Source organism: Leopardus geoffroyi, chromosome A1, assembly GCF_018350155.1.
Source record: "Leopardus geoffroyi isolate Oge1 chromosome A1, O.geoffroyi_Oge1_pat1.0, whole genome shotgun sequence".
NCBI lineage: Eukaryota > Metazoa > Chordata > Mammalia > Carnivora > Felidae > Leopardus > Leopardus geoffroyi.
In genome coordinates, this window is record NC_059326.1 from 189,934,451 (window position 1) to 190,057,200 (window position 122,750).

Here is a 122,750-nt window from a genome sequence, read left to right on the forward strand (position 1 = left end):
TAGGGTCATATCAACTTATTTTATAATAAAAAATAATTGTAACGTGTGCTGAAGGGCTAAGTCATTTAAGTATGGTTCTATTAGTATAAGGATTATCCACTTCTAGAAAAACCAGAGATGTGCAGATTCTGTTGGTGGCAGGTCAGATGCTAAGCCATCTCAAATGAAGCAAAGAATTACAGTTGACCCTTGAACAACATGGGGGTTAGAGGTAACAACCCCCCATACAGTAAAAAATCCACATATAACTTTGGACTCCCCAGACACTTAACTGCTAATAGCCTACTGTTGACCTACAGCCTTACCAATAACATAAACAGTTGATTCACATATTTTATGTTATATGTCTTATACATATTATATACTGCACTCTTAAAGTAAGTTAGAGAAAAGAAAATGTTAAGAAAATAAGGAAGAGAAAATACATTTACAACACTGTACTATATTTATCCAAGAAAAAAATTGTATAAAAGTGAACCCACAGAGTTCAAATTCTATTCAAATCATGTTATTCCATAGGTCAACTGTAGAGCTATTCTGCACTGAGCAACCCAACTATCATTTTGGGGAAATCCACAGAATTCTAACTCCAAATATAGATACTCTCTCTGAATGTTTAACCAATATTCACATTGTCTGAGAACTCTGCTTGGAATTTTTCAGAGCCTATTCAACCAAGGAATACTAAAAATGAGGCACCCATACTATCATCACCACCATCCCCTTTTTGCACTCATGGTAGACCTTGCTAATTGATCACTCTTTCTTCCAGAGCTCAGATGTAGCCTAAAAAGCTTTCTCTATGGGTGCCTCGCTGGCTCCTAAAGCATGTGACTCTTGATCCTGGGGTTGCGAACTGGAGCCCCACATTGGGTGTAGAGATTACTTAAAAATAAAATCTTAAAAAATAAAAAGCTTTCTCTATGCAACATCCCAGGGAGCTGCTACCAATCAATCAGAATTGGTGTTTAAGATAAAACTTGTTTTGCCGCCCTGGTTCTAGTTCAAACTTCTGTTTTTTAGAGAAAGAAATGAAGACCCAGGGTGGGGTGTGACATACACAAAAACACGCAGCAAGTTACTTGCAAAGCCAGAACTCAAAACTAGCCTTCTGCTTCCCAGCTGAATGCTTCTTCCCTGGCACCATTGTGTCCTATCTCTTCTGCTCCACCAGGGAAAGCCTTTTCATGGAGCATTTGGTGAAGAAGACCCTTTTACAGAGTGACTAATACATGCAAATGGTTTGATCACACATTTGTGTCAATAATATCCTGATAGGCTTACAGCTGGATTAAGAAGGGGACTAGTAGGGCAATCAAGAATCTATTAAGGGGCACTGAAAAAGAGTGGCAAAAGTAAGAAAGTGGAGAACTCGTCTCAGCAAGACATCCTATGGAATTGAATGAAATATCAAATACATTGTGGTGGAAGAGGGGAGCTAGGGTCCCCTCAAAGAGCAGTCTCAGTAGCAACAGATGGTCTCTAACCAGTAGTCTGATTAACTTTTATTTTGCAGAGTCGAGCAATAACAAATCCTTGGGGGCAATAAAGAAAAGAATAAAGACAGACAAAAGCTAGCCTTCTTCTCTCTACTTCCTCCATGCATGCTCCTCTACACTAATATTGAACAAATATCTGACTATCAATTTAAAGGAACACTATATTTGTGGTGTGCTCTGAGCATCAAATCATTGATCCTCAAGGTGCAGTCATATGTCTCCAACCACCTTTGTTCCCTTACCCCCACCCCAACTCCACCCATCCTTCCATCTTACCTGCTCTGCAAAGGCTTCCCTAACTCACACACTGCCCGTGGTTATGGGTTTCTCCTTGGGAGTATCATCTGCATTTTAATTAGGCCTTGGGAGCACACCACCTGTTATCAGCAAGTACCTCTGTATGGAAGGACAACCTGCTTCTTCTCTACCAGGCACAAACTGTGCCTTTTCTTATTTGTATGCCATATAGCACCTGGTTGATTTTGCCACTGCTCAAAAAGTATTTGGTGACTAAATGCCAGAAGGAAAAACTCCCGTTAACTTCTGGGTTTCACTTTCAAAGGGTCCATGGAGATCTTGGCAGCACACAGAATTTCCTTTCCTCAAAGGCCTATCTGATTGGGTCCTGTGCCAGTCATGCAAGGATTCTGCTTGGAGAGGCATGATTTTGGCTTGCCAAAATTCTTTTGTCCTTTCCTTCTTTCTTTCTTTCTTTCTTTCTTTCTTTCTTTCTTTCTTTCTTTTGTTATTTTTTTTTGTGACTGTCTCTCATTTTATCATAGTATTATAAAAATTTGTTTCTACTTTCTCTCATGCCTAGGCTAACAACATTTTATGGTGAGGCCTACAATGTAATTTATTTTACCCTTTATCTTGAAGGCCAGATATAGAGAGAAAGAGGAAAAAGAAAGAAAAGGGGAGCAGGAATGAGAGAAGTATGAGAATAATGTGAGTTCAATGATAAATGCAAATCTTTATCTAGAATAGTGGTTCTTAAGTAGGGGGAGAGTCTGTCCCCCAGATAGGTGCCAGATTAAATATAGTACACCCAGTTAAACTTATACATTCTAAAATTTATTCATTGTTTCTCTGAAATTCAAATTTAACTAGGCATCCCGTATTTTTATTTGCTAAATTCAGCAATCCTATCCCAGGGGACACGTGGCAATGTCTAGAGGAATTTTTGATTGTCATGACTTGGGGGCTGTTAAAAGATAAACTGAGACATATTAAAATTTTTAAGAGTTTGTTCGAGCAAAAATTGATTCAAATCTGTAGCACCCAACTATAAGTGGCTAGAAGCATTCCTCCAACAAGCTCTGGTGGCAAGACTTTTATGGAGAATACATGCAAGAAATGCAAGGATTGATTGGCTGTAGCTTGAGCTGTTACCTTATTTGGGAAAACCTAGTTGGCTATTTATGGTTGGTTGTCCTCAGGTTTTGATTTCTTAACCTTGAGGCATTTATAGGCTTAGGTTTTGGTTTGCTTATGTAGGCTGCTAAGGTTTTAGAAACACCTCAGTCTAATGGCCTCCTTATTTAATCAATTTAACAGGGTGCTACTGGCAACTAGTAGGTAGAGGCCAGGGATATTGCTGAACACTCTATAATACCCAGGACAATCCCCCCACAACAAAGAATGATGTGGTCCAAAATGCCAATAGCACCACTGTTGAGAAGCCTTGGGTAACTTTAATGTCTGAAAAGCACGCAGTCTGGCTAAAATGGCGTCGTAGGAAAACAGTACTCATGCCGGTATGGATAAGCATATATTTTTCCTCCAGAAAACTATTTGCAAAGTTTCTTTCTTTTAAATCTACGTACTATGATAATCTAGAGTTTCATAAACGTAATTTCTCCAATTTCTCCCTGGGGAAATGTGACAAAATTCAGATCACATTTGGGGGGAAAAATACTCAGAAATATTAAGTGATTTTCCAGGATCCCACAGAGCCCAAGGAAAATAGAATTAAAACTCAAAACTGCTAAACACATCGCTCATGGCAATAAAGCCACCCTATCTCACTTCTCCTCCATTCTCACCAGACTCCGAATAAGGCAATTGCAACAGAGTTTTAGTTTTCAAGAGGAGATCAAAAGTTTTCACAACTGATTAGCATCCATCCAGAAAGCAATAGCTTCCCTTAACCTTGAGATGCAAATAGCCAAAGATTGTCAAGGGATCTGAAGGGCTGGAGGATTTGATGGAAGATCAAATTCCCGACATTTCCAGGGCAATTAGTTTCACATGCAAAGTCACAGGAAGGTCCTGCCTACTCTCCAGGAGCAGTAAAGCTGTAATAAGACCCTGCCTGAGCTTTACAAACTTGGACTAATTGGCCTGCATCTACCCAGCAGAATACATTATCGTTATCCCCATTTCATAGAACACAGAAGGTGGGTAGAAATCTTTTTACGCCACCACCACTAGGCACAGGCTTCTTTAATATTCCCCACTATGGATCACTATACATAAACTCTGGGTACTGGGACTGCTTAGCTAATTATTCATAGTAGTGGAAAGGAAAGACCTGAAATTAAGTCAAATCTCTTTGCAGGTGCCTCTTAAAATTCCACTTGAAGGTGAATCCTGGCCTCAAAAGGGTTTAAAACAGTTTAACATTTTTATCTGATAGTTAAGGAAACCATGGAGGAAGTTGTCAGTTACAGCCAGGACTTTGGAGCATGAGCTAAATTGATTTTGAAAGATCTGATTACTGAACCACTTCCCTCACACTGGCGGCCAGGGCTGGAGCCACGGCTGACTTCTCCGGACGTGCTGTGGCAGTCAAGATCCAGCCAGGTGGCCGCATCCATTTGGTGACTCAAATGCAGCCTGTTGTCACGATGGATTTTCTGCTCACAAATGTACAGCTATGTCTGCACGTCTTTTTGTTACCGCCATGGTTCTCTCAAGGACAGCATGTTAGCTTCCTCCAGGGCCATTTAATGACTGGGGAATCTTCCACTGGGTGACCCTGCCTGACTGACAAGGGATATGACAACCCCAAATTCTCTAGGGCTTTCACCTTGATGCTTCTCTTCCTCTAGCACTGATGAGGCTTCACCTTATGCAAGCTGGCAGCCTGCTTTCTCAAATCAGCCAAAGGACACTGGTTGCAAAGACTTGCCCAGAGAGAATGTGCCCAGCCAAAGATGCTGGTGGAATTCTTGCTGGCAAGACTGACTCCTGACTGAACATCTTAACATTGAACTACGTTTCATGAGACTGGTAGGGCTGGTAACAGGAGGTCTAGGTCCTACAAAAGTTTCTGGCTTCTTTACCTCTCAAGGATGCTGAGTCAGGTGTTATGGTTAAGAACAGGGTGCAGTCTCTGACATTTTACTAGCTTTGTAACCTTACACAAGTTATTTTTTAACTACAGTTTCCTCATCTATAAACGTTGGATAATTGGGACACCTGGGTGGCTCAGTTAAGTGTCCAACTCTTGATTTTGGCTCAGGTCATGATCTCAAGCTCATGAGTTTGAGCCCTGCGTTTGGCTCCACTCTGGACTGTGAGTCAGCTTAAGATTCTCTCTTTCCATCTCCCTCTGCCTCTTCCCTTCCTTAAAAAAATGTGGGATAATGATACTGAGACTGCAAAGAGTTGTAGGGAGCAATAAATGAACCACTGACACATGGTAAGGGCTCAATAAATATGACCTTATATTTGTTGGTGGTGGTGGTAGTGATGGTGTTAGTTTGGGCTTCCACTATAAATCAAAGGTACAGGCAAACTCAAGCCTTCAGGCCCACTCTATAGCACCCACAAAAATGAAAGAAAAGAAAAGAGGAAAGAAAGAATGAGTCATAAAGGGGATTAAAAAAAAAAAACAAAAACCTCCAAGTTGCTGCATTTCCTTATTGCCTGTTGCATTCTAAAACCTCTCTCTACCCCCACCCAATCCCAGTGCCCTCCTCCTGCCTTGTTTTTACCAGAAATCTATACCACCCATTGACCTTTACTTAGCCCTCTGACATGTGCCCCGGCACACATTAAACTCCTGCTGTCCATAACATCAAAGCTCCCACTAGCTCATTGCTCGGGTCTCTGCCATCACAGTATGCTCACTAGAACAGCATTGCATACTGGCAAATAACAATGCTACCTTCAAAGGGTGACCTGAGGAGTGCCAGGAGGCCATGCTTGCCCAAGAACCTCCCTGTACTGGTATGCAGTAGACCTTCCTTTTGTCCTTACTGGCCTGAAATGTCCAGTGTGAAATTTCCAGTTTAGGCAACATCATCCCGTGGACTACTACAGAGAGGAATCATTTATTACATTAGAGAAAAGCCACTTCCCTTTCTAAGTACTCAGTAACACACTGGTTCACAAGAATTGAGCTGATTAGAGAGTCGAGTGAGACCTGGGCCACAGGATGAGGAAGTTTTGATGGTATCTTAGAGAGAAAACATTTTACTGCAAGAAAAGCAGGCAGCTCTGGAGACCATAATTACTGGGGGAAGAATAAGGGCTTGATATCCAGGAACTTAGAAGGTAAGATGCCCAAGATTGTAGGGCAGATATATAGGAAAGGTCACCTTCTCCCACTTTTCGTAGATGCGTCTTGTCTCCCTGAACAAGAAGGTAATGCTGTTACCTTGTCTGGCTGCGTATGCATATTCATGGCCCCACATTGCTGCAGATAGAAAGGCATGAATATCTTAAATCTATGTTTTCTGTTTCTGTCATGAGTGTGGAAACTTTTGCAATCACATTGTGGAAGGCAGGAGGTTTGAGAGGAGAAATCAATTACCTTTTGAGCTTTAAGAGCAATAAACTTTTTCACCTGCAGGGTCTGTTGGGTAACTGATATCAAAAAAAAAGGGGGAGGAGGAGGAGAGGGGTGCTCCATGTGGGGCTTTTATCATGTCCCTGTAGTGGGTCACTTTATATGGGAAAAGGACCTAAGGTAGAAAGAGCAGTAATAAATGCAGACCAGAACAGTCCAGACTTCTAAAGTATCTCAATTTATAAAGTCATTACTTTGGGTTACCTGAAGCACCTGAATTATCAAATGTAATTTTTATTGACTTGCATAGATGCCATTAACGTTTGGCACCTAACTCTTCCATGCCTGCACGCTTAAAAAAAAACAATCAAAGAGGGGGAAAAAAGGCAGGCAGATGTATTAGGATAACACCTCTCCCCACCAAATCTCAGTGATTTGAGAGATAAAGGCTTATTTCTCATTCTCATCACAGTCCAATGTGAGATGCAGTCCCTCGGGTACCCAGATCCTTCCAGTGGATTCCCTCTTTGGAATGGGTCAAAAAGGAAGAAGGAGAGAGCAAAAAGAAGGCTTCTCTGTGCTTAACCAGCTCAGCCCAGAGGCAACTTACATCATTTCATCTTATATCACATTTGTGAGAACCAGTCAGATGCCCCAGATTTAATGCAAAGTGCTGGAGAAACAGAGTCTAGTATGTGCCCAGGCAAAAGAGAAAATGGATTGGTGACCACTTAGTCTCTACCATAGCAAGTGACATTAATTTTAGCACCAAGCCAGTTTAACATTTGGTTTTCCCTTCATTAACACAATATATAATGTAGATATGACTGGGCTGAGCAAGATTCAAATTCACAGTAGCTGAATCAGAGAAATAAATCATCTTTCCCTAGATTGGCATGTCTTTGGAAGACTTGCTGTCACGTCCTATTTCCTGACCATGGCAGACATAGCTAATTAATTATGAAGTTCTCCCCTATAACCCTGGTCACAGCCTCATAATCGCCTCAGTATAGAACGGCAGATGTTCACAACCAAGGGGTCAGAGTCAACATACAAAACAAAACCTATTTTTGTCCCTGATTCTTTCCACCCCTCATATTTTATAAAGGATGAAACTGAAACTTGGGAAAGTAGAATAACTTCATTTATTCATAGACAGAGTTCTATTTTGTCCCTACTATATACTAGACATTATGTTAATCTTAGACAATATTCCTTCAAACAAGATGCAGGCCTGCCTTCAGGAACTTAAAGGAAACTAGGAAGTCAGATGAGAAGACAGGTAATTACAATACAGTATGACTACTGCCATGAAGGGGGTAAGGGCAGAACACTATGGGAGAACACAGCAGCGACAGCTAACCTACTCTTGATGAGGTTAAGGGCAATCTTGCTAGCTGTCTAGCATTCATGAAAAATGAATAGACTTTAGCCAAGTAAAGGGTGATGCTGAAGGGCAAGAACCAGCCTGTGCAAAGACCAAAAGTAAAGATGAAGATGGCATATATAGAAAACTGGAAGAAATTTATCCTGACTGGAGCCATAGTGCAGAGAGACAGAATTAAGGGTGTATCAATTAGTCATCGCTGTGTAACAAACCATCCCAAAACTCAGTGGTTTAAAATAAAGAGCATTATTACTGCTCATGAGTCTGTTGGTCAGCTGAGTGGTTCTTCTAGCCTCAGCTGGGCTCATGCACATATGAGCAGTCAGCTGAGAATAAGGCAGATAGCTCTCTCTCGCATGTGTGGGCATTAGCTGGCTGTAGCCTGGTTTCTGATAGCCCTGGCTATCACAACTGGGCTCTCCTCCAAGTAGTCTCTCATTTCCCAGCAGGCTAGCTGGCTTTGTCCACACAACAGTGGCAGGATTCCATAAAAAAGAGCAGAAGCACTCTAAGCCTCTGCTGCCCAAGCTCAGAATTGACTCAGTGCCACTTCCAGTGCATTCAGTAAGCCAAAGCAATTCACAAGGACAGCCCAGAGTCAAGAGGTAAGGAACCAGACTCCACCTCTTGATAGGAGAAGCTGCAGTCTTTTTGCAAAGCATATGGATATAGGAAGGGAGAATTTAGGCCATTTCTTAAAATCAATCTACTACAGAAGGAAAACAGTGGCAAGAAGTAAACCTGCAAAGAACATAAAATGGGCTGTTTTCCAAACTCAGGTGCTTAGAGAGACAATAGAGAGCCATGGGAGAGTGAGATGTTCAGATACAAACTCTACAAAAGCATTGCTTTTTTATTTTTTATTTTTTATTTGAGAGAGAGAGAGCGTGCACACATACAAGTGGGGGGGGAGGGAGAGGGAGCGGGGGGGGGGGGGAGAGAAAGAGAGAGATTGTTCAGGCTCCACAATCAGCACAAGGTGAGGCTGGATCCCACAATCCTGGAATCATGACCTGAATCGAAATCACGAGTGGGATGCTCAACTGCCTGAGCCACCAAGGCACCTCAAATCCAAAAGACAGTTGATAAAGGACTAGATCATGGCAGGACAGATGCACTGCATAGTGGTTACATTCAAGAGAAATTATAGATACTACCTATTGTGGGGGTTAAAAGAAAGAGAAGCCTCTACAATTACATAGCTGGTGAAAGAGCTAAAATTAAAGCCAGATCTTCTACATCCCAAACTGATGTTATTGCCATTCTACCCTAGGTACAATATGTTAACTTCAGAAAAATTTCCACTACTCCCCTACCAGTTACAGTGTTTCCTTAACTTCTTTCTGAATTCATCACCAGAAAACAGGGACACCAAGGTCATTCTAAGAAGTAAAACTCATTGAGATATGAAGCTCTGCTTATCACACTAACGGTCAGTAACAGAAAGCTTTTAGAGATAGAGAAATAACAATAGACCCTAATAACTAGCATGTCTACTAGGTGTGGTTTAAAGAATCATTAACCATTGTTAGATAAATAAATGAAGGCGGTTACTTACCCAGAAGCATGCTTCTCAGAGTTGCTTATGTGAGAAGAATCTCAGTTGCAAATCAACACTTGCTATACATCCACCCTTTTGACCTTCAATTTAGGGTTTAGGGCTCCCATTGAAACCAGTTTACTTTCTCTGCCCACACCATCTCCATCCCTTGGCATGTCTCTCCCAGCCAGCAGCCTGCAGGCCTCAGTTTAGCGTCAACTGCACTAGAGAATGACTTCTCCCGAGCTCCTCACCGTGAATCACATGCATGCCAAATAAATATTGCCTATATTTTGTCTAATCATTGCACACCTACCCTCCAAATCTGATTAAGTCTATCTAATCGATTTTGTGGGTCATGGCGATAATAGAAACTACCTCTGTTTGTGTTTCATGGATACTTGCCCCTGTCCTCTCACTGTACACTGCACTTTTCTGCCAAGGGGATCAAAACATTTTGTGAATGTTGTTTCATTTGACATTAGATCTTTGGGGTTAGGTTCACATCACCTGTCATCACTCCTTTTCTTCCCCCAGGTCCAGTGTGACAGTTGATTGCAAAGATGGCCTCAGTAATTCTGCCCATCCCTTATACTGCACACCCATCAGCAGCAACTCCCACCAAAAGGTGGAGTCTCTGTCCCCACCTGTTGCATCTGGTTTGGCTTTATCATTTGCTTGAACCAATAGAAGTTGGCATATGTGACACTGGGCAACTCAACAGGCCCTGTAGCTTCTGGTGTGTCTCTCCTGGAGCTGAGGCCATGGTAATTAACGAGAGGCTGCCAGACAGCCTGCCAAGCTACCTTGCTAGAGGATTAAACAAGAGGATGTGTGCTGGGTCCCCAGCACATACTTGGTGTTACAGTCTGTGTGAGTTTCTTGCCTCATTTTCTATAGTAATCAGTTTCTATCCAGGTAAAGCTTGAATTAAATTAGTCATTTTTGCAACCTTTCTTTTTAAGAGTAGGAGAATAGTTTCCCCCTCTTCCTTGCTCGGAAATGTACTAAGGACCTGGTGTGATGATGGCCAGTTGGTATGTCAAATATGATTACAATCTGAAGGACAGAGGCAGAGCTCTTCAAAAACCTTCTGCCCCTTACTGAGAGAAAGGGTTCACTTTGTAATATGTTCTCAAGCAATGAGCACAAAGAGGACTTTGAGTTCTGAATACTAAGTATAGTTCAAACATCCAACTCATTGGAAGCAGAAAGGAAAATCACAGGCTTTACAACAAAGTCACTCTTCAGGTTCTCAGAATCACTTGAAAAGACCAATTTTACTGTTTGCCTGCCAAACCTGAGTTTTTTGTCCTATGGCTGCTAACCATGTAGGTCTCTGTGGGTCACCAAGGCCTCAGAAGCAGAAAGACTGGGCTGTGTGCGGTAGCAAGAAAAACCAGTCAAACTGGTGGAGGGCAGAGCAGCAGGAGGCAACTTGCTCCTTCCTTGGAGTTCTTTGAGGTTTACAGGAGAAAGGGGTGTGGTGGGCAGATGGGGGCAGTGGAGAGGGTGGTCTGGCAGTGTCTTGCCAAGACTGTATGTGTGAGGGCAGCAGCAGCAGAGCTGATAACGGTCTAAAGCTGTTCACAGAAAAAGATACAGTGCCTGCTAAAATATCCAGACCACCAACAGGAAATACAATGAACCAGGATCAGCCGTCTCCAGAAGCACCCACCCAATGCTCCCATACATGTTCCTCCCAGCACATAGGTATTGTGGGCACTAGGGACAGAAAGTGGAGAAGGATAGAAGAGAGAAAATCAATAGCCCCCACAATGAGATGTTTTTGTTGGGGTGGTAGGGTGGAGAAGGCTACTCTTATGCCAGTTTTCTTTGGCATCTGAGTTGATGCTTGCCAATACTTGCAATGAATTGAAGCCTGTATGAAAGTTATTTTAATGAGTAGAAATTGTGACTCAATACTCCATTTTTGAGCAATGTCATATGTTTTTATTTTTCTAAACTACACGGAATCCACCTTCCTGCACCATGCAATCAGGTCAGTGAAAAGACTGGTATCTGTCATTTTTGTGGCTTCCTCTCTCTGCCTTGGTTCGTGTCAGAATATGGGGAAAAATGGAGATAAGAGCTCTAGTTCAGTCCCCATCGGTCACTGTCATCACACTAAGCCCTCTAATATGCACACATGGCTGACATGTTCCGTCCATTTGTTGGCACTTGCTTCTCTGCCTCTTCCTTCATCCTTCCTCTCCCTAGGTCCTCAGGCCACAGAGGCTGAGACACTCTTCCCAAGAGCACAGCATCCACACAACCACCTGCTGGCCAAGGGCCTGCCATTTTTGAAGGGCTTTGAGCAAGAGGCAGCCTAGAATTCAGACACCCTACACAGAAGTTTATAATCCCTATCCCTGCCAATCCCCAGGACAGAACTTCATCACAGCCCTCCTGGCTGGAAAATGAAGAAAGTTGTCAATGCACCTTTGGATCAGGGAACCTAAAATTCAAGTCTGTCTGCCCTTCCTCAAATGTGAATGGAAAATTTACCTATTCATTCTTTGTCTCTGAGTTTACCACAATGAATAAAACAGAGCATAAGCTAAATAATAATTTTTAATGCTTATTTATTTTTGAGAGAGCACAAGCAGGGGAGGGGTAGAGAGAGGGAGACAGAGGATCTGACAGTCTGACAGCAGCAAGCCCAATGTGGGGCTTGAACTCACGAACCATGAGATCATGACCTGAGCTGAAGATGGATGCTCAACTGACTAAGCCACCCAGGTGCCCCAAGTTAAATAATTATTAATGACAGCCTGCTTGATGTCAAACCAGGGTAACTTCTCTGCCCTCCCACTTTGGGTAAATAATAGAAAACCTTCATTGATAAGCATAGAAATGCAAAGTTGCTTACACAACTTGTTCATGCTTTCTTTGTTCAAGTTAGTACTGTCTCTAAGACAGTAAATTCCCTGGGAGTCATCATCAGATCTTTACTTTTCAGTATAATGACAATATGATGCACAACTAGGCAGCTATTTATGATAAACCCTTCTAATGATAGTTGTCATCATCATTATTGTCATATAGTTCCACTTACTGGGAGCATATTTTGCAATAAACAGTACAACAAGAGTTATACATGCATTACCCCATATTTCATCCTCAGAAAAAACCATACAAGTAGGCATTATTATCCCCATTTCATAGCTGTGAAAATTAAAGCTCAGAAGAATTACATTGCCCATGATCATTAGCTAATACATATAAGAACTGGGATCAAGGACACAAGGTCTGACTTAAAAGCCCAAGCATTGAACCTCTGTGATATGTAGTCTTCCTACCACATACAGGACATGTCCAAGTGTGGCTCACAAAGTTCCTGCCCACGTTTCCAGATTTATGGACAGCCACACATCATATTTCAGGTCTATTAGAGAACACTCAAACTCTGAACACACTCTGCTGTTTGACACATTGGAGCCTGGTTCATATGGGTCCCTCTGGTAGGATCACTTGCTTCCCACTCCTTTTGATCATTCATCTCACAAAAATCAGCTGAGACATAGGGTCCCTAGAAAACCTTCCCCAATCCTTTCCCCAGGCTGAGTTTGTGTCCTCACTCTGTTGTCACCTAGTACCAAAGGCATTCCTCTGTCACTGTCCTTACCACACAGTATTGTAGTATTATATTTCCTGTTTATTTGTCCTACTAGACTTTAAGTTCCTTAAAAAATAGGAGATGTGTGTATATATTAGATACACACACATATATATACACACACATATACATATCCTTTTATACATAAATGCATTTCTTATTATATATAATATATATCCTATTACCTATAAAATATATTTAGGTATATTTCATATATTCATATTATACACATAGTTTTAATCTCTAACACTTAATATATTCTCTATTATGTATCAGATACTCAATAAATATTTTCTGACTTGCATTGTCAACAATGTTCTGTGATTTTCCAATGCTTATCTAAAAGTATTACCCACAGCTTTGGAACAATAGGTAAAAAGTGATCACCTTTTAATTCAACCAATATTTATCACAAAATCATTTATGAAAAGAGCATGAAGGGACTTTGGAGAAAATTTATTTCCAAATGGTATACAGATGAAAGACTCTGAAATGGGAAACAAGGAACTGAGTTCAAGTCCCTCTGAGCTACTTTCCAGCCCAGGCAAACTTGTGACTGCTCTACATTTTGGGTTGCTTATCTATGGAATAGTTAGATTAAGTTAGATTAAGTAACTTGCCTAAGATTCTCCCTAGACTGTAAACTCACTGACAGCAGAAGGTTTTTGTTTTGGTTTTTTGTTTTTGGTTTTTTTTTTATCCCCAGCTTCTATCACAGTGCCTGGCCCATGGTAGGTGCTCTGTGAATGTTTATGGAAGGAAGAAAGGAAAAGAGGAAAGGAGGAATGTCATACAACTAGTAGTAACTGAAAGCCCCAGAGTGCTGATTCTCAAGTCATAGGTTTTTCCACTTGATCATGGCAAGAGGTGCTGTAGGTCAATGGTTCTCAGTGTGGTCCTGAGAATCAACAGAATCAGCATTACTTGAGACCTGAGAAATGCAAATTCTCAGGCTCCATCTCAGATTTGCTGAATCAGAAACTCTGGGGGTGGAGTAGAGCAATCTGGGTTTGAATAAGACTTCCAGGTGGTTCTGATGCGTGCCAAAGTTTGACAACCATTGCTGGAGGAGAAACTCTTCATTATCTGCCTATATTTGAGAATAAATGGACAGAAAAAAGGTGAATTTATTTATAGCTTTTAAATAATTTATCCTAGAAATCTAATGCACCTTATTTTCATTGTCATTTCCTACTAACTTGACACACTTATGATACAAGGGGGAAACATTTCTGGAAAGATTACATCAATAATGCAATACATTTGTGGTTAAAAATAACATTTAGTAAATTGTTTTCTAAGCATAGAAGACTACATAATCATGGCTAATAATATGGATAAAAATGAAAATTATAATGACACTTATATAGAGCTTACTGTGTACCAGGCACTATTCTGAATCTTATTACTCAAAACAATTCCATGAGACAGGTACAGTCTTTATCATCCCCATTTTATAGGGAGGAAATTGAGACATAATGTAGAAGTTATGTAACTTGCCAAAGGTCACATGGCCTCATAGATCCAGGATTTTTATCCATGCAGACCAGCTCCAGGGTCTAATAGATTAACCACTATGCTATACAATAAATCATCCATAATTGAGAGATCATCACTGACTATTATCAGTTACGGAAAATTTGGTATTTTCCTTCAGCTTGGTAGATGTGTGTGTGTATGTGTAAGTGTGTGTGTGTGTGTGTGTGTGTGTACACATCTGTGCATATACACATGTATATATGCTATATTGGTAAATTATTTATAATTGCTATATTTACATGTAAGTAATTTTAACATAGTTTTTTACATGTTTAACATTTTAAAAATATTTTTAACATATTTATTACAATTTAAAAAATAAAATCAGGTCATCTGCTACTGTAAGCTAATTCCTTTATTTAATAATATATTGTAGAGGTGCCTGATGGCTCAGTGGGTTAAGCATCCAACTCTTGATTTTGGCTCAGCTCATGATCTCATGGTTCATGGGTTTGACCCCACGTGGAGCTTGGGCTCCATGCTATTAGCAAAGGGATTCTCTCTCTCTCCCTCTCTCTCTGCCCCTCCCCTGCTCTCAAGTGCATGCACACACTGAGTTGTTTTCCAAGTGCTCACACAAGCACAGGCACACTTGCTCAAAAATAAATAAACTTAAAAAATGATATAATGTAAATAAATACATTCCAATATTATAATTCTAAAACAATTGTAATGCTGTACTTAATTCTCTTCTATGATTTAATCAATTCTCTAGCAGTAGATAATAAGATCATATCCAATGTTTTGTATGATAAATAACATGTTAATGAACATCTCTGAACTCAAAGTGTGATGATTATGCACTTCATTTTTGAATCTCTGAATAAGACTTCAATGTGGGCTCACACAAATAATGAAAGATAACTCTCTCCAAATAGTGCATATGGTCCTTAAGCTTTCTTACTTAAAAACTTTATGATAGCAAAATTGAATTATACCCCAGATCCTAGCAGCTAGACTATCTGATAATTATATTGGTCATTTAAAAATACTCTGAATGACAATTTCATTAGCTTTATGTTAAAGAAACCACAGATACTGTATCATCAGAAATTCAGAGATGCAGTGACGGAAGAACTGAATAGCAGTCAAAGGTCAAAATATTTGTGAAGGAAAATAAGAGCTCTCCTTGTATGTAGATTCATCACATGGTGAGACAGTATCTAGAACATAGCAAATGTTTTATAGCTGAATGAATATTAAGGCCTAGTAAATAGATGAAAACGTGAGGGAAACTACAGACCAGGAGAAGAACATAGGCCCTCTCTCCTGACTTCTCTGAAAAAGCTATTCATTACACTGTGGCAAATAACTTCAATATTATTCACATACCAACACTATAGAGAAATATAAATAGCAAAGCATTTCGTTTACATACAACCACATTCCTGGTACAGACTTCTAAGGCCTCAGCAAGTTTGGGTTTGGCCTGAGGTCTCCCAAAACCAATTTCCCAAGGAGTTTGAAGAAAACCAAAATACTTAAGCCAAACTGGAGGGACCCAGAATGTATGCTACAGGCCCCAAAATTAGGATTTCTGTGTCCACACTTATTACAGTAGGAAGGAGAGGCATGATTCTGCTAGACTTAACATGATTCTCCAGACTTAACTAGTGGGTCAGTGCTGGGGAAATACATGGGGAGGAGAAAGGCTGATAATGCCAAAATTTTCAGGAAAGCCCCTCTTTCTTTGCTGTGGGAGTGGGGGGGTAGCAATCTGGATAATGAAACACCCCAAAATTCCCAAAGTCAAAATGATGCTGTCGTACAGGACTAGGGCCTTATACTCAGAGTAGATATTATACATGAAATGGGAGAAGAAAAAAGTCATTGTTAAAATAAAGATATATACCGCCAGAAGAAAGCAGGTCATTTTGGTGTCAGAACCTAAAGAGACCTTTTTCCCCTTCATTATCTCATTCACTTTTGCAATCCAGAGAGATGGGTTCTTCCAGTATAACTGATCTTCTTGGATCATGTAACTTTTAAAGGCGTGCTCTTGATGTAAATGTTTGAGAATCCTTAAATACTGAAATTGGAAGGACTTTCGTATTCAACAAATCTCATTCTAATATTTCTCAAATGAGAAAATTAAGGCCTAAAGGGATGAAGCAGCTTTTCCAGAATCGCAGAGCAAGTCCATAGCAGAGCCAGGATGAGGTTCACAATCCTGATTGCCACTCCTACACCACATGGCCACTGCCCCATGTCTGTGGTCTTAGCCTAATTATATTACCTCCCTCAGACCATCAGCCAACAGATATTATTTTAGCCAAATGCTGCTTAATTCCTTTGCATTCCTTATTCAACACCTATTTACTGAGTACTTTCTACATGTCAGTGTCCTAAAGGCAGGTGAGAAATTAGCAAGATAGGTCAAGCATTCACAGAGTAGGGAAATAAACAGGCAAGAAGCAGGTAAACATATAAAGAAGATAATTTCAGGTCATAATAAATGTTATGAAGACGACATAATAGATTAACATGGCAACGGGTGTCAGGGATTGGAAGAGGCTACGTGAGACAGCGTGGTCAGGACAGGCTTCTCTGAGCAGGTGACATTTGTGGTAAAACCTGAAATATGAGTAGGAGTTGGTCAATTAAAGATCTAGTTGAACAGCATTTCAAGCAGAGAAGAAAATAAGTGCAGAATCCCTGAGGCAGGGGTTCCAGTTCCAGGTGCGATGCAGTAAGCACATTCCACTCTATCTCTCCCTCCCACTACACATGGCTAGACACCAGGGTAGCTGTCTTAATTTAAACAGCAGAAGGCAAATTGAAGAAGACTAGAATTTAAAGCACCACCAAGCTAGCTGTTAATTTCCTTTTCTTCTTTTCTGGTGTCCCAACCTGATTTCAAGGTATTTTGATATCTGGAGCTGGGCACTGGGCACAGAAAAAGATCCAGAAGAAGCCCTCCAGCTCTGGCCTCAGGAGACAAAGGGGAACTCCTAAGGCTAAAGGAGACTGTTAAAATTGTTTGGAATTGTTCTGTTCTCTGTCCTCTCATGCACCAGCCCCCAGGTCATCCCATGGTGGCAACGAAAAAACAGTTTGACAGTAACAGCAGCCAGGGACTACAGATGCCTAACCTTGTGAGGAGAAGTGCCTTCCTCTCTGATCAGAGAGGCAGTGGTCCCAGGGAGGTGGAGAGAACACCTGTTGCTTCTTTTGTCTCTCACTGTCCTCCCACCATGTGGCCCCGACATAGGGGAAGCTGCAGGAGTCCAGCACTGAGTGTTGTACCTAAAGGCCTGATGACTGAACAGGCAAGCACCAGGAACCTGGAAAGTACTGGAGATTATAGAAAGGGAGGAGCCAGAAAGAATCCTCCCTTCATAAAAAAAAAAAAAAAAAAAAAAAAAAAAAGAAATGCAAATGATTCAAACATACAAAAAAGATGTTCCATCTTGCTTATAGTGAGAGAAATGTGAATTAAAACAATGCTGAGGGGCACCTGGGTGGCTCAGTTGGTTGAGCGTCTGACTTGGGCTCAGGTCATGATCTCGTAGTTTGTGAGTTCGAGCCCCACGTCAGGCTCTGTGCTGACAGCTCAGAGCCTGGAGCCTGCTTTAGATTCTGTGTCTCCCTCTCTCTCTGCCCCTTCCCTGCTCGTGCTCTGTCTCTCTCTGTCTCTCAAAAATAAATGAACATTAAAAAAAATTTTTTTTAACTGCTGAGATACATTTCTCACATATCTTTTGCCACCTATTTGGCAAAAAATCTAAAAGATTAATGACATATTCTGTAAAGATACTTGGGGGAAACAGATTCTTCCATTCCTTGATAATGGGAAGGCAAAATGATACAACCTCTATAGAGGCGAATTAGCAATATATTGAAAGTTTTCATTTTCTCTTTAACCCAGAAATCCTACTTCCAAGTATCTATCCCAAAATAACACTTATGAAGTATGAAAAATTGTATGCATATTTTGCCAAGTGTAAACTGGCATTATTTGGAATAGCAAAAAAAATGGAAACAACCCAAAAGTTCACTAGTAGGGAGCTGGCTGCATAAATAATAGTACGTGCCTGCAGTGGAGTTCCCTAAGCTGTGAAAATGCTGTGAAGTGATCTCCAAAGTATAACAATGAGTAAGAAAGCAAAGCAGAGAAAACTTCTTTTAGTAAACTCCTGTTCAAATACATACATACTTACACAGACACTATGTCTATGTATAATGCTTATATACATTTAAAACACATTGTTACCTATTTAGGAGGGACAAAACAGGGTAGAGGTGATAGATGACAAACTAGACTTCCAAATATAATTTGTTTTGTAGATTTGACTTTCAACCATATAAATATCAAATGATTAACTAACAAAAATAAAAATAAAAGCACTCCCAAAGAAACAGAAACAAATAAAACAAAAGCTAACCGTATATTGAAAAATTATTTCACGTGACTTAAAACATAGTAATTTGACCATATATCCCTGGTAGAGAAAAAGAACTGCAAATACTTCCTTAAACTATTTTTAAAAATCATATTGTTAGCAATAATATTGCTATGATTATCCTGAAACTATTATACTCATGGTAGAATAAAGCAAACACATAACTGTTGATAGGAACCAAGATTTTCAGAATAAGAGAAAAGAAAATCAAATATATAAACCAAAGAAGTTAAGTAATATGCTGTAATAATAAACTTTGAATTATTATGAACTCATAATTTTCTTTCTTCTTTAAACAAAAAGTATTTCCAAGCTCTTTCCATTGAGAAGTCCTAGAAACAATAAATCCAATAGTAATGAGTACTTCCAATCTTCATATTGTGGCCTCTAAATATCATCTCCTTAAAAAAATGGCCAAATCCAGGTTGGGATGGGAAATATAAAAGATACCCTGCATAACTTGTCATAATAAAAAACAAGGAAGCAACAACAAAAAAAGTCTAGCATGAAGTCAAAATGACTCAGAAACCATAGTGAAAAAACTCCCCCTGGCCAAAGTTGGGATAATTTGAACATCAAAATGAATGGTAACAATAGTAACTGATTAAAATAAGTCAAATGTATTAAACTCCAGGAGTTCATTTTTAAAAATTAAAAAAAGAAAAGGTGGGGGGCGCCTGGGTGGCTCAGTATGTTGAGCATCCAACCCTGGCTCAGGTCATGATCTTGTGGTTGGAGGGTTCAAGCCCTGCATCAGGCTCTGTGCTGACAGCTTGGAGCCCGCTTCAGATTATGGGTCTCCCTTCTATGCTTCTCCCCCACTTGCACTCTGTCTCCGTCTCTCTCAAAAATAAATAAATATTAGTAAAAACAATTTTTTTTAATTTTTTTTCAACGTTTATTTATTCTTTTTGGGACAGAGAGAGACAGAGCATGAACGGGGGAGGGGCAGAGAGAGAGGGAGACACAGAATCGGAAACAGGCTCCAGGCTCTGAGCCATCAGCACAGAGCCCGACGCGGGGCTCGAACTCACGGACCGCGAGATCGTGACCTGGCTGAAGTCGGACGCTTAACCGACTGTGCCACCCAGGCGCCCCAGTAAAAACAATTTTTTTAAAGCTTCTTATTTTTGAAAGATGCTAGGGAATGAACTTATTATTCTCATCACTGGTGAATAGAGAGAGTATCAAGCATTTATCCTTGTTCTCAGAGTTTCCAAATAATTGATGAGAGAAAAATTTCTCTTTAGAAAAGAATTCCAGTTAAATGGAGAAAGAATGATAGAATAAGACCATGACCATCTTTGCCAACCCTAAATGAAATAATGGATCTAGGCAGTAATCATCAATGACAGCTAGTATTACCATGGAAGAAGACAACCTCTCACTATATGCCTCTCAATGGAAATTCCCAACACCACCTATATTAGTTTTCTAGGGCTGTCACAATAAAGTACCACAAACTGGCTGGCTTAAAAACAGAAACGTATTTTCTAACAGATCTATAGGCTAGAAGGGTGAAATCACAGTGTCAGCAGGTTTGGTTTCTTCTAAAGCCCCTCTCTCATCTTGGCCTGTAGATAGCCATCTTCTTATATCTTCACATGGCCTTCCCTCTGTAACTGTGTCCAAATTTCCTCCTTTTACAAGGACAGCAGTCATAGGTTAGGGCCCACCCTAATAGCTTTATTTTATTTTATTTTTCCTTATTATTTTTTTAATGTGTACATTTTTAATGAAATTTATTGTCAAATTGGTTTCCATACAATACCCAATGCTCATCCCAACAGGTGCCCTCCTCAATACCCATCACCACCCCCTCCCCTCCCTCCCACCCCCCATCAACCCTCAGTTTGTTTTCAGTTTTTAAGAGTCTCTTATGTTTTGGCTCTCTCCCTCTCTAACTTTTTTTTTTTTTCCCTTCCCCTCCCCCATGGTCTTCTGTTCAGTTTCTCAGGATCCACATAGGAATGAAAACATATGGTATCTGTTTTTTCCCTGTATGACTTATTTCACTTAGCATAACACTCTCCAGTTCCATCCACGTTGCTACAAAAGGCCATATTTCATTCTTTCTCATTGCCACGTAGTAGTCCATTGTGTATATAAACCACAATTTCTTTATCCATTCATCAGTTGATGGACATTTAGGCTCTTTCCATAATTTGGCTATTGTTGAAAGTGCTGCTATAAACATTGGGTACAAGTGCCCCTAGGGATCAGCACTCCTGTATCCCTTGGGTAAATTCATAGCAGTGTTATTGCTGGGTCATAGAGTAGATCTATTTTTAATTTTTTGAGGAACCTCCACACTGTTTTCCAGAGTGGCTGCACCAGTTTGCATTCCCACCAATGCAAGAGGGTTCCTGTTTCTCCACATCCTCACCAGCATCTATATTCTCCTGATTTGTTCATTTTGGCCACTCTGACTGGCGTGAGGTGGTATCTGAGTGTGGTTTTGATTTGTATTTCCCTGATGAAAAGTGACGTTGAGCATCTTTTCATGTGCCTGTTGGCCCTAATAGCCTCATTTTAAATAAATTACCTCTTTAGAGACCCTGTATCCAAATACAGTCGCATTCTGAGGTACTGGGGATTATGACTTCCACACAGGGATTTGGGGGAGACAGGTTAGCCCATAATATCACTCATTAAATATTCTTGCCAAAAACTAGAATCCAAATCACATCAAGTCTCCAGAACTAAATATCAGTTTACAGAGAACACAGGGAGAAGAGAAACATGTCATACAACACAATAAAAAATGCAATCAGCAAAAACCAGAATTTGGAAAACTCCAAACTTTCCAGACAATTGACGGATGTGTTTCTGCAAAAAATACACTGCAAAAACAAAAGAAATTGGGGAGCACCTGGGTGGCTCAGTCAGTTAAGCCACCGACTCTTGATTTCAGCTCAAGTCATGATCTCATGGTTTGTGGGATTGAGCTGCAGGTGGGCTCCATGTTAACAGTGCAGAGCCAGCTTGGGATTCTCTCTCTCTCTCTCTCTCTCTCTCTCTCTCTACCCTTCTTCTGCTCTCTCTCTCAAAATAAAGAAATAAACTTAAAAAAAAAAAGAGGGGCTTAGTCCAACAAGCGTCCAACTTCGGCTCAGGTCATGATCTCACAATTTGTGAGTTTGAGCCCAGCTTCAGACTCTGGGCTGACAGCTCAGAGCTTAGAGCCTGCTTCAGATTCCGTGTCTTCTTCCCTCTCTGTCCCTCCCCTGCTTGCAGTCTGTCTCTGTCTCTCTCTCTCTTTCTCTCTTAAAAATAAACATTAAAAAAAAGAAAGAAAGAGGGAAGGGGGTTACCTACAGGTTACCAGAGACTTAAGAAATTATGAACCAAAACTGTCTATGCACCTCATATGGATCCTAACAACTTTTTAATGACAAATTTTTAAAGATGAATTTATGAGATAATTGGGAAATTTGAACATTGACTGATTCTGAATATTTTTACAATATTAAGGAATTATTATTATTTTTAGGTGTGATAATAGTATTGTGGGTATGGTTTTTTAAAACAATCTTTGTCTTTTAAAGATACATATTGAAATACTTACAAATGGGTGATATGAAATCAGGGATTTATTTCAAAATAATACAGTGGAGAAGGAGGCTAAGAGAGTATAAATGAAACAAGAGTGGCAATGAACTAATGATTATATCTGAGTGGTAGGTACACTGGGCTTTATTATATCATGCTCTTTATTTTGGGGTATGTTTGAAGTTTTCCATAATGAAAAGAAATAAATGAATGAATAGATAAGTGGTCATACCAGGCATCCTACTGGGCAAGAGCAAACCAACTGGGATGAAAATAGGTAACACTAATGTACTGAAGGAAGTAATTGGAAGTAAAATGTGATTAATGAACAATTGCGGCTACCCTTTGTAAAATATCAGCTAGACTCCACAAAAGTCATTATCTGTCTGTATGTAAAATCACAAATCTCGACTGTTTTTCCTCTTTATAACATATCTGGAGCAGGGGGAAAATTGGGTTATTTCACAAATAGAGAACTTAAGACTCAAAGATGCCTGAAACCACAAGCTGGTGAGGACCTGAGACAAACCAGCATCCATGACTTTGGGCTACAACTGGTTGCACTTTTCCTTTACCACTTACCCTACTCTGCCTCTCCGGTCCAAACAAAATGAGAGAGGGACAGCCACTTGAGTCCATAGAATTTTCTTTCTTTGTTCTTAAGGAAAGCTGTTTTAACAGTTTACCTTGCTTTGTCCTCTATTAGTGCTATTTATTTTTTTTTAAAGGTATTTAAAATAGTCCTTATCTAACAGAAATGTTTGTAGTCACATTTCTTCACTTCTACAGTAATGAATATAAAATCTCTCCTTTATGCCCATGGTGACATAGTTTGAACTATGACAACAACAGGGAGGATATGAAGGAAACAGAGATCATGTGGAAAATACTCCTGCACTACTGATCTTCTGCTGTGAGTTTCAGGTATTCCTCCATGGCAAAATGATACTCCTCAGACATGACTCACATGCACAGTATCTCAAACAAAATGGCACCCACCTTTCTCATTTGGAGAGCTTTTATTTCCATTTTTTTAATTTTTATTACACTCTTCTTAATAATGTGGGGAGGTAGACTCCATTTCAGAAAGATTTCCATCAAGACAGATAAAAATGAAAGGTTCACCAGAAACAGACTCTTAACCATAGAGAACAAACTGATGGCTATCAGAGGGGAGGGGATGGGGGATGGGTTAAATCGGTCATGGGAATTAAGGAAGGTGCTTGCTGTGATGAGCACTGGCTGTTGTACAGAAGTGTTAAATTGTTGTATTGTACACCTGAAACTAATATTACACTGTATGTTAACTAACTGGAATTAAAATAAAAACTGAAAAAAAAAAAAAAAAAAAAAAGGTTTAGCCCATGAAGCTGAAGCCTGTCTTCCCTGGCTTGCCTGGCTACAACAGGCATTACTCAAGCTATGAATGTCACCTTCTCTCTCTCCCCAGATTTTTAACTCCCTCTGGATATCAGGAAAAGAGCTGAGGTGGGCATTAGTGATTTGTCCTTTTTGGAATCACCCTCTTGACACTGCTCTTTCAAGCTACTTGTTCTCTGGTCACTTCTCTCTCCACAAAGGTGGGGGGGGGCGGTGTGGAGAGAGGGGCCCTTACTTCCCTTTATGAATCCACCTAAAGCCCAAAGGACTGGGAATAGAGGGGTGCGAAAGGGCCTTTTGATTTGGTCTCCCATTCATGAAAGGACTAAAATTTGTCTTTAAAGTTATTTCCAAATGAGGTCATCTATAAAGATAGAAAGATAGGCTGGCAGGACTGGAAGATACTGATGCTCGCCTTGCAGATTTAGGCTTGTGTCCTAACCTCTGAGCTAGTGTCCAGAATGTGCAATACATGTACTGTGTAATTACCCTGTGAAGAGAACAGTTTTATTGCTCACATTTGTGTGTGTGTTGCAAAGCATTAATTTGTTGTATGTAAATGTTTAAAGCATACCACAATATTTTGCAAACACATTTTGTAATTTCCTTATTTTTTAATACACCAGTGGCCTCAAAAAATGAAAGTGGCCCTGGCCTCCCTTGATGTTTGAAGGTCCTTGAGAAGGGAAAGAGGAAGACAAGGTGTGGTAATAATAGTCACAACAGTTAACATATACTGAGCACTTTTATGTGCTAGGCACTGCCAGGAGTCCTAATTTAATTTACATTAACTAGCACATTAATTGACATGTACTAATTCTTTTAATCCTTACCTATGAGGTAGGTATTATCTTCATTGAACAATAAGAAAATTAAGGCACAGTTGATAATTAGCTGTGTATCAAACTTCACTGAAGAGTTAAAAGAAGCAAAAGGGAATTAAAGAGTATGAGGAAAATAGTGTAAAACTATATACACTAAGTATGACTTTTTGTGGTTAAAGGGGAAAGCACCTAAGAGGTTAAATCCTTCAAAAGAGAGCTTTCTTTCTGGAAGCTCCCAGATCCTCACCTTGTTTCTGGATCCCCGTATTCTCAGATGAGAGCACCGTCTTCCTCTCTACTCTGGAAAATTTCACTCATCCTCACAAGGGCTGTTCTTGCCCCCAGGGTCATCCCTCTTCCTCAACCAGGTGATGTGTTCACCATAGGTGAAATATCTCAAAGTCTGAATTACTAAGTCTAGAATAACACTCAGAAATTTGTCCAGAGGTGGGTAGTAGAGGGGGGAGTTGTTGGTACTCCAAGTGTCCTGTCCTCTTTGGTGTCTCTCTGACACAATAGGTGACAGTTAAAGATCTTTATTCTATCTTGGCCTGTCAATAACTGTTGTATCTACCTGTATCTTCCAAATATTGGCATTAATTGTCAGAAGCAGTTAAGTATAAACCAACCCATAGGGATATACGGCATCATCTCTAAACACTTCATAATTTACAAATACATCTTTCTCAGCAAGGGAGTCAGTGCTTTAGATTACTATGTTTTGTTTGTTTGGTTCACTGACCCCTCCAATCAAATTGGGTTCCCCTGGGCATAAATGCCTGGGAGAGATGGGCAGTGAGTGGGTGAGGGTACACAGGCTTAGGTCTTCCAGCTCCACCACAATACCAATAAGGTTGTCTTTTTTAACACATTTCCTCTACATTCTAAGTGACCAATAAAAGACTGTGGTTGATAGTCTTTGGTCACATTTTACCCTAGCACCAAAAGCATTCACTAAGAGTTCCCTGAGGGCCTGGCTGTTATTAAACATTGTATAACTACTTTCTTTAAGCCAAGTACCAGGGCCTGGCCCTCACCCAGCTAAGGGGTGAGAAATCTCATGTTAATGTTTCATTATGGTAAACATTACTTGGAGCTGACCCAAGCAAAGGGAGAAATGGGTACTATAAACAATTCAAAGTCATTTTTAGAATGAAAGCAAGCAATTCTCTGTGAGTTGTTCCCAATGCCCAGAATAACAAGTTAAGTTCTCCAAAGCACTTTTATACCTACTACATTGTTTCAATCTCACAATTATGCAGAAAGGTTGTTAGATTTGGCTTGACTACCTACATTCAATAGACCAGGAAATTGAGACTTGTGAGTTTAAGTGATTGGGCAAAGTCACCCAGCTAATTAATCATAAAGCAAAGCTTGTTTCCTGACAACCTAGTCCAACTCTTGCCAAAGCACTGACATTTGCCCTCTTTGTATCTGTAAAGTATTTCACAGTTATTCCTCCTGTACATTTCCATAGACATCTTTTCTTTTTAATTTTTTAATGTTTATTTATTTTTCAGAGACAGAGAAAGACAAATCATGAGCAGGAGAGGGGCAGAGAGAGAGGGAGACAGAGAATCCGAATCAGGCCCCTGGCTCTGAGCTGTCAGCACAGAGTCTGACGCGGGGCTCAAACCCACAAACTGTGAGATCATGACCTGAGCCAAAGTCAGACACTTAACCGACTGAACCACCCCAGAGATCCTCTATAGGCATCTTTTTAAACTCATTTAATCCCTGTGATAATTAATTTTATGTGTCAACCTGACTGGGCTAAAGGAGGCCCACCACAGCTGGTAAAACACTATTTCTGAGTGTTTCTGTGAGGATGTTTCCAAAAGAGATTAGCATTTGAATTGGTGAATGGGTAAGCAGATGGCCCTCCCCAATGTGGGTGGGCATCATCCTATCCACTGAGGGCTCAAATAGAATAAAAAGGTGGAAAAAGAGCAGATTTACTCTTCCTCCCTGTGAGCCATGATATCTGTTTTACTGGGCCCTTGGACATCAGCACTCCTTCCTGGATGTTGGGCCTTCAGACTTGAACTCTTAAACTGGGAATTACACCCTCACCCTCCCTCTGCCACCTCCTTTGGTAGGTTCAGTGTTGTTTTAATCAAGAATACAAGTTTGAGACACTGGAATGATCTCTGAAACAAAAGTGCTCGAATGGAAGGAGACAAAAGTTCTTCATGTAAACCAGGAGCCAGCAATAATTCTAGTCATTGTTATTAACTTAGATATAACATGAAAATCACATGTAACCAAAGAAAAAAATGATAAATTGGATTTCATCAAAACAAAAAATTTTTGTGCGTCAAAGGGCACTATCAAAAAAAGGAAAAGACAAATCACAGAATAGGAGAAAATAATTGCAAATCATTTACCTGATAAGGGACATAAATGGAATATATAAAGAACTGTTACAATTCAACAATAAAAAGACAATTCAATTAAAGTATGACTTGAATAGACAATTCCCAAAGAAGATACATGAATGGCATACAAGCACACAAAAAGATGTTCAACATCATTAGCCATCAGGAAAACACAAATTAAAGCCATACCTATTGGTATACCTATAGGTATACTACATACCTATTGGAATGGCTGTAATCAAATGCTAACAAGGATATGAAGAAATTTGAGCCCCTCATACATTTCTGCTGGGAACGTAAAATGGTGCAACCACTTTGGAAGACATTCTGGCAGTTCCTCTAAAAGTTAAACATAGAATTACCATATGACCCCATAATTCCACTCCTAGCTATATACTCAAGAGAATTGAAAACATATCCACACAGAAGTTTGTACACAAATGTTCATAGCAACATGACTCAAAGTAGACAAAATGTGGAAAGAATGTACATCAACTGATGCATAAATAAAATATGGTATATCCATATAATGGAATAATAGCCTTAAAGGAGGAATGAAATACTAATATATACTACAAATGGACGAACCTTGAAAACATCATGTGTAGCTTAAGAAGCAGACACAGAAAGCCACATATTGTATGATTCTATGTATATTAAATGTCCACAATAGGCAAATTTATAGAGAGGAAAGTACATTAGTGGTTGTTAGGAGCTAGAAGGAGATGGTGACAGAAGGTAAGTGAGTGCTAATGACTGTGGATTTGGGGTGGGAGGAGGGACTGATGATAATGTTCTGAAATTAGATAGTGGCTTGTTTGCATACCTTGTGAATTTATGAAAAATCACTGATTTCACACCTTAAAAGAGTGGATACATACCATGTGAGTTATATGTCAATTTTTTTAAAAAGCGTAACTTCTGGCTTCTTGTGGTACAACATTAAAGGAAACAAATAAATCACTTAATTCAGGGCACCTAAGCCCATCATCAGGGAGCCAAGTGAGAAAAGAACAATGTTCATAAAGTCACCAAGGAGATCAGACTGGGTGTTATGACTCTAAACATATTCTAGTAGCAGTCCATGTCAGTCCCTAGGGAATTTGCATTCATGCTTCATACCATGACTAGCCCCAAAGTAAAATTGTGGCCTTAAGATCAAGGTGATCTCATTTGTCATTTAACCTCCATCTTGCCATCTTTCAGATGTTTCTTCTTCAATATCAGAAAGAATGAAGATCAAGTTTATGACTCTTCCTCAGATAACTGAACTCAAGTCAATTTAACACATTTTATTGAGTACCTGGGAAGTGCCAGACTCTTGCTAGCCCCAGGGAATCAGCCGTGATCAGGATGGATGTTCCCCTCCCCTGATAAACTTTAAATTCTGATGTAAGAAACAGATAATAAAAAATATTCTGGTTCTTCTTCAATGGTCCAATCCATTCCCAGTCCATTCAGTGGCCTTTTCCAGCCTTCTTTGCTTTCTGGAGAGGTGGGGTTGACCTCTGAATTACCTTAACCAGGCTGCCATGTGCTGGTAGGAAATTAGGAAAGACGAAGAAAGAGATCAGGGTATTTCTTCTGTACTTCTCCCCCTGCCTCAGCCCCATGGTTCTGGCTGTATATTTCAATGACTGTATCTCCTGTAGGACAGATCTTCCTCCACAGTGCCAGATCTCATTAGAAATTCTATTTTTTCCCTTCATCTTTTTGTACTGAAGCATATGTAGTAGATTATCTGTAAAGACAGCTACTAGTGATTCATCTCAACTCTACATGCACATGCTCTCCTCCCCTTAAAAGGTAGTATCTATTTCACCTTCCCTTTAAGCTGCATTTGCCTCACAACTTGCTTTGACCAGTAGAATGTAGCAAATGGGATGTTTGGTCAAGTTCTTAAAAGGCCTGGTAGCTTCCATTTTGACTTTCTTGGGATCTAGCCACCTATTAACAGCTCAGGCTAATTATGAAATGAGAGACCCCATGGAAAGAGAGCCAAGCCTAGCTCACCCCATACCATTCCAGTCACTCTAGCACAGGTACCAGCTATGTAAGTGAACCCATCCTGGATCCTCACCCAGCACCACTTGAGTTGCCCCAGAGAACTCCACCAAGTGCAGAGTGAATAAGCCATTTCCACCAAGCCCTGTGCAAATTGAAGAACTATGAGAAAACAAATGGTGATTGTTTTTTTAAGACACTAAATTGTGTGGCAATTTGCTACACAGCAATAAATAATTGAAACTGATGGTAATGGCTCCTCACCACTGCAAGTTCCAAGTGCTTTGACATCCTTATTAATACACTTAACCCTGATCTTGACTCCATAAATGGTCTGTTTGCTTCATTCTTTTCAATTAAACCTTTTCAAGTTAAGTTCTGTTTTCTATTCTAAGTTCTGCGGCCCTGCCTAATACAAGTAAGTAAATAGACAATCACAGATTCTTGTTGATACCAAGTCGAAAATAAGCAGGCTGCTGTGACAGGGGATGACAGAATAGAGAATTCTTCCTATTAGGCTGAGTGTTTTGAGTTGGAAAAGAAACAAACAATGGGAATAGCACTCTTGGCCATGCCTGCCTTCTATCTTCCAATATACTTGAAAGTGCAGTTTTGAGGGATGTGAGCCATACTGACCTAGAAAAACAGAACTGAAAAATGGGGGAAATGTTAAAAGAGACTTTTATAGAAGGTATGAAAGTATAGGTTTATCTCAGTTAGAACTACTTTGAAATTAAGGCAACATGTTTTTATCAGTCTAATGGGCAAACATTCAAAGGAGCAGCAGAATCTCGTGCTATGAGGATGTGACAAAATAGGCTTTTCAATATGTTGCTCAGTGAGAGTGAGAACTGCTATAATCTCTTTGGTATACAATCTGCCAATGTCCAATTAAATAAAAAAAAACCACTTATCTTTCCCTACTCCCACTTTTTTTTTAAAGTTTATTTATTTTATTTTGAGAGAGAGATTGCACAGAGGAGAGGGGCAGAGAAAGAGGGAGAGAGAGAGGGTCCACACTGTCAGCTCAGAATGTGATTCAGGGCTCGAATTCATGGAACCTTGAGATCACAACCTGAGCTGAAATCAAGAGTCAGAGGCTCAACTGACTGAGCCACCCAGGTGCCCCCCTGTTCCCACTTTTGAGACTCTCTTCTAAACGCCATATGTAAAGATAGAAGTACAAAGATATATTTTATTGTAACATCGTTTACAATGGCAAAAACAAAACATAGAAACAACCTACCTACCCATCACCAGGAAAATGGTTCAATAAATTTTGGTGCATTCACATTAAGGAATTATACCAATATTTAAAAGAACGAGTTAGATCTGTATTTATTGAGCTGGAAGGATATCAATAATGTATTATTAAGCAGATATTTTAAAAAGCAAGCACTGTGTATAGCATGATCCTAAGGCAAAACATGCATATATTCACATGTAATTGTTTATATCGTAAGCAAGGGAAGAGTGTGAAAAAGTACATATCAGGCTTTTAACAGGATTCCCATAGTGGGGTGAAAATAAATGGTAAAGGATTAACTTTTCCTTATGTATTTTTGGATTGCTTCACTTGTTGAAATGAGGGTTTATAACTTTTGTCTTTAATTCTCCTGTTCCCACCCCCCTCCTTCCATCTCAAGCAACAATAGCTCTCATTTATTTCACTTTCGATTAATTTTGCCTGTTCTAGAATGTTATATAAATGGAGCCATAACTTTTTGTGCCTGCCTGTGCCTTTTTGCTGTTATGTCTGTGAGGTTCATCCAGGCTGTTGTATATATTCATAGATCATTCCCTTCTATCACTAAATCATATTCCATTCAAATGACACATCACAACTTGCTTGTCCATATCCTATTGATGGACACTTGGATTTTTCTAGATTTTGGCTATTGTGAATAAAGCTGCTATGAACACTCTTGCACAAGAATTTTGACATAATTTCCATTTCCCTTGGATAATTACCTAGGAATTGAATAGCTGGGTCAAGGAATAGATACATGAGGATGTATGAACATATTTTACTTTTCTAATTTAAACAACCTAATAAAAACATTTCAAAAAAATTGAAGAAAGAGAATGAATCTGTATTTTAAAAAGGTAATAATACTTGCTATCTTTTTTCCACTCCTTTCCCTCCCAATTGGTGTTTGGGTCTGTCAGGTTTTAGGCTTCCCAGGCCAGGTCAGTGACCCACCACTCTTTGGGGTGAATCATCAAAGATGGGGAAATTCTAATGTTATACCTTCCCAACAAGAACTGTGTTTAGAGGGGTACCTGGGTGGCTCAGGTGGCTCAGCTTCCGACTTCAGCTCAGGTCAGGATCTCAGGGCTTGTGAGTTCAAGCCCCTCATTGGGCTCTAGCTGACACTTCAGAGCCTCGACCCTGCTTCAGATTCTGTGTCTCCCTCTGTCTCTGCCCCTTCCCTGTTTGCACTCTGTCTCTCTCTCTCAAAAAAAAAAAAAAAAAAAAAAAAAAAAAATTAAAAAAAAAAAGAACTGTTTAGATACCACCCACTAGAAACCATAAAACTCACGTGGTAATTCAAGAAAACTGCTAACACACACACAGGAAAGGCAGCTTCCGCACTTGGAAACCACTTGCAAACAAAACAAAAGAAAACTCATGGCACTCCTTTTCTATAACAAGGCGTCACCAGAATAGATATTTCACATTAAAAAGAAGAAAAAGAAAACAGTATGTTCTGAAACTAACCAAATAAACATATCGACAATGAGAGTAGAAGTAACCTCAGCACAAGGAAAGGGTTTATAAACAAATCGTGAACCAAACCTTAGTCACTTCCAGATCTAAACTGAAAGTCCAAGATGCTACAATAATCCACTCACTACCACGAAGACCTACCCTTAGGAAGCACTGGCTGGAATATACCTATATTTTTAAATGTTTAAAAGAGAAAGTACTGCAACACTGCCAATGACAGACTTTAGGGATACCTGCAGGGCCCATGGCCACCACCACCTCCCTTTTCCCTCAGAACTGGCCTTGTGTCATAGCCCACACGAGGGTGACCGTATCCATCTTCCTCCAGGATAACAACTGTTTGGACCAGGGATCGACCCCTGATAGGTTAAGTTTGGATTCTAACTGTCATGAAAAGCCATTGAAGTATTTTGTGCAAGTGGTAACATGGTCCAATTTATGATTTGAAAAGATGATGGGGGGACAAATTAGGAAACATTTAGTTCATAAGAGATGATTATGGCTGGCATTGGCAATAGAAAAGGAGAAAGGTAAGTTCTAGAGAGCCCCGCAACATCCACAAGCTGGGGAGAGGAACAAAATGTTTCTAATGAACCCAAAATGTAGGAAAGACAAGAAGTCTGTGGGGTCGTGAAAGCTAAGAGAGCAGGAAGTTTTGAGAAGGAAGAATCGGTCAACCGTGGCTTGAGAAGTAACAAAGAAGAGCCTGTTTGTGAAGACGACAGCCTTCCTGTTAAGAAGAGATGAGAAGCAGGTCATAGCTGTAAGAGGATGATGTGACAAGAGAGTAACTATACCATGTTTGTAGCTTCCTATTGCACTTCAAATAAAAATCTGAAAGACCAGGTCCTATCTGGACATACAAGTCACCCCATGACACCCGCAGTGCCCACAGAGGGACTGGGCTCCTGCCAGAATCGTATCGCTGAAGCAGAAAGGAAAGGAAAGAAAATAATATCAGGACCTAGCTCTCCATCATTTTCTGCTCTGCCCTCACAACACTGGCAGAGCCCAACCAGAAGCCAGAAGCATGAGAATGTAGGTGATGGAGTCCAGAGAGGGAGGTTAGGAGGCACAGGGCAAGGCAGAGCAGGCTGGAGAGTGCACTGGGCAGGCAAATAAGCTCATCCTTGTTCACCTCCCCCTCTCATCTTTGATCATTCTCCCCATCTCCCTCCAGCCTCACTGGGCCTTCTTTCATGTCCCGGAACATACCAAGCTGCGTCCTACCTTGGGCCTTGGCACAGAGTGTTCTTTCTATCTGGAATACTCTTCCTCTCTCTACCTCATTAACTCAGAATCATCTTTCTACCTTCACCTTAAATGTCACTTTCCCAGAGAGGCCTCTCCCGAGAACGAAATATGAATAAAGTATCATTGCCACATTCTCCCATAGCACCCCATTCCTTTCTTCTTACAGCTTTCATCATTGTTTGAAATGATAGATTTGTGAAGTCTTATTTGCTCTACACCCATCTCCTCCCTCAGACTGCAAACTTCACGAGAACAGGAATGGTATCTGTTTTTCACAGTACAATTCTTGGCAATGGAATAAGTGTCCAAATATATACTTCTTGAAAGATTTAATGAACCTGTTCTAACACCCTATGCCATATCGCCCATGATCTGTGGACGATAACAGATGTTATTTAATGGGTCCTTGTTATATGTCAAGCAATTTAGTGTGTCATCTCATTCATTCTTCACAGCAATGCTATGAGTCAGGGACTCTTATCAATCCTGTTTTCCCAACAAGGGATCCAAGACCCAAGAGGTCCAGTAATTTAGCCAAAGTCCCAGAGCTACATGGTAAGAACCAAGGTCCTGCTGATACCACAGCCAGGGCTCTGACCTCTCCCCCATGTTACACTGCCTCCTTAAATATCTTGCTGTGGTTTTTCTTTGTTTATATGCCTATCTTCCATATTAGACTTTAAGTTCTGTGGGTAAGAACAGGGTTTAGTTATCTATTTAATCCCATTGCACATTGCAGGTGCCCAACAAATGTTGAATGCTGACTCTTTCTCACCAAGAAAACATGCCTTGTACTGACAGACCTCCCCCTCGCCCACCCCTCCAGTCTTTAGTCACATTCATTTTGCTTATTGAAAAGCAGTGGTCTCTCCATCAGACTCCTTTGATGTCCACTGCAGTGAGCTCTTCCCCTAGAGCACAATTCTTTTGATGAACTGATGAAGTCCAAGGACTAGCAGAGCCTCTGTGTGAACTCTGGACACCTGTGGACTTTCCCAAGACACTTGACCTTATCCAGAAAAACCCTGCCTCAGAAACCCGCCAGCACATCCTTTCTGACATCTGCACCATTCACCCCTGAATGTGACTTGACAATGCAGGATCAGTTCCCACAGTCACAAGCTGCCTCATTGCTTCAATGACTGTACCTTGGCTTCTTGTGAATAGAGTTTTCAGAGACCTAGACACTAGGAGCAGCACATCCACTCTGAATTTGCCTATGGTCCAGAGACAGGAGACAGAGCATCCCAGGAGGCAGGGAGATGATTCCAAAGCACTTGTACCTACATCTCACCTCCTGCCAGTGCCTGCATGTTCTTGCAGAAGGACTGCGAATGTACTAGCCCTTTGGAGCACCTACCAGGCTTTCTGAGTAGGCCCACCTGAGCCCTGCTGACAGCCCTGAAAGGAGACGGAATTTCAGCCAAAAAGAGCCCAACTGTGAGCAGAACAGAGTTAGCAAGAGGGTGCCCTGCCACCAGCTTACCTGCTGCACAATGCAGCGATCCTCTTAACTCCTTCCTTCTTCATTGCTTCTTTTTCCTATTATCGCCCATGGTATTCTTTTCTTTTGCTGTCCCCAACTCAATTTTGTGTAATTTAGACCCTAAAAAAAGAGAGGGGAGAAAAGGTGTCAGTTACAAAGGATGTCATCTAACTCAGGGCATCCCAAACCCTGGAAAAATCATTTAAGAGGTTTTTTTTTTTTTTTTTTTTTAAATACAGATTCATACACCCTACTTTAGATCTACAGTTGTAGACAACTCTTGCTCTCTCTGCCAAGGCATGGCTTTCTTCAGGGTGTCTTCAGAGCACTCTCTTTTTCCCCACTCCATGTGGTTCTCCTAGGGCCACCGATTCCATAATAAACACCTCTCTAGAGATGATTGGTCCCACAATAGGTACATAATCCAAACTGGGCTAGTCAGAGTCCTTCCCTGTGTTCTTAGACTCACTGGATAAAAGACAAAAGTGTCTCTTCCTCTTTGGTTGCCTAACTGAAAAAAATAGAACCCATTCTCCACAAAGTAGTAGCCCGAGTTCCTGCCAACTAAGAGAAACCTATCTGCAATAGAGGAAAATGAGAATCAGAGAGATTTCTGACAGTATATGCTAAGTTCCTGAGGCAAATTTTATCTCTGAATTCCCCAGTCTCCTGTGTCAAAAAACTCCCTTGTTCTGCTTAAGATAGCTTCGAGTTTCTGTCACAAGTGACAGAAAGTATAGAAAATAATATACTAGTGAATCAGGAACTCACGGGGCAGGATTAAAAAACCTGAAATTTTTAAAGATGTCCAGGAATTTCTGATGTATGGCTAGGTTTAGGATACTCTGATAGAACAGCCTATCAGTTTATAAGAAAAAAAGCTGAGATCCACATAAGATAAGTGGCTTGATAATAACAGTAAGGTAGAATCTAGTGAGCACTTTACTACATGTAGGACCCAGTGTGAAGTGAGTCACACATATGATTTCATTTGTTCTTCAGCAGTCTGCTTTAAGTTTACTATGTCTAGCACATCTATTTGCTGCATACTCTGTTGGTTTTATCTACAGTTATATATCCACCACCTAGCACAGTACCTCGAACATGGTAGGAACTTACTAAATACCTGTTGACTATTGAATACATTTTACAGATTAATACAATTACTACTAGTAGTAGTAGTAATAATAGTAGTAGCAGCAGCACTGCTAACATTTACTGAGTGTGTTACGTATGTTACAGATTCTTTTTAAACATTACCTTATTTGATTGTCTAAAAAAGCCTTTATAAGGTAGGTTTCTACTACTCCCCATTATGATGGGAAAACTGAGCCACAGAGGTGTGAAATAATTTCCCCAAGGTCACACAGCTAATAAGTAGCAAAATTAAGATTCAAACCCAGGCAATCCGGCTCCAGAGTCCAGTTCATAATCACTGTCTTATACTGGTTTAATTAATGTATCCAAAATGACCAAGACACTGAATAGCAAGCAGATGCAGTGTTTGAGCCTAGGTTTGTCTGAGTCCAGAATCTACTCTCTTTAACTGCTCTTTATATTTCTTCTCTGTGGTTAATTATCTGGCAGTTCATGGTGGTCCACGTAAATGGTGGCCCTTGTTTTGTGCAATATATAATATGCATGGCTCTCGTGGGAACTCTCACAATATGATTAGAAACCAACTGTCTCAACTTCTAGAGAGGAATAGTCAGGTGTGATCAAAAACAGGACTCAATGGGCCAAATACTGAAACCAAAGTACAACTGTTTGCCTGTTGTGTCAATTTGGTTACTACAGGAAGCAGAAGTCAAAATGGAATTAGAAGTGTAAGAGATTTACTGGGGGAAACATCTATGAAGAAGAAAGGGGAGAGGAAACAACAGTAGGTGGAGACAGCCTCAGACCACAAGGAAGTTCTGACACCTGTTAAGGGCGAAAGAGGAGGAAGGAAGATTGGGTAGGAAGACTGCCTGATTGCAACGAAACTGGAAACTTGGAGGTAATCTGGGCGAGGCTGATGGGAAGTCCAGGGCAATGCTTGCCCGGTAGAGAAGTCTTGCACTGGGGAGAAATGGCCTGGCTCCAACATACTCAATCCCCGCCTGAGAGTAGCCCAGTGAGAGCAGGGCTTTGGTGTCAGTGCTGTGGTTGATTCCTGAGGAGCGGCTGCTGCAAGCTGTCAGCCATCCACACTCCTTGCAACTGGTTCTCTTGGAGAGAGACTTAGGCTGTGCCTTCCCATAGCTGCCACACCTATGTACCATGAATTAAATCTTCAGAAGGAAACACCAGGGAGCCACCCACAGAAGATAAGCAGTCAGGGCCTACAACAGCACCTCACACATCTGAGTACATTTGCTTTCAAACCTTGTGTTGGTTTGGCCTTACTAAAAGTGTCAGCTCATTTAGTGAAAAATGTATGTTTTCCTGAAGAGGGGTGAGTGGGACGTTTTCTCATTTATTTTTCGACAATGGACACATTTAAATTGCCACAAAGAAGTTACTATGGAAACTGCTCATAAACTTGCAAGATAAAAGGTAAAAATGGAACACTTTGTTGACATGCAAATGATTAGTCTTTGGAGACCACTTTTGTTTGTTTTTTTTATTTTTTTATTTTTTTTTTTCAACGTTTATTTATTTTTGGGACAGAGAGAGACAGAGCATGAACGGGGGAGGGGCAGAGAGAGAGGGAGACACAGAATTGGAAACAGGCTCCAGGCTCCGAGCCATCAGGCCAGAGCCCGACGCGGGGCTCGAACTCCCGGACCGCGAGATCGTGACCTGGCTGAAGTCGGACGCTTAACCGACTGCGCCACCCAGGCGCCCCTGGAGACCACTTTTGAACACAGTCTTCTTGTCTGGTTCTTCTGAGTCCATTAGAATCAAAGGTAGACAGGCAAGTTTTTTGGTGTTACATTCTAGATGCCCCTGGTGTGATAACTCTGGAGTAAGTCTAGACACTTCCAAACTTGGTGTTGAAACAAGCAAAGTAGACAATGACATTGTACTCTCTAGGTAATTCTGGAAAGGCTGACTACGAATTGCTATGAATGTGCAAACAGGCCCAGGGCAGGGAAGGTGGTTGTTTTTATGCCAGGCCCATTCTTCTGATGTACCCTGGACCTGCTTGGTTGAAACTTAACTTGCTGAGCTCTTATTTATGCAAAGTAGTTTCTCTTTCTTATCTTCTCTGGCCACATTCCATCCTTTGAATCTTGGACCAGACAGCCTTTTCTTTTTTTTTTTTTAAATTTTTTTTTCAACGTTTATTTATTTTTGGGACAGAGAGAGACAGAGCATGAACGGGGGAGGGGCAGAGAGAGAGGGAGACACAGAATCGGAAACAGGCTCCAGGCTCTGAGCCATCAGCCCAGAGCCTGACGCGGGGCTCGAACTCACGGACCCCGAGATCGTGACCTGGATGAAGTCGGACGCTTAACCGACTGCGCCACCCAGGCGCCCCACCAGACAGCCTTTTCAACAGAAAACAAACTTCTCATCTGAAAGCACCATTTGTCTACCTATCTCTGCTCCTCTTTCCCTGACTCTTCCCACCCACCAATCCAATTCACTTTATGTCTGCCTAAGCATTCCTATCTTGACAAAGCTTTGAGATAGCTTTGTCCAGATTTCTGCTTTTCCTATCTGGCAATTCTTTCAACTTGCTTCTCTCAGACCTTAATCCCAAAAGCTGTATTGAAACCCTTTTCAAAGCTGCTTCCAATAATTAAGTGGATGCAATGTGAAGAGGTGACTTGACCTGAGGAACTAGGGGTCAGGGTTCTTGATTTAGGACCATTGTTAACAAGCTTCGCAACTAGCAGCAATCAATTTCACTTCTCCCTTGTGAATCAGTCTTCATCTGTTCCCTCCACCAGGTATTTTTTCTGGCAGATCTTTCTTTCTTTCTTTCTTTTTTTAATGTCCAGCTCCTTTTCATCATTCAAGTTTTAGCTTAATTATAGAGTCCTCAAAGAGGCCCTAAATACTCTGTATTGTTACTTTCCTCTAACACCATTCTCTTCAACATTATCTTCTGTTTTCTTCAACAGTTTTCTATCTGCAATTATCTTAAATGTTTCCTTGATTATTATATTTGCTCCAAAGACCTGTAAGATCCAAGAGAGCTGAGGCCTTGTTGGTCTTGTTCCCAGCTGTATTCCCTACTCCTGGCACACGGAAGATTTCTGCTCAATACATTCGTGTAGAATGAAAAGCACTGTAAAATTCAAGCAGTTGGGCCAAATGAATTTTAATGTTTCTTTTGCACTTCTAACATGACCATTGTTAAAAATGAATAAGCAAGAAAATGAAGTCACAGCAACCATTGCAATAAAACACTGAGTGCAGTGTGTATTTGTACTTATGCTTAAGAATATAAACCTGCCAAGTTTTTGCATGTGTTACAGTGTTGTCTTTCTAGTTTCCCATAGAGTGTGAACTAAGTTTCTGAGCTTGAAGATAAAGTATCTAAGGAGGATATTAGGTAGCTGTCTAAATATAAAACCACTGTATCACAGAATTAGAGTGCAATAGGTTTTATTTTTTTTTTTCTTTCTAATTTTTAATTTAAATTCTACTTAGTTACCATACACTGCAATACTGGTTTCAGGAGCAGAATACAGTGATTCATCACTCATACAACACCAAGTGCTTATCACAACAAGTGCCCTCCTTAATGCCCATCACCCATCCAGTCCATCCCTCACTCACCTCTCACCATCAACCCTCAGTTTGTTCTCTATCTTTAAGAGTCTCTCGTGGTTTGATTTGTATTTCCCTGATGATGAGTGATGTTGAGCATTTTTTCATGTGTCTGTTAGCCATCCGGATGTCTTCTTTGGAGAAGTGTCTTTTCATGTCTTTGGCCTTTTATTTCTTTGTGTTTTCTGATTGCTGAGGCTAGGACTTCCAATACCATGTTGAATAACAGTGGCGAGAGTGGACATCCCTGTGGCGTTCCTGACCTTGGGGGAAAAGCTCTCAGTTTTCCCCCTTTGAGGATATTAGCGGGGGGTCTTTCCTATCTCAAGTAATTTTTTTTAATCTTTTATTTTTGAGAGAGAGAGACAGAGAGAGAGAGAGAGCGAGCAGGGGAGGGGCAGAAAGACACAGACACAGAGATTCTTTAGACACAGAATCTAAAGCAGGGTCCAGGCTCTGAGCTGTCAGCACAGAGCCTGATGTGGGGCTCGAACCCACCAACAGTGAGGCCCTGACCTGAGCCAAAGTCAGATGCTCAACTGACTGAGCCACCCAGGTGCCCCTCAGGTACTATTTTAACAAGACTTATTTCACAAGAAAATCCTTTCAGTGAGGTATTCGAAGACTCAAAATCATAGCACGCTGTGGTATTTGTTACACATTCAGGACTGTTTCTAGGGAGAAACAATACTTACTATTTGGAAAATGTGTCTGAGGGCTGCTTGATCCTATACCAGTGCTTCTGACACTTGAGCACGGAGGACTCCGTAAAGCACAGATTCCTGGTCCCCACCCCAGAGTTTCTGGTTTTGAAGGTCAGAGGCATGGGGAAGGGTGCGTAGGACCGGAGAGTCTAACAGAAATACTACCAAATTTATCACACTAACTCTCTCAGCTTAACCTGTCCGCTAGGCCGGGGGAGAACTACAAGTCCCGGCGTGCCCCGCGCGCAGAGGGCGGAAAGTCGGGCACTTCCGCTCCACGCAGCGCCTCTGCCCCCGCGTCTCGACGTGTCACCGGCGGCGCCGCGGCTGTGGCAAGAGAAGGACCTAACTGGGGGAGTTCGAGGCGGCGGGCGGCGACCCCGGCCAGGATCTGCCCAGGCGCGGAAGTGTTCCGGGGTCTGTGGGGAGCAGGGGAGGGAGCCGGCGGCTCGGCCCGCGCGGGGCACGATGTTGAACATGTGGAAGGTGCGGGAGCTGGTGGACAAAGCGTGAGTATCGGGGGTCAGTTGTGGCCAAGGCCCACGCAGAGGAGGGGAGGAAGGGGGAAGGGGAGCTGGCCCTGCGCCCGGGGCTCCCCGCGTCACGCCCCCCCGGCTCGGCCAGTCCCATCATGGCGGCGACCGGCTCTCTCTCCGACCCGGAGCAGGTCCCGACCCGCGAGGGTGAGAAGGGACCCTTCCTCGTTTCAAAACATCCTGTTAGCCCCCTCCTCTCCTGTGCAGGCCTTCCTCACCTTGCTCCCACCCCCATCCCTCTAGGCACAGACCCTTTGGTCAGGGGAGGGGGCGGGGTTGTCCAGAGCGGGGTCACTGCCCTGGTTGGAGGACTGTCTTGGCCCCAGGCTGTGGGTTTTGCCGCCGGGGCAGCGGGGAAGGCTTGGAGGTGGGGGACGCAATGCACTGACCCTCTGTGTTCTCAGGGTGTGGTGCGGAGACTTAGGCCTGGTCGGGTTGCTTACTAGGTTTCTTTTAATTCCTAATGAACCTGAAGTGTTGGAGTGGGTGGTAGGTGTAACAAGTGGCCATTGTGGTCAGGCTGAAGTTACTCAAGAGGAGATTCATCCTTTGCTTTTCTAACACTAGTGAAAGTAGATCACATTACTTACTGTGATTCTTCTTTTCCTCTGTTTCCTTTTCCACTACATTTCATTTTTGGAGGGTCACTTGTTCTATTGGGCTTAGTTAACAAGTCATTAAGAAATTTACCCTGAAGAAGGAAACAACCCGGGTTTATATCCCGTTGATCTGCTTTTAACTTCCCTGACAGGTAAAATGACTAATGCATAGATGATTTCCTATAAGAGTTAGGTTATAACTTTAGTGTCTCACTACACCAGAAAAACCTTAACACTTAACAGACGTAACATCAAGGACTTCTAGGCCAGCAGGAAATAAAGTTTAAGAATTTAACCAGTCCTCTTCCTTTGGCTTCTAGTGATTGTGCAATACGTGTGGTGACAGAAACATTGGTGATACCGACCCAACCTAAAATCAGGAAGTGTTGATGGCAAACTTTTGAGTTTTTCTTGACACCAAAAAAAAAAAAAACCACCAAAAACCAAAAAACACAATTTATAGTGGCTTGGATAATCACCAGATGGAACTTAGAATTTGACCATATTTTCCAATTTGCTGTGCTACCAAGAAGGCAGTAGAGCACCAAAGGGACATGGGTTTTAGAGCCTTCAGAGCTGGGTTCAAGCTCTGTAACCTTGGCAAGTTAAGTAACTTTAGGTGCCCCAGCTTTCTTAGGTGCAGTATGAAAATAATGATAGATACCTACCTTACAACGTTGTAAAGCTTAAGGACTAAGGACTTTACATATAAAGCTCTTGCCACAGTATATTTAGATCAGTATACTTTGGATGACTGTAGCAGATGTTCTGCATTGAGAGGGAGATAAACATTAAAAGAGAAACTCCACGTTTAAGAAATGCTTTGCTTTAATAATTTTCCTTTATCATCTGTTCATTTGAGCATTAAGTCCTCAGACATTTATTTTGGGTTTGTTTTGCTATTTATATGCCCTTCGCTTCCTAAAGATAAAATCATGGTTCTTTTCCAGATACAGGTTCATTAGTTTTTTATATTTTTAATTTTTTTCCAGTGGACACTGTGCATGCCTTATTGGATCATTGGTTGTTTATCCAAGTGTAAAGACTTGGATACTAGCTTAAATAGTTTTGAAAGTCCAAAAGTCTCTACAAAACTCTTTATTTCTAAGCCAGAGAGCAGCAAAAGAGATCTAAGAGAAACCTTGTTATCTTAGAGAACTAAGTTTGTGGTACTCACAAATTTGCAGAAGCTATATACGTTTTTCAGGAGACAGAAATCAAGGCAACGTACCTGCTGATGTTGTACGTTTGCTATTGTTTGTCTTTATCACTCATGTTACCAATCTTCAAGTGTTCAGGTGAAATTTGGCACATAAGTAGTTATCAAGTCATCTAATGGAAGAACTGTTGTTGAAAAAGAACTTCTGTCTTCCTTTTTACTACCCATTTTAAAATGGAGACTTGAACCAAGTTCAGGAACGTGTAAGAATTCTGCCACCAAGGACTTTTTAAAGTTTTTGTGGGTGTCTGACACATGATATTAAGATTAGAATGTGAGGTTATTTTACTGAATACTTAGAATTTAATTTTCATCTTTCATTGGCAGGAGAGAAAAAAATTCTTCCCTCAAAATGTAAGCATCTTACAGAACCAGTAACTGTGGCACAGTGTCCAGTTAGATTCTTCACCTTAAAATGCCATAATGGAGGAGAAACCAATCTGTAGAATGGCTGCTTTGATTATTAGAGGAATAAGGTATTGAGGGAACTTGGAAATGAAGAAACGAAGTGATTAAGGACTGCTCGGAGAGTTTGGATTAATAGAATGAGGTCTTATGTATTAGGAAGGGCACAAGTTAGGGGTTTTAGAGACCTGGGTTCAGATTCTGATACTTCCTTTTAAGCTAGCCATATGTATAATTTTGCAGAGAATCACATAAATATCCAAATGATAGATTCCTTATCAGTAAAATGAGAGGATGAGGGTAGACAAAGTCTGTTTTCAACTTTACTGGCTATTTGGAGACATGAATTTCCGTTGCGTGGGCAGGGGGGAGATATGGAACTGGTATTTCATAATGGCACATAGATTTTGGAAAGTCATTCTCCAGCGACAGTTTTGGCTGAAAAAGGATTTTTTTTTAAAGTGGTAATCAATAATTGTTATATTTAAATGCTTTATGCAGTAAATAAATGCAACCAATGACTCAGGAAAACTAGGACTTTTATTTAGCATATATCCCTACCCAGCAAGGTTTACTTGAGAAAGAAAAATGTTTTCTTTCAAAATGTGTTCCCTAGAGCTGCAGTTAGATCAAGTATGGTGGCAGTTCTGAAGTATAACGATGTATTTCAGATACTGGCTTTTGAGAGTTTGAAGACATGGAGGGTGAGGAGATACTTTCCACAATTGTTGACCTCCTGGTAGTATTAAATGGCTTGGTGTGCAGAATACTGTGGAACTGAGGAAAAGCAGATAAAGTCATAGGCCAGCCAGAGCTTAGAGTACCAGTTTCCTCCCACTTGTACTCAAGTTGCATGAAAGGCAGCTGTGGCAGGAAGGGATAAGTGGCACCACTCCCACCAACTAGGACTAGCTTGACCATTATCATCGTGTGACCTGCCTTCTTGTAATAAAGTTGGATTCTTTGATATTTTGTTATCCTACACATGGTATAAATTAAAAGTTGCTACAGTTCTGTTCTGTTTTTTCTCCAAACTTTGGGAATGTAGTCAATGTGACAGATAGTGGTAGATCAAAATGGCTACTTATTATTCAAGCCCAGTTAATCCTTCTCTTCCATTGCACAGAGTAGTACTAGTGGTAAATCTATTTCATCGGTGGCCCTTACTCTTTTTATGATAGTGATTCAAATAGTGCTGGCCAGCTACTATTGGTGGGCAACTGCTATTGGTAGTCCTTTCTCATTTTCTTAAGCATAGCTTGCGTTTTCCCTTATAAGTTGATTTTTGTTGGTGTTAACATGCGGTTTTATCCCCTAAATGTTTATAGAGCTATAGAAACTACTGTTGCCTAGTCTAGACTCCAGAAGGAGAACCTTTTACTTTTTAAGAAAATATTTCATTCAGTTATTTCAACAGATAATACATTTTTTTTTTTTTTTGTAGTACTGTATTTTCTGAACTTGAAAAGTACAATACAGGTACCCTGCCTTCAAGAAACTTGCCATTACAATTACACTATATTTTGAACTTACTGTCAGTTTTGCTTTTTAGTCACCAGATGGTTTCCCCCTTATTTTCCCTGTCTTCCCAGTAAATCTCTGTTCCGTTTGCTTCTTAGAATTTGAAAGCAGACATGATTGTCAGCTTTTTAGTCTTCCCCTATCAACTTTTTTGGGAACCAATAATAGATCATTGTTATTAGTGAAATAATTAATTATCCGCCCTCTCTTACGGTAAGTGGATATAAGAAGATATTAAGAATTTAATTCCAAAGACAGAAGAGTTTAATTTATCTTCTGCCAATATTTCTGTAGTTTAAATTAGCCAATTTAGTACTACTGTCAAAATGCTTTTAAAAATCACTTAGTTGTCTCTTATGTTTTTCTGTGCCCTGTAGTGTTAGTTTACAACTAGTTTTTCATTTGTTTACTGATATATCCACTGAAAGTACTTGTGTGTGTGTGTGTGTGTGTGTGTGTGTGTGTGTGTGTGTGTGTTTAATTTAATTTTAAGTACCACTTATTTAGTTAATACTTCTGGTTTTTACAGTGTGGCTCCACAGTTGAACCTTTTTGTGTGCTCTTAAATTATTTTCTTATTTCATTTTTTTTAAACAAATTAGTTTTTAATGTTTATTTATTTAGAGAGAGAGAAAGTGCCATCAGGGGAGGGGCTGAGAGAGAGGGAGAGAGAGAATCCCAAGGAGGCTCCGTGCTGTCAGCACAGACCCCGACATGGGGCTTGATCCCAGGAACCATGAGATCATGACCTGAGCTGAAATCAAGAGTTAGATGCTCAGCCAAGCCACCCAGGCGCCCCTCTTACTTATTTCTAGTGTTTCCTTAATAATTCTTTTAAGAAAAAATAAAGAGTAAAGGCAGCTTTTTTTTTCTTAATTTTTTTTTAACGTTTATTTATTTTTGAGAGAGAGAGAAAGAGCGTGCACAAACAGGGGAGGGTCAGAGAGAGACAAAGACATAGAATCTGAAGCAGGCTCCAGGCTCTAAGCTGTCAGCACAGAGCCTGACACGGGGCTCGAACCCACAAACTGTGAGATCATGACGTGAGCTGAAGTCAGATGTTTAACCGACTAAGCTACCCAAGTGACCCAAGAGTATAGGCAGTTTAAATAACATTTTAATCTTGAAGAAATTTTATTGTTTTATCTTTCATATTAAGTTATATCTAGCTGTGAAAAAGTACTTTTTTAGTATTTGTAATAGCTCTTATGTACAAAAAGTTAACTCCTTTTAACCTCAACTGACATTACTTAACATTCTTGGACAATGTTTTTAAACTATTTATTGTTTTATGCCTTTTTTTATTGTTTGTTTTTTGAGAGAGAGATAGAGAGCGTGTGCAAGCAGGGGAGGGGCAGAGAGAGGGGGAGACACAGAATCCAAAGTAAACTCCGGGCTCTGAGCTGTCAGCACAGAGCCTGATGTGGGGCTCAAACCCTCGAGTTGTGAGATCATGACCTGAACCGAAGTCAGATGCTTAACTGACTGAGCCACCCAGGTGCCCCTCTTTTATGCTTTTTTAAGGTGTCACTTCATGAGCTTTCCTTGTTTGGTCTAATTACATATGTTTATCTATATGTTTTTATAGTAATTTGCTAGCAAAACACATTCTTCTACTATACCTCCAGGTGATATTTAATGGATCTAGGAAGCAGTTTGGTTCAGAGATCAGAACTGAATCGAAACCTGAGGTCTACTATGAAGAAACAGTGGTCTTGGGCATTGGAACAATATCTCTTAAATTTTTCTGTCTGGAAAATGGAGATGATACTTATTTTACAGGGTTCTTGTGAGGATTAAGTTCATGTGAAACGCTTAGCATATTACCTGACATAAACTCTTGAAATACCTATTGTTATTATGTAATGCAGAAAATCATTTATAACATAGAAAAAAACAAAGGAATATAGTGTTTAAAAGAATAAAGAAAATATTGTTGTTAGATTAGATTATTTACAAGTATGTAAGGACTGTGTCTTAATCCATGCATCATTATTTTCAGTGAGCACTCTTTCATAAAACTCTTCACCTGAATGGACATCTTAACCTACATATAGGAAAACTCATATAAATATCTCTGATGTGTATGCCATGTGTTGTTTTCACCAAGTCATAAATGCTTTTACTTTAATATTGAAAACATGTTACAGAAGTAGAAGTAATTCTTTAAAAAGATATGTTGAGGAATAAAGTCTTTGGGGAGACATATTGCAATTTCTATCTGCTAATCTTTGTTCAGTTTGTTTTGTAGTTTCTAAAGATATTAAAGATAGTACTAATGTAAAACATTCTCCTAAAATGTAAAAAGATTTATTTTTTGAACTTGACAGTTAATTCTTTCTTTAAGTTTATTTTTTTGAGAGAGAGCATGCATGCAGGGGTCAGGGGTAGGGATTGAGGGGGAAGAGACCGAGAGAGAGGGAGAGAATCCCCCAAGCAGGCTTCATGCTGTTAGCATGGAGCCCGATGTGGGGCTTGATCTCCTGAACCACGAGATCATAACCTGAGCCGAGACCAAGAGTTGGACACTTAACTGACTGAACCACCCAGACATCCCCTAATTCTTAAAGAAACTGAACAGTATCAAGAAAAAGAACCCTCTAAGTAATCAAATTTGCCATCTCTGACAATAGATGAGCAATATATACAGGGAACGCACATTGCAGAAAGGGCTTTCCCGGGGCGCCTGGGTGGCACAGTCGGTTAAGCATCCGACTTCAGCCAGGTCACGATCTCGCGGTCCGTGAGTTCGAGCCCCGCGTCGGGCTCTGGCCTGATGGCTCGGAGCCTGGAGCCCGTTTCCGATTCTGTGTCTCCCTCTCTCTCTGCCCCTCCCCCGTTCATGCTCTGTCTCTCTCTGTCCCAAAAATAAATAAACGTTGAAAAAAAAAAATTAAAAAACAAACAAACAAACAAAAAAAAAACATTTAAAAAGAAAGGGCTTTCCGATTATTCAGCGCATTCTCCCAAGTTGGCAAGAAATTCTTTTGGCTTACCAGAGTTCTTTAGCCTGAAAATTAAACACAGGTAAAAGAACATAATGTATTCCCGTGTTGGAACTAATTTATAGCTAATTATGATTTGTGGATAAATTTAGCTAATGAATTATTAGTTGGAGTAATATTGTTAATGCGTAACAATAGGCATGTTTTGTATTTAAGTGAGTTTGCCAATTGTTTTAGAATGTCTTTTGACGTGCAAATTTGTTTAGTTTCGAAATTCTTAGGAAAGTATTTAAGTTCTACATAATTCAAATATCAATAATATTTTTCAATTTCCACATAAATTCACCATTCACCATTATGTGGTAAATGTGTATGCATGCTTTTGAAATGTTTCACTCAAAAATTCTCATTCAGATAGCCTTAAATTTTTAAAATAGCAAAAATATATGCATTGAAAATTCAATTTCCTGGGTTTTTTTGACTTTTGTTTTCATGTATTTTTAGAAGATCGTTAAAGAACAATGCAGATAAATATACTGAGGATTTTTCTCTATTGATTTTTCTCATATTCTTCAGCTTAGGGTTGTTGATTAAAACTGTTTTTATTTGCAGCTAAACCACAATGGTTAAGTAACATGCTTAGTTTGATGTGTTTGCCTTATATTTAGAAGTTTGGTACTGAATGGGCTTTTGAAGTGTGGCTCATTTCTCATGAAGCCAAATAAAAATTTTAACCCTGCAATCTGCTCTCCACACAGCAATGATTGATTCTTGAAAAATACTAAATCAGATCTGTCTCAGCTTTTCAAGTCACTTCTCATCTCCCTGCCTCTCAGCCTGTACTCGATCTGGCTCTCTGCTGCCCCCTCTGACCCCATCTTCCATTACTCTCTGATTCTCTGTTCACTTTCTGTTTAAAATAGCATGCATCCACCTAAGTCACTCATTTCTACCTCTGCTTCTTTTATTTACATGTATTCTGCTGCTGCCTCTAGGATGTGAACTCCTTGAAGGCAGGGACTTCGTCTTGTTTACTGCTGTATTACTAACTCTTAGAACAGTGTATGTTATATAGTAGGTGCTCAATAAATATCTTTGACTATGTTAAGTTTGATAAGCTGATTTATATTACTGAAGAAATCTTCTAAGTCCATGTATTTCTAATAAAAGCTAATAGTTATTTAGTATCTCCCATGTGCCAATAAGAATTATGACAACATTGTTATCTTCAATTTATTGATGAGCAAATAGGCCACAGAGAAGTCCAGGAACTTGCTGAAAGTAACACATCTAGAAAATAGAGTCTAGATTTAAATATAGATGTTTACTTTCAGAACATATATAACAGTTTTTGCTAACTTTTACAAGACATAATTATCAAAAAGATATTTTACTATAATAAAGGTGAGTTGCCAGTGTATACTTTATACTAATTAAAAATTACTTGGAGAAATATTCATAATATTTAAAATTTCTGCACCAAATTCATTGAGTGTTTATTCTTTTTCCCCCCCATATGTACCTGTCATAAAAGAAAAATTTTCTGGACTCTTGATGTACTTTGAATAATGTCTATATGTTAGATGCCCCTCAACAGAAGGAAAGCAAACAGATGTTTGTGTAGGTGCAAAAGAAAATCTTTAGCTATTGTAATGAAGGTATTCACTACTTAATCCTAAAATTTGTGACATTTATGGGGCGCCTGGGTGGCTCAGTTGGTTGAACATCCAACTTTGACATAGGTCATGACCTCGCAGTTCATGAGTTTCATCCCTGCATCGGGCTCACTGACTGAGCCTGCTTTGGATCCTCTTTCCCCCACTCTCTCTGCTCCTCCCCTGCTTGTGCTTTCTCTGTCTCAAACAAAAAAAAAAAAATTATATATATATTATATATAAATTATATTTATATATATTTATATTATATTTATATATATTTATATTTATATATAAATTTTATATATTTATATATAAATTATAATATATATTATATATATATAATTTTTTTTTAATGTGACATTTATAAACATTATGTGCTTCAGAATTAGTAGTCCTCTGTAACCAGCCTCCACAACTTATTAAAGTTTCAGATAGTTTTTTGATTGTGGTCTTTGCTGTGCCCTTAGTGTTGTGTCATATTAATCTGTAATTTATGCCCAACTTTTCTCAGTTTTTCTTCAGACTGAGCATTTAGAAATAATTTTTCTTAGTCCATTATATACTTATCCAAGTACTGTATTTTTGGCATAGATTGTTAAGTATTAAAATGTTATGCAGTAACTGAAAATATATTACTGATATTCTTACTAATCTTGGCCATACCTCATAAAGGTCCTTCAATGAGTGCTCATTAAACATCTACCATGAGCCCTGTAGGGTACTATGAGAGACAGACCTTATGGTTCCAGTGGCATTTATGATTCTGTCAAGCAGATGCACTTGAAAAACACATGAAAAGCACATGAACAAGAAATAGAGAGTAATACAAGATGGTATGATATCTGAATTTAGGGTACAGGATGTAAATATTTTTGAAATTCAGAGAATAAAAAGAACAGGACTGAGCAAAAATTCATGAAAGAGATACATCCTGAGACACTTTTTTTTAAGTGTTTATTTTTGAGAGAGAGAGAAAGAGAGTGTGAGCAGGAGAGGAGCAAAGAGAGGGAGACACAGAATCTGAAGCAGGCTCCAGGCTCTGAGTTGTCGGCACAGAACCCAAGGCAGGGCTCCAACCTACTAGCAGGATCATGACCTGAGACGAAGTCAGACGCTTAACCAACTGAGCCACCCAGGCGCCCCCTGCCCCCGTTTTTTTTTTTTTTTAAAGCATATTTACCTGAAAGGAAGATGAGGCTGAATAAGGTATCAAACATGAAGTGCAAAATCTGAAACAGGTGAAATAATGATGTAGATTCACTGATAAGAACCTGCACCCAAATGGTTGTGAACATAGGGTGACATCAGTGAATACTCTGAGAAGATGTCCCATTGCAAAAGGAAGTCCCCTTTCTATTCCAATCAAATAGTCCAAATTAAATAATTTGAAGTATAGATACTTGGGTTTTTTTAGAGCTTGAGGGGGAATAAATTATAAAGGTCTCAAAATTTTGATAGGTTCTAGAAGTAATTTCCTTTATATCAGAAAAGTTGAATTTCGTTTTCAGGATTTGGAAGTACATTTGGATAAATCCATGTTTAATCAATCAAGGATGAAAATGAAAAACTATTAATTTAAATGAAATATCAAAGTATTTGACATCATATGGAGGTAGTTTTATAAACTTACCATTGTTGAGGGAGGTGCAGGATTTCTCGTTTTAGCATTGTTGATAGGATTTTTTAGTTACATACTTTTGGTTAGTGTTTGATATTTGGCAGTGTTTCTGAACTTAATCAGATAGAAAAAAAAAAATCTGTTAGTCCTGTAATCACACTGTAAATATCAAGCATTTGTGTCTACAAAGATGTAATTTTCACATGTTGTCCCAGTGCAGAATATCTCATCAATTTATCATTCTCTCAGAAGAGTTTTATGCTTTTTCTTTTTTTAAGGTTAACTAATTTCAGTACTTCCTTTTAGATTTTTTTCCTGAAGGAGTTAGGCAATATGTTTAATAAAATTATCTTAATAGGGTATTTTAAGCAGAAGTAGGGTGCCACATATTTGAAAAAATAAATGGTCTTGAGTGTGCCCAAGTTGAGCAGATTGCTTTGGATTTCAATTTTATTTATTTATTTAAAAAATTCTTTTAATGTTTATTTATTTTTGAGAGAGAATGAGCAGGGGAGGAGCAGAGAGAGAGAGGGAGACCTAGAATCCGAAGCAGGCTCCAGGCTCCGAATTGTCAGCACAGAGCCCGACTCAGGGCCCAAACCCACGAACCATGAGATCATGATACGAAGTGAAGTTGGACACTTAACCGACTGAGTCACGCAGGTGCCCCTCAATTTTATTTTTAAATGAGTGGTGGAAGGGGTATTGAAGGGGAGACCTGATAAATTAAGAGATTTTGTCCACTTCTACTGTATAAAACAGGATAAGGTCAACTTTCCAGGACTGTTAAGAGAATTAAATGAGTTAATGTATTGTGGAAATGTTACCAGTGAGTTCTCAATACATTCTTGCTTATTGCTTTCATTTTGTTTATTTAGTTTTGTCATTGTGAGACAGCTTTAAAAAGTGATAACCCAAAATTAAAAGATAGAGATGAACAAAGACTGTTCTATTAGAATTAAGTAGAGTAACAATTCCTTAGATTAGTTCCAGTTAATAGAAATTTAGAAGTTGGCAGAAATTTTTTAATAAACTTTTAAACCCCTTTAACAGTAAAATTTTACTATTAAAAGTATTTTATTTTTTATTTATTTTTTTTTTTTTTTACGTTTTTCAACGTTTATTCATTTTTGGGACAGAGAGAGACAGAGCATGAACGGGGGAGGGGCAGAGAGAGAGGGAGACACAGAATCGGAAACAGGCTCCAGGCTCTGAGCCATCAGCCCAGAGCCCGACGCGGGGCTCGAACTCACGGACCGCGAGATCGTGACCTGGCTGAAGTCGGTCGCTTAACCGATTGCGCCACCCAGGCGCCCCACTATTAAAAGTATTTTAGTGGCTATCCATACCTGTAAAAAGCTAGAACACAAATAAAATTCTTAACACTATACCTATTTTTAAATACTTTAGATATTTGATCTGTTTGTGAAACCATATGATAGCTCCTGACAAGAAAAAGATCACATTGTCTTTTCTTTATAAAAAAATTTTTTTATTTACTAACTAACTTGTGTAAGAGGCCTTAAACAACTGTCATCAATAGGGAAAGATTTGTTTCACCATTAACACACAAAACAATGCAAGTCTAAAGCTTCTTTAAATAGAGTAGGAGTGGTTTTGGTTGTTGAATAGGAATAATATTCCATACTTTAAAAAAAAAAAAAAAAAGAGGACCTTGAGAGATTAGGCTTTTAGATTTTATTACCTTGGAAGCTTAGATTTTTAAAATTCATTAGAAATTGCACTTGAGGAACTTGTACCTGAATTGATAATGTGTACCACAGGATATACAATTGAATTTGTAATCACTGGTATTTCCACAACTTTCCAATAAACATTTTATGCTAAATATTTGACTAAAAGTTTTTCTAGCAAGTGGGAATGGGCATCCTAGTTATTTAGAGTCATGAATATTCTATCAGTATTGTATCTAAATATAACATTTTGCTAGCTTTTATTAACTTGCCATTAAATATGGTAATAGGTTACTGTGATACGTGGAAACTTTGGAATTAGAACAGTCCTGAGAGTTTCATTGAGGGTGTTTTTGTCCTATTTATTAGTTGAGTAAAATGTTTCACTGTGAGGATTTTTTACTCATATCAATACTTAAGACTGCTTGACATGCTAACATGGTTTGACACAGGAGATGTGGTGTTTGGTTTACCTAAAGGATAAAATTTGTGTAAGTTATATTACTAATTGTTCCTTCACTATAACTTAAATATAAAATGACATTAATTATAAAGATCTGGTAAGCCTCAATTTCATTATGTGTTTTAATTCTGATAAACTTTAACACTTAAACTTAATGCATTTTGTATCTAAAAGCATAATGGACACTCTGTATCTAAACTCTTTGATGCTTTAATGGAAGAGTGATTGGGCTTGAGAAAGCTAGTTCTTGCCTAGTTCAAGACTGAAATATATGATCTCCAAATTGTAGAATCAAGAAAATGATAGCTCAAAATGAAAAGGAAATAAGCCCAACCAATGATTTTCATGAAGTTTGACTTCGTTCCAAGTTATGTATGTTACCTAGAGAGATAAATTAAAAAAAAAAAAAAAAATGATTGAGGTAAGAGTCACACAACATTAACCATTTTAAAATGCTGAATTCAGTGGCATTTAGTATATTCACAATACTGTGCAGTCAGGCAGATTTTTAAATAAACTTTTATTCTGAAATTTAAATTTTAACAATAGTAAGGAAAACACCTGTATATCCTTTACCCACATTCACCAATTTTTAAGATTTTGCCATATTTGCTCGACATTCGCTCTTCCTCTTCCACTCTGCATGCGCATGCACACACACTCACTCACTCACACACACACTTTCCTGATCCATTTAAAAGTAGGTTACATGCCCCCTTTGCCTCCAGAGTTCAGTGTGCATTTCCTAAGAACAAAGATGATTCTCTCACATGGCCATAGTATGGATATTAGATTCAGAAAACTTAACATTGAAATAGTAATTTTATCTCTTTGTAGTCCATATTCTAATTGTATCAGTTGTCTCATTCCAGTGCACAGTTCTGTCCAGAATCATGTATTTAATTGTCATGACTCTTTAAGTCTCCTTTAATGAAGAGTTCTTTAATCTTTCTTTGCCTTTCATGATGTTGGTATTTTTGAACATAATAGGCCAGTTATTTTATAGAATATTCCTCAATTCAAGGTTAGCTGGTGTTTCCTCAGGTATGTATTCTGAGCTGGGATATTACATTAAGTAATAACATGTCCTTTTCAGGAGGAAAACAAGGTGTGTATGCTCTTTTAATTTTGAGCACTCAGTTAAAGGCGTTGTCTGGTTTCTCCATTATGTAGTTGTTTTTCTCGTTGCAACTAATAAATAGTCTGTGGGGAGATACTTTAAGATCTCTCCTCATCAAACTCCATCCTCCCTCCCCCCCCCATGACTCCTCCCTCTTCAACCACCTTCCCCCAGGATCCATCCTTCAATATATAATTACCAGTTTACTGTAAGGAAGAGCTCTCATTTTCCCCCCTCTGTATATCCCTCCTTTGTGGATTTTCATTTTATTCAGTGCCTTGTAATCCCTACTGTCCTTATTTATTTCAGTACTCAAATTGTCACAGATTTGGTCAACAGGAGCCTTGTAAAGTTGGCTTATGTCCTTTTGGCACTTTTTTAAAGCATTTTCTCACTTTCTGGCACAAGATGTGTGAACCTTTTTCTGTACTTTTACTCCCTCATCCATGGAATGAGCCATTTCTCCAAGGACCCTTGGTTTTGATTACTTTTAGTGGTGAGGCAGATTTTTAGAATGAAGATTATATCGTAGATTATATATAGAGATTTTTGTTGTAATTAAGATGTTGCTAGAATTTCTTAGTATGTAGAAACACCTATAGTACAAAGAGTTGGCACATGGGACAAAGAGGTTTTTTGAAGTGTGGTGGTGATTTTCTTTTGGATAATTAAGGTTTTATTTTCAAATTGTGAAACTTTAACGGAATTGCTGTTCTCTCCATGCTTTTCCCACTTACAGCAATGTAATTTGCTTTCCATAAATCAATGAAGTATGAAAAGACAAAAATCGCAGCATGTGCTTTACAAGTGTATATATTGTAGATAATCTGATTATGTCAATAAAATGCTCCCGTAGAATGTATTCTTCCAGTGGTATTCCCTGTTACAGCCATCTACCTGTAATTCATATACTTCTCTCCTGTGATAACTTGTTTGGATTTTGAATTGTTTATGCTAGCTGCTGATTACTGAGTAATTTAAGTCTCAATTATGGCAGCAGTATTCTAATTAGAATGCTGGATGTTGGCACTTAATTTAGCAAACAAGTGTAAAATGTCTGTGTGACATTTGTAGAAATAAGTATTGAGGATTAATTTTCTGTAGATAATCTTAAGATGTATATCTTAAGTATAGACTTATGCTTACTTTATCTGCAAACCAAATACATAACTCATTTGGAATATGAAATCCTTTTGACTTAAATTGGAAAAAAATGGCTATAGTTGAGAGTGGCATTTTTCCAACAATTACAAAAAACATTGTGTGTGTGAAGAAGCAGCAGAATTACACAATTTTAAATAATTAAAACAAATACAAGTAATTGGCACATTGAGAGTAGAAGAGTTTGAGAAAATTAATGGAGATGCAACATTGGTGTTTGATTTCAACATAGGTAGTATCCCTTTGGCCATGTTGGAATTTATGAGGAGTAATTTGAAAATAACATACCCACATTCCTTTTAGACTGATAACATTTTTTCAGATAGAGGTGTTTTTTGTTTTTTTTTTTTTTATAATATATGATGGTAATCCTCTTTTAGTGAATGAATTAAAATGTATTCTTAATGTTTATATAATCTCTGATAAAAAGACTGAAATTATAGGCATGCTTCTCATGTGAGATGGCCAAATGACAGAGGATGAGGTGTTGTACTAAGGATTGCAGGAAGCCACAGGATGACCTAGTTTATTTTTTTTCACGAGTATTTATTGATTATTTGGAACTCTTTAAGATACTCGAAGTGTAGTTATAAACAAGTTTTGGTGGGGAGAGACAAATAAATAAATAAAATAATTACATTTTTTAAGTGTTATGAAGGAAAGGGACTGAAGTAGAATGATGAATGGGAGGGACTGTTTTAAGTAGGATTGGAGAAGGAGACCTTTCTGAGGACATGGCATTTATGGTAAGACTTAAAAGATTTTAAAGTATAGCACAGAGAGTAAAGGAAAGTATCCCAGAGAGAAGATGCTGTGGAGCAAGCAAAGTGGAGAAAGAGCTGGTGAGAAAGAGAACAGCGTGGCAAGAACATGGAAGAAGGTAGTCTCAGGGAATGTTTGGCCATTGCATGGAATTTGGATCTATTTTAAGTATAATAAAAAGCTGGTGCGGAATTTTGATAAGCAAGAACGTGAAATGATTCCACTTATGTAGCTACTCTTGGTGCCGAGTTGGATAATGGATCAGAGGGGGACAAGTAGAAAGAGGCAGTGGTTAAAATTGTGATTTTATCATAAGAGGTTAGGATCAGAATCTCTGAACTTCATTTGTGGATTCAGACTACCTAGGTTGAAATCCTAAGCATACCACATTTATCTCAGGATTCATACTACCTGTGTTGAAATCCTAAGCATACCGCTTAATAGTTGTATTAAGCAAGATACTTAACCTCTTTGTGCCTCGGTTTCCTTATCTGTGAATGGGAATGGTGATGTTAACTGCCTCATAAAGTTGATAGATCAGATGAATTGTATGTAAAGGGCTTAGGACCTTGCCTGGGCCATAGAGTTAGGTAAGGCCTAACCCTTTTGCACAGCTCTTTTTTAGTAACAGATTGTGCAAAGCGAAGACATGGTTCCAGTATGTACCAGTTTCAGTTAACAGGGCGCCATGCAAAATGAGGGCTGTTTATATGAGAACTACAGCATCTGTAGTCACCCTTGATGACTCCTAAATCGATAGTTGACACTGAGCATAAGTAAGAGATTTAAAGTTTTTGAAGTATTTTTTTAGCCTTTGATTTCAATGTTTTAGCTCTACACATGTTTCTGTGGACATAGAATTCTGCCAACATGTCTTAACATTTTAAGTCTTTGCTAGGGGTTACTAAGTTAACTTTCGGGGATATAGCAAATTAACAAGTCTTTCTGGCCATGCCTTCAGAAGACCTGAGATTGAAACTTTATTCCAGGATAGCCTCATTTCTTTTCTTTTCTTTTTTTTTTAAGTAAGCTCCACACTTAACATGTGGCTTGAACTCACGACTCTTGAGATCCAGTCGCAAGCTCTACTGACTGAGACAGCCAGGTGCCCCACCATGATGGCCTTTTTAAAAATTTTTTGAGAAAGCGATATTTCTCACGTCATTCTCTTTGTATATTTGTTGGTCAGGGATTGTTTATTTTAGCCCCCTCTATTCGTATCTTAATCTCCGTTTGTTTGTTTGTTTTTGTCTTTGTCTTCCATCACCCTCTCTCTTACCAAGAGATTATAGATTTCATTTGTGTATTCACTGGTCAGTTATTAAATACCCATTTTATATGAGACATTCATGGTTAGGTACTAAGTACCTAAGAGGGGAATAAAAATGCATAGTATATGCTATAGTCAGTTCTTGTTATTTGAGGTGCATAGGTTCTACAGAGTCACCACAAAAACTGAATTAGCAAATGCCGAACCATTGTTCCCAGGTTAGATTCCTCTGGGCCTCTGGTCACATTTCATCATCCAGTCAGTGCATAACCATGTTTTGTGTCTGTTTCTGTATGAAGATGTCTCAATATACGTACTGTTTCCAGTGACACTGAGCTCAGGGCCCAACAACACGTTACAAAGCTTATCTGACAGGTATTTTTTCTGTAAGGCACATTACAGCATACTTACACATAGAAACTCTAGACAGCACTTCAGCACCGGGCTTAGAGATCATTAAACAGCGAAATCACCAACAAAAAGCACAAAGATGTGAAAAATAATGGCACTGCATAAACCAGGGAACAGACATTTGTTTATGGCATGAGAACTAAAGGCAGAACATCGCCTTTTGGCCTCACCTGAGAATGTGCCCAACAGATGAGTCAAATCTTTCACTGCTCTGCACATATTCACAAATGACCATGAAAGTGCTGTGAATATTGATTTTAGTCTTACAAAATTTTAGTAATGCTAAAATTTTAGTAGTGCTCATTTTAGTGAGCACATTCACAAATACAGAATCCTCAAATAAGGAAGATCAACTATACTTCTTTTTTAAAAACTTACAATGTTTTAAAGGGGAATTAAGATATGTTCATACATAGCTATTACATAGGGTACAATATAATTCATAAAAGTTATAAATGTAATGTTTATTTTACCATAGGAAGGGGAGGTTATAGGTTGGCAGGAATCAGGAGGACTCTACTTTTGCATCTTTGTTAAAAACTAGGTTTGAGTTTTACTGAAAGGATATAATTCTGGGAGTGAACAGTTGCTGAGGTAAGAAAGGGCATGTTTAAATTTCAGTTGTTATCCCATAAAGGAAATAAAACAGAAGCAGTGGGAAGAAAGGCTAGGCAGGTAGATAGAGGCCAGATCAGGTAGGTCCTGAACACCAGAACTTTTTGAGTCAAAGGGAAGAAGCTATTTAACCTATTTGCTCAATTACTTAATAAATATTATGGAACATCTGCTATCACCAAGTCTGTTACAGGCACTGGGGATCTTTAAAGTGAGAGACAGGGGTGCCTGGCTGGCTCAGTCAGTTAAGTGTCTGACTCTTGATTTCGGCTCAGATTATGATCTCACAGTTTGTGAGATCGAGCTCCGCGTCAGGCTCTGTGTTGACAACACAAGACTGCTTGGGATACTGTCTGTCTGTTTGTTTGTTTGTTTGTTTCTTTCTTTCTTTCTTTCTCTCTCTCTCTCTCTCTCTCTCTCTCTCTCTCCCCTTCTCTCTCTCTGCCCCTCTGCTGCTCATGCTGTCTCTCTCTCAAAATAAATAAACTAAAAATTAAAAATAAAGATAGAGACAACTTGTGTCCTCTGGATGTTTTCAGTCCAGAGGGGGAGACAAGAAAACAAATGTGCCTGTTATAGTACACTAGTTTTAGTTTTAGTTCAAGATAAAGAGCAGGGTGCTATGAAGAGCATATAGGCAGATCCCCATAGTTAAAGGAAGGTTTCTTGGAGGAAGTGGCATTTAAACTAAACCCTGATGATAAGGTGAAGTGAGGCTGGTGACAGGGCTGGGTGGGTAGAGGACTTACAGACAGGAAACAATTCATGCAAAGGCCTTGAGGTGAGAATGATGGTGATGGGACTGAAAGAATAAATTGATATCCCACATGAAAGACTTTTTGTCACGTTAAGGAATTTGGACTTCATCTTGAAGGCTTCCGACGGAAGCCTTTGTTGGATTTAAAAAATGGGGGCTCAGTTACATAGGATTTGTATTTCAGCAAGAGTTCACTTTGGCTCTGGTCTGGTGGGAGATAGAGGAAAAGCAGAGACACTAGTTATAAGATTGTTGGCAATAAACTGGGTGGGAAATGGTCGTGACCCTGCGCTGAGGTAGTGGCAACGTGGGTAGGGAGAAGTAGATGGACATATTAGAGACACTTAGGAGCCACCGTAGGTAGAAAAGTCCAGGAAAATGGACTTTTAATGCTGAATAGGAGGGGAGGGAAGTAATGAATTATGATGTTGAAGCCGTAACTCTGGATGGTACTGTCCACTGATAACACAAAGAGGAAAATACTTGGGGAAGGTGGTGATGAATTTGTGGTGGACCACATGGCCAACGATAAATATATTAGGAAGCTGAATCTAGTCACGGTTTGAAGGATAAGTGGAGAACACACCCCAAATGGAGACATTGTTAAGTGTTGGAGCCTAGACTAAAGATGTAGTCTCTGAGGGAAAAGGCTCCCAAAGATGATTCCAAACACCCAGCACCTGCATGCAGCCTGCCTGGCCTTACCATGTACCCTGCAGATCACGTTTCACCCTGAGAAATCGTGAAGCTGCCTGAATGTTGCTCCTTCTCAAATACATGAAAACTAATAATTTTATTGTTAAAAAGCATCTCTAATCTGGAAGAAGAAGAATTTTATCACCCCTTGGGACTTAATAAAGCTAATCTCATTTTGAGTATCTCGTATACGTGTTTCATTGATCCTTGTGAAAAATGTTACCCCTGCATCGGGGGGGGCCAGAAAAACAGCAGTAAGTGTGAGAGTTAGGGACTGTGAGAAGAGCCAATTCCTCTCTTTTCTTGAGCTCTTTGTGCTGTTTCTGTTCATTCAGTGATGTGTTATAAAATGTAAAATAAATAAAACATGCAAGAAAAAAGGAAAGACGTTATTAAATGAGGATTGAGAACTTAAAGCTAAAAATAAAGAACTTTGAAGAGGTTGGAATAAAGTTTAAAGGTTTTTAAAAACTCAGTGGAAAAAAAGGGCCCAAAAGTAATACTGATGAGACTTAAAATAAACAAGATAGGAAACTGAAATCAACAGTAAAGATCAATCAAGGTTTTTTTTTTTTTTTTTTTTTTTTTTTTAAATTTTTTTTTTTCAACGTTTATTTATTTTTGGGACAGAGAGAGACAGAGCATGAACGGGGGAGGGGCAGAGAGAGAGGGAGACACAGAATCGGAAACAGGCTCCAGGCTCTGAGCCATCAGCCCAGAGCCTGACGCGGGGCTCGAACTCACGGAGCGCGAGATCGTGACCTGGCTGAAGTCGGACGCTTAACCGACTGCGCCACCCAGGCGCCCCAAGGTTTTTTTTTTTTTTTAATAGGTTAAAAATAAGTGAGATGTAAAGCAAGATAAAAGGCCTAAAACCAGCCATCAGATAAGAATTTAAAAACATAAAAGGTTAAAAGTAAAAGCTATCCATTAAAAAAGAATAAGAAATAACAGATACTAAAAACAAGAATGGTAAGATGAAAGGTATAGACATTTTTGTGAGTCTAATATGAAGGGAAGTTTTAAAAAATAGTGTAAAAACCCCAAAGTGGGTTTTTTGGAACACTTAGAAAATGCTCCAGGGAGAAGGAATGTTATCACCAAAATTTTAGCCATGTTTAATATGATCCCCTCTTTGAGATTCTCAAAGCATGTTAGAATATAGTCTCTGAGAAGTGCTGTAGTAATAAAATTGCCTTAGTTTTACATAACATCTCCAAAATCTTACCATGTTTCACAAAATACTAGAGTACTGTTTTAGAAGAAAGTAAAAATGGAAATCTTAAAAATTACAGAGATAGAGGATAAAGAAAAAATCAGCTGGAAGTAGAAAATAGAATTGGGTTGGGGCTAGCATTCCTACGGAATAGTCTCCAATACTGTTTTGCAGCTAGCCAAGAGAAGAAGGCAACTTGACACCCTTACCTCTGGTCCTTTATCCAAAGCGGGTCTTCAGAAAGCTTTTATCTGTGCAGATAGGGCACTGATATAACATAAAGAGGCTGCTGAGCCAAGAGAGTGGAAACTGATCCTCAGCAGAATTAAATCAGCTCAGCCACGGGACACTGCCCTAACAAGTGAAAAGAAGTTTTATACACAAGTGCTGTTTTTCTTTTCTTTAAAAGTGATCGATTTTTTTTCACCGTATAAATAAAATTGTAAACTAATGTGTCCCCGTCCACATACAGTTTTTCACGTTTTTTTTTTTCCTTCTAGATTTTGTCCACATGTACATGTGTTTTTATATAGTTGATAGTAGTTACTGTTCATCAGATTTGTGTTGTGGGAGCTGTTTTTCTATGGCAGTGAAAGGAAAAGAATTTTCTAGTGTGTAGCCTCTGCCTGTTTCATTGCTATATTGTCCCATGTACCATTGCTGCCACGTTTTAGAAACAACTTCTCTTACTTTCCTGAACCACATAACAAATACCTTCTTTTGCCAGCCATAGAACATCCCTTCCCCAAATCTTAATTGGCACCAGAAAATTTCTCTGGAAAAAAAATAACTCTTTAGCAACATGGGACTAGCCAGTGGTTGGGACAGCTTTTTTAAAGCTTGTCATCTGCTACCCACCTCATGGTAGCAGCAGCACCTATGCTAGAGGGAAAGTAGAAGGGTTTCTACATAAACCATCAAGATCCATGAACATCCAGACATTTCTTCGTTTAATGATTTGTGCTCTTGCAAAGGAAGCAGGATATAGAAACCAGGTATTGTGGCTCTTCTAAAATGCTTTCTTCAGACAGCCACCTCATGGAATGAATTATATGACCTTATTTTGGGCATTTTGAAAGCTTAGAATTCTGCAGTTTCTGATAATGCTAGATAATTTCCCTTCTTATAATAGCTTAAAAGTCTTTTTTTTTTTGCCTTAATTTTGCTTTGGGATGTGCAACTCCATCAGTAGATGTGAATGAGTTTAGTGAATCCAAAAAAAGGGACTTTTTATTTATTTGATCAGATGATGTCAGGTTACCACTAAAAAAGAAATGCTACTTTATGTAAAATAAAACTGTAGCTCAAGATTAGTAAGAGTAAACTTCAAAATAAAAACTCTGTTAAGCATAAAATAGTTGTTTTCTGCCAGGGCTTGCATTAATAGTATTACTACTGTAATATTATATTATTAGTATTATTAGTGTTACTAATTTCTTAGTAATACTCATTTCCAGGTCTTTGGCCACTTCTTAATAATAATTGTTTTTGCCTTGCCTATATACTTAACATTTTCAAGATCTTCATTTCAGTATCTATGCTTTGGGTCAGATAGGCTGCTAGTTACCATGACTGTAAAGTTCTGCAACAATGAATGAGATGTAAATAATAAGAATTAGTTTACTCTAAGGGACCATATAAAGAATATCTTCAAACTAAAAATAAATACTGGCAGAAAAATGACCATGTGTGCTAAATGGTACCCTTAACCATTTCATTTAATCTCTGTTATACATAGGAACTGTCTTTCAGATGAGGAAACTTGAGACACAGAGTGGTTGATTTGTCCAGGAGTCTGCGACAAAATTCAGGCCATATTAATCTCTAATTATTGGTCAATTAATGTACATATTACTTTGCTTTCCTACAAAATAGCCATAAAAGATGAAGCAGATTATGAAAATACATAAATTTGCAGTATTTTCCTTTAGGGTGGGCTTGTGTTTGGAACAGTTCCTAGAGCCCAGGCCCATTTTAAATGTTTGGAAATGGGTTGCTATCAAACAGGTTATTTTATTTCGTATTGCTAACCACTGAAGTTGTAAGGAAGGGGAAATAATTTTATAGTTTCTTCCTCCCACAGGTCATAATTTAGTTGTGGACATCAGGATGTTTTTCTTGGCTTATCTCATTCATGTAATTTTTTTTGCACATCTGTTACATAAATTACTAAAACTCTTTCCTTGAAAAATTGCCAGTTTAAGTCACACTTAATAGTGATCAAGAGGTCAGTAACTTTTGGAAAAAAGAATTCAATGACAGACTTCGAGGGGCAGAAATCCAACTACCATCCTGGTTTAAGTATTTTTTGTTTTGGATCAATTCCTTAATTTTTTGAGTCATTGGCATAATTATGTGTGGCTTCTAATCTTTCCCTGAAGACTTTATGTTGGACTATAAACATTTAACATATAAACTTTTATATAGAAAAGTATTTTAGTCATTGCTTCCATAAGTTTGTATCTTTTAGTGATCAATTTATGTATACATTCTAATCTGGCACATAGTTTGCCATGAGAAACTAAACTTGGAGTATTGACTTCTTTAAGGCTTACCGATTTTATGTAACCTTTCCTAACCCTGAATTCTACAAAAACTGCAAAATAATGATTTTCTGTGGGTTTTTTTTTTGTTTGTTTTTTGGAAAAAAGTTCATAAGACATTACTTCTGCTAGTTGCATTTTAGAACAGCTTTATTATACTTAAGTGATAAACATATCAGTTGTTAGAAATCTCAGATATTTTAGATGGAAGTTGTTAGTTTGGGCTCATGTAAACTGATATTGAATCAGTACTGGAAATTTTCCTGGAATGTTAGGTAAACTCTTCCTTCAGCAAGGGACCAACTATTTATTTAACGCACAATTTGAAATTATATGGATTTGGGATGCTAGGTTTTAAGCTTGAAATCTTTAGATAATGATATCATTTGGAGTACTAAAAATCTATAATGGGTATATTTAGAGATTAGAAAATATGTGATAAATCGGTTAATGTCAGTTACTGATAAAAGTTCTGAAATATTTTTTTGTATTACATTTCCTACTGTGGGTTACTGTGTAACCCAAAAATGTAGTAGATTTTTGGGGCGCCTGGGTGGCTCAGTCGGTTAAGCGTCCGACTTCGGCTCAGGTCACGATCTCACAGTTCATGAGTTCGAGCCCCACGTCGGGCTCTGTGCTGACAGCTCAGAGCCTGGAGCCTGTTTCAGATTCTGTGTCTCCCTCTCTCTGACCCTCCCCCCGTTCATGCTCTGTCTCTCTCTGTCTCAAAAATAAATAAACGTTAAAAAAAAAAATAAAATGTAGTAGATTTTTGTTCAGTTTTGACTTTGTAAAACAGATCTAGATTTGTTAACAGGAAATAATGTGCAATTTTATTATGATCCAAATCTGATTTGCAGCTGTGGGGACAAGTCACCTAGCCAAGCCTTTCATTGGCATCCACTTGGCAGCTCGGCTTTGTTATGTTACAGCTCTGGGGCTGTTGTAACTTAATTTCTTTGTGAACAACAAATCAAGAAAGCCAACCTCCAGTACTGGTAGTGAATGTGGCAGAGCCTGAGAAAATTATTATTAACAGAAAATAGTAGCTTTACAAAGGGTATTTAGAGAAGAACACATTGGGTTTGGTAGTACCTTGGATTAATGACACAATCAAATCATACAGAATCACTAAAAAAAAAAAAAAATATGAAAAGTGTTCTGCCATGCATAAGTTTCCTGCCTAAGAAAGAAAACTTGATGAATCTAACTATTTTTACCATGTGTTGGGGAAGTATAATAAGTACAGGATACTTTAAAGTCTTGATCGAATCTGGGAGATTGTCAGGAGTCTGTACAACCGTTTTTGTCTTCGTAATTTTTAAGATAAAGGTTTTCTGTTAAACGTTCATGAATGTTAGAGGTTTATTCTTAGTCATTTTTACGTGCAGAATATGTTCAGTGTTTAATTTGTTCCCCATTGTCCTCTGCAAAAAAACTGAAAATATACTTTTTATATCTTTTTATCTTTCTACTATATCTGTAAATAGTACAAACACAGCCTAAAGTTTTGAGTTAAGATTACAAGAATATCGAGCCATATTAATCAACAGTGTTCAGTAATAGGAAAACATCAGGGGTGGTTAAATTTTGGACTCCCAATTCTCCATCCCCATGGACTAAACTATTACTGGAATTGAAGGCCAACATCTATCAGAATGGATCAAAGAATTTGTTAGTAGTATGGTGGAAGAATAGCTTTTGCCTTAGAAAAGAGTAGATACACCTTAATTTTCTTACATCTTAAAACAATTAGAATTTCAGTTAGAGTTACATCAGCTAGAGGTGCTTTTCTCTTGTCGTATGTGGGGAATGAACAACTGAAGTGGTGTTTTTGAACGTTAATACATTTTCTGTGGTTTTCATGTCGTAAGCAGGCGCTTGTGTTTGGACTTCAGTTTTTCTGTCTGTACTGTTTTTAAAATGTTTTAGGTATCCGGTTATAGTATCTAACTTGATCTTTGAGTATCCAGAATATTCTAAAAGTAGAAGCTTTAAAAAGAACTATGGGAGTCCCCTCCTCCCTCAGTAAAACCTGGCAGTAAACTGTTCTTTAATATTTATTTGGTGTTAATTTTTTTTTACTGTGATAGCTAAAGCATGAAGTATAGTATTTCAGTGCAAATTCTTGATGATTATTTTAAAAAGCAGAAAGTCTCATGTTTCAGCATTTAGTATTTTAATGTTCCCTCTTGAAAAGTAAAGAGGAAAACAGAAGGTACATAATCCAGCATAGTCCTCTGTGTAAATAGGTGAAGTCATAAATAATAGGCACATGAGCATCCCACATATTTATGATATAAATAGATTGAAATAGGGTATATGTTTTTTAAATAACCAGGTTATTCTTCTGAAGTCTTGTTACTGTAAAAGAATGGATAAGAGAGCCTGAGATTTTAGAGGTCTTCAATTTCAGTTTTTCCCTATTCAAAATGTTTTTTTTACCTTGCTTTTAAGAGTATTTGTGTTTAAGAGGGGGAGGAATACATTGGTTTCCTCCTTTCCACTTGGATAGTTCATTATTTAATATTTAGTAAAACCAAAGAAAATATAATTTCCATAACTGGGAATATATTTCTTTAAAGATTAATTCAGCATTTCTTTTAGTAGCACAGTTTGTGATATCATCTTAATTTATTAACTAAGAAGCTTTTTCTTTTAGGTCGGATGATATTACTAATTCTCTGATTTTAGGGCATTGTGGTATAATATCGGCTTTAGAATTAGAAAACCCAGCAGTTTAAACATCAGCTGCTTACTAGTCTTGTGATGATACAAGTGAGCTTATTTAATTTCTCTACCAAGGAGTTGCTATTAAATATTATTATATTTCTATTAAATATTGCTATAATATGCTATTATATTGCTATTAAATATATTAAATATACTTTTCCTCTCTACTCACTCATTTTCTTTCTGTTTGGTAGAAGGGGCCGCTGCTGCAAATGACAGCATGGCAACACTAGAGAGAAAGTGGCCAGCAGTAGGTTTGTTGTGTTTGTTTTTTTCTCTACTTTCCAATATTTATTATATTAGTTTTCTTCTGGTGTGGAGGGAACACTGTAATTTATTCCTTATATTAGCACTGTAGCTATTTTATAACTAAGATACTTTATAATCAAATATAATAATATTTGGTTTAGCAATATTAATTCTACTGAACCAGTCCTTTTGTGAAGACATTTTTCGGGACACCTGGGTGGCTCAGTCATTTAAGCGTCTGACTTCGGCTCAGGTCATGATCTCACAGTTCATCAATTCGAGCCCCATATTGGGCTCTGTGCTAACAGCTCAGAGCCTGGAGCCTACAGCCTGCTTCTGAGTCTGTGTCGCCCTCCCTGTCTCTCTGCCCTTCTCCTGCTCACGCTATGTCTCTCTCCCTCTCTCAAAAATAAATAAATCTTAAAAAAATTTTTAAAAAGACATTTTTCATTGCTTTGTATTTTACTTTCAGGTCAAGAAAATACTTTTTTTTTTTTTTTCCGAAGGTAGCAAATATCCAGCCAAGTAGATGAAACAGTTTTTCCACCTCCCCACACTATTTCTGTACAGCCTCAGATTTTCTGCTGACAATGAAAGTTATGTATTTGTTGAATTTAGAAGTGGTAGACTTCTTGGTTGTTGATCATAAATATGATTCTGTTCACAGGATTGTAATTACCATGTACTTGGTTTTAAAATGAGTATTGAACCTATAAAATGTTTAGTTTGCAAATAAGGGTAATGTGGTAAAGGCGGTCCCCTGATGAAAACTGAATATCAAATGGTCTATATCACACTTTTAGAGCAAGTATTCTTAAAACTATTTTCCTAATGTTTTGGCCAGAAGCTTAAAAAAAAAAAAAAAAGGAACAAGCATTAAAAGAAGGAATTTGTTACCTGAGAAAACTTTCTTTTTCAGTGTTTATTTTATGGGTGTTTTATTATTTTTAAAAAGTTATTTAAAGATTGATACTTTATAATGGGAGCATAATAGTTTTACCTGTGTCATAAAAGTATCTTCTGAAATCTTTGTGGCATTGAGATTAAGAGGTGAGTTTTTAGTGTAAGTTTTAATGTTCAAGAATTATTCTTTCCTAAAAGAGTTTCTTAAAAACATGTTAATTTTAATATTAAGTACTTAAATTGATCCCTGTAGTTTTACACATATAGCACTTGGTATACATATTTTAGTATGTATACATATACATTAGTTACTAGTTTGCTGCACTTATTAGCCTGATAAAAACAAGATGTTGGAAGTACAAATAATATATATGTGGGCTACCATGATGCTTATTTGCTGATGAAAGTTAAAAGGTTGCTAATGATGATACTGTACTTGATTTCTATTTTTAATGGCATTTAAAAGTTTTTCCTTGGTTAAAGTTCATGGGAGGAAATTTGGAAAATACAGGAAAGTATAAAGAAAGAAATACTGTTATTTAAAACCATTACTTTGAATGTTGTGTCTCTGTCTCTTGCTGCCTGTTTTCCTGTTAGTGAGACTCTAAGTGTGGATGTTTGTGTGCATGCATAGAATAAAATACAAATTTAAAGGTCTAAGAGAAAATACTGCTAAATATTTTCCTGATCTCAGAGTGAATGAAGGCTTTATATAGTAAGTTTAAAACAAAAAGAAGAAGACATGAAAAATATGACTTTTTTTTTTTTTTTTTTAAGGAGGTAAAATTAAAAGGACAAGCTGGGAAAAAATACTTTCTACTGCATCAGTCTGTTTCAGTTTCCTTATTCCTTTGCTGGTAGTTAGAACTGAATTGTACCTAAGCTTTACCTTTTCTCTTGGTATATAGTTTTGTTTTAACAAAGCATATTCCTGAACTTTTGACAGGAAAATATATCAATAAGAACTATTCAAATGTTTTCTTGTCAGTTATTTTACTGATTATTCTTAATGCAGATTAGAAGAAGCATTGGCCATCTATAAGTAAAAGTCCCACGTTAGCTCACTTTCAACCAATCTTGCCTCTAAAACCTGTTCCCAAACTGTTACTAAGTAAAATAATTTGGTATTCTATCAGTAGTGAGCAGTGCAATAAACAGAAAATGAGGAATAAAGAACAGAGCCAAATGAACACTAATAATTTACAAATTGAATAGTCAGCCCTTGAATAATTGAACATTGGCCATGTGAATACAGTCACAGAAGTATGTGTACAGAAGTTGAGGGCAGTAACTTTTAGTCTTTGGCATTAAAGATCCAATGAGTGAGTGGTGCTGGGATGTCGAGGGTTAAGTACTCTCACTGGATCTCCCTTAGTCCTGTCCTGCCTGTTAGGGTGTTGTGAGGGGCAAATGTGAAAGCATGAAAAGGACTGTAGATGCAGTGAAGTCTTACTGATAACAAACAATAATGAGTGTGGTTCAATACTGCTTTAAGGTAAAATCTTCAGAACATGAGCAGATTCTTAATATTCTTCACTTTTTGGTTATTTCATGGTAATTTCCTAGAATTTTACTTGCAGAACACATCCTAGACCTTTGTCTGAATTTGGTGCTTTAAAAAACTGTTGAGAGAGCCCCCTCTAGTGTCTGAATTATCCATTCTTAAAACATTTTTGTCAATCATAGGAAGTTTTAAGAATTAAACTAGCTATTTTTTCCTTTCACATCTGGATGTAATTTCTTTTTAACTTTTTTTTTTTTGGTGGGGGTTGGGAAGAGGTTATTTTCCTTTTTAAAAAAGGTCACTGGAATTATGGGTAGGGTGTGGATTGAGGGCAACTGAAAACATGGGAAAGGAAGGATCAAAATGCCATTTCTACCTTTTTAGAAATAGTTATTTTTAAATGACCTGGAGTAAGGCCAAACTATACAGTAGTGTGTTGTTTTGTTTTAGTTTACATTTGTTTCTGAATTAGGTGCAGCTTAAAAATACTTTATTTTGGAATTCTTTATAGCCAGCGGATCTCATCTTCGGAGTTCTTTGCAGTTTCTGAAAGCAACAGTTTCACTGGAAAAATGGCTTTAAAATAGAGCCATTCTCTTCATGGAAGTGTTCTAACTTTATTATTTTTTGTTATTGTTGCCATATTTTGTGGATGTACTTTGTGTACTTTGTAACTATATTGTAAGTGTGTTTTAATGGTAAGTTGTCATTTTATATAGTTCCCATTGTTTTTCAACCAAGGAAATAAGGAGATTCTTAAATTATTGGCTGTCTGCCACCTCTTCCTGTAAACACACAGCACTCAAACACACAGGCCTTCAGCTAAGAATCTTGTGAAGGGTTAGAGAAACAGGACCTTTCTCATTTGACCCATGGGCTTTTGTAGCTTGAACAAGGAAAGTAGTGTTCTGAAAGCTACAGCATTTATGAAGGCTCTAGTAAAAATATTTCATGTGCATGGACTAGAGATTAACTCCTTTCATCTTGTTCTCTTGAAATTAAACAATGCAAACAGATTTTAAGTGCATTCTTGCTAATGAAATGCTTGGGTGAATTATAATCCTAATTGCTATTGTTCATTCCCACAGCTGCATGTTGACACTTATAACTGCCTAAGCCACGCATTCTTCAGCCAGTAGGATAAACAAAAGCATTTTGAAATCCATCATTTTGTGGCATCTTAAATTGCAAATCTGTCATTGACTGCCTTGATTTTATTTTGTTTCCATTGTTGAAAAAAATTGGAAAAAATGTTACTCCTTTGTATCTATACATAAAATTATTGTCAAGAGGATCATTACTGGGTTTTTAGGAAAATTCATTCATTAATCGTCTCAGTTGGTAAAGGAGGCATTGGAAACTATATCCCAGGGAAACAATTTATACTTATGTTATCAAACTAGTTGATACTTTAGGAGGCAGCTTTCGCCAAGATTTGAAAGAAAGTGATAGGATTTCACTGTCCTTCCTTAGTAGAACAGTATTCTGAATGTAAATCTAGAAGCCAAATTTATTCTGTGATTTGGCAAGTTATATATGTGTAATGGTCCCTTTCAAATTTTACCCCAAACCATTTATTAGTCTTTTTTTTTTAAGTAAAGAAAGAGAAAGGTTTGCAATGAATTTGAAATTTGTATTTCTTTATATTTGAGAAACAGAGTTGAATACAAATTATATCCATACCTTCCTTCCTTTAAAAAATAGAACTTGCTGATAACTGAAAAACCATACAGCAAGAGTGAGATGTATGGAAGTCATAGTTACCAAATTCTGATTTTTCTGTATTTCTAAGGCTTGATTTTAAGTGAAAGATCTGAATGATAGTATTCATAGGCATCTGTTACAATAATTGCTCAGTAATAATTGGAGTTTTAGATGTCAAATGGATACTACTATGGTTTGTCACTTTTTCACAGTATTTCTTTCTCAGAATGTCATTGAATTCTTAAATCCATGAGTATGTAAATTCTATTTTAATAACCAAACATTTTGCCATCTTTTATCTTAAGGGACTCTTTTCAAAGTCCTTTCTTATAAAAATATTAAGTAATATTTTTATTACTCCTAATAGGTGTTTATTATCTTTCTTAATAATAATGACAGCTGGCCTGTATTGAGCAATTTCTGTGTGTCAGGCACTATGCTACTAATAGATTTCATTTGAGATGCCACCCTTTTAGGTAGTATTCTTTCTTACTCCCATTTTGCATTTGAGGAAACTAAAATTAAGATAATTAGAATAATTTTGCTAAAAGTCACAAAGTAACTGAAGTCAGATCTTTCTGATTCCTAGAACCCATGTTCTTCATCACTGTTGAAGTCTTAAGTGAAAGTTAAATGTTATACAGACTCCTGATGGAATATTATGTAGCCATCAAGAGTGAGGGTTATGGTGACTAGTGACACGGAAAACCTATATGATGTAATAAGTGAAAAGAGACCAAGGGATTACAGTTTAAATGTTCATAGTGATTCTAACCATTTTTAATGTTACCTTTGGCTTGTCATTCTTCTTGAAAATGCAATATAAATAATGTGTAGCTCTTCTGTAATTTTGCTGATTAATTTACAGAAATTCTGTAAGGAAACAAGAGTGCATGTAAACTAGATCTGGTTAGGAAACAGACAACTTAGTTTTATAGTAGACTCTAGTGTGTTCAATTTCCTTTTTAATTTGACCCAAAGCCATTTTTTTGCTGGACTTAGGCCAGCTCTAATGTAATCAGTCTCTCATCTGTTTTTTGGAAGGCTAATGGAATAGTAAAATTTTCTTAAATATAACTTAAATGTGCTATATAGTACTCTTGAAGTAGCTCATGCACAAAAGATGTTTTCTTTCCCACCCTGTAGAGGTATCTCATTAGGACACCCAGTAGTGTCATTATTAAGTTTTCATGTGTTTCTCAGTTTTGATGCTAATCTTTGTGTGTGTGCGTGCGTTTTTTTTCCTCTGCAGCACCAATGTGGTTATGAATTATTCAGAGATCGAGTCTAAGGTTCGAGAAGCAACGAATGACGATCCTTGGGGACCTTCTGGGCAACTCATGGGAGAGATTGCCAAGTAAGTGATAATTTGACTCAGCAGTGCAGAAAGAATCCAACTATCTTTACATGGAAATATGAAATTTGCTTTCAGTTTTAAACAGTTTAGCTGCCAGACAGAAATTCTGCATAATCATTCAGATATTAGTGGAGGAAGTTCTACACACAGTCCATTTTCCCTTAAAAATTAGCTCAAAAAAGTAAAACTATTTTTCAGTGAAGTTTAGAGACTTAGGTAGCTTATCATAGAATTTTGACAAATGTGTATAAAATAACTTGAAATAAAGTTAGGAAAATTTTTTTTGATGAGCATCTCGACCAGTATGCTGGTAAATAAAGGGCTTGTAAAAGATGATATTAATTAATGGGGCTTACACACGTGCTAGATATTACACAGACCATGAGAAAAATATTTTTATGGAAGCATATCTAAATGCTTTGAATTAAGCTTATATTTTTTAAGCTTTTTGGCAAAGCACAGTAACTTAGAACAAGCATGCCATCTACTGTCAAAATTAATGTATTGCAGAGTCTTGAGGAAAATTATTCTTTTTTCAGGGCTACATTTATGTATGAACAGTTTCCCGAACTTATGAACATGCTTTGGTCACGAATGTTAAAAGACAACAAAAAAAATTGGAGAAGAGTTTATAAGGTATGGGCATCAGTTTTTATTATTTGACATGTTGGAAACAAATGCTTGAAATTTTAACGTATACATACATAAGTGGTTATGAAGAACATTAAATCCCAGAATAGAATATTCTTACACAGACGGAAGAAGTAGATTTGCTACTTGCGTTCTGTTTTCTCGTCACCATAAACAGCTATTCTGAATCTAAAATGTTTAAAATTAATATAAATAATACTTCTAAATATTTTAATATTATTAAAATTTTTCTTGCTTAAAATATATTTGTGCATATCAAAGTAATGAATCTGCAGTTGGATGCATATTTAGTGTATGAGCGATTAAAACGAAAACCACCGTCTAATATGTTTTCTCATCTCTACATAAAAATTTGCTTAATTTATAATAGTATTAACACCGCCGCACCAAAAACGTTACTTTAAAACATAAAGATTCTAAAACATACTAAAATTCTAACATCGTAAATTCCCAAATATGTACCAGATTCTTTTTATTTAGTTCTGATTTCATCATATAACGTAGAATTCTAAAACAAGGTAGTCCTGTTTTCCAAACCCACCGTATTTTCTTGCTATCGGAGTAAGTTTTTCTATGCTTTCAAAATGGCATATAATATTTATATTTGGAACTTTGAAAGCATCATTTTAGCTTTCAGGATTGAAGAGCAGTCCTGTATTTATTTCTGTGGTTTTGATGTTGTTTCTGAAAACATTCACTGTCCCTCAGCTTGTATAATATTTGTGATGAAATAGTCAGTATTTCTTTATGTGAGGTTTGTTCCAAGCAAAGGTAAGTTCATAATGCATTAATTCAGTGGTTTTTAGTATATTCACAAAGATGTACGTCAGTCACCACTACTTAATACCAGAATGTTTTCATCACCTCAAAAAGAAATCCCTTAAATGTTTTTTTTTCTCCTCTCTTATTTGTTGGCTGCAAGGTTTTGAAACAAAAGTCACATCCTTGCAAATTTAATTTCATATGCAGAAAACACTATGGGATCATATAATTACCAAATAATTGCTCTGTTTAAACCGATGTTTCTAACAATTTACAGTTCCATACTGCCCAAATGAAAAGTGAAAACCGAGCCAGCTTTCTAAAAGCTTAGCGTTCTTTTGTGTCATACATTCAGGTATTTTTTAACATCAGAACTATTTTTTTTAATCTTTTGACACATGGTGTCCAATGGACAGTTTATAATTACTTACTATGCTTGGTTATAAGAGGAATTTCAAATTGATAATATAAGTTATACTATGTATTTAAAGTCCAGTATAAGGTAAAGAGACTCTCTCTGCCTCTCCCCTACCCCCACAAAGATTATTTATTTGCTAATGTTGGAATCATTTTTTTTTAACCACTTACCAAAGCTCTACCAGAATTTATTTTGTTAAATCATTTGGTGCCTTGTATTTTTACAGTCATTGCTGCTTCTAGCTTACCTCATAAGGAATGGATCAGAGCGTGTGGTTACGAGTGCCAGAGAACACATTTATGATTTGCGATCCCTGGAAAATTACCACTTTGTAGGTGAGCAATAGAAAAACCTTATAAGCAAATTAAAACAGTAGTTGGAGTTGTCAGTCACCTGAACCAGCTTAGAAGCTTCTCCGCTCTAATTAGAATGTGACTATTGCTGGTTGTGTGACGAGTGCAGAATCCAAGACGTGGGGCCCTAGAGTATTAATTAGTGAAGACAAGAACTTGCAGAAAAGACTGGCTAATAACAACAGAACCAACACAACATGAGTGTTCGGGTTTATATTAAAATATGCACTGGAGACTGGTCCCCTGTGGTGTCCATAAAGGAATAGCTTTAATCATATGGGAAGAAAAGGTTAGAGCTCCAAAACACACACATCTGTTTGAAGCTGGGTTTTTTTTTTTTCCTCCCACCAAATAATATTTACTGTGCAAAGGCAGCAGGGCCAGAGTGTGTTTTGAATGTGAACGAGGATACAGAATAAACCACATTTCATTTTGTAGTGTACCCCAGTTGAAAGCACTTTAAAAATTCAGTTTTTCAGCTACACTAAATCCTGGTAATTAGTGTTTCCAAACTTGTATTGGGGATACCAAAGCATTTGGGTGCCTTGTAGTCATTAAAATGGTAAAGTGGATTTTTTTGTTGTTGTTGTTGTTAAAATACTATAGGAAAAGAAAACATTTATGGATATAAGTCTTTTTCGTATAGTCATCATTAGTAATGCTTTTTAGTAGATTTTTCATTGATCTTGCATGGCACCAATATCTGTGGTCCTTGTTAATTCATCTTTATTTGCTCTTACAAGCCAGAATTGAATCTCAAGACTTAGAAGTTGCTGATGAGAAAATGACAAAATTTAGTAGCATTATTTGTCTTTTTTTTTAATTTTAAATATTAAAGTTGGTTTTTTATATTGAAATTTTCATGTCTGTTTTTTGTGTTAAAGGGCTTGATTGACTGAATTCTTAAGGTTTTGTTTCTCCCTTACCATCCTCACAGATGAGCATGGCAAGGATCAAGGTATAAATATTCGCCAGAAGGTGAAAGAATTGGTTGAATTTGCCCAGGATGACGACAGGCTTCGTGAGGAGCGAAAGAAAGCAAAGAAGAACAAAGACAAATATGTTGGGGTTTCCTCAGACAGTGTTGGAGGATTCAGATACAGTGAGTATCAAAGACAGACTGACACCTAAGCATCAGTCTAGCTTCCTGGGTGTATTTTAAGAATCACTGAAATACGAAAGAACAAAGTACCATTTTTTTTTTCTAGAAATAGAATGCTAAAGTATATGAAGTACTCATTTTGGCTCCTATTATATGGGTATTAGGAATCATCTTTTCTGTTTATATGATTTGAACCATTAATTGTTAATTAAGTGACTACGAACTTTGAGTGCACAGAGAATAAAACGTATATGCCCTTCCGTCTTGGAATTAATATTTAAAAGAAAAAAAAAGATTTCTCTACCTCACCATTTAGAACATAAAAATATAAAGTTTGATAGAGAGCTTCATCTTCCCAATCCGAAACTAAATTAGCTCTATTTTGGGCCAAAAATAGGTAAGCTTCCTATAAGTTAGTCCTGCCTCAGTCTCTTCCCATAATTAATTTGACGTAGAAAAAAGGTGACCGGTAATACTGTCAGTTTTTCACCTAGGCCTATCACTTTTTTGTTTCTAACACATTTAAGAACATTGTTGCTCATGTGTATTTTTAATGTAATAATATAGTTTCCCTAAAACAGATCATTAGGTACTTGAAACAGGCACAGAAAATAACTCTCTGTTACAGACATGTCCCTTTGGACTCATTCTGTCTTCTCTAAGCTCTGACCGTCCCCTGGTCATTTTGTGTATACACAGACAGGCTAGTGTTATGTGTACTTAGCTACATATGGGGGCTCCCCAGTTCCCCCAACCCATATCTGAGGTTGTTTATATTTGGATTATACTGGGATCTCAGAACTCCTGCATTGGAACCGTGTAAAGATTTTCTATTTCTTACCTTGTGATTATTACAAAATAATATCTTCACCCTTTTGCTTCTTTGCTTCCTTGCTCTCAAAGAAAAAATACTGTATGTACTTAATTAACTATTAAAGGATGCTTTTAACAGGAAAATTTCTTTCTTTTATGTCTAAGCATCACATAAAAGTCAGTTCTTGAATTAAGCAAAAATGTTTCTCTTAAACAATGTTAAATATGTTTTGGAGTTTTTATTTGTTTAGGGGAGTAAGAAGTTTTTGGATTATTTGCCTATGTAGTTATTTTATTCTTTAGCTTTTTTAAAGTAGCTAGAGCAATTTAATGTGTTTTTGAAAAGAAATTGCTATTTTCAGCTCATTTTCTCATTCCGATTGCTTGTAACCCTCTTTTTACCAGCACAATATATAATTAGATAAATTTAGAAAATTGAATAAGTTCTCAGACTCAGTCACTGTGAACTAATTGCAGCATCTGCATTAGAGAGTTGAACATCCTGTGTATTTGCATCACATTCTTGTAAAATTAGTTTTAATGTTATATATATTATTCAAAGACTTAACTGACCAGCGTTACTATTTTATGTCTTTTCATTCTGACCTTAGATGGTGCCTTGCCAGTAAACCAGTATTTTTGGTATTCATTCAGCAGGATGTCCATCACACTAATCAGTTTAGTTTCGTCTACTGTACTTTTTACTATAAATTTGTCTTTTCAGAGTTTTATCATGCTTTTATTGAAATGTACATTCACATTATTGGAAAACCACTCATTTTTATAAAGCCATCTGGTTAAAATTTTTCATGTTCTCTTTAAGTTGGTGGTCACTTTCAAGTCTAGTAGACATATTTTGAAATCTTCTTACAGAAAATTTTGGCTTTGTAGTTTTCGCAGGCATTTCTGCAAAATGGTTTTGTTCAATCTCCAAAGGGCTTTTTGCCACCAGAATTTGTTCACCAAAGGTCAACACAAAGGCTCAGGCACCTTTTGATTATTTTGTTACTTTTCATTGCACTTTCTCCTTTCTCTCCAGCCTGTCTTAATTTTCATTGTTTTCTTCTTTTTGACCTCATGTGATTTCTCTGTACCTTCTACTCTTGTCTTTTTAGTTGTGTTTGGGCACAGAAATGGAGAGGTTCTATTTGGTGCTTACAGTTTTTCTCCATGTGTTAGGTCCCTATGGTCAAGGACTAAAACAAATCTTGACATTTTGGGGTCTTTGTTTACTGCCATGATCTATTCTTTTTATTCTCAAATTCACACAGAGTCTCCCCAGGTTTTGCCAGTCCCAGCATATGTTTGGACTTGGTGTTTGAATAGATCATCGCTGTTCTGAACTGCGTGAGCATATTTCATGATTCTTGTCTGTGTACTTTCAGATAGTTAGAATATCCTTTTCTCTTTACAGTAATTAAAAGATGCTTTCATATGCTATGAAATCCATTGAGTTATTTTTCTAGTATGACATTAAAGATTGACAGTTATTTTCAGCATATTTACAGCATATGGGACATGTAGCATTCAGAGTGGTGTCTCTTAGAGTTGGTATTTTTCAAGAGACTATTGCTGTTCAATACTTTTTCTGTTAATTGAAGAACCATTAAGAGACAGGAATGAAATATAATGTCTTATGTGACTTTTGTAAAAACAAAAAGATTTCCATTTCTCTTTGGCTTGTATAGCTTGTGTTGGTTTTTGTGTTTTCCTCTACTCTTTTAAGAACTTCCTGATGTGCTGTGCTGTGCATTAAGGTTGTGTAAGTTTTCATAAACAAAAGCTTTTGAATCTGCATTCCTGCCACTTAATGACTGGCACTACATGCTGTGCCTTGCTGTAATTGTGTTGATTCAGCACTGTGGGAGCTTTCTGTTTTCCTTTGAAAACTATTTTATTATGAGGAAAAGCTTCAGAAATAAGGACTATAGACACCTTTTGAATTTAATGCCCTTAGAGTTGCCTTTCCTTTTAATGCTTTATATAGGTGAAAGATATGATCCTGAACCCAAATCAAAATGGGATGAAGAGTGGGATAAAAACAAGAGTGCTTTTCCATTCAGTGATAAATTAGGTGAACTGAGTGATAAAATTGGAAGCACAATTGATGACACCATCAGCAAGTTCCGGAGGAAAGATAGAGAAGACTCTCCAGAAAGATGCAGGTAGTAACACTTTGTCTCCTGGGTCTCTTGGAAAGGGTGCTAAATTTATATAGCTGGGTTTTTGTTTATCTGAAGTTTAGTTGTTGTTTTTTTGTTTTTTTTTTCTCTTAAAAGATTTTAGTTTTTAGAGCAGTTTTAGGTTCACAGAAAAATTGCACATGAAGTAACAGGGTTGCCATGTTAACCTCCCATGTTGCACACGCACATGCACACACACAATTTCTCTTGTTATTAACATCTTGTATTAGTGTGGTACATTTATCATAACAGTTGAAAACCAATATTGATATACTGTTAATAACTAAAATCTATTGTTTGCATTAGGCTTCACTGTGGTGTGTAGTTCAGAAATGCATTATATCTGCCGTTATTGAACCATACAGGCCTAGTTTCACTGCCCTAAAAATGCCCTGTGTAGAAACACGGAATGATTCGTGAATTTGCATGCCATTCCTGCATCGGGACCATGATAATCTTCTCTGCATTGTTTCAGTTTTACATTTGCTGCTGATGTGAGCACTGTGCAACTATTTTTCAGATGCTAGGTCAAACATTGTTTGTAATTAGTATCAATACACTGTATTGTTGTCTGTGTCCATTTATTTCTAAAGTTGATCACATTTTCTGTATGTTTTTCTTCAGGCTATTTATTGAAATTTTTTTTTTCCCCAGTGAGAGCTTTCACAGCTTATTTTGCATTTGGGCATCAGATGACCCAGCCATCTAAGTTATTGCTGAGGGATAGTGAAGCATATTAAGTTTAAACAAAAGTTCAAATGTTTGAAATATAACTCTGTGACATTTTATTAGGACTCCATGCCAGTGTATACAGGAAAAAAGTCTAAATGATTTTTTAAGCTAAAATGTTTTCGAGTCAGATCTGTATTAGGGTATTTGTATTTAGTTTTATGTAGAACAATATTTGGAACTTTTCAACATTCACTTTTTGTTTTTTGTTTTTGAGGGAAATGAGGGCTCCATTTCACTATATAAAAGTGAAAAAGGTAGTATGTATAGCATTTCATTTGTAAAGCAATTTTTACTAGTTCTTTGTCATTTGTGCCTTACAGTATTTCTGTTAGATAGGCTAGATCAAGAACTTTACCTTTATTTTTTAGAAGTAAAACCTGAAGCCTAATCAGACTGTGGAACTTGCCTTAAGTAAGTTTGTGCTGGAACTGTTTGTTCAAGTGATTACCTGTAACTAAATACCATCTTTTTTTTCCCCTTAAAAAAAAAAAAAAAAATCTTACCAGTTCAGATTTAGGGGTCATTAAAAAGAAGTAAGTATAAAAGCATAATTTTGAAACAGTTTTGAAATACGTAGTGTCTTTGGTATGTTTATATATTAAATCTCTGAAATGCCTGTCTTTTTCAAGACTGTTTCTGGAATATGATCTTTGAAGAGCCAGAATTTACTTTTAGTACTTTAAGTATATCCATTTTACAACTACATTTCTGGCTCTGTTATACTGAAGAGTATGCATATAATAGTAAATACTAAACTTGGAAAGCTGTGTCTATTTAAGTATTCTGTGGATAGTCTACTTTTTTCTCTCATTAATGTTCTTGTGGCCTCTGTATTTACATTTTTAGCTTGGTTTAGAAAACATAGTGGCCATATATTCAGTTGCTATTTCCTAAAGAGATGTGGAGATCAGGTAGGTAGGCTGGTTAGAAATCTGACTGTGCATTCTTATGTTGTTACTTTCTCTCCTTTGCCCTTCTGTCCTCGGTTTTTCTTTCTTTGCTTTGTCTTTCTTCTTTTTTTTTTTCTTTCTTCTCCCTTGATTTTCTTTTTTCTTTCTTTTTTTTTTTTTTTTTTTTTATGTTGCCTCTAAGACAAGATCTTCTAGAGTCCCTAAATCTTTCATATAGAGTATTTGGGTTTAAAAGAGTAAAAATATAGTGTGTATTATTTATCATAGTAACTGAGGAGCACACCAGGGACTTTACATCTTTGAGTATTTGTGAGGGAAGAGTAGATTTTGAGATAAAGTTGCATGTGACCTCTCTGGCATGTTACCAGAATGTCAGACTTACTAGTTCATTATTAAATTCAGGAATTCATGAACATTGATCAGATATTAAGTTTCCATTTCATTGGGTGCTAGTCAGTTTTATATTTTTAACATATACCTTCCACTGAAATCAAATTGGACACCAGAAAGGTAAGAAATTTTAGTGGCAATCTGTAGGTCATTTGTTGCTGAGAGAAATTGGTAAGGGACAGGGGCTTTTGAACACTTAATCAGAACTTGTAGATTCCTGAAAATGCTTATAGATAAAAATACAGTTAACGTTTGTACTCTGTGGGAAGCTGTTCTTGATCCTTGATTTATACAGGTTCCAAATTGGTTTATATTTAAGTAGTAATTGCTTTAGATTTGTGTGGGTTAAATTAGTATAGTTTTAAGGAGAATTTTAAGTGTTTCATTTCAGAATATTCATAAATTAAACCATCTACTCCAAAATTAAGTAATGTAGATAATGGAACATATTTTAGGTAATTCCTCTGTCCTGCTTGCACTAGGAAAAAAAAACCCAATTGCTTTATTACTGAAGAACAGATTAATGCTGATGTTTGTAATTCATGGCATATGAAAATACCCAGTTTTTTTTCTTATTGTGTATGTTTTTCTTTTGCCCTATTAAGATAAAAAAAATCATTTTGAATATGCCTAAAAAGGAATTATTTCAAAGCATTTTAAATATACTCTTTTCCTCTAAAGCAGTTTTCATAGTTATGTAAAAGTTTGTTTTCTCATGCTATAGTAAAATAGAGCACTGTTGTACTGTGCAATACCTCCTTTTTTTTTTTTTTTTTTTACATTTACAGATGAGAATTTAATCATTTGAATATAGTTAGGATAGTGGTTGAAAAGGTATCCATTGGAATTGTAATAATTTATTATGTATTTGTATTAGTATATAAGAGTCAGTGACAGAATTGTTATTTAAGTGGGACTGTAGTTTGCACACCATCCATTTCAAGAAAGTGGTTGTCAAATGCAGATGTTTAAGCTTGCAGTCTCATCAGTTGATTCTGATATGGTAATAATCCTGCCATTTTATTTTTTAATTAAGCTTTAAATCTATAATGCATAAACATTTGAATAATTTCAGGCTTTTTTTATTTGTACACATTTATGTAAATATGTTTTTTTAGCAGTGTTTTAGACTTACCTAGGGAATTGAGTGGGTTCCCATTTCCCCTCCCCAACACATATATAACATTATTCAGATAGCTTAGATAATATTCTATTGATCTCTGTCAAATAGTCAAAGTATGGAATTTTGGAGTTACTGCATTTGAAATTCTTTAGCTCAAATCACTGAGGGCTCCATTTTAAAATAATCCCTCATCTTATTATTTTGCTTCATTTTTAATATCTTTTAGCGACAGTGATGAGGAAAAGAAAGCAAGAAGAGGCAGATCTCCCAAAGGTGAATTCAAAGATGAAGAGGAGACTGTGACGACAAAGCATATCCATATCACACAGGCCACAGAGACCACCACAACCAGACACAAGCGCACAGCAAATCCTTCTAAAACCATTGATCTTGGAGCAGCAGCACATTACACAGGGGACAAAGCAAGTCCAGATCAGAATACTTCAACTCATACACCTCAGTCTTCACTGAAGGTGGGAATGGCATGAGTTTACACATTGAACACAGCTTTATTCTTATGAATTACTTTTAGAATTACTGAGTTAGTAGGGTTGAGCATTTGTAGGCAGTCATATTAATTATAGATCATTTGGCCTGTATTACTCAGAGTCATTAATAAAAAGAAATCTCTTTGGGGAAAAAAACCTGTCCAATTGCTGAATGATTGTGCACTTTCTGTGAAAGTAGAAATGACACTTTTGGTTCATTTGGGAAGGGTGGTGAATCAGAATGTAGCGCATTTGTTCCTTTCTAAGAACATCACTGGTTGCCAAACACAGTAGGATTCACTAAAGAAAATGGGAGTATTATAGAAGATGTAAGAAATGACAAAAGAGGACCAAGTAGATATACAGAGGAGACAGTCCCATTTAATACAGAGTCATTGCCTATAAAGAGAGGCTTATTTGCCTGGTGGTCACTACTGATCAGTGGCAGCACTGCCTTCTTCTACCTTCTTCATTTATTTTTTATTCACCCACAGAAAATGAAATCTACTTAGTAGATACCTGGCCACAAGCTAGTGTTTTGTCTGTCTCCCCCTCACTAGTGTTTACCTGGCTTTGCAGCAGAAGCAGCTAAAAACTAGGGAAGACATTTTTCTAATGTATCCTGCAAATTGTAGTTAACTCAACTTTTGCCAAATATCTTCTTTGTATAATTTCACCCATCTTTTTAGTTTTGATGAAAATCTCAGAATTAGAACTCAACTTTAGTTGTAGTTAAAAAGAGGAAATGGCTCTTTTAGTGTTTGTGGTCCTTTCCCCTGCTGTGGAGACAGTTCGCTTACTCATGGCCATATTCAGGATGTGGTAGATCGTTATAATTAAAACCTGATACATAATGGCTGTTGGAAGGAAAATTCATGTAAGCCTACATGGGGAAAATCATCCAAACTGTATAACTTTTTTAATGATAAATTAAGACTTTTGTATCTTAAAGGATTTTAAATATCAGTTTGTAGGATAGACTAAATACATGTCACTCTGCCATAAATATTTTATATTTATAGTGTAAGCTTTATGATTTTTTTTTAATACAAAAAAAACATCAAGGAGGCCAGAGTTTTTGGAAAGTTATTCAATTGCTTGGATCTCTTTTAATCTAAAAACCTTTTTGAACCAGCATATAGTACTTCAGGGCTCAAATTAACATACCTAGAAACTTACAGTGTTTCCCTAGTGCCTGGCGTTTCTGTTCTAATTTGTCATATACATATCGAACACATAGGACATACACATCAAGGTACTTAGGAGTATAGGGAAGAGGAAAAATAGTATTATAAACTCCAGCCCCACATTTTAGTTTGGGAACTAAATGTGAAGCAATTAGATGTGAAGGTATATTAAACAACATAGAATGACTTGTGTGGTATACAAACAGTAATCAAAGAATCATCAAATCTAAAATCATAGAATTTTAAAGCTGGATAGGATCTTGGTCTCTAATCTAGTGGATCTCAAACCTTCTTATGCCTTAGAATTCTCAAGGGAGCTTTGTCAGACTTGTATAGGCCAAGATCCCACCCTTGGGCAGTTATGACTCAATATGTTCTGATGGGCTGGGGCATAAGTATTTTCTAATGCTTCTTAAATGATTCTGATATATAGCATTAAGATTTCAGTGGGATCTGGAAGGTATATTTTCCATAGTGAAATGCAGTTAAGAAAAGAAGTGAGTTTGGGAAAACAGTGTAGAGGTTAGGGATTTTACGTTGCTGTGGATAGAATTACTTAAAAATAACTATCTCTCCATAAGGATTCAAGGTCACATCTCTTTCTTCAGAAATCTAAATGTACCTTTATTAAGATATTACAGGTATTACAGAATTAGAGATGAATAGAGCAGATTTAGGATAAATAGTATAAATTATTTTCTGAACTTAGTAAGTTCTGTGTGTGTTTTTAGACTTCAGTGCCTAGCAGTAAGTCATCTGGTGACCTTGTTGATCTGTTTGATGGCACCAGCCAGTCAACAGGTAAGCTTCCACATTGGCTTCTTTCTTCTTAGTATTCTCGATTTCAGAATAATTTTTCAAAATGCCATATAAATGATAAATGAAAAATAAAATTCTTTGCATTGGATTTATTTTTAATGTGAGATTAGTGAGCCTTGAGCATTGTTTGGGGAAAATTGTTTATTGCCTACAATAGAGAAGTGTGCTTAAATATTTGACCAATAATTCAGTAATATCTGTCTCCTTAATTTCTTAGTGCTGAGTATTTGGGGTCCTTTGCTTTCTCTATAAGCAAAATGTACTGTGCTCTGCCCATTTTACTCTTTCCTTAAATCTTAATTCTGGCTCTCAACATCAGCTATGGTAGTTCATTTCAACTTTCGTTCAGTCATGCAATAAGTATTTATTGAACCAGACACTGGTCTCAGCGCTTGAGGTATAATGTTTAGTGAAACAAAGTTCTTGCCCTCGTGGGAAGGTCAGGTGGAGGAAGTAATCATTAATCAAAAAGTCACACATAGTTATCTAGTGATAAACATGCTGAGAGCTTTGGAGGAAAGGGGCATTCTATGAAAGTAGGTAACTACCTACCTGACATATTTTAAGGGGGCTGTAGCAAAAGAATACTTTCTTTACCAAGATTTTCTTATAGTTGGGATTAGTGATTTCTTCAATTAGATTTTCAGTAAATGCCAGATTTTGAGTTATTCCCTATATACTGTTTTCGAGAAAGTTGATATTTTAGGTTGCATTTAATGATTATGTAGCTCTAACAAAGTCCTATGCTGCAAGTCAAAACAGCTTAAGAAATATAACTTTTGTTCAAAGACCATCTTTCCCAATCTGTTTAAAGTTTATTTCACATTAAAACGTAAATGGCAAGATTGGTGTATAAGCAATGCAAAGTAAATCTATTGTTCCTTAATATGTGTAGTGATTTTTCAAAAATGAATTGTTTTGAAATTTACATTAGTGTTTGAGTGGAGGTCTGTGATGGAAATTACTTTTCATTGATAGTTAAAGACATGTAATTAATAGAAAATCTTCTGTTATTATCTTCTCTTTGTTCATTATTGTAAAATTCTTGGACTCAGAGTGAACTTCATGGGGCATCTGGTTCAACCAAGTTTCTGAGCTTCTTCAGTTCCTATTCCCTTTTTTCTAGAACTCTAACTCTTTCTAAAATTATACTGTAAACTCTATTGAACTGTCATGCCAAAGGTTACAAACAACTACATCAGTGGTTTAACAATTTATGTGCTATCTTTCTGTATGTTTAAAATTTTAACTGTAGTATTAACTGTTAGTTAGCATGTGGTCATATAATTCAGACATAGTGTCACAGAATATCAACTGTTTTGGACTCCCTGGCATGAAATATTAAGGACCCCTTTTCATGCATTTGTGGAAAGTTTTAATGGAGCAATCAGAGAAAAATTAACTAGGAAGGTCAGATAAGTGATGTAACTTTTTTCCTCCATGATACCAAGATTGCTTTGAACAGAGAGAATTATTAAATACCAACATGCTTCCTTTGCTTGGCAAGAAACTGTTGAGTGGTTTTTCTTCTCCAGTGCAAACAGTAGGTTGACTAATTAAATAGAAGTAGAGATTAATATTAATACAATAATTGAGACAAAACTTGAATGAAATCTGGAAGGCTTCTTGCCTTAAATGTTTGTTTTATCATAGTATTCTCTAAAAACAAGCTGAATGTGGGTTGACATCAGAATTATTTTTTTAAAGTTATTTGAAATAGTATGTTTAACCAGTTTGTGTAGACCCCCCCCCAATCAGCACATTAATTTTGTTACTCCAAATCTCTATTTAAATACTTTAGTAATATATTTTATTTTTGTTTTGTTTTTAAGTTTATTTATTTTGAGAGAGAGAGCTTGCATATGCGCGTGTGCAGGTGGGGGAGGGGCAGGGAGAGAGGGAGAAAGAGAATCCCAAGTAGGCTCTGCACCATCAGCACAGGGCCTGATGCAGGGCTCAATCTCATGAACCATGAGATCATGACCTGAGCCCTATATCAAAAATTGGACACTGAGCCACCTACTTAACCACCCAAGTGCCCCGTTAGTAATATATTTTAAATTGAATTCAGCAGTGGAAAAAATATTGGATATTAAATCTTTAGTACCTACACACGAAAAAGTCTAAGAATCAACCATATTAGCATTGCTATTCGGCATGCCATTTGGGTGTCGTTTACCAGATGTGCCTATACTTACGATATTACTATCATGCAAGTAATATGGGCATGAACTGTAAACCTAAGCAGATATGGCGGCATCTGCACCTCTCACCAGATAAATACCTCCTTTGAGAATATGCTCAGGTTTTCTTTTTTTTATGTGTTACTACATCCTTTTTGTTAACATCTTCAAAAGCATGTGTGGTAAAATGATTGTAAAATATCTACCAAGTTTTAAAATACACATGTGAAACCCATTCACCAAGATTTATTTGAGACTGTCTTGATACATATCCCACTATGGTGATGTTCTTATAAAATCTGCACTGAAAGGATATTTTGGTGGCTTTTACATATAGTACATTTCTAAGTAAACATTTTTAAAAATGAATAATTCAAAGTATTTAGAAAATAAACCAACTAGAATGCCAAAAACATCCCATTTCATTTTTTAGTATATCTCATCTCTTTAAAAGTCTGCATCGTCTCCTTTGTTCCTTTCTAATTAAGGAATTTAAGTCTTGATTAACGTACTATTCTGTAAGTTAATAAATAAGGTTGAAGAGAAAATACACCATACTCAGTGCAAATAGAAAGACATTACCTGACTTGCAGTATGTTTTGAATTCTTTTTTTTAGTTTAAAAGTTTTTTTAAAGATTGAAGTATGTCAAATTTAAAATTTTTATTACATTTGTATTTGAACCTGTTCCCTTGTACCTAGTAATCACAAAAATTAGTTGAGGATATTCACTTGAATATGAACCATGTTGTTATATATTCAGTACACCAATTTATGTATTAGAATTTCCATGGGAGTTATCTGTAGTTTAAGCCAAGCTTACTAAAAATAAAAAGGTTTAACATTCTCTTCACTAATTGAAAGTAATGCATGCTCATTTTAGAAATTTGATAGAAAACAAGTGATTCGCCATGACTTGGATACATAAACTGTTAATAATTTGGGTATATACTCTTTTTTTAAAATTTTTTTTTTTCAACGTTTATTTATTTTTGGGACAGAGAGAGACAGAGCATGAACAGGGGAGGGGCAGAGAGAGAGGGAGACACAGAATTGGAAACAGGCTCCAGGCTCTGAGCCATCAGCCCAGAGCCTGATGCGGGGCTCGAACTCACAGACAGCGAGATCATGACCTGGCTGAAGTCAGACGCTTAACCGACTGCGCCACCCAGGCGCCCCAATACTCTTTTTTTTAAATATACTTTCTATGTATTCAGTCAATATATTTGTTTAAACATTTATTATGTGGCAAAATGTTTTCAGGCTTTTGGATAAGGGTTTTTTTTGTTGTTGTTTTTCTTTTTCCCCTGTGAACTGCTTTTCACCTGAAATCTCATGACTGTTTCCCTATGATCGTTGGTATTCCTTTACAGATTTTTAACTGCCTTATATCTTAATCCTGTATGGATATACTGTAATTTATTTAACCAATCAGTTTCTTATTTGGGGAGTGTTAGGTTTTGGGGGGTTTTTGTCCAAATTTTTCTCTATTATAGTAGTGGAATCATATCTTTCAGAACCATCCAGTTTGGTAAGGAGAAAATAACATTTCATTTAATTTTGCATTTGTTTGGTGAGTTTGAAAACTTCCCATGTTTTTATAGACCAGTTGTAACCTGTGTATTCATATTCCTTTGTCCATTTCTTTGAGTGGGAGTATTTATCCTTATTGTTTTATATTTAAACTTCTTACGTATATGTATTAATCTTTGTCATAGATTTATAATTTTTTGCATTTTGTCATTTTAATTTTGTACTTAACTAGAATTCTTCTTGCAGAAGTTTGTTTTTTATATTGTAATCTGGATTAAGTTCTTTGTTGAAGAAAATTTCCATTTGTAGCTTAAGCACTGTCTAGTTCAGCTATATTTTTCCTGTTCACAGTATTGCTTTGGAAAATACGTGTTCCCAGCTGGTGATTGTAAATAACCTCCTTGCTGTCCTGAAAAGGCAGATGGAAATGGTTCATTTATAATGACAGCTCTCATGTGGGAATCTTGAAGAATAGCTCTTGTTGTGAAATTTAGCAGTCTTCCACATGCAGCAGTTTTTGGTGCACTCTTTTATTTAAATTCCCTTAGATAGAAATTATCTGGGAAAATGGCTCAGTATAGAAAATTTGTGTTGAATTTAAGATATTGATATGAATAACATCATACATCTAGGTAGGGACAGTCCTCCCTAGAGAGAGAAACTTTTCTTAAAAGAAATAAAGAGATTTTGAATTGTTGAGATAGTTTTCAGAGTTGAAGGTCACATTGTGTAAAACCTATGTAGAACCATAATTTGTGGCACTTCAAAAGATTAGAGAAAATTTTAAGTCCTTTTCAAGAAAAGGTGACTTCCTTTTGTAAAATATTTATGTGTGTTTCCATTCTTTACTTGCAGTGTTTGTAAATTGGTTATGTTGAAATCAGACTCCCTATAATATGAAGAGGTAGAATATTTGCTATAGATAAGTTATAAGTACAGTATAATTTCAGTTTAGATGTTAGAATGTAGGACAGTGGAATAACCAAAGTAGGTAATTATCTGAAATATCAAATTAGGATATGACAAAAATAAAACATCTTACCCAGTCTGAAGTTAGGATCCTGTAGTATTCAGATGCCTTTTTCTGCATCATGCATTTTCTTTGTAGCCCAGACTGGAAAAGATTTGAAAATCCCTAGCTGTTTTACCATAATAAATTACATATTGATGTTTATTCACTGTCAGATGAAGCAAATTAAAATAATCTCCAATTTTCAAATCCCTTAATGTTACCATAAATGATTAACTGTCATTCTGTTACCTAACAGTATACTTTGATCAATATTTTTAACATGAAGGAACAATACAGAAGACAAATTTATGAATATAAAGCAGCAGCCGTTTGCAACATTCATTTCCCTGCTAGCTTTTATTAATATATGTCCTTGTTTATATAGTTTAAAAATATAGCTCATGGATTTTTTTATGCCCCTACCCTCATTTTATCATGATGTATGTATCTTCAAAGAAGAGAAAAACAAATCACTGTATTATTATCCTTTGGATAAAGCAAAAGTAGCTAGATGAGCTGTCATGTTGGTAAGAGTGGAGAAACTTGGCCTTGGTAGGAGTTAGTTCATGGTGAGTAAGGATATATGTGAATATGTGCATCTGTAATGAGGTAAAAAAATGAGAAATGTTTATGCCTGCTGATAGTTGCCTACAGTAAATGTGCATTAAAAAGAAATACCAGGTACACATGTATAAGAAACTGATTTGTTCCTTGTATTACTGCTGGCCATTTATTAAGAAGGGGAGATGGTTCTAGTTTAATTAACCCAGTTGAGTGTAGCAGATGGGGCAGAATGTCTTGCAGCGATAAGACAATTCAGAAATGGCACCAGATGTTGGAAGCTGTCCCCGGTGGTATTTGAGTGCAGCCCAGATGTTCCAGTCCCACCTGGCTAGTTTTTAAGCACTGCAGGCTAAGCAGCTGTGATGTAACCTATATAATGTTCGCATAACACTAAAAGCACCATAATTGAACTGCCGCTCTAAACTTCTAAGGTTGTGACTCTTAAGAGGTGAAATCTTTAAGGACAAAGAAAAATAAGGACAGGTATTTAAGGTTTTAGATCCTTTGGCTATTGCTATTCCATTGATAACTAAATTGACAGAAATGGAATATTAAAATTGAGTGTAATATTACTGTTCAATTTGTAGGTGAAAGTAAATATTTGTAACCACATAGTGTTTACAAATGAAAAAAAATTTTTTTTTAATTTTTTTAACATTTATTCATTTTTGAGAGACAGAGAGAGACAGAGTGTGAGTTGGGGAGGGGCAGAGAGAGAGAGGGAGACACAGAATCCGAAGCATGCTCCGGGCTCTGAGCTGTCAGCACAGAGCCAGACGCGGGGCTCGAACTCAGGGACTGCGAGATCATGACCTGAGCCGAAGTCAGACGCTCAACTGACTTGAGCCACCCAGGCACCCCACAAATAAAAATTTTTATCAGAATGTGATGTTATGCACACAGAGATTGATTTGCAGCCTTTGGAGCTCATTTCAAACCTACAGAAAATTTGCCACATTTTCTTTATCTCTCTCTAGATCTTTTTTTTGTTTTTAATTTGCTGTATACCATTTGTTTATTGTGTACCATTTGAGAGAAAATTGGAAATACCAGGACATTCTGCCCCCGGGATACTTCAGCATATAACTTCTTACAACAAGGACATTCTTCTTTATAATAATTACAGTACAGTTATCATACTTGGGAAGTTTAACATTTAAACAGTATTGTCTAGTATACAGACTATATTCAAATTTTCCTGATGTCTCAATTATGTCACTTCAGGATAGCACTTTTTTAAAAATCCATAATCCAATCAGGGATCATGCATTTCATGTACTTGTCATGTTTCCTTAGACTCCTTTAAACTCTAGCAGTCCCAGCCTTTTTTGTCTTTTATGATGTTGACATTTTCTGAAGAATCTGGAGAGTTGTTTTGCAAAATGTCACTCACTTTGTAATTTGTCTGATTCATTCCTTATGATTAGATTCAGGTTAGGGGCGCCTGGGTGGCGCAGTCGGTTAAGCGTCCGACTTCAGCCAGGTCACGATCTCGCGGTCCGTGAGTTCGAGCCCCGCGTCGGGCTCTGGGCTGATGGCTCAGAGCCTGGAGCCTGTTTCCGATTCTGTGTCTCCCTCTCTCTCTGCCCCTCCCCCGTTCATGCTCTGTCTCTCTCTGTCCCAAAAATAAACAAACGTTGAAAAAAAAAAAATTTAGATTCAGGTTAAATATTTTTGGTGGGAATTCTTAACACAGGTGATGATCTCCTTTTGAGTTCCTTGCATTAGAGAGCCCATGAATACTATTTTATCTGATTACTAGTGACATTAAATTTAATCAGTTGTTTAGGATGATATCCATTCAGTTTGTCCATTGTAAAAGTAGTTTCATTCCTTTGTATTTACCGAGTAGTCTGTGGGATGATGTTTAGCGATTATGTATCTTATTCCCTAGCAACATTTTACCCAGGTTTTAGCATCCACTGAAGATTCTTACAAAGAGCATAATTGACTGGATAAACCACAGGTCCACACTATGTTCAGGCAATGTAAGTGAGGGATAACTTTAATCACAAATGTGGTGTCAATTACTTACAAGATAAAGAACTGAGGAATGTAAGAGTTTGTGGTAGTTTAAAAGGAACATGGTGACATGAAAACCTAGATCTACAAACTAGCTTTTCTAATGGCTCTGGAGCCTCTAATATTGGGTAGTTTTTAAGTGGGGTGCTAAAATGGCTTCCTGAAATTGCTGTCAGTGGTTCTGTGGTTTTATCAGTTTAACTTTTCTTCATGCTTAATTTCTAGGAGGATCAGCTGATTTATTTGGAGGATTTGCTGATTTTGGCTCAGCTGCTGCATCAGGCAGTTTCCCCTCCCAAGGTATGATACAGTTTGGTCAGAAATCTAGGGGTTATCAAAACCAAATAACTCCCTTCCCCACCAGATCAGCTTCATTTTGGTATTTTACTTCTTGTAGTATTTATCATTCCTAAATCCTAAAGGATTTATTCATAAAAGTATTTTACTGGGTCAATGTCTTTATGTGCCAAATGGATTAATGTGGTTGTAAACTACTCAGGCAGGCACACCTAAATAAAATTGCCCTTATTCATAAGTGACTCTTGTTTAGTTTTGGGGGGCGGGGCAGTTTGGGTGGGGAGTGTGAATAAGTGTAAATAATCTCAGTTTAGTGGGATGAATATTATGGTTTATGTTTAGCTTATATGTTATGATCCCAAGGATGGGATTAGGCAGACTATCTTAGTAAAATTTATTTCTTTGTGATTTAAATATATTAAGAGGATTTCTGTAAAAAAATAAACTTCATTTTGACACATCCTTAAATAGTGAGCAATTGAACCTCAGGCAAAACTTCTCTTCATGTCAGATTAGAAATTTTAAAAATGCCCTAGACTTATCATAGTGGTCATTTTGCAGTATATTCAGATATCAAATCTTTATGTTGTATACCTGTAACTAACAACGTAGGTTTAAAAAAAATTTTTTTTTTTTTTAATGTTTATTTATTTTGGGGACAGAGAGAGACAGAGCATGAATGGGGGAGGGGCAGAGAGAGAGGGAGACACAGAATCGGAAGCAGGCTCCAGGCTCTGAGCCATCAGCCCAGAGCCTGACGTGGGGCTCGAACTCATGGACCGCAAGATCGTGACCTGAGCTGAAGTCGGGCGCTTAACCGACTGAGCCACCCAGGTGCCCCATCGTAGGTTTAAACATCAGGGATTGAAATGAAGCGCTTGTCTTTTTTTTCCCTTTCTTCGTTAATATTTTTTACCTTATTGTCCCTGCCATATACTATGGTAGCTGTTTAACTTTGGAAAAGCTTCTGAGCCTCCCAACTTTAGAATCAGGAATATCACTTGACATGGTTCTTTATAAGGACAGAGTAATGTCTATAAAAGTGTATAGAAAGGGACTAAGTTCATTAAGTGTCCTTTCTTCTTTAAGTTATAAAGGAGTTGGCTATAAGGTTTTTTTGTATAAAATCTTATCAGTCTGAAGCTTGAGAGTATGAAAATTCAGTTATAACCTTGAAACATGAAGTGAGGCAGGGAGAAAAATGTGTAATTTAGCTGAATGAGCCTTACTCATTTCAGGTACAGTAACCATTCGGTTAATGGAATTAAAATTTATATTTACTAATGCCTGATTGAGGTTTGTGAGGATTTAGGGTGAAAGATGCATAGGTTTTAATCATCTGGGGTTTTGATAGCCTACTTGTGTAAATTCTGAGTATTTCCCAGAAACCAGAATTGTGGAGTAATTAACTTCATTCAAAAGCGTGGTTATGCCCTCTAAGGGTTAATAACTTTAGGCAAGTCAAGTGGAAGGTAAACATTGCCCTAATTTTACAGACTGTGTAATTCTCAAAAGTTTTTATGTATATAAACTTGCCTACCATGCAAATAATTCGAATATGTTAATGTTGCTAAGTGATACATCTCTTCATCTGTATGCATGTGATTAATATAACCTGATCACCATTACGCAAGGGGCTGAAACTGTTGCAACAATGATTAATCATTTCTGAACAATATATGCCCTACTAGAAATCTCTTCTTCCTATGATTAATCATCTCAGATAAAGTTTTCAGATGGGGCAACACATTTTGCCCCAGTTTCCATTCTTACTCTGTTTTATAGATCAAGCAAATAGAAAATCAGCATAAAGTACCTTTATCCAGCAGTCTTTCTTAAATTAGTTTAAATTGTTTAATATATAGAACTAATTGTAAAACTCTTAATTCAGTCTCTTTTTTGTAAAGAAGATCAAAGACATGTTTTATAGTAAAACCCTGAGGTAATGAAGATTAGCCCAGTTCTTGTATTAAATTGTTGCTAGAGTGTGGATTTTCTAAGTGACTTATTTTCTTTTGAAGGGGCTTACATTTTAATATGGTAATAGAAGAAAATAATTTTAAAGACAATGTTATTGTTCTCTTTAGATATTTAGCATAGTGAGAGACAGTATTGCAATGGCTGGTTACCTTTAGGCTAGACAAAATGTATTTCCAAGTTGTAAGTGAACATGGAGTACAGAGTGACGGTGTTTTTAACTTGGCAATATATACCGTTCTCTTTCAGATGACAGTTTATGTGTAGCTCTGTCTTCACCTTTGCTTTTTCAACTTCCATTAATTCTTACTTACTTGTCCCTTTCTTAAGGAAAGGTTTATTTACTTAGAATCATGCATAGTCTACTTAAAAAAGAACATTTTTAAGTATCAATTGCCTTTATGTTTATTGTGTTCCAAATAGTAGACGTATTGCAGAATTTATAGAAGCGTGACTTACACTTTTTTCTGGCATACCTAAACGAAAGAGATTGCGGTACCTTTGGTCCTCCCCTGTGTTTTCACAATTAATCCATAGTAACAATAACAAACTATAAATGGCACTTACTATATATTATATTATTTAATCTTTACAACTTAGATTTTTTTACAAAGTGAGACACAGAGAGGGTTATGTAACTTGCCCAGGGTCACTTAGCTAGTAAGGTACAAAATCCATGCTGTCAAGCATTGTAGTCCATCTGTCAATTAACCTCTTAACAACTTTTACATTATTGAATGCATTAAATCTTAAACTTGTTGTAATTATCTTTGTAGTATTGAGGGTTTTTCCCTTTTTTTTTTTTAATTTTTTTAATGTTTATTTATTTTTGAGAGACAGAGACAGAACATGAGCAGGGGAGAGAGGGGGAGACACCGAATCCGAAACAGGCTCCAGGCTCCGAGGTGTCAGCACAGAGCCCAACACGGGGCTTGAACTTAGGAATCGTGAGATCATGACCTGAGCCGAAGTCAGACTCCCAACCGACTAAGCCACCCAGACGCCCCTTCCCTTTGTTTTAAATATTAGCATTGAGTTCCCCTCTTAAGACTATACCCTGCTTTTTATTTAAATAAATAAATTGAGGGGCGCCTGGATGGCTTAGCTGGTTAAGCATCTGACTTTTGGTTTCAGCTCAGGTCATGATCTCACAGTTGGTGAGTTTGAGCCCCGCATCAGGCTCCACTCTGATAGCATGGAACCTGCTTGGGATTCTTTCTCTCCCTCTCTCTCTGCCCCTCCCCTGCTTGCTCTATCTCAAAATAAATAAACTTAAAAAATGTTTAAATAAATGGATAGACTAGATTAGATAGGTAGGTAGATGAAAGAGAGAGAGAGAGAGAGAACGGTCCCACTGGAAGCAAGCACTGTGCTAGGGTTATACCGTGCCTATCTATAGCCCTTGTGTTGTCAATGGAAGCATGGCCGAAAGAGTGAGAACTTCTTGCAGAAATTTACTAACCCTACTCTTAATTTTACTGAGTCTTTTCTCTGTGCTTTTTTTTTTTTCATTTTTTTATAAATTTAATGTCATGAATTTGGGTTTTTATTTACTTGAGACCATGTGAGTCATAGTTTGATTTCTCTTTGAACCTTTCCAAGTAATGAATGGGTGAAATGAGTTGAATTCTCTCATTTTGTTGAGTGTCTCTTCACATGAGGATTCTCGATCTCCCCAAAAAAACTTTAACCAGGTAAGTTTTCTTTTTCCTTTTCATATTTGTTGAGCTGGCAGCATATTTAATATGCAAACTCAGGTTGAAGAAACTTTTGATTGTAATTTCTGCGTATCACCCCAGACCTGCTATGAGGTGAATTTTACTTTATATGTGGATTTTTTTTCCTTTGCCACCTTGTTAACATTTGTGGAATATTCGTGAGAAAAAATAATGTCCAGATGGAGATGGTATATGCAGATGTTAATCTGGGTGGACACAGATCGGCTCTAATTTGTTTCAGTTCGTAGACTGTTCTATTTGTTCTGTGTATTTCAGAAAGTTTCTTACCCCTGTTCTTTCTTTCTCAGTTACAGCAACAAGTGGGAATGGAGACTTTGGTGACTGGAGTGCCTTCAATCAAGCCCCATCAGGTCCTGTTGCCTCCAGCAGTGAGCTCTTTGGCAATGCCTCACAGCCAGCTGTGGAACTTGTCAGTGGCTCACAATCAGCTTTAGGCCCGCCTCCAGCTGCCTCAAATTCTTCAGACCTGTTTGATCTTATGGGCTCGTCCCAGGCAACCATGACATCTTCCCAGAGTATGAATTTCTCCATGATGAGCACTAATACTGTAGGCCTGGGGTTGCCCATGTCAAGATCACAGGTAAGTTGTCTGTGTCCCTTGCAGATTTCTCATCTTTGAGATTCCGTAACTGATGTAATGATAAACTAACATGAAATAGAAAAATAAGCCATACATAGGTTGTTTTGGCACATTGCATTTACCTTACATTTTTTTCCCCTACTATAGTCATTCAGGTTCTAGAGGGCAAGGCCTCTCACCCATCTTGTAGGCCATGCAAAGCGAAGCGTGATGCCTTACACAGAGGAGTCACTTCATAAAAATTTATTGAATTAATAAATAATTTTGTATTTAATAGTTTAATAAAAACTGTTTTTAAGAAGGAATAGAGCTATTGCTTCACCCGTGGCCTATATTCACTCAGTAAAATCTCTGATCCTTAAAGAGGTGTCACTCAATGGTTATAGGCAATCGTTACTAATATAGAAAATCAGTCTCTAAAATGATGAATACTCTTCCCTATTTTGGGCCTGTTCTACATTATGTAATCTTTATATAGGCTCTTCTTTCAACTCTCATTTTCATACAGGAAAACCACTAAATGGGAATTTTTTAATTCACTTTTTTACAGTTAAATCTAAATTACCTAGTATTAATTTGGAATTCAGACAAACACAGGGTTAGAATATATGTGCCTGAGTTATACCAGGAGCTTGCTGTTTTTGATTCGAGCAATTCTGAATATTTTTTATGATACTAATTACTCATTTTAATATGTAGATTCTCCTCTTTGGGTGTTGGGATGGAGGAAGAGAAGAAAGAAGCAGAAAGGTGACTGTTGTGCATAACAAGTTGGACCTAATATTAAGAAAAGGACATGAAGGGCACACCAGTACCATTAAATTGAACGGTGCACCACTAAATAAGCCCAAGCCAGTTGATTCTTTGAGAGTCTTTCATGTGGTCTAAGTGTAAAGCCAGTCTACTTACTTGCAGTCTTAATTGCAACTGTGTTGTAATTCTTTGCATTGGTACATTTTAAATTATTTTTCCTATTCCTTTTCATTTCCCTTCGTCTGCCCTTTTCATAGTTATCCTTAGTAACTACCAGGCATCCCTGCTTCTTTCTCCTGAATTTCTCCTTTCTCCTGAACTGGTCCACATATATCAAGTTCCGCTAGTGTTGCTCACTTTAGGCGATAGAAGTGTACATGGAGCAGGAACATGTCAGTCAAGATTTGTGCAATATAATTTGCCGCTTTGATGGTTTTGCTTTTTATAACATGAGAAATCATGTCCTAAATTCTGTCTTGTAAGAATAAATTTCCACTTGTATATTTCCTTAAAGCTGTACTAACCTGAAGTTGGCAATGGCCCTGGGATGGTGGCTTCTAGACTTTGGGTGATGGGAGGGTAATTGTTTGTGTAAATATGTTGGGTTTTTTTTCACCCCAAACATGATTGGGGATTCAGAGGAACATTCTGGGGAAGCTAGTGATTCAGCTTGAAGAATTTAGCCTAGAACATTTGTGGTTCTTTTGGTTTCAAGAGTTTATTACTAAGTCTCATGTATATCTGGAGTTACTGTGATTAAATTGCCATTTGATAACCTTTATTGAGCAGATGTTTAATTTTTAGAGCATTTTTTTATTTTCCAGCCTTTGCAAAATGTTAGCACAGTGCTGCAGAAGCCTAATCCTCTCTATAATCAGAATACAGATATGGTCCAGAAGTCAGTCAGCAAAACCCTGCCCTCTACTTGGTCTGACCCCAGTGTGAACATCAGCCTAGACAACTTACTACCCGGTATGCAGCCTTCCAAACCCCAGCAGCCATCGCTCAATACAATGATTCAACAGCAGAGTAAGTTACCATGAGACACCTTGCTTCTTTGTGCACTTGTAATCTTTACCGTTGTGCCAAGACTAGTGTAAGCCATGAAATAAAAATACATGACATTGATTGTACTAAAGGCAACTGTGTATCGCTTAGGATTCCACCCCCCTCCCCGCCCCCCCCCCCCCCCCCCCCCCGTGATACTTGATTGATGTACACCCTGGCATATTCAGATTACTTTGTATCCTGCTCTTGGCATGATAACATGATTGTGTATGTATTATGGTGAGTTTTGGGAGTCTGATCACTGAAATAAAAATATTTGTTGTAGAAAATGTTTTAAATATAACTAAATATGACCAGGAAACAAAAATCATCTCACCTCTGTAATCCAGGGATAATCGCTATTAATTCATATTTTCTATCTTTTCTAACCATATTTTTAATACTCAAAATCACTCTATGTATATTGTTTTATTTCTTGCAGCTGTCATTCAGCATTAAATTATCATTTCCCTGTATTTAATATTTTTAAGAAAAAATGACTTTTAGATATTTATAGTTACGTGTCATACCAGTGTTGAATTTCTTTATTGTTGGTTATTTCTGTTGTTCCCGGCTTTTTGCTATTGTAAATAACTCCATGATTTTATATAAATCTTTGTACTTGTGTTTTTCTTCCTTAGTGTAATGTTCTAAAAATAGAGTGAGTCAAAGGGTATAAACTTTTTTAAGGCTTTTGATACACAACAGCTCCTGACAACTTGTTAGGTCAGGTTGGATTCAACACTAAATTCTGTCAGAATGATATCAAAGTGCCTCGTGTTTTCCCCCAGCCCACTCTTAACTGTTTCTGCATCTTTGGGAAATCAGAGTTAACAGCCACAGAGTATTTTTCTAGAGCAAATAGTGCAAGTTAATTGACTTACCTTGTAAAATCACCATAAAAGAATTTTATTAGGAGTTACAAGTGTTGATGGTCAAGAAGATTGTTTTATTCTTCTGCTTGATGAATCTAATGTGAAGTTCTTTTGTCTCTTTTCTTCTGGTAGATATGCAACAACCTATGAATGTGATGACTCAAAGTTTTGGAGCTGTGAACCTCAGTTCTCCATCAAACATACTTCCTGTCCGGCCCCAAACTAACCCTTTGATGGGGGGACCCATGCCTATGAGCATGCCTGGTGTGATGACTGGCACAATGGGAATGGCCCCTCTTGGAAATACTCCAATGATGAACCAGAGTATGATGGGCATGAACATGAACATAGGGATGTCAACTGCTGGTATGGGCCTGACAGGCACAATGGGAATGGGCATGCCCAACTTAGCCATGACTTCTGGAACTGTGCAACCCAAGCAAGATGCCTTTGCAAATTTCGCCAACTTTAGCAAATGAGAGATTGTAAAGGAGCAGATTGAATGAAGGATTTTTAGCGGTGAAGATAGGTGATGTTGGGATGGAAAATGCTAATCAACTCCCCTTTATCAATTAATTAAGACTTAAACCTACATAAAGAACCAAAAAAAGGCTGTTTTATAAAAGTGAAGTATCTAGTATTTCAGATGGACAGGCAAGGGCACTTCAGATGAGGCAGTCAAAATCATTTTTCCCAGTAAGAATAGACCACACATGGGGTAGTGAGACCTGGAAAGCCTTTATAAATCGAAGAGCCCATTTTAACATCATGATTTGTGGGAAGTCTGGAATAGGGCTGAATAAATGTGTTTGAATCTCTAATTTTATACTTTACTTTTCCTGAGGAACTTGATTTTTCTGTCCCTGAATCGCCTTGTCATAATTGGGTCTGTTCCTTTTACTACCACTCTTGAGTCCATAAATGAAATCATTAAAGTTGGATGATCAGTTTTTTATAAAAATATATATTTTTGTCCAAAAAAGGCATACATATGTGATTATGGCTAAATCAAAGGTAACTGGAATGTATATACTTTTGCTAATGTTCCAGCAACACTGCTATTACTATTATACTATCCAAATTTTTATTGTAACGAAACCTCTTTAAGCGATTGGTGATAGCTGTGGGACTTTTCCCATGTCTTCTGCTATAATTATCCTTTGCAGAACTAGGAAAAATATTTTTTTCAGGACTGCTCTATGGTTTCCTTTAAAAGAAAAAAAAAAAAAAACCCTCCAGAGTTTTTGTTTGTTTTTAGCAGTCATTATTTACAATTTGCAGTGGTTAACTTGGCGAGGCTTCCTTCCGTGTTTATCCCTGTAGCCACCATTTATCAGTCAGGAACAGTCAAAAGAGAAAAATATTTATTTTTATTTTTTTTTTGGTGTCTTTTCAAAAAATTGAAAAGGTAAAAATTCTTAAAACCTTAAGTTAAATATAAATGTTAGAATTCAACGATGTTGGCTTTTAGATTTTATACAATATTTGTTTTGTTTTGGATTTGAGTGTATATAATATGGCATTAGCAATATGGTTCCAATAGAGAGGAGTTAAATATATATTATTAAAGGAGACCTGTAGCAGTCAAAGATTTTATTGATTTAATGGCAAATAAAGGAAATTAATTAAAGTGTTTTTGTTTTCCTGCTGTAATTCTGCATTAAGCTCACATGAAAATCATGATTCTAGAGTTTGGAATGCAAAATTAATTGTTTTCACCCTCGAGCTGGGAATATTTTTAAAAATAAATATTATAATATAGGTATCAAATTATTACCTCCCCACTTTGTGTTGAAATTTTTTTTATTGATAAAACTTTGTTTCCATTGTATTCATAATGTTCTGTTCTACATAACATTAAAATGTTCATTAAAATCAATGTTGAACTGCTTTTTCTTTCATTCTGTTAGACATTTGAGACCGTTTGGGGAAAAAATAATTATAATTTGGGCAAAGTAATTTTTATAAATAATTTAAAATTATTTAATGACTTCTCTCTTCTTTCCTCTCAGACTCTACTGTTAGGAATTAAAAATGAAGCAGCAAAGATATCCTGACCCGCTCCATTCTTGCTAATGTTCCATCTACAACATTTCTAATTAGGCAGAAATTCATGTACTTCAGCTAAGTGGTAATGAAAAGTGATTCATTTGCTGAATAAGAGATGAGAGAGAGTGTAATTAGCTGACTGTGGTTTTTAATCTTTCAACAATTCAATGTGTTTAAATTGGTTGCAAAGAATAGGAGCTTTCAAGTGTAGTTAGTTCAGAGCAGTCAAGCCAGGCTCTGGTGGCAGCACGGAGGAGATCTTCACTCATACTTAAAACCCGTAATCTTCAATGAATGTTCTCATTAAAGAGAGAGGTGTAGCATCGCCTTTTCAGATACATACGATTCTTGGAGCAAATAAATACTGTTTCCAAACTTTTGTGTTTAAAGATGCTTTTCTAATAAAATAAGATTTATCTCTAAAGCATTTCCTGTACTATGCCTCCTTCCTATATCTCCGAAGACCAAAGGGAGCCCTGTCACACATATTACTGCACCTCAACGTACAGTTTGCTGTCTTACCAGTGTGTTTTGTTTCAGAGCCCATGAAAGAATTGCCTCGCTAGGGGTCCATCCAGTTTAACAATTTGTTACTGAAGGGGTCACTAAATGATACTTCAAAGAAAAGTCTGAATACCCCCAAGTAATTTGGACTTGACAAGAAACTACTCTTCTTTAGTCTGTTGGACTCCCTCTGCCCGTCCTATACCCCTTTACCTTTTCGAGCTTCCGCTTAATGTATTTTTTTTTGCTGGAGAGGAGGAGGTAGGAACTGTTCACAAAATTTACAAGTGAATCTCCACCGCCAACCCGGATTTCATCTTTTTCCCGTTTGAAATTTTTTTTCTACCTCTAATACAGTCTTCAGGAACCACACATGGACACAGCGTGCTTGTATGGTACTTGGGATGTTTCCTCTGGTGTCTATAACAAATTGCCTGAATGATAACCATAATGCTGCTGGTTGTGGGGTCGTCAATAAGTTGGGGTCTAGAGTTCTATTTGGAGGGAAGGGGTAATGCTTTTTCTCTCAAATATTTTTGAAGCACGTTAGTAAAATGAAGCTAACTGTCCTAAGCACAGAGCACACCTTACGGTAAATAGATTTCTGAAATGAACTGGCTTTGTTGTTTGAACTCTCCCGGGAGACAGCATAGCGTTGTGGAAAGCATGGACTTGGAAGCAGATCTAATCCCTTTTCAACCATGCACTACCTGTGTGACACCTTGATCAACCTGCCTGACTTCTCTGGGCCCTGATACATTTTTTCTGAAATGAACTTAAATCTGGAAGCATTAGATAAATAACGAGTGAGATCTACCGGCACTGACACAAGTACACTAACTATTTCTCTGCCACCCATTTTTATTTCATGTAAATGTGCCTACATGACAAGATCTTGTATGTGCCAGTCACTGCTAGACGCTTGGCATGCATGCCATTTACACAACAAACCCAAAAGTTCATCTTCTGTTGTATTCCTAAAAGCAGTGTGTAGTTAAAGCCTTAGAGACTTCTGCTAAGTTGTTTTCTGAGGATTTTTCTGCCTGAGTTTAGTTCCACTTTGTTTTTAGACAAGGAGATTGTAAGTGAGCTATTTTGTGAATGTATTGACTGACTTCTTACCACATTAGTGCAGATGGGAGGGAGAGAACTGTGAAAGTGAGCGCTTGGTATCGGATTTGCCGCACAAATAACCCTCATTAGAATGTTCTCAGCTTTTAGAAGCAGAAGATCTCAATTTTTCTATTGACTTCTTGCAGTTTTGTTGACTAAGATCTTGCTATTCTTATATCCAGAGAAACAATCAGATATAAAGACTAAAAAAAAAAAAATCTATCCATGAAGGTTTTTTTTAACTCTTACTCATTATGCCCTTAATTCTCGCGTGCCTTCTTAATAACGGCAGCCTTGCTAATAATGCGTTGTTCCTTGCAGACGTCATGAGTATCTCCTGGCGCCCCTTCACACTGCCCTTGCTCACCCCAATGGGTAAGGGAATCAGCGTGCAGCCAATTCAGATGGATAGCTTCCCAGGGATTTGGGAGGGATTTGAAAGTCCTGATGGGCAAACATGGGTTTTGTTTGTTATTCTTTAAAGTAAATGTCATTACTTTAAATAACTGCTTCCTGGGCTGTCAAGCTCTGCATTTCTTTTCCATTTAAGTTTTCTTAACTATACATCTTGCAGCTGTGTTCTTTAAGTAAGTGCCCCAGGCACACTCTGCCATTTCATGGTGAGAAAAGAGTGCTTAGAGTTGTGTATGGAACGGTTTGGTCTCAGCACCCCCTTTACACCCTAAAGATGATTGAGAACCCCAAAGAGCTTGTGTTTATGTGGGTCATATCTGTTGATATATGCTGTACTTGAAATAAAAACCGAGCAACTTAAAAACTATTAATAGATTTTATAGTAAACCCCATTACCTGTCAAAATATAATTTTATAAAAAAATTCCAAAATCAAAATTTGTGAGAAGAGTGGCAGTGTTTTTACATTTTTGAAAATCTCTTTATTATCCAGCTTATTGCTGGATTCTCTTATGCGCTTCTGCATTCAGTCCACTGTGCAGTGTTGTTTTGGTGGAAGTACATGAAAAACGTCTGGCCTCAGGGATACCAGGTTGGAAAGGGTGGGAACCCGCAGATGCTCCGGACAGGTCTCAGGGCTCCCCAGTGGTCCACAGGCCACACGGCTATAATATTTTTTTTTTTTTTACTTATTAAAAAATGTTTTTAATGTTTATTTTTGAGAGTGAGAGTGCAAGCGGAGGAGGGGCAGAGAGAGATGGAGACAGAATCCAAAACAGGTTTCCAGGCTGTGAGCTGCCAGCCCAGAGCTCAGAGCAGGGTCCAATGCACGCACGAGCTGTGAGATCATGACCTGAGCTGAAGTCAGACTGACTGAGCCACCCAAGAGCCCCTCCCCACTATAGTATTGAGAACAAGTAAGATTACTTCATGGTAACTCTGATTTATTCTGTTTATAAGGTGATCTGCTTGAGGTACAAAGCATTTAGTTTTGCCTTTCACTCCGTCACCAGCAAAATGACTGCCACATGAAATTACTCTCTGGATACCCAATACTAGAAGTTTGTGGCATCATGTTTTCTCAGTTTTCGAGATTATTTTCTGATACCTAGTGCATATTTCCTAGCTTCTATAATATGAAGAAAGTTTCTTATCCATTTTGATTTTTTAAAAGAACTTAAACTGAGCGACTGGGTGCTGAGTGTTTGATGAATTGTGAACCTTTCAAACGTCTCTTTCTGTCCCTTGAGAAGAGAGAGCAAAATGGCTCAAACCTGAAGACCTATGACTTGTTTGCAAGGCAGCCTGGCAACTTCGTATACTGTGTTCTCTACCAAATATCTCAAGGAAGCATGTGGCTATAGAGGTAGTGCATGCACATTCACGGTATTCCTTATGAACTGAGATGAATTTTGATCCCTGAAACTGGAGGAATCTGGCAAGGTTTCCATCCATTCACGGAATGGCAGGAGCAAGTTCTAGGCTGGGCACCTTCACCCGATGTACATCAACTCCCCTCATTCTCACAACCTATGGAACAATGACCTCCTTCTGGTAGATACGGAACAGGTTCGTCCGAAACTGGTCAAAAGTAGCTTTAAAAAGATTGTTATGCAGGGTCTCCAAAATGGAGACTGTCAATTTTCAGTAACTGATCAGCAAGGTCAGACTTCAGTTAGTAAGTCTGTCAGAGTTTTTGCCATGGTAAGAGGAAGGAAATCCTAAGCAGGACTCCCTCTCACTCCAGAAGAGCTTCATTTTGGAAATTAGTGTATAATGGGCACAGAATCAGCTTCTGTTAGTGAAGTGTTGGAGAGGTGATGTTTTGTGTCTGGTGACTTATAAACCCCTTTTATTAAACCCTATTTTCTAAAAGGCAGCCCAAACATTAGGTAGTAGACTGGGCCCCAACATTCCTATTTTTCATGATATTTTCACTTCTCAATTATCAACAATTAAATCAAGAGGAACAATACCAAAACAGTCATCATAAAAATGCAGAAAGTCCAAACCCTCGTAGCTAGGAATCTATGGAAGTGTGTGCATGTTTAAGTGTTCTGAAAGAGATAGTTAAGTGGCTGTTATGCCAAAAATAGAAGGGGAGAGGAGCCTGGGTGGCTCAGTCAGTTAAGTGTCCAACTCTGGATTTCAGCTCAGGTCATGATCTCACCGTTCATGATCGAGCCCCACATCAGGCTCCAGGCTGGCAGTGTGGAGCCTGCTTGGATTCTCTTTCTCTCACCCTCTCTCTGTCCCTCCCCAGCGACCTCTCTCTCACTCTCAAAGTAAATAAATAAACTTTAAAAAAAAAATACGGGAGGCCTCATTTAGGTAGGGTAACTCAGGAAGGCCTCTCTGAGAAGGGAGCTTTTATATAGAGATCAGAAGAACGATGAAGCCCACATGGAAAACCTCCAAGTGGAAAAAGAACCATCAGAATCTTAGTGGGTGTGGCTGGAGCTCAATGAAACAGGAAAGCTGAGGAGATCGGCAAGGACATGGTAATCGTTGAGGTTTAGAAGGCTGAGGTACGTAATTACTCCACTCTCCTCGAAAGTTCCTCAGGGGATTATGACCACCAAGGATGGTGTATTCTGAAGGTCCCATGTGCTTTCACTGCCATTGTTTTCACAGAGCTCACTTGGAAAAACTTGCCGTGGGTTGTAAAACACTTGAGTGGAAAATTGTGTGGCAATGTTTACTGTCGAACTTGAAATATATCAATTGTTGACACATATGTGAAAGATACAAAGGGGCCATTTATAAATGCAAACCGAATATTTCAAGAAGTAACAACACGCATTTGCCTATTATAGTTTACAGAGTGGATTCACACTCATTTCCTCCCTGATGTTCACAATTACCCTAAGCTGAGAAGGTAAGACAGTTATTAGCCCCTTGTTGTAGATGAGGAAACCAGCTCCCAGAAGGCCAAGTATAGTTAGTGAAACCATGTCTCCTAGCACAGATCCTCAGAATCCAAATCCAGTTTTATTCCACTATCCCTCATTTCTCCTCTATAATATTTCAGACCTCTTAATTTAAAGATTGTACATGCCATTCAGATAAATTATCAGGTTTTTCTTGCATATCCCTGATCTCTGACCATGTTGTCCCAGGTGTCTTGTCACGCTCTACACAGAGTAGCCAGCAGATACTTGTTAAATGATACTTTTTTTTTAAGTAAGCACTGAATGTTTATGAAATCTTGTTGCATTTTCTAAAGGTCACCAGCAGGAGATGAGCCACAGAGCAAATAAAAACTGATCTCTTCTGAAGAGTGAACCTTTTGTTTGTTTTGTAGAAATGGTGATGTAACTTAGCGTAAGACATTAGCCACATCGGAAGCAGAAAATTCCAGCAGGTTTGGAGTATAATGCGAAGGCTCCTCAAGGGCTCAGAAGATATGTTAAGAGCAAGCTGCCGGAAAGGTGGATGGCCTTGGATTGCTTGTTTAAGGAATCCATTTCAAAAAGTGCACAGCAATGCCTTTTAAAGATTGTGTGCTCTTTGCAATTTTTTATTTGCTCCTGTGATTCTTGGGTTTGAGAAATAGAATTGAGATGCCCAGCTATCAAATGAAAGTGCAAATGGAATTTCTAGATTTAAGGTGTTCTTAAGGGAATATTTGAATTGACATCTTTAGAATAAGGTTTTTATTTATTTACTTTTTTACATTTCTCAAGTTTATTTTTTTTAGGTTTCATTTTTTAAAGGGCAGTTAGAAATATGTGGCAACTTGAAAACTAGTTTGCCAATAGTTGAATTATTTTTGATATGGAAAAAATACTTTTTTTTTTTCAGTGTTTATTTGTTTTTGAGAGAGAGAGAGCATGAGTGGGAGAGGGGCAGAGAGAGAGGGAGACGCAGAATCTGAAGCAGGCTCCAGGCTCCGAGCTGTCAGCACAGAGCCCAATGCAGGCCTCAAACTCATGAACCGGGAGATCATGACCTGAGCTGAAGCCAGGCGCTTAACCGACTGAGCCAACCCCGATGCTACCCCCAAAATACTAACTTTAATGAAAAATATCAAATGAAGTTTGAGACATAAGTTACACTAAGCTGAGATGGTTGAGTGGTTGAAAAAAACATTTTTCAAGTTATCTTTCACAGGAAAGTGATAAGATTAAATAAAAGAAAATCAAAGTGCCCTGAATTTTAATTAACATACTGGCTTTATCAGTGCTGTCTTTTGGACCTAATTCCCGTGATGAACCAAAGAAAGGATACTGTAGCTGAAAATTTTTCAGTTTTTAAGAACTCTTCACATACTTTTAATTCCTCCAACAGAGAAGAGTGTGTATGTATGTCTCCACACACAATCTCTCTATATAAATATATAATAAAGGTTGGCTCTTAAATACTCTCTTCACCAAATTTTTTAGATGTCCCAAGAGTTCTCAGATTTGAATGATAAAAGGGGTGCCATAAGGTACCGCTTTAGTAATTAACTGGTTCTTTAATAAGGCCTCAATTACTTTGTTTCATGATAAGGAAAAAAAAAACGTTCCAAGACAGAGTTACATTCGACATCTGGGAACCTCCTAACAGCTGGCTACCTAATGAATATGCATCTGCTTAAGAGGCTGTAGACCATTAATAAACCAATAGATGTAAAGCAGAAACAATCTTTGTCAGCTTCAAATGAGATTGGATGCAATGTGCTGTGAACTGTCACTGTCACATTGAATCGAGTTTGGGAGGTTAACAATCAACTGTTAGCTACTTGTGTCTTTGTAGCTCTACACTTGGGCTAACACTCTTCCCAAACTGGTGGCCACGTTTCTGATGCACAACTTTTTGCTCCTGATTGTCTGGTTTGAGGCTGACAACGTCTGTGTTTCAAAAATCCCTTCCGTTTTGTTCAACTAAACCACACATTTGCCAAGACACTTTAAAACAAAGGCGTCACCTCCAGGTAAGAAAGGCAGTTAATATCAGGATCAAAGTGGTGCAAGACGGGCTTCCAGTGAATTGGAAAATGTTTACAACAAAACTTCTATGTATCTGTAGGTAACTTGGGAGTTGTTGGGTCCTCCTGAGGGAACCCCTCACCCCAGTGCAGGGGACAGTTCAGGCCTTGATAACTGGTCTCAATGAGACCCTAAAGTAAGTGGTACACCAACCTAACAGTTGTGTGATTAGGACCACACTTGCTCAGTTTAGTGGCTGAGATTTCTTGAGGGACATATTCATAGAAGTCTTGATTGAGGTTATTATCCAGGTGAAGGAGAGATTATACCTAGAAGAGCATTTTCACAGCCAAACATACTCATCACTCTATTCTCATCAAAGTGCTCACGTATATGTTTTGGGGTAATATTAATAATGGGCAAGGAGAAAGGCTGGCAGTTTAATTCTTTTTTTAAATTGCTTTAATGTTTATTTTTGAGAGACAGAGTTCAAGTGGGGGAGGCGCAGAGAGAGAGAGAGAGAGAGAGAGAGAGAGAGGGAGACACAGACTCCGAAGCAGGCTCCCGGCCCTGAGCTGTCAGCACAGAGCCTGCCACAGAGCTCAAACTCACAAACCACGAGATCGTGCCCTGAGCGGAAGTCAGACACCTAACCGACTAAGCCATCCAAGTGCCCCAAAATTTTTATTTTTTTTAACTTTATTTCTTTTGAAGAGAGAGAGAGAAAGAAAACCAGATGGAAAGGCCGAGAGAGAGGGGGACAGCAGATCCGAAGCAGGCTCTGTACTAATAGCAGGAGCCCAACACAGAGCTCGAGCTCATAAACTGTGGATCATGACCTAAACTGAAGTCAGACTCTCAACTGACTGAGCCACCCAGGCACCCCTGGAAGCTTAATTCTTATAAATTCAACTCCTTTTCTATTTTATATCATCTCTTTAATTGTGGTAAAATATACAGATTTTATTTTATGTGTATAATATAAATTTATGTGTATAAGTGTGGTAGAATAAAAAATTTACCATTTTAAACATTTTAAGTGTATTTTTCAGTGGTATAATGTAAATCACATTTTTGTGCAGCCATTATCACTATCCATCTCTAGAACTTTCCATCTTCCCTACCCGAAACTCTGTACCCATGAAACACTAACCACCCCCCCATTCCCCACTCCCCTCAGCCCCTGGCAGCAACCATTTTACTATGAGTTTGATTAGATACCTCACAAAGTGCCATGATACAGTATTTTCCCTTTGTGTCTGGCTTATTCCAGTTAGTACGTCTCATGGTTCGTCTATGTCATAGAATATGTCAGAATTTCATTCCTTTTAAGGCTGAAAAATATTCCCTTGTATATACAACACCACGTTTGGTTTATCCGTCCATCTGTTGGACACTTACACTGTTTCCACCTTTTGGTCTTTATAAATAATGCTGCTATAAACATGAGTGCACAAATATCTATTCAAATCCCTGCTTTCAAGTCTTTGGGGCATATATCTGGAAGTGGAATAGCTGGATCATGTGGTGATTCTATGTTTAATTTTTGAGGAAGTGCCATTTGGCTCATTTTGGATTTCTGCTTTTTTCCTTGACACAAGGCCTTTGATCAGATTCCATTTTCTCCCCCTTGGCCCTTTTGAAGAAAAAAAAAACAATACGACCTTGAAGTTTATTCTTTTTATTATTTTGTTTTCTAATTTCAAGCCTGGAAAATATACGAAAATGCACACGATGGGAATAAGTTTTTTAAAAAAGGTGAGGGGGTGAATTAAGCCCCACCCATTCCCTATACCATCACAAATGTGATGTTCTATCAAAAGCTGAGAATTATGGTTGGTTTTTTTTTTTTTTTTTTTGGTTTACTTATTTATTTATCTTGAGAGAGGCAGAGAGAGAGAGGGAGAGAGAGAATCCCAAGCAGGCTCTGGGCTGTCAGCACAGAGTCCAACACGGGGCTTGATCCCATGAACTGTGAGATCATGACCTGAGCCAAGATCAATAGTTGAACACTCAACCTAAAGAGCCACCCAGGCGCCCCAAATTATAGTGTTTTTTTTTAATCCCATAGCATCAAAAACATATGTAAAACTCTATTATCTCCCAGTTGTGGGAGTGACTCCTTTATTAAATAAAATGTCACCCTGAATTCCTACACAGAGACTATCACCTTATTCATGGGAATGTAAGATCCAGTTCCCCCCAAATCTATATAAAAATTACCACCACAACTACCAACCCATCTAATATGTTCATATAACAAGTGGGAAGCCAAGTAAACACCATAAGCTTCAAACGATGGGTTTGGTCAGTGACAGAGGAAAGTGGTTTGGTAGAGAAGGACAGGTTGTATTGGTCATGTAAATATGACAATATCCTATACCACAGTATATCTAGTAGGAAGTCATATTTGGATATGCAGTAATTATTCTCTAACTCTGAGCAGGCAGGGAGATATTTGAAAGAATTCCAGTGCCATACTCAGGCAGATACTATCAGGCAGATACAATACTGTAACATTTTCAGTCCAAGTACAATAACAAAATAAACTTTTCTTAAGAAAAAAATTCCTTTAAAAACTCGTGATGCATCCTGTATATACATAGATATACGTATCTTAGTTACCAGCCAATAAATGGCTTAAACTCAAGTGATGTAAATAGTAGTATTTATTCATCTCTCATAACGTATTTGTAAGACAGTCTCCTTTTATTATTCAATTCTTCTTTTTTTCCTTCACCTCACCACAGTTCAAAGCTATTTGGGGCAGATGATAGTTTCAGTTCATTTCATTCGGGAGTGCAGTCTTAGGTGATGGTGTTTTTCTCTGTCAAGGGTGTAGATTTTGATTGTTCTAAAACAAGTGTGGGTGGGTCCCAGACCCCACATCGAGGATTTTTCCATGGGCTTCCCATAACAGTTGCTTTCTTAGGATTCAGCCATCAATGCTGTGGTTCATAAAATCCTTCAGTAATGGTAAGTCATTATTGAAATTCCCATTAGTTATAGCTTCAGAATTCCATGTTTTATACTTGAAAGGGATTTTTTAAATTTGTTGTTGAATGGTAAAAACTTTCAAAAAGATGGAATAAATAACTGTAGCAAAAAAGAACAATAAAATATCCGAGATCTGCTCTGAGACCATACAGGATCATCATTGCTCTAAATCAGCTAGTGTGTTTTCCATTCCTTGGCCACCACTTTTGTTTGAGCTCAGAACGACTTCTCACAAATGTCTTGTAACAGCCTCCTAATTGGTTTCCATGTTCCTTGCCTCTTCTTCACTTCAAATGGCTTGTTCATCTCTCCTTGGTTCATATACCACCGATGGCTCCCCATTCCTGGTTGAATCAAGTCCAGGTATTCAGGGCCATCTAACCACAGGCTACCCTTTCAGACTTTTATGCTTGGTCCTCTCTCATGTGGCGACAAAAGGAAACCACTTCCCAGTGCTGGCATACTCGGCTCCTGTTTCTTTCCCCCTAACACTGTGCCAGGCCAGTCCTGGCACCAGGACCCTGGAGGCCTTCACCTGGACCCAGGGCTATTATCTGAAATGCCCATTCTTCTCTGTGAAGAGTGAGTAACCCCAGAAGTGATCTCTCTCTGTCTCTCTTTCCTAGGATAATTATATTCATAATAACCATAGAGTAGGCTCTTACAGCTGATAGTTTCCACCCTAGATGGAAAACAATAATAGTACCCTAATTATCATGGTTATATTAACTTTCATTATCAGCACTGTGCCAGGCACTATGCTAAAGAAGTTTATGTACATTCTCCCATCGAAGTCTCATGATGATCTGTGAGCTGGTATTCCAGTGAAGTTACAGCTTCCCTTGGGGTTTGATTTTAGAGGCAGGAATATAGCAGATATGGGGTAAGGTCAGAATTGCTCTTGAAAATCTTTTAAATTGCATATGGTGTTATGTACAGAATCATACACAACATAGATGTATACACACAGAGTTGTGTACAACATAAAATATACCTAATTGGAGTATAATTGCATGGCGCTGGATATGAAAACACCAGGATGCACTTGAAGTCCACATTTTGAGAGGCAGGTGGAAACTGAACCCACTCAAGGAAACCGCAGACTCAGGTCCCCCAGCATCACCTCTGGGACAAATGAAAATGAAGAAGGGGCCACAGAGGAGCCTACATTATTTTGACTGTTACTGAAATGGCATAATAATCCCATTTTACAGATTAGGAGCAAACTGGGGCTTTGCAGGGTGGAAGGAACAGGCATCCAGTCCCTCTAACTCCATGCTGTTAACCAACCTGCTGAAGGCGTGGAGTGTGGCCCCTTCCATCTGCGCTCCAAGGGCGCGCTTACCACACGCTGCCTTGAATTGTGCTCGAATCTTGACAGAAAGCTTGTGGAGCTACAGGCCCTGCTGACATGACCCATCACAGTGCATGGGACACATCTGGTGAACTAGGACTGGCTGTCAGAAGTCATGCCTGTCTGGGTGTTACACAGATTGGTTAGTCTTTCATCATGCAGCACACTTTTTCCAAGGAAGGAAGGAAGGAAGAGAAAAGTACAGGACTCAGGACTCTTTCTGTCCACCATGCTTCAGTTACACTAGGCCAGTGTGTTAGCTTCCTTTTCCAGAACGAGAAATGGTAGTCCTATAACTTTGTTGAGAGAATCAGGAGAAAAACTGAAACTAAATATTTCCAGAAAATATAAAAGTAATTTCTCAAATATTTACTGCCACCAACACCAAATTATGTCATTTTTCTTAACACAAAACAAATCTGTGACATGGGAAAAGAACCATGGGCATTTGACAAAACTAAGAATAATATTGACTTCTCAGTGATTCTGATCCATGGATGGGGGGTGGGGTGGGGAAACAGAGGCCCTGCTTCACTCAGCAGGTCCATCAATGGGAGAGCTAGACTCCAAGCCCAGGAGCCCTGGCAGAGAGGGCTGCACTTTGTAAATTTTATGGCCTCTCAATGGAAAAGGAAAGTATGTGATGGAGCTGATGATATAATCTGTTGCTTGATTACAGGTGTCAAGACAGCCAGAGAAAACCATGAAAGGAAGATCCAGCAAGTATTGTATTAATTTTTAAATAACTTAAGGCAATAGTTCCCAATGTGTGGTGCTTTGGGTTTTTTGCTTGTTTGGGTTGATTTGGTGATTTTGGGGAGCATATGGAAGAATTTGGGGGGGGGACATTTTTAAAGGCTATTTTTCAGTTTTATTGAAGTATATTTGACAAATAAAATTGTAAGATATTTAAAGTGTACATTGTGGTCATTTGATATATTCATATATATTGCGAAAGATTCCCCCCCCACCATCTAGCTCATTAACACATCCATCCCCACACATACTTATCTTCTCTTTCTTTTCTTTTTTCTTTTTCTTTTTCTTTTCTTTTCTTTCTTTCTTTTTTTTTTTTTTTTGTGAGACCATTTATGTTCTCTCTTAGCAACTTTCAATTATACAAGTGTTATCCATCAACTACAGTCACCATGTTTTACATGAGATCCTCAGACCTTATTCATCTTATAACTGAAAGTTTGTATTCTTTTACCAATCTCTCCCTATTTCCCTCACCCCCACCTCCTGACAACCACTTTTCTCCTCGTTGTTTCTCAGTTTAACTTTTTAAAAAATTCCACATATAGGTGATAACATGCTGCATTTGTCTTCCACTGTCTAGCTTATTTCACTTAGTTCTCAAGCTATATCTATGTTGTCACAAGTAGAAATATTTCCTTCACTGCCGTGGTTGAATAATATTCCATAGGATATACATACACCCCATATTCTTTATCCATTCATCCATTGACAGACACATAAGTTGTTTCCCAATCTTGGCTACTGTGAAGAATGGTGCAATGAACCTGGGAGTGAAGATATCTTTTCAATATCTTGTCTTCATTTCTTATGGATGCATACCCAGAAGTGGAATTGCTGGATCATATGATAATTCTATTTTTAATTTGTTGAGGGATCTCCATACTGTTTTCCATAGTGACCGTACCAATTTATATTCCCACCAACATTTACCTCTTGTCTTTTTTTTTTTTTTTTTTTTTAATTAAAATAAATTAGTTTTTATTTTCCCCTTGCAAAGGGAAGTCCCTTCTGAGTTTGGACAGTGGTGACTGAACATGATCAACCTCTGGTTTTCCATTTAACATCTTGGTTATCTAATGGAACTCAGAAAATGAAGGCTTTTTCCTTTTCCCTTCTGCAACAATTTCAGAGGAAAATCGACATCACTTGGACTTCCCCTTGGCCATTTTCTCCTCCTGCTTGGAGTCGCTGGTGCAGTCACTGTCACCTCAAGGTCTTGAGGCTCAGGCTCAGGCTCATCTCTTGTCTGTTTGATGACAGCCATTCTAACAGGTGTGAGGTTATATGTCATTGTGGTTTTTAAATAATTACACAGATAAATTTTTTATTTCTTTCAATTTATGGCAAGTGAAGTTGACATTCCATTTATGGTAGTGCTATAAAGAATCTTTTGAATATAATAATTTAAGTGAAAATGAGAAAATTTAAAGAAAATATTTCTAAAGTAACAATACTACAGTACTATGATGAGGCAAAGAGTAATATGGGAAGGGTAGAACTTGGGGAAACACTTGTATATGACATGATTGAACCTCTCTTTGAATGCTTTGACCCATGATCTCCAGAGAAGATCCACAGAAGGTCAAAGGCCAGAATGTTTTGTTTAATGCGCTTTCTTTTTTTTCCTTTTTTTGTTTATTTATTTATTTTGAGAGAGAGAGACATAGAGCATGAACAGGGGTGTGAGGATGGGGACAGAAAGGGAGAGAGATAATCCCAAGCGGGCTCCTCCCTGTCAGCACAGAGCCCAGTGTGGGGCTTGATCTCACGGACTGCGAGATCATGACCTGAGCCAACGTCAGTCACTTAACCAACTGAGCCACTCAGGTGCCCCTGTTTAATGCATTTTCCATTTATATTCATATGTAAGACTCTAACTCTTAATATGCTCTTAAGATGCTCCTAGTAGTAGGTCTGTTCCCCATCAACTGGGACATGTTTCTGCAAGAAACCACGGCTATCTTAAGTTACCTCAATTGCTCACCGTGGTGGTCATCAAGAGAAGGTTTACACAGGCCCTGGGAGAATGCCAGAGGATTTGCCATGGCATGACAAGGATAAGATATCTATTTTCTATCTATTTGTATTGATTTTATCTAAAATATAGGAAAATAAATTTTACTAATGATCAATGCACACTGACAGAACAGATATCTATTTTATAAGTATATACTTTAAGGGATTGGACACTAAACACCGTTTTATAAATTGGATGTTTCGTCAGAAAAATTCGATCACTACCATATATGAGGAGAGAATTGCGAGCCCCAGGCCAGGCACTATTAGTTCAGTTGCAGTCTGTTGTGCTAGGCACATTTGCTCTCTCTTACTCTATCGCTGAGGAAGACAGGAGACTCTGAAGAACCCACTCTGGAGGAAAAGAAGTGTGTCTAAGAGGTCACCCTCACATATGAAGGATCATTTTTACAGCCCTTTGGAAATCTCAAAACCCAACCATCTTCTTCCAGTTCAAATTTAAAAAAAGGAAAGAAGACCCAGGCCACAAATGGACTATGTTCCCAGATTTTCTTACTCTTCATTTATAACTCAGAATTTATTTTTCTGTAAAAACAGTTTACAGTAATTCATTTTCTTAGCAAAGATTTATTTAATACTCAGTGTGTCAGAAACAGTTGCAAAGACAATGTACAGATTACAATGCTGTTACAATGCTAGTGAATCAATAGAACAAAATTTGGGTAAGAATAGTTTATGTTGAACTGTTGGGAAAGCCATAAGAGTGAGAAATGGAGACTTTTGTGAACACTTTGAAAAGGTCCTCTAGTCTAGTCTGCTTCCAGGACATGAAAGATGCACAGAACTAGCTTTTTCTTGTCGAGGTTCACTGCGAAGCTCACAGCTCTTCTCCTCTTCAATACTAAAGTATCACTAGCATGCTCTTTTCGCATACACTCAGGAGTAGGGTCTATTTTGGGCCAGTGAAGGGGGTAAGAGCTTCATCTACCAAAGTAGTTATTCATTATATAGGGGTCTGCTTATAATTAACCTTTTCTTATCTCATTCTAAAAGGATGTTTTTAACATACCTCTCAGAGATCATTCAGTTAGTGCTGGGAATTGGATATACATTGGTCCCCATGGGTGTGATAAAAAGTCCCAAGGGCCCTGGAAGGGAGAGGGGCACACTTTGATGGAATACTATTTAGTTCACAATTGACAGAGATTATGGGGAACTTTTCTGATGTTTTTCCTTAGTGACCCAGGCAGAATGATATTTTTTCTCACAGTTTTGAGCAGTAGTCTACATCAGATTTGTTGTTTGGGCTAGGTTGCTCTTCCCAAAGAACCTAACATCCCTGGGACAATGTGGAAGTGTATGAATATTTTAAAGTTCCATCAATACATCATGAAGGTGCTAAAACAGAGTGGTAGTACATAAACTAGAGCCGTAATCACTTGCAGAGCATGACAGTGGCAGGAAGAAGACAGGGATGAGAAACAGCTCGAGCTCTCTCTGCAGTTTTTCACCACCTACCAGCACACGTAACCAACGGCAGGATCCACACAAGTTCATATTGGAGGCAGACTACAGAAAAGTGCCTGCCCTTGCAAAGAATGATAATGATAATGCTGGCAATATAGTAATGCCATCTTGTGTTTTTCTTCCATCTCTCCTACCTGCCACTCTCACCCCCACCCCGCCGCCCCCCTCCCTTATTGCCTTCCCCACTCGCCCCCATTACCTTAGAAAGGACACTAAACAGAAAACAACTGGTGACGCTGGAGGAAGAACAAACTCTTAGGTTGTTCAAGACCCTCCTGTCCATTTGCAAATGCTGCTTTCCTCTGAAACGCCTTGCTGTCACCCTCCCAGTCTCCCGTTTAAGTTTTCTCATGGCACTCTACGTTGTCTGAAGTTGTTACTGTTTTGTTTCCTTGGGAATCATGTGTCTTGTCTCGCTTCCCCAGTAGAATGTAAACACCATGAGAGCAGGAAACTTGCCTGTCCTTGTTCGTCCCAGTGTCTCTGGTGCCTAGAACAGTGCCTGCTTCTAGAAGGTGCTCAGTAAATAAGTACTGATGAAACAGATACCCTGAAATATCCGGGAGGATGATACACGCATTCAATACATGTCTACTCACTAGATAGTAAGCACTTAGTAAATGGTGGTTATTATGTTTATTATTAAATTGTTGGTTGGTAGCCAAAAAAAAAAAATTACCAGGCCTCTAGGATCTGACAGCGTTCTTTCCCAGCCCAGCAAAATGATTTGGTTCCTCTTGCTTCACCCTGATCCCAGAAATAAAATTCTATTCTGAGCCTGAGAGCTGCACCCCCAGCCACAGTCCCAACATATCTGTGTATTAGCCATGCAGGCTTAGTGCTATGATGCGATCTCCTTTGAGAATATCGGGTGAAAAATCCCCACGGGTTTGGCCTCAGCTTTCTTTGTTCACATTGTTTGCTTTGAAGACCTTAACACGGTGCTGAGAAATCAATAAGCAGGGATGCTGCCGATCCTGTGTCTCCTTCTGATTCTCCTCTGGGAAGCTTGGCTCACACCAATGCACTGATAAGTCATGAAGTGTCCAGCTTCATCTGTGAATTAAGGCCCTTGTAACTAAATAAGGAACACCAAGTTTAGCATGCTGTGGATTTTCCATCTGGAGTGTCATTAGATGAAATCAAAGTACACATTACAGGTTTGTGTAATGAACAAGCCTCAAGTTAGGTTTGCCGTGATAGGGTTATCAGTCATTGCACAAATTAATTATTTAGGAAAGCACTTTTTACAATGGGGTTTCATTTAAGTTTTTCCCCTTGATATATGTGTATAAAAATGACTAATCCATCGGACACTGCTATTGTACTTGTGCATCTATCACTATCAGGCCTTTTTTGGTAATTGGTTTATTAATTATAGCATCTTAATGATCTGTTTAAAATAAATAAACCATTTGCACCATTTCAAAGGTATTTTGTGAGGCTCAGCTGATATTAAAATAGCACAAGCCTTATGTGCTTTTTCAGCAAGTGACCTAATTAGTTAATAAAGTAATTGAATATTAAAAAGGATGTTGCAAGTGATTAAAATTTAAGAGCCTTCAGAATGTTATTAAAGCTATAAATCATACATCACTGTTTTAATTTGCATAGCTACAGAATTACTAATGGTCCCACGTGCACACGGGGCTTGGCAATTAGTCCTTTAACAAAATGTTGGTGATGTTAAGGTACCAAATTCTTTCAACCTCTTTTGATAGCTACATAGAAACCTGCTTTTGCCAGATTAAATATCTAACTATTGAAATTTCTGCTTGCTCGCTTTGACAAGTATAGACATTCATTCACTCAGCAAATATTTATGAATACCCACTGTGTCCAAGAACTGTGTTAAGTATTGAGTATAATGGTGAGCAAAACAGACACGGTCCTAATGGAATTTGGGGACTAGAGACACTAGTCATGCACTTCCCTAAATTCATATATAATCACAAAAGGTGATAACGGGCTATGAAGGAAAAGTATGATGCTCCAAGAGGATTTTGCTCATGAAATCTGAACTCCTCTACTAGATTAGGGACCAAGCATTTATTTCCACGTGAAGAGACAGGGACTTCACCCAGCAGGCTGAGAACTCTTGTCCAAGCAGGAAATGCCTGATGAATCACCGGTAGTGTGTAGGTAGGACTGACTGACATTGTTGGTTGTTTACCCAAGAGCCTTTGTTCTTTCCTAGCTATCAGAATCCCAGTTCTCTTTGGCTATAGAACTAGTACTATGCTTAGGGAATGTAGGCCCAGGTCCAGGGATAAGTGATGAAAAGTCTAAACCAATTATTGTAATTCCATTGCCCTTTGCCTGTGTATTGGTTTATGGTGGATGTGTCCTGAGGAACTCGAAGAGGATTTCTGGAAGAATCTTCCTCTCTGATAAAAAGAGACACACAAGAACTCTTTCTTTCCATTCTTTTGTATATCATCATTAGTGAAGGTAATTCTTAGCACTATAGTAGCCATATTGAGACCATGAGGGGGTAGGCAAAACCAACAAAACACTACACACACACACACACACACACACACACACACACACTCCCTAAACCTGAAAGATCTGGTATTGTTGAGTTTCTGAACCAACTCTGGAAATTTTGGGTGTCTTACTATATGAAAGAATAAGTTTCAGTTGGATATTCTGTTACTTGCCACCTAAAGCATCTTAATCGAACTAGATAGGTCAAAAATGAAGACACTGGAAATTGAAAGGTAAATTAAAATGCTAGTGTAATTGTCCAGATGAGCAGTGAAAAACACTAAGTTATAATGGGATGGAACAGGAGGAATGGAAAGTAAAGTGAAGAACAGAGCTGAAGCATTGTGGACAAGATTCAGAAGAATGTGTCAACTTATTAGTTATCCAAGTTGCCAGGTGATAGGAATTGCCATCCATTGAGTATTTCCCATGTTCCGGACATTTCTCTAAGCACTTTGCATGCAGTATCTCATGTAATAATTTCAACAGCTCTGTAAAATACTACTAATTGTCATCATGGTCGAATTCTTTCAGTTGTGCCTTGACTTCCCAAGTCAAAGCCCGATAGCCTCTGCCACCATTAGTAGGTGAAAACAGATGAGTTGCTTCTGACTCCTTGAGAGAGCTGCTGGCTATATTGGTGCTTTCAACAATTTTCCTTTGTAATACACATAGAAGATGATGATATTTTAAGATACACACTGGAGTAAACTGGAAGGGACTTGGGGCATCTATATATGGGTCTTGGCAAAAACCTCCATTAGTCTTTCTTTAATATTATATAATTATAAGAAAATAAAATTCAAAATTTAGGAAAGATGTTACATACTGAATTTGCGTAAAATTTCCAAAAAATAATTTCTTTAATTTTTAATGAGAAATTAGCATTTGCTTTTTATAAATATAGCTTTTTTAATATCAGATTTTATGCTTCAAATAGCAACTCCTTATGAAGACTTTTAATACAGTCAAGACTTTTTAATCATGGTCTCTTCAAATTCTTGATAGTCATCACTAATGATAAACTTTGTTCACACAAATTAGTAATACCAAGAAAGTAAAACATTTTTTGAAGCCATTTCAAATTTTATAGCATTTGGGCCTTATTTAAAGGATCTAACAGTTCTTTTTCTTTCATTGACAATTGCACTACTGAAATTCCTTGAGATTGTGTGACTGGATTTCAAGTCTTTGGGAGCTTTCTCAAACAAAATTATTTCAAAATAATAAAAATGCTTTAATTCATAGGCCACTCATGCATAGTTATAGTAGTTACTAAGCACAGCCAGCTTGGACACCTCTGAAAGGGCATGTCAGTCACAGAGGGAAGAATCCAATATCTGTGAAGACAGATTCAGCGCTGTGCCTGCCAAGAACCTCCTTGCCCCTCTCCCCACCCCTGTTGAACTTGTGACTGGCTCCAGTTTGGCCTGGTGCTGTGCTTCCTGCAGGGCCAGCTTCATGGGTATGCAACCTGTGCTGTCATACAGGACCCCACAATTAGAAGGAGCCTTTTCTTGGTTTAATGCTCTGTTGTTGGCATCTTGAAATGAATTTTGAGCAAGTAGCCCTGCATTTTCATTTTGCACTAGGCCCTGCAAATTATGTAGCTGGTGTTGGCATCTGGTGTACCGGGAACACAAACTCCTCCAATAGTAGCTACCTTGTGGCAATGGCATTTGTCACCACTGGCTTTTGAGTTATGAAGCAACTTTTTAGTTTCTGTATTCAGCTTCTTAACACAGAGCATAACAATCTGGATATCCTCAGGCTCATGGGGTTCAAAGTTCATGTGACAATGGGTCATACCTTTATACTTTGTTCCATTCAGCCACCCTCGAGGGTCCCTGATGAAGCTGTTGATGCTTCTGGCTGGAGGCGACTGGCCCAGAGGTTGCAGCTGTCCCAAGAACTGAGGCATCAGTTATATTACTCAAGATGCCATGGCTTACCATTGGGGCAGTCCTGTGCAGGGTGTGTTCCTGGGTACGTTACTTTCTGGTAAGAAGATCTCTGTGACCTAAAATAGATCTACTAGGTCCTTGCCAATACTTTTCAATATGAATGGTTAGGATTTTTTAATGTATTTTTATTTATTTTTGAGAGAGAGAGAGAGAACAAGCAGAAGAGGGGCAGAGAGAGAGGGAGACAGAGGACCTGAAGTGGGCTCTGTGCTGACAGCAGAGAGCCCAATGCGGAGCTTGAACTCACTAACTGTGAGATCATGACCTGAGCTGAAGTCAGACACTTAACTGACTGAGCCACCCAGGTGCCCCTGAAGAGTTAGTATTAAATTTTGAATACACATTCAGTGCAAAAGAACCTAGATTTGGTGTGATTGAGGTATGATCACTGAGGGATACATTTGGGAAGGACTGAAGTAGAAGTGAGAGCTGGAAGGGAACATGCTGAATCCTTCCAGGCTCTTCCTCTGTCATGTGAGGGTTTTAATTAAAGCAGTTTCTCCCAACCATTTTGGAATTGGAATCTAAATTACTTTTGGTTTGATGTCATAATGTTGGTCTCTCTATTAAAATGACACATATAGGGGCACCGGGGTGGCTCAGTCAGTAGACCGCCCGACTTTGGCTCGGGTCATGGTCTTGCAGTTCTTGGGTTCAGGCCCCGTGTCAGGCTCTGTGCTAACAAACAGCTCAGAGCCTGGGGACTGCTTCAGATTCTGTGTGTGTGTGTGTGTGTGTGTGTGTGTGTGTGTGTCTCTCTCTCTCTCCCTCCCCTACTCGTGCTCTGCCTCTTTCTGTCAAGGATAAATAAATGTTAAAAAAATAAGTAAATAAATAAATGAAATGACATATATTTATACATAAGGGTATATAAATGTGTGTGTACAGATATATTTTTAAACAAAGTAAGCAAAAACAATTCCAAGCCAGTGAGGACAGATGACTCCCAGCACAGGAGAGGGGAGTTTCTGCCAAAACACTTTTCATGGAGCAACAGATGTGCTCAGATGAACTCTGGGGACTGGGGAGAAGGAGGGGCAAGAGGACTCGCTGAGGAATAACTGGACCTGGCAAGGGCAGGGAGGAGTCTGTACACAGGCCTAAGATTTCTCACGCAGAATACCAAATGAACTAATTGCTTTCGGGCAAAGATCACAAGGATGCATCAATCTTAGAACAAGGTCATACAAACAGAATTCTAACAGATACTCTTAAGTAAATACTATTTTTGCACTGTTTTCCATAAATACACACACAACATTCCCCATTACACAGTCTTAACTATTACAGCAAGAATCATGCGATGAGAACTTTGTAAATGCTAATGACATGGAGCCCTTTCCTTGCCCTGTACCGTGTGTGGGTATGTGTACATGTGCATGTGTGTGCAGTCATTAAGTAGTTCTTGCAGTTAAAATACTCATCTGCTCTATGTGCAATGGAAGAAAACTATAACTGCATTCTTGCTTCTTAATATTTTGATTTTCTGATTTAAGTAAGTCTTCTGGCACTTATAAGATGGCCTGGCCCTCTTGCTATCAATCAATGGCTTTCCAAGGATTCTGAGGAAGCTATAAAAGTGTGAAACCCAAGCAGCACCGAATAACAGGAGTGGCTTTAGCAAGAGACCACAAGGTAAGGGAGACAGGAGCAAAAATATACCCTGAGCAACTTGGTGTTTCCACACTGCTAAAATGTTACACTCTGCCTCATGGTATATTTGAATCCATATCCCTTTATAAGTCCATTTTTCTGTCAGGGCCCATCTCTGGACATGGGGGGCAGAGAGGGAAGACCTTCTGGACTTCACATTCACAAGACCTCACATACACACTTGTGGCTCCATTTCCAAATGAGGCTTCACAGCCACTCACAGATATCCAAAGAGGATTGATCAAGTTGTCTATCATTCAACTAGAACTTTAAAAATATATCACAAAGTTTACAACTTTGACATTTCTTCATTTTTTTAAATGTATTGGGAGCCTCAAATAATGGAAGTGGCCAGGCCCGCTCTCAAACTTGAAGAGCCCTGTGTGTGTGTGTGTGTGTGTATCTTTTTATGTGTATTTGTCCTCCAGTGCACATTTTCATAACTGGATTAGACGTAACATGCTCAATTAATTAGGGAATACATTTTTATTACCAACACCACTATTGGTTATAATTTGATCTCTGTAAGGGACTGGCCAACCAGGCAGATTAGTGTGAACTGGCTCATGACTGGAGGGGAACAAAGATGTTGTGCAGTCAACACATCTGCTTTGCATGTTTGGGCTTTGTTTATCATAAAACAGGAGATAATGATAAGGATGTGTAAGAAGCACAGTGTTAATGATAGTGCCAGTAGAGAGTGCGAACAAAAGCCATGACTTTGAGCAAAAGCTAGATGTAAATTAAACCCTGGATTTTTCAGAGTTGAGGTTTTATAGCTATATATTTATGGCATTTAGAAAGACCCTTGGTGTTGAAATTCCTGCAAGAATAATTTCATCACTTCAAGTGTGAAACTCCCCAGTCACTGATTCCAACTCTTTCCACTGAAGCAATTGCTTTATATAATATTGTTTTTGCTGATGTGACCATTTTATTACAGAACAGTGGGTATATTATAAAACACACAAAGCTTATAGAGTGCAACATTTACTAACACACTTGATCACTTGTGGCTCAGGAGGTGTTTGCAGATAGTATGAAGACTAACATTTAAAAAAATTTTTTTTAATGTTTATTTTTGAGAGAGAGAGTGTGTGAGCAGGGAGGAGCAGAGAGA

General features: G+C 37.9%; 1 protein-coding gene and 1 non-coding gene across 3 annotated transcripts; one reads left to right on the forward strand and one right to left on the reverse strand.

Annotated features, from left to right (window-relative positions):
* Positions 1–39,995: 39,995 nt before the first annotated feature.
* CLINT1 (clathrin interactor 1) lies at positions 39,996–99,796 on the forward strand. Of its 2 annotated transcripts, none has more exons than XM_045503468.1 (12): positions 39,996–40,254; positions 71,300–71,404; positions 71,944–72,040; positions 73,462–73,570; positions 74,526–74,690; positions 77,491–77,668; positions 81,069–81,315; positions 83,249–83,318; positions 90,875–90,949; positions 94,950–95,242; positions 96,874–97,024; positions 98,050–99,796. In XM_045503468.1, exons 1-12 carry the CDS (start codon positions 40,214–40,216, stop codon positions 98,394–98,396), a joined length of 1,878 nt encoding a protein of 625 aa, XP_045359424.1. In that variant the 5' UTR covers positions 39,996–40,213; the 3' UTR covers positions 98,397–99,796. The 2 variants fall into 2 exon arrangements, with proteins under 2 accessions (XP_045359424.1, XP_045359417.1); XM_045503461.1 differs by having other exon boundaries at positions 40,005–40,254; positions 96,820–97,024.
* On the reverse strand, positions 78,085–78,188 carry LOC123581937. The gene has a single exon (XR_006704095.1). It is a non-coding gene; the product is annotated as a U6 spliceosomal RNA (small nuclear RNA).
* Positions 99,797–122,750: the final 22,954 nt, after the last annotated feature.

What these genes read in the sequence shown, in the direction of transcription:
- CLINT1 (XM_045503461.1), top strand. Translation starts at nt 40,214, where the DNA reads ATGTTGAACATGTGGAAGGTGCGGGAGCTGGTGGACAAAGC. An exon ending in GGAAAATTACCACTTTGTAG is followed by an intron (nt 73,571 to 74,525) that starts GTGAGCAATAGA and finishes CCATCCTCACAG; the next exon opens with ATGAGCATGGCAAGGATCAA. An exon ending in TGGCACCAGCCAGTCAACAG is followed by an intron (nt 83,319 to 90,874) that starts GTAAGCTTCCAC and finishes CTTAATTTCTAG; the next exon opens with GAGGATCAGCTGATTTATTT.